At 36.6% G+C, this 144,179-nt stretch overlaps 3 protein-coding genes across 7 annotated transcripts; 2 read left to right on the plus strand and 1 right to left on the minus strand.

Moving 5' to 3' along the window:
- Positions 1 to 4,441: 4,441 nt before the first annotated feature.
- Positions 4,442 to 29,155, minus strand: Uba1 (ubiquitin-like activating enzyme 1). 2 transcript variants are annotated; one of them, XM_073990014.1, is made up of 7 exons: positions 28,862 to 29,155; positions 27,545 to 28,572; positions 8,199 to 9,253; positions 7,469 to 8,132; positions 7,090 to 7,398; positions 5,484 to 5,848; positions 4,442 to 5,412 (listed from the first exon to the last, which is right to left on the minus strand). In XM_073990014.1, exons 2-7 carry the CDS (start codon positions 28,271 to 28,273, stop codon positions 4,998 to 5,000), a joined length of 3,537 nt encoding a protein of 1,178 aa, XP_073846115.1. In that variant the 5' UTR covers positions 28,274 to 28,572; positions 28,862 to 29,155; the 3' UTR covers positions 4,442 to 4,997. The 2 variants fall into 2 exon arrangements, with proteins under 2 accessions (XP_073846115.1, XP_073846116.1); XM_073990015.1 differs by having other exon boundaries at positions 28,664 to 28,890.
- Positions 10,600 to 14,123, plus strand: LOC141405550 (BOS complex subunit NCLN). 2 transcript variants are annotated; one of them, XM_073990016.1, is made up of 7 exons: positions 10,662 to 11,118; positions 11,621 to 11,699; positions 11,761 to 11,869; positions 11,932 to 12,480; positions 12,550 to 12,618; positions 12,962 to 13,417; positions 13,481 to 14,123. In XM_073990016.1, exons 1-7 carry the CDS (start codon positions 10,944 to 10,946, stop codon positions 13,850 to 13,852), a joined length of 1,809 nt encoding a protein of 602 aa, XP_073846117.1. In that variant the 5' UTR covers positions 10,662 to 10,943; the 3' UTR covers positions 13,853 to 14,123. The 2 variants fall into 2 exon arrangements, with proteins under 2 accessions (XP_073846118.1, XP_073846117.1); XM_073990017.1 differs by lacking the exon at positions 12,550 to 12,618 and having other exon boundaries at positions 10,600 to 11,118.
- Positions 29,156 to 52,143: 22,988 nt separating the features above from the next.
- Klp54D (Kinesin-like protein at 54D) lies at positions 52,144 to 115,523 on the plus strand. Of its 3 annotated transcripts, none has more exons than XM_073957649.1 (11): positions 52,189 to 52,382; positions 52,496 to 52,921; positions 97,830 to 98,007; positions 98,064 to 98,285; positions 102,213 to 102,353; positions 103,161 to 103,302; positions 107,438 to 107,674; positions 107,741 to 108,344; positions 111,810 to 111,927; positions 111,985 to 112,193; positions 115,373 to 115,521. In XM_073957649.1, the coding sequence occupies exons 2-11, from the start codon at positions 52,623 to 52,625 to the stop codon at positions 115,383 to 115,385; spliced, it is 2,163 nt and encodes a 720-aa protein (XP_073813750.1). In that variant the 5' UTR covers positions 52,189 to 52,382; positions 52,496 to 52,622; the 3' UTR covers positions 115,386 to 115,521. The 3 variants fall into 3 exon arrangements, with proteins under 3 accessions (XP_073813749.1, XP_073813750.1, XP_073813751.1); XM_073957650.1 differs by having other exon boundaries at positions 52,192 to 52,382; positions 111,843 to 111,927; XM_073957648.1 differs by having other exon boundaries at positions 52,144 to 52,921; positions 115,373 to 115,523.
- Positions 115,524 to 144,179: the final 28,656 nt, after the last annotated feature.

A 144,179-nucleotide genomic window follows, 5' to 3' on the forward strand; every position in this document is an offset into this window, starting at 1 on the left:
GAAAACGGAAAGGTATGTATATTTAAATATTCAGTAAATAAATGGCGTTTATAATGTTATTTTCAGATCGATCGGTCGAAAGAAGCAGTCTTTGAAATGATTGTTTGGTGGCAAAAATATGAATGCCTCTATAACTCCAAACACAAATTCTACCAATTCAGTTTCCTTCAACCAGAATTAAAATTTGCGCAAAATTGCAACTCAACAATAAATGTAAATAATGACAAAAACAGCTGTTTTTATATTTTTAGGTTATGTCATACGAAAATAACACTTGCAGGTATGAACGCACAAATTGAAAGTTGTATGGATGACGTCAATTTTGACAAACATAGAGAATGTCGAATGGGTGAAAGAAATGGCAGCTCATATGACATTGATAGATGGTGTAAACAGCCCTTTAGATGAGTTAAATACCCTTCTATGAGGTATGTTGTTCTTGATGAATATGGCTAATATCCACCTTTAGCGGTTGTGTTATTGATGTGATTCGATGAGTATGCGATAAAATGCTTTGGTGCAATTGGATTTGTTTGGATGGGTAAATGTGTTTCTTGCAATGATAGAATATGAGAATTGTGGTCTTTGATCAGCAGTTGCAGATCTACATATGTAATTATTAATTAGAAGACCCTTTATATTCCACTGGGCAATTTTGAAGTCAGTCATAGGGGAAAGAAAATAAAATAAAAAAAAGATGCGAAATGAAAATTGACAGACATTCAGCCCTATTCAGAGATGGTCTGTCTGCAATTATGACGTATCTGACATACATTTCTGACGTATATTACATACGTCGGAAACGTCGTAAACCTAGCCAAACCAACAAGGTTTTTGACAGAATAAACAAACGAATTTTCTAACCTAAAAATCGATATTTTTTCATAATAATAAAACTCATTTTATTATTACTATTTTTTTGAGATCCTATTTTATTAAAAAACAGGCATAAAAAGATGTCACTTTCAAATGTACCTTTTATATTTTTTATATTATATAGACATTATACATACATATGTATGTTTGATTATTACTTCACCCGCAAATTCTTTGAATCATACGTAAAGTAGTGGTAGTGTTCGGAATATATTGTATCCTATCCAATCCGATTTTTTGTTCAATTATTTCAGTTATTTAAGGAATTTAAATATTAATAAAAATATGCTGTTATTTTCAAAAAAGGTACGGACGCTCTTCAGTAACAAAGACAGTCTTGCAGAATTAGTATTAAGTGAAAAATATGATGGCAACATACATTTTTTGAGGTTTATGACGTTAAGTACTTTTTATACGTTTTCTACGGGTATATGACGTTTTCGACGTTTACAACTTTCTTACCGTCGAAAACCTAAAAAATCGTCATACAGACCATCTCTGGCCCTATTACGGTTGGCGTAGTCGTATCCAAAATTGCAAGTTGACGTGTCGAAACGACTGATTGGTATTATGAATATATTCGTCCTTGATGGCTGTACCTAATTAATGCGTGTTGCGTGTGCGTTAAAAAAAATACATGTATTTGTTTTTGTTTTCAATTTGAAATACATGTATTTTGTTTTTTCGAACGCACACGCAATTAATTAGGTAAAGCCTTAAAAGCTAAAGTATCACATTTTAAGCCTAAAGTCCCAATTTACATTAGGCGAGTTTACTTGCGGCAATTGTCAGTTTGTAGGTGAGAGAGGGTGCTGAGAGGCAAAGGGTTACCATATGCCTCACCTCTCTCTCCTACAAAATGACAATTGCCGCAAGTAAACTCGCCCAATGTAAATTGGGACTTACCTAATTAACTGCGTGTTGCGTGTGCGTTCAAAAATACAAAAACAAAATACATGTATTTCAAATTGAAAACAAAAACAAATACATGTATTTTGTTTTTGTGAACGCACACGCAACACGCAGTTAATTAGGTAAAGGCTTTAAAGAATTCTTTTGATAAAAAAATTAATAGAATTGTTAGTAGATCATGTTTAAGCTTTTAATCCAGAAGAGAAACCAACCCTACAGATTTTACAATCAAAATAATTGTTCGGCGTAGACGTTTTTGTAGTCATTGGCGTAGTCGTTGTCGTAGGGCTATTCTATGGTATCTCGAAAAATTAACGATGACAATTTTTTTCTCATACAAAATTAAAAAATAAAATATTTTTTTTTTTTTTCATTGCAAAATAATTCGTTCGAAATCATCTTTTGACCAAGAACTAAGAAATTTGCATTGCTTGAATCTTTATACGAGGACTCCAACAGATTTTCAATAGGAAGTTTGTCATCTGATAAAAACACGAAAGTTGTCATACGAAAATGAATTAAAGAAGTAAAATTTTTATTTATTTTAGTTATTTTCCAATATATGTACATATTTCATTAATCATTGCCAAAAAATTCTTTTGAAATTGATTTGTTTTTATTTTTATATGCAGTCGTAAACAAAATCGGTCACGACTCCTTCCTCGCATTTCAACGCCATACATGATACCGATTTGTCGTATCAAAAAAAAAATTATTTATAGCTTAAGAAATCGTCCAGAGAATGATGAATGTGTTTCTTTCGAAATTTTATGGATCTATGATACTGTAAAATAAAAAAAAATGTTCGTAGTATATAATTTTTCATCATATAAAAAATGCAAACTACGCCTACGACATTTGAATGGATACGACTACGCCAACCGTAATAAGGGGGATTATTAATCTGTCATATCGATGTCACCATCGATTTCCGATCTTCCGATAAGTGAATTATTATACAGTCAGGGACAAAAGTTTACATACACCCCATAAATCTCAGGTTTTAGGACAAGTGATGATTTTTACGAAATTCCAAGTATGCAGTTTTATTTCTTCTCACTAATAAACAATATTTGAAACAACAAAAGTATAATCCATAATACAAAACGGTAAATTTTACAAAAACCAAAAAATGGTGGGGACAAAAGTTTACATACACCCCAAGGAAATTGTGTATTGCCGTAGAATTTATGGAATTAGCGGCAAAATTTCTACATTTTATTGTTTCAGCGAACGACTCTGGGTGTCCAAGATATATTTTAGAGAAACAAAAATAATTTTTGGGGGTTAAATGCCGTTATTTGAGGTCAGAATTCTTGTATTCCTCATCAAAGCTGACCCTTGCTTAATTCTTTGCGTTTTAAGGTATTGTACTTTATAAAAAGCATAAAATTAGTGTCAGATGGCAAATCTTGAGACCCTAGAAAGCTTTGAAGTTGTTCTTGTTCATAATATACCTTCCTGGAAGTCGATAACGCACGTTTTTTCTCAGATTTTGCTTGAAGTTAATAGATTCTGAAGAATTCTTTTCGCAAATTACATCCAGAAGGCTTTGAAGTGCCTTGTAATATGGTCTGATACAATCCTTGGACATCAATTGACTCAGAAATGTACATTTATCCGAAACTTTTCGCCCCTATAGTGACGGTAATTATCATAATACAAAAACGACATTGTTCACGGTACAAATTTCAGGCTTTTTTGGTTGTGTTTATATTTTAATGCTATGGAAGCTTTGGGAACAGGTTTGTAAAAGAATATTTCACATTTCTGGTTCAACTGATGTCCAAGGATTGTATCAGACCATATTACAAGGCAATTCAAGGCCTTCGGTATGCAATTTGCGCAAAGAATTCGGCGGAATCTATTAAATTACAGCGAAATCTCGGGGAAAACTTGCCTTATCGACGTCCAGGAAGGTATATTATGAGCAAGAACAACTTCAAAGCTTTCTAGAGTCTCAAAATTTTCCATCTGACACTAATTATATGCTTTTTATAAAGTACAATACCTTAAAACGCAAAGAATTAAGCAAGGGTCAGCATTGATGAGGAATACAAGAATTCTGACCTTAAATAACGGCATTTAAGCCCCAAAAATTATTTTTGTTTCTCTAAAATATATCTTGGACACCCAGAGACGTTCCTTGAAAAAATAAAGTGTATAAAATTTGCCGCTAATTCCATAAATTCTACGGTAATACACAATTTCCTTGGGGTGTATGTAAACTTTTGTCCCCACCATTTTTGGTTTTTTGTAAAATTTACCGTTATTTGTATTATGGATTATACTTTTGTTGTTTCAACAATTGTTTATTAGTGAGAAGAAATAAAACTGTATACTTGGAATTTCGTAAAAGTCATTACTTGTCCTAAAACCCGAGATTTATGGGGTGTATGTAAACTTTTGTCCCTGACTGTATGTTGTATTTATATTAAAACAATTCAAAAATTGTATATGCGAATTTTATAAAAAATCACTTTGTTTTTCGACAACAATCAAACAAAAAATCCATCAGAAAATCGATTAGAAATCAGAACGAGATTCTTAAGGTTCTTCAGAAAATGTGCAGAGATTCTTAAAAAAAATCCCGCCAATATTGTATAACAATGAAACACGACAAATACCCAAAAAGAAACTAGATCAAATTGTATTTGTTTTCTTATTTATATTTTTAACTTTTTATTTTGTTGTTTTCTGCATCACTTTTAAAATAATAATTCCTTAGAAAAATTAAATTTTGCAAATACAAGATGTATGTATGTGTGTTGTTTACGATTAATTATTGGTTGCCGTTATATTTTGTTTTCGGCTCTTCTTATGCATAAATTTTGTTTGTTTGTTGTTGCTGTTGTAGAAAATAAATTAAATGTACTTTCTAAAGATGATCTAATTATTAATTCCTGTTGATGCGCATTAATGTAGCTTGATTTTTGTTTTGTAAAAAAACTGAAAAAGAAAAAAAGATAACGCACATTGATTTTTGTTTCATTGTTTGTTTTTTTTTCTCTCTTTATATTTTCGTATATTAAACGCATAGGGTATTTTATGGGCCCCGCACAGCAAACTCAAGTTAATTTTTTTCTCAATTCATTGATAAAAAGTAATAAAAATGTTATTCAGTTAAACTGCCAAAAAAATTCTGGTTGTTAATGTTCCTCCGGTTCCTTGTTTTACTCTTCTAGTGATTCTTCTTATTTGTTACGTCTTTAGGGCAGAGTATACCGCACATAGGGTACTTCAACATCTTCACCTTCTTCGTCATTGCAGCAAATTTCAAAGACCAATGAACGTTCATGTGGTTCAATGCGTTTCTTAGACACTCGGCGAACTACCTCGGACATGGGCAAGGGCATGCGCTCAGCACATTTAGCCTTGGGCATAAAGAATGAATAGAGCATAGACACACCTTGAGACAACATGGTGATCTTGAGCTTTTCCTTCTTTTCAAAGTATTCCAAGAATTCTTGCAAAGTCAATTCGCCGGCTACTTCAAAGCGATCCCACAGTGTCCATTCTTTGCCATAGAAAGTGTTTTTGGGTGCTGGAAGTGGTTCTGAGAATGCCACAAGTGGTATAGCAAGATTGACAAAACCATTTTTGAATTTGGATGCATCTTTGTGTCTGTAGAACGGGGAAGGGAGAGAAATGATAAACACTGTCGTGTATAGCGTAGGTATTTGATGGTAACTTACCCCATAATTAGTTTAATGATTTCTATAACTGCCCAGCCAGAAATCAATGAGGTTGTTGTGGCAATAGCCGGCATAATTTTACCAGCAATCAACTTGGATTTATGACGATCGGCAGGTGTAATCTTGTAGTTTGTTGCTCTTAGATTGGAGGCGGCAACAATAAAGTCCATGTGTAAATTATTGTCATCGTCCTTTTCGAATTGCAACGGTTTAATGGTGAAATCCAATTTGCCCAAGGCCTGCAATTCGTTGAGTATTTTATTTACACGATCCTGATCCACTTCATGATTGTGATTATTGGCTTCGGCAGCGGCAGCTTCGTTGGTCTCGATTTTAACGCCAGAACGTGGTTTGAATTCGGGTACCTTAAGAGTAGGGCGAAAAGTAAAAACAACAATATAAACATCAGTAAAATTTGTCCAAGTTAGAAAACTAAAAGCAACAATATCTGTCCCCTTAAGCTAAGTACCTAGATATAATTCTGCACAGTCAATTTCAATGGAAATCGAACGTTGAGGTTCGCACGAAGAGAGAGTTAATCGCACTCTATTCGTGTAAGGATTCAATTGAGAAGAGATGGGGCTGATTCTCTCGATTATACATACACTGGATGCATAACACTGTGGTAAGGCCCATTCGTTCATACGGATCTCTTGTCTGGTGGCACTCATTACGCCATAAATCTACATCCTGCAAAGTGGACACAAGGTGCAAAGAAAAGCTGGAAGCTTTTATAAGTACTCTTCATTTGATTCAAGCTCTGAACGTCCGTCCTATGGGCCTCAACAATAGATATGAGGCAGCGCGTAGTGCTCTAAGGCTGCATGAACAGAATCTTTAGGACAAACTTTAAAGAGGCGAGGTCGCTATCCAAAGTAGAGATGACTGGAAATGAAGTAACCATCTACTAGACGGTCTGACCACCTATACAGACGGCTCCAAGATGGGAAAAAGGTACCGTAATGGCTTGATCTTGAAAACTTATACAAGTATGACAATGATTCTAGTGTATTCCAAGATGAGATCATCGCGATCATAGAGACAGCAGAGTTGATAAATAGTCGGGATGCTGATATCTTTGAACCGGTGACTATCTTTGTGGATAGACAAGAGGGTCTTAAAGCCATCTAAACCTTTACCATGAGATTTGAGGCCGTCCTTAACAGCAGAATCGCTTCGTAAAATCTAGCACAAATGCATTCCGACTATGCTGCGACATTATGGGAAACGACAGATGAACTAGCTAGGCAGGCACGGACCACAACCAACATCAACCACCTATATTCCACTTTTTTCGGAAAGTTAAGTTATTTCATGAAAGAGCAAAAGCAAAACGGCATAATGAACCTAGGCGCAATTTAATAAAACATCCCACGCTACCCAATGCTAGCTCTCAAGCAGCATGGTATATTAAGTGCCCATTTCCCACCAAGTCTAACATTATATTAATATATGGAGCCAGTTATGATCAATAACATAATAAAGAGATTAAAGTGTCTGGGAGCAACCAGGATACGTAAACTGCTTCTCCGACGGGGTTTTTCAATGATTACCTCTCTAAAATTTCTCATAACTGTCAATAGAATATTTCGAATTTTCAACTTACCTCAACTTTTTGGACCAAATCAATAACAGCATTACGATCACGAACTTGTGGTATACCATATACCTCAGCACGCAAATTTGCTGCAGCATAGATATAATCCACATGCATTGAATCGTTAATATCGAATACCAATGGTTCGGGACAACGCTTGGGACCGGACCAAAACGGTTGGCCACTTGATGTGATTTGATCGGGAGGGAAATTGTACAACAATTGTTTAATTTGATTGGCATAACATTCTTCCCAGTAAAGACGGGCCCATTTAACACAATCGGCAAAATCTTTGGGTTTGTCATCGATCAAAGCAACCTAGAAAGAGGTAATAACAAAATTTTAGTTACCATACACACAAACAAATTTAGGACCTTCTTTTCATTACCTTGACAGACTCTAAAGTTTCCAATGGCTGAATACCGGACAATTTCAAAGTACGTTCAATGAAATTGGGATCAGATGCATAGAGTGCAGCATTTTCTGCTGTTTGTGTGAAAATGCCTTCGAAACAATCACGTGCCCATTGCAGAGTGTGCTCAATGGCATTGGGGAAATTCTTCAATGTACAAATCGGAATGCTCTTCTCTGGTGGATCTTGTGATGAACTGTACGATTCTGTTAAGAATGGCACAATAACCTGGACATTACCCATGGTGCTGAGAGTACCAGACTCTACCAAAGGTATACGATTGAAAACACATTTACGATCCATATAAATACGTGCATCAATGTTATCCAAAGCGTTGGCTACACCATCCAATTGACTGTAGAATTCTTCGGAGAATACTTTTTCGGTTTCGCTGCCGACACGCAATTCATAGGCGGTGACCTTAATTTCAGGATTCATTTGTTTGATGGCAGCCACAGCGGTTTGTGCCTTGGGTTTTTGCACATCTTTTGGTCTGAAAAGGAACTGACGATTCAAGTTTGATTTCTCAATGAGATCCATGTCGGTTATGAAAAGTTGACCATTGCGAACACCAGCACCAATCATAGCGAAGTTCTTAATCAGTTCACAACCAATAGCGCCGGCACCAACAATAAAGTATCTGTAAAAAATTACATCAAAATCTAAGTAGATGAAGATCAATTTCAATGTATAACCTTCGACTTACTTGACATCACCCAATTTCTCTTGGAATTTCTTGCCGAAAATAGCAATTTGGGCATCATATCTGGAACCTATTGGTTGGGCATCAGCCTCTTCCACGCCACCTTCGGGTAGACATTCAATAGCGTCGTAGTAAAACCATTGATAGATGGGAGTGAATTTGCCACTGCAGGCCTTCAAGACTTCTTGAGCGACCATACCACCCATGGCAGCATCCACGGGGCAAGTGTTACCAGCACAAATCTTGGCAAAAGTCAATACAACATTTTCCAATACGTTTTCATCCATAGATTTGCATAATTGCAAAAACTTTTGAGCATCCTCTTCGTTCCATGGACGTGGAGGCTTTCCACCATTTTCTTCGCGGTATTTATGCAGAGCTTTGAAAGCTACATGCAGTGTTGCTGGATGGTCGAACTTGGAGAAATCAGAAATCAAGAACTCTGGTTCCTTTTCAGCCACATCCAAAGGTTTGAAACTAATGGTTTTCGGCATTTTCACTTGGGTTACAACACCACCTGTCTTGTATTCGCTCATGTTGGTGGTATCACCAATGCTGAAAGTGTATGGACCCAATACAGTGATTTTCAATGGAGGGCAACCATTTAGTTCGAACATGCCTTGGACTTCGGAAAACGTTACATAGTCGCCATCGTTTAGACCATGGCGAGTTTCATCAAGACAAGTGACAACACCTTGTGAATCATGGGTTATACTGGCAATCATTGTCGAAATCGGTTGGGCACCATCCTGATCGTAAATGGTAAAGTCTTCACCAAAATCACAAAAGACTTTGGCATAAAGACCACGAGTTTCGGCAATGATCAATGCAATGTTATTTTCATGAGCGATCTTTGCAATACGATGTTGTTCAGCATCGCTGGCATTTGTCAAAACAATGACACTGAATTTACACAAGAAATCTTCTGTCAATTCACCGGTATACGATGAAGTACGTACGTAGTTATTGAGTTCGGCCAATTTATCACATGATGCTACAGCACGATTTTTACCAATATCTGCTTCGGTCAAATAGAATTGAGATGAAAGATCTTGAAGCTGCAAGAAAAAGAAAATAGGATTAATGTAAGAAAATATAGTAATATATTGTAAAAAGATATAACTGCAGTGAAGATTTTCTAAATAAAGCCAGACTGAAATAAAGTTTTCCTGAAAAAAACCTTATTCAGCCAGACTGAAATAATATATTCCTGGAGAAAGCCTTATTCAGCCAGACTGAAATAAAGATTTCATAGAGAAAACCTTATTCAGCCAGACTGAAATAAAGTTTTCCTAGAGAAGACCTTATTCAGCCAGGCTAAAATAAAGTTTTCCTGGAGAAAACCTTATTCAGCCAGGCTGAAAATAAAGTTTTCCTACTGAAAACCTAATTAAGTCAGGCTGAAAATAAAGTTTTCCTACTGAAAACCTAATTAAGTCAGACTAAAAATAAAGCTTCATATAGAAAACCTTATTCAGACAGGCTGAAAAGTTTTTCCTATAGAATAAGCCAGGCTGAAAATGAAGATTTCCTATAGAAATAAGGTTCCTGTAGAAAACGTTTTTCAGCCAAGATGAAATTAATTTCTCCCAAAGCCAATGTGTAAGTCAGTAGTCACACGTGCAAATTAGCTGTAAAGGACATCAAATTTTGGGTAAGATCGTTGAGAAAATAGTATGGTGGAGCTATCTCCTCTCCACTATTTCCCAAAAATTGAATTTTCTTTAGGCAAATTTTCTACGTGAGACTACTGCCTAAGGAAATGTTATTAGGCTATTTTAATTATCTCCCAAATTTAAATATAAATTATTCCCACATTTTTTGTTGTAAAATCTTTAATCTGGCAACTCTGCTTGGAACTGCAAGGTAATGGGGTTTTCCATGAAAACAAAAATATAATTCTGAACAGGAGAAATTAATTAAAAGGAATCTAAGAAATTGAATAAGATATACTAATAAATTGATTTATTATTATAATTAATTTATATTATAAAATTTGTATTGCATTTTACATTGATAAATCTTTGTTATACAAATGCAGCACACATACACAACAACCGCTGCTTCATCATATGTATGTATTTCATGTTTTCCGATTTTGACATTTCTCAACAATAATGGTTACTCGATTACTCGGACATATGACGAATCAATGTTACCACACGTATTGATATGTGAGTAAAATGAAATTGCCATACTCGGGGGTTCTCAATGGGCACAATCACCGAGAGTATTTGTCTTTCATTCCCTCACTTTTACCAATAAATTTTCGGTAATTAATGCTCTACTGCAGTGTTATATTACCTTTTTGTAAAAAAAGAACTCAAACAGTTTATGCTGCCTCAAGTTATATCTTCATCCCTATTCATCACATATGACAAAACATTATCTGGCAACACCATTCAATGACTAAGCTGTGTCTGGCAAATTAAGGGCAAATAAAATGAGTAGTTGTAACCAGTAATCGAATACCTTTTTTAGCAGAACTAACGTGCAGACCGGTGTACGAGAATAAGAAGGGAGAAAAAATCCATACCTGCATAATACTTCAACGTTTCACAAGAACATTTTTAATTAAATTAATAAAACATCAATGAAAACCAACAGAAAGTGGGCCATACTTAGTAAACAACTTTAGTCAGTGTTTCTATTGAAAATTGTAGGCAAAAACAAGGGCAGAACCCCCCAACATTTTCTAGCAATTGCCATCAAATTTTTCTGCCAGCACACGACAGAAAAAGAAAAAAGATGGCCATCTTTGAAGATGCAGACAATTTTGCGGATATATTCCGCGGAGGATTGCCTTACTATTTACTATTGGCATTGCCCATCATGATTATCTGTTCAGCTAATCCAGTATTGGCCTCCAGTGAATTTACTGTTCAACGAATGTCCCAATTCGATGTCAATGGTGTTTCATATGGTGAGTAGAGACCGAACGCACACAATAATGGTGGGCAAAAAGTGGTCAACGCGCGTTTATTTTTAGTGCTTAAAAAGGGGGTAGTGGTTGTGGTGGTAGTATGTGCCGAATACCAAAAGTGCCATGCATGCGACGATGATGGTGTTGTATGTCTACTAATTAATAAAATTAACTCGCCGCAAAGTCTTGTGTGTTCGCACAATTCATCTTTTATGGAGAAGAGAGAAGGCGGCGACAACGGGTTCGAAGTGCATGGCATTAAAATACAATATTTATTTTTGAATGTGTGTGACTTGCAAGCAAGTACCTATTAACAAATATCTATATAATTCCCCACATATGACACCATTGTGAAATGAAATCAAGATAAAGCTTTCTAAATTTTCAGATAAGCCCTCATAAATAGGTGCGAAGAAGAATTATCTTTATAAATATGTACAACAGCCATGTGCTCTATAAACCTTCTAATTAAAGATATAATATTTATCTGTGTCTCTTTTAGGATGCCGTGCTTCAGCCTTGTCATTGGAAGCCAAATCTTTGTATACTTGGAGTACATCCAGACATTGTGTGGTTGCCAAGTAAGATTGTTTCTCAACCTTGTAGTTTAATAAATCATCGTAAACAAAACCTTCATTACAGATTTCAAGATGTAACCATTGATCAATTCAAAGAAATTAGGCAAAAGGCAGGAGGTTTGGTCCTACTTTTGCCTCAAAATGTTTCGACCATGTCTAGTGAAGATAAAGAGGTATGTTTTACAATACAGTAGTCACTTTCCAAATAAATCTAAAATGTATTTCATTTTTTCAGCATCTAAATTTATTGGAACAAGCCATGATGACCCAATCAATTTCTGTACCCGTATATTTTTCACAATACAATACAGAATTGGAAAAAATAGTCAATGACATTAGTCGTAATACTGCCTCAGCGAACAAGAAAAATTCCCGTGATAACTCGGCCTTAAATGAAGTATTCAATTCAATTTCTGCTAATGGATATCAAATCATTGTAACTGGTGCCAGCCATGCCAATAACAAAAACAGCAAAATTCCCATTGTCCAGGGAGAATTGGCCCCAGCTGCCAAGTTGAACAAAGTCAACAATAATGAAGATCTCAACAGTAAATTGCCATTGATTATTGTGGCTGGTCATTTGAATACATTTGGAATATACAATGAATATCCCACAAATGTTGATGCCGCCGTTTTAATGACTTTGGCAGATTTGTTTAGTAAGCTACACAATACTGCCAATGCAGCACCAAAATATCGCCTACTCTTCTTGTTATCGGAGTCTGGACCTCTACTTAATTTCCAAGGTGCCAAGAAATGGTTGGATGAAAATGTTCAATTGCAGGTATGTAGTCTATAAAATATTGCTAAACATTATTCAAATGGGTATTTTGTTTTGTTTAACACCAACAAGTTTGATGATATATTTTCTATAACCGGTACTATAATTTCTCGGGGAAAACACAGTGATATCATTGAAGAGGTTTGATTTTTTAACAACATTACTTGGTAAAATATTGGTGTAGAAAAGCGTAAAAGTAAATTTGAAATGAAAAAAGCACCACTGGTCATATGGATTAGCTAGCTAGTTAATATCTACATTTAGTTCATTAACCTTTAGCCCCAGGTAGGCAAATATTTGCAGATTTTCTGTTTGAAGCAGCAGTTTATTGTTTTAAACAAAACAGCTTTTTCTTTTTCTTTCTTCTTTGCACACATTTTTAACAAACTTTCACTTTGCCGTAGTGCTATTTGGTTGTTGCTGCTACTTTTTTAGAAACAAATTTTAATTTTATGACTTTGACCCCCTCTTTTTTATAAAACAGAATGTGGACTTCGTATTGTGCTTGGACAGCGTTACCCAAACATTGAATGGTGACAATGGAGATCAACAGCTGTATATGCATGTCTCAAAACCACCAAAAGAAAATACTCCCATGAATGTGTTCTTTAAACATCTCAAGAAGGCTGGACAGAAATATCAAAATATCACTGTAGAGGGAGTTCACAAGAAAATCAATTTAGCAGATCAACAATTGGCCTGGCAACATGAACGTTTCAGTATCAAGCGCCTATCAGCCTTTACTTTATCTGCCATAAAGACACCAAAACATCCTACACGCACCACCATATTCAGTGATAGCGAAGAAGAAGTCCTAGAAAGAGCCCAGCTTAATACCAAAATTATTGCCGAAGCCTTGGCACGTTATGTTTATGGAGATAATACAAATAATGGCGCAGCTGTGGACAGTGATGAATTGGAGGTATTTGCTGGTGCCATGGTAAGTAGTTCATCCCTTCTTTATTATTCTTCATAATTAATCTATTTCCTTTTTCTCTTTTAGCAAATTACACCAAAACTTATTAAATCGTACTTAAATCTGAAATCCGCCTTACAAAATAACGACCTCAAAAATGCATTTGAAAAGTATTTGAAAAATGTCAAGCTAATCTATGACAAACCCGATGCCCGCGAACCCGACTTTATGTTCTACGAAGGAGCCTATGCCAATTTAAATGTTTATCGCGTTAAGCCTGCTGTTTTCGATTTGTTCTTGACAATTTTAATTTGCGCTTATTTGTTTTCGGTTTACTTTGTCATCCAATATTTCCCCGCAATGTATCAGGTATTTTGTAAATTGTCTGTCAAATCGCCCGAATCATCTCCCACACACTATAATAATGTTGAACGCAATAACAAAAGTAAATCTAACTAAAAAAGAGGGCACACAGAACCACATTGGATAAGACGTGCCACCCCCTTCTTCATCCTCCATGTAATAATATATAAATATTTAAATAATAACTACAAAAAATGCAATTGTTTTTGATGATGACTTCTAGCGTTTATAGTTTAGAGAATTTTTTTTTGTGTGTGCATACGAATATTAAAATAATATGTAATGTGTAAAGTATACTATTAAATTAAAAGTAAAACCAAAATGAAGTTATGAATAAAAAACAAGTAAGAACAAAACAACAATAGAATTGGAAATGTTTCATTTAAAATTACGCTATGAAGGTAGACCTCAATGGAGGAAAATTAGTATTGTTAGTACTTTAATCGGGAATACTGATAGTGATGCAATTCCAGAAAAGAAATTTGGAAATATTTTACCCCTAATAATAATAAAATAATAAATAATAACACTACAAAATCATTTTTGGGGTACCTTTGTACTGTGACATTGCAAGGAATAAAATAACTCATGAGTTTGCTCGTGCTTGGATGGAGCATATGTAAAAAAATACTCCCACTTTTAAAACTAGGGATAGCGAAGATGTCATCGACGACGCTCTGTTATCGGAATATTGGTCGTGTCTGAAGAATGATCTTCCGGATCATAGGAAGATTCAAAAAATGTTAAATGCCTTAGAGGAATCAAAGAAGTGCAGAACTTACAAACTCTCAACTAATCGATATAGGTATTAAAATAACAATTGCGGAGCTGTGGTGTACCTGACCAATGCTCTTCTTAGATGTCGACGTGGTTGAATAAGAAACTCGACGAATTGAAAATGGTTTACAAAAATACCAGAACGAAACCAACCAATTAACGGTACAGCCACGTCTCGAAAAATAAGGTCCATAGACCCTAAATCATATTAGTTTATTAAGATTGTTTTACGACAAATTCCCATTATTCACCATCTGAAGAATGATCCATTTCAGGTTCATATTTATGTTTATAAACATATGAAGTATCTACGTTTGATCTCATTAAAATTGCATCTACTTTTTTTAGTCCACCGTGTTAAGAATCTATATTAGGCCGGGGCAATTTGAAAACCTTAATGAGCCCTTCGCGTTTCTGATTCCTGGGATTGAACTGAGCAAAAAAGTCCTCTGGACCATATATCTACCGTGAAAATCGAGCCTCCCGATTTTAACTTTAAGTTTTTTATTGACGTTTTTTGGATATTTTGGCATATAACAGCCAAACCATTGAGATTTTCGATCCAACGCAAAGGCAAAAATTGTAGCCAAGACAGTACTTGAAAACTCTCTGATACATCGCAAAAGCATTGGAACGCTCCTTCAGGCAGTTTTGGCCTTAAGAATGTGCAAACCTTTCGGAAAATGTCGATAAATGAGATTGTGCTACAAAATTTGACCAGAAAATTATTCAAGCGTTCTGATGCAAAATTCCATCGTGTTGGGATCCATGGAGAACGAAAATGCCTTTACTTCGTTTGGGTCACTTCATTTTATTTTTTTATACCAGTTAAAGTAGTGAAAATCTGAGTTTCTTATATTTTCAAATTTAAACGGGCATATCTTATTTTTTCCACAACGGATTTCTTTTGATCCTTCTTCCTTTAAAAGGGGTAAATAATGTCTTTTGAATAAGCTATTATTGTTTTAAATCGGTTAACAAATGGCTAAGTTATAGTGGTTTATGTCTGAAAACCCCCACAAAAAACCTATAAAGGAATTTCTCATAATTTTCAAAATAAATATTGAACAAAACAAAAAAACATTATATTTTTGAAAATTATGAAAAATTCCTTTATAGTTTTTTTGTGGGGGTTTTCAAACATAAACCACTATAACTTAGCCATTTGTTAACCGATTTAAAACAATAATAGCTTATTCAAAAGACATTATTTACCCCTTTTAAAGGAAGAAGGATCAAAAGAAATCCGTTGTGGAAAAAATAAGATATGCCCGTTTAAATTTGAAAATATAAGAAACTCAGATTTTCACTACTTTAACTGGTATAAAAAAATAAAACGAAGTGACCCAAACGAAGTAAAGGCATTTTCGTTCTCCATGGATCCCAACACGATGGAATTTTGCATCAGAACGCTTGAATAATTTTCTGGTCAAATTTTGTAGCACAATCTCATTTATCGACATTTTCCGAAAGGTTTGCACATTCTTAAGGCCAAAACTGCCTGAAGGAGCGTTCCAATGCTTTTGCGATGTATCAGAGAGTTTTCAAGAACTGTCTTGGCTACAATTTTTGCCTTTGCGTTGGATCGAAAATCTCAATGGTTTGGTTGTTATATGCCAAAATATCCAAAAAACGTCAATAAAAAACTTAAAGTTAAAATCGGGAGGCTCGATTTTCACGGTAGATATATGGTCCAGAGGACTTTTTTGCTCAGTTCAATCCCAGGAATCAGAAACGCGAAGGGCTCATTAAGGTTTTTTTCATTCCACACAAATCGCCCCACCCTAATCTATATATAAAGTAGACAAATGTTTGTTTGTCAAAAACAGTTGAACCGATTTTCCTGAAATTGTCAGAGTATATCACTACATGGCCTGAGAGTAACATAGGCTATAAAAATTTCTGATATTTCATATTTTCGATCGTTTAATTTTATGCATTAAGCACGCTATGTATGTCATATTTAATAAAATTTAAAAAAGTCCAATTTAAAAAAAAAGTGTCACATCCCAGAAGAGACAAGGGAGACTTCTCTCATATCAATGAGTGCACCCCGATTCATATCAGGTCATTGATATGGAACGTATACTGTTTATCGCCGAGTCCGAACGATGTGTCTTACGACCACTTCTAGAGAAGTTTTACATGCCTGAAATACTCAGGAAATGTCACCAAGATTACTCTGAGGAGTATTTTTTCAGCGTAGAAAATTTGATGTTGCCTGGCCTGGGAATCGAACCGCAGAACTTCTAAGTGCAAGGCGGGTGCGCATACAACTGGACCACGGTGGTACCCGTGTTAAAAAAATAAAAAATCAAATAAATTAATTCGTAGTAAGAGAGCTGCACGAAAACTTTCTGGCTTTGGCAACACCGGGTGTTGCCAGGCGCTATTTGATTTTTTTGGAAAGTTTGACAGTTTTTAGCCTAGACGTACTCAGGACAGTTTGTTATACGACCATGTGTTGTGTTGTTTACAGTGACTTGAAAAAATCACTTTGCACAAAATGGAATTTACTTGTGAACATACATTTTCGTCCGATCATTTGTCACAACTTTCGACGTGGATAATCACGGCAAGAGTGCATCGATCAAATGAAATCTTTGTATGTTGATAAAGGGTCACCCTATAGAACTATGAAAAACTGGTTTAATGAATTCAATCGTGGTCGAAACTCGCCAAATAAAGGAGGTCGGGTAGTGAGGGACGCCTAAAAATTATTGAAACTTTAGACACACTTTCTAGTCTGCAAAGATAATGACGGTTATTCTGAACAAAAACTCCGCCGTTTCAACTTAAAAACAGAAAGTGAGAAAACTCGAGGGAATTTACGTCCACCTCCAATGTGTCAACGATCTCCAAAACTGACCAGCAGTGCGATTCTCTAACACATTTTTTGAGTTACCGACAAAAATCGGTAACATTAAAATGCAAAATTATGAATAAAAAGTTCAAATAAAAGTTTACAACATGATGGCTATCGGTAGAACGACTACTTTTTATTGGTCGCTAACTTACCGAATAATATCGTTAACTACCGAAATTTTAAGCATTTTAATTTTACCGATATTTGTCTGTAACTCAAAAAATGAGTTAGAGAATCGCACTACAGAAGTAAATGAGAACTAAAAAATGTGTTTGGCAGAAATGAAGTTAATTGGGCAATAATGGAATTCAAACTGAATAAATCACCTGCTCCCGTTGAGATTATGCTGGCAGTGTTACAATATGCTTCCCCGCTAGTACGCCAAATGCTATGGGTATGTTGTATTAAACAGAATAATACTCCTGCGTATCCGGTCAGTGGAGGTAAGTGAAGGTTATCAATCATAAGAAAGCTGATTGGCCAGGTTTCAGAGAGTTCACCAATCACCGTTTCAGAGAACTGCCATCCATCCAAAGCGTTGGGCCGTGATGGAATCTCCATGGTTATGCTGAAATAGCTGGATGAGCCGGGAGTGGAGTATCTCACTAAAGTTCTCAACCTGTCGCTAGCCTCTACTGGTCCCAGACAAGAATGCCAGCAAGAGTGAATAGTACAGGCCGATTTCGCTTTTGTCGCCTGTAGCAAAGACTCTTTAGGCCTTAGTCCTCCCCAGCGTCAGAAATAGCTATCTAGTTGCCGATCATCAGCATGGATTCCGTAAGCAGCACAGCACGACAACAGCGCTGCACGCCATCTCCCCATATATTTGTCGAGGACTCAACCAGGAAAGGCCGTGTGATAGAACGGTGATGGTGGCGCTTGACTTATCAAAAGCCTTTGATACTGTCAGGCACTCCACGCTGTTTGAGAACATTGAGCAGACAACCCTCCGGGAAAGTCTGAAACGTTTGATAATCAATTATATGTGTGGACGCCTGTCGTACGTGGAATTCAGGAACAAGATGTCCAAAAACCGTAGAGTGAAACAGGGAGTTCCCCAAGGTGAAGTGATATCTCCGGAACTGTTTAATCTCTACCTTTCCTGTATTCCCTCCAGACGGCATTGAGATCGTAACGTATGCGGATGATTGTACGATCCTGGCGTCAGGTACCTACCCTGATGACATCTGTGAGAGACTATTTAGCCCATCTTACCACCTTTTTCCACACGAGGAATATGCAGATATCCGCCACTAAATCTACGGCCACTCTGTTTCACCACATGGACGGCTCAGTATAGAAGAGAGTTGAATGTTGTGGTCGATGGTAGCAGAATTCCGACCACAAACTGTCCCAAAATTCTAAGAAACACATTCGACACTACATTCACGTCGTCCGCGCATGCTGCAGCTATCTTCGACAAACTGAAATGCAGAAACAAGCAGTACTTGCTTAGGTGTTACCGTGTGAGCCATCCCAATCACCATCTGCTGGCTAGGTCCGACACATTCAGACATTTCAAGAAGGATATTCAAGCTCTAGAGAGAGAGGTCCAACAATATAGGAGAGAACCCCTAGATCAACAGGCATATCAATCAGGTCTGAATAGCATTCACACGGACGCAGTTGCTAAGGCCATAAGCAAATACAGTGTGAATAAAGTCCTCGGAGTACATTCCCCATCTATAGCAGCTGATGAGCGTCAGCTGCCACGACAAACCAGGGTAGTTTTGGCTCAACTATGCTCTGGATATTGCAGTCGCTTAAATTCTTATTGCCCAAGTATCGATAGCACTGTGCAGAACATCTGCCCAGTATGCGGCATGGGCCCGCACAACACACTGCACCTTTTCAATTGCCCTGTCAAACCTACAAATCAAACTCCAGTGGATCTGTTGTTACATCCCATCGAAACAGTCACCTTCCAGGAACTGGGGATAGACCCAGAGCCAGATTGAGCAAAAGAACGAACACGCAAACACAATAATAAATACTGTTACAACAACAACAAGCTTCGTCATTGTCACCTATGATATATAATGGAAATAATGTAAACATTGATATAACAACACTCCAATAAAGTTAAATGTTGGAAAGTAGAGGAGTTATTCTTGAAGGTTCTGGAAAAGTGCATAATTCTCTTGAGAAGTCCAGTGAATAATTATAGAGAAAAAATGTAGAACCGAATACACATTCTAGCTTTCTACACAGAGGGATGCGTTACAAATTATGCAGCGCAACATTTTGAAGGTAATCTTGTGCAATTTTGCAATTTGAACTGAGGATTTTTTGAAAGCAGAGACCCAAACGACAAAAACCCTAGTTGGGTTTTGTTGTGTCAGATCCAGCTCGGGTTTTATGGCCCCATATCAACATGATTAAATATTGACTTTTTAAAGCAATTCGGGACTATATCTCTGAAACCAATGTGAATTTTCTTGTGACCTCTGAAGCAAATTTGTAGATAAGGACAAGAATAAAATGTTTGGAGAAATAATCAAATCGAAAAATATCATTCATAGCCTCAAATTTTATATCTAAAAATTCCAAAAATTGTATACATTTCGCAGCATATCTCCAAAACAGTTAATTCGTTCGGTCCCACGCCACTCTTACCCGCCCCACCCGACCGAGGGGGCCACCTCCCTATATCGTAGGGAACGCGTACACCCCATAGACCGGACTATGGAGGGTTAGTAGAATGATGGGATGACCGGCTACATATTAAATCAGCCGGCATACAGTAAAAGTAAACAAGTATTAATACACTAAAACTAATTATAATAAGGTTAGATGAAGAAGTACTAAATCACAAATCATGCATACGTGTCTGGCACTCACTACATACGCATAATAGCATTTTTTATCAAGTTTAAAGGGTCAGTAAACGATATACTATTATATATATTATTAAAGGATTCACATAAAGCTCTCATGGGATTATTAGCTTCATAATTGGTTCTAACGAGTGGCAAATTTATTGGGATAAAATTACGAGTTAAACGAGACGGGAAATTAAAATTTATTTCGCCTAATAAAAATGGAGAATCAATTAATCCACGAGTCAGTTTTATAATAAACATTGATTTCAACATGAAACGTCTTCTCTCGAGTGTAGGCAGGTCAATTAACATAAGACGACTTTCATAAGGGGGGAGCGGTACAGATGTATTCCAATTTAAGCCGCGGAGAGCAAACAAAAGGAATTGACTTTGAACAGATTCAATTTTATCTGAATAACACTTATAAGAAGGACTCCATATAATACAGCCGTATTCTAAGACCGGACGAACCAAGCTAACGAATAGACGTTTGGTGACGTAAGGATCCTGAAATTCTTTGGACCATCGCTTAATAAATCCTAATAATGACTTGGCTTTATTAACACAGGAATCAATATGAAGATGAAATCTTAGTTTATTATCCAATATTACACCAAGATCAACGAATGACAAAACATTTTCTAATTTGTATGAACCAACATGGTATTCAGTGCAGATATGTTGAGTCCTAAATAGTGAAAGCTTTTTACATTTTTTAAGATTTAAGGACATTCCATTGACGCCACACCAGTTAGCTAAAGAATGTAAATCAAATTGTAATTGAAGTGAATGGCTTGAAGTTTTTATTTGATGGAACAATTTAACGTCGTCAGCGTACATCAACATTTTAGAAAAACGTATAACAGAAGGGAGATCATTAAGGTATAGTACGAACAGAAGAGGTCCTAAGTGACTACCTTGTGGAACACCAGACGAGACAGTAACATTTTTCGATAAACAACTATTAAATAACACATTCTGTGTACGACCTTCTAAGTAGGTGGATATCCAGTTTAAGAAAACGCAAGGAAACCCCATTACGTTAAGTTTGTAAAGCAACAGTTTATGTACAACCGTATCGAAGGCTTTACTAAAGTCAGTATAAATAACATCAATTTGATTCTTATTACTAAATGCCTTATGCACATGCGTAACCAATTCTAAGAGATTTGTGGTTGTTGATCTTCCTTGAATAAAACCGTGTTGAAGAGGTGAAATTATTGATTTCATGAAATGTTTTAATCTGCGAGATATTAATAGTTCCAATAATTTAGGAATGGCGCTTAATTTTGCTATGCATCTATAATTATCAACCAAAGATCTATTTCCAGACTTATGAAGTGGAATAATATAGCTAGACCGCCACTGGAGTGGAAAATATCCTTGGCGTAAAGATTCGTTAAAAATCCTAGTAAGTGGTAAATAAAATTCATTCGCACAAGATTTAAGAATGGATGTGGGAACCCCATCCGGTCCAGGTTTATTTGAAATACGTAATGTATTTAAAGCCGCTAAAACCTCTTTCTCAGTTAAAGTGATACAGGGAAAATTATTAAATGTTTCAATAGAAAAGTTATATTGACCATTAAATCCTATAGAGGAATAAGATGATTCAAAGAAATCAGCAAACATATTTGAGATGTCTACACTATCAGAAGATTCTCTACAACCATATCTCATGCAACTTGGAAACGTTTGAACTTTACGTTTAGAGTTCACAAATTTATAAAAACTTTTAGGATTCTTTTCTAAATCATATTTGATTTTGGTGAGATAAATCGAATACGATTTTGAGTTTTCAATATTATATTCATTTCTAGCAATTAAGTATTTTGAGTAATTGATTGAGCTGTTGCATTTCTTGAACTTCTTGAAGAGTCTGTTCTTAATGTTACGTAAACGTCTTAACTTCGGTGTAAACCAGGCAGGACCGCGGTCAAATGCTTTTATTGTTAAAGGAACGGCTGTGGAAAATGCAGTGTCAAGTTGACTATAGAATCTTGACACACATAGGTCTAAATCATCACTAAAATCCCATACAGTATTACGTAGCATGGGTTTCAGTTGAGTAAGATTGACTTTAGCGAAATTGTATGTAGGAGTCGAGTTAATCAGAGGCTTTAGTTCATTTGAACAATTTTTTACTTCAAGGTCGATTGAAAGTGTAGGATGATACTTGTCCTCAGGTAGTACAAGTGGAGAACATCTATTTAACGAAATGTTTAAAGTGGTTGAAAAAACTAAATCCAAAATCCGTTCTTTGACATTTACAATATTATTAATTTGATATAAGCATTTATCATAAATCTTATCCCAAAAAATATCAAATCCGGTATTACTTAATGCAGGTATGAAATCTAATTTATTATCACCCGCTACCCATGAAACATTAGGTAAATTAAAATCGCCCATGCAAATTAATGTACAAGATTCAGAGAGTGTTTTCGAGACGTTATCTATCAGATCAGCGTGCCTAGTATAAATTTCAATATCCGAATTAGGAGCAATATAGGAGCAGGTTATAAGAATATAATTACCGAGATGCTTTATTTTTACGCAAATGAATTCATCGTTTGAGTTACTTTGAGGATCAACAAGTTCAGAAGAGATAGAGTTATGAATAGCAATCAAAACACCACCACCAGTTTTATTTAACCTGTCTTTTCTATAAACTTGATAGTTATCGGAAAAGATTTCAGAATCATTAATATCTGGTTTTAGCCAAGTTTCTGTGAAAACTATAACTTTGAAATCGCAATGAAAACTGTTTATATATAAATTTCTAAGTTTAGTATTTAAGCCTCTAACATTTTGATATAGAAAAGACAGGTTAATATTATCATCTAGTTTTTTGAACTCGATGAAATTATAATAGGATTTGCACGATTCACTCTTTCTCTAAATACGTACTCTCTTACTACAAGATCATCAGGCCAAAAAGTATTATCGATCAATGTACTGAACCATTTACCAGGAATAACAATTCTAAAGGAGGAGATATCGCGAGGTTGTGACGGATTAAATTTAAAAATTTGTATATCATTATCAGGAAGATTTGGTATTTTTGACTTTAAATACGATCGAATGTTTTCGGTCGTAGTAGCAGCATGTAACCTGGAAATAAATATGGTCTTACGCGGCGCGACAACAATAAGTTGATCGGTAAACGAAGGTATAGCAGATTCAGTTAAGTTATTGCTTTCTGCAGGAACAGAAATTTCATTAACAACAAGAGAAGTTTGGTTACCGGAATTTGAATGGGTGATAGTATCTGCAGGAACAGATTCTTTATTGCTAGACCTTTTTTTATTATCTGCAGTAACAGATTTATTAATAGCAGGAGGAGGTTTATTTACAAAAGCGATAGGATTGTTATCTGCAGTAACAGACTTTTCCTTCGCTTTTAAAACAGGAGATGCGGTTTTATGATTGTTCAAATCGGTAGATTTATGGGCCATAGCTGGAGAAGATAAGGCAGACGGAGAATTTAAACTAATCAAATTTTCCGAACTTACGCCGGAATTATCAACAACAATGGCCGACAACTTCTTCCTCTTTGGAGAATCATTAGAGAATTCAAACTTATTTACCAGTTTTTCAATTTTATCAAAATTTTTAAGCACAGCATTAAAATCTTTTTTTAGGTTTAAAAATTCAGTTTTAGTTTCTTTAAATAGACGATGAAAATTTATTTCAAGATCTCTACAATCCGGACAAGACCAACGCAGACCTTTAGTTCTATCCGTGATGTGGTCAAACTGTTTCCCATTAAAACCGGCACATTTAAAGTGCGCATTGTTATCGCATAACCAGCAAGTAATTAATCGTTCATTAAAGTTTCTAACATTACACTCTTTATACAAGCATGCCATTGTTATAATTAATAGATATAACAAAACAGCCTGAAAGTATGCTAGATAATGCAAATGATCTGGGCAGCTTTCTACCGTGGTTCTAAGTCCACAATTTTTAGTGGAAAAGGTTTTTGACCACTGGGAACCCTAAATGCCAAATTATAACTTATTTGGTTGGAAAATTAACCTAAAAACTCAAAAATACCTAAAATCGGGCGGTACCGTTATATAAGGGATAGTTTAGATGTTATGACCAATTTTTAAAATTACAGAAAGTTGATGAATTGTTTCATAGGATTTTTTTTCATGTTTTTGGCAGTTTGGGTCACATGGAACGTTTTGTCACTATGTGAAGTGCTACTGTGGACTCCACAGTGTGGAGTTGAAAATACAGGGCTTTAAATCAAACATTTATATGAGAAAATAAATACATTAAGGAATATTATTCTAAATCACCTTAACATTTATTTAAGGGGTTGCCTCCACCGAAAACAGATTAAAAAATCAAAAGGGGCATGGTTAAAAACCTAGTAAGCTACCTTTATCTCAAAATGACAAAAATGGTGTATGGAACACTTAAGCAGGATCCTAAATAATTAGTTCAATGCGTTACAAACGGAAAAACAAATATGATATACTCTCCACACTATGGTGGAAGGATATATATAGCAGGGTATTCGAGTAGCTGTCATGGTAGATAATTTTCCCACTAATAAATTCAAATGGTTTTAATAAAATAATGGGATTAAGCCTGAATACGGAATTTCAGGATTCTGAGGACTTCAAAACAGAGGCATCTTCGCGGATAGCCATGCGGCTCAAATTTGACGATGTTTTCAAGCAAAATGCTCTCAGACACTGTCTCTCCCCGCCCTATGACAGGAGTCATTACGGACAATTGCAATTCATATAGATATGATAATCGAAACATACGTATGCAGCAGAACTTGCAAGAATCTACTTTTTTGCATTTTTGAACAATTTATAAAGGAACATATTGGAAAAATTCAAAAATAGTTCCTTGCAGGTTCTTGAACAGGCCAATTATAATCTGACCTGAGGGTACGGAAAACAAAAAATTATGCGTGCTCTTTTTGGAACGGATCCAGTTAAAATAAGTGTACGTTACTATGGTACTAAATACATACTTGTTTTGACCCTCCGAAGATTCCAAGGCCTTGAAAACCCTTGCGTAATGAAGAATAGTACAACCGCAAGTAAGACACCGAACCTTACGGGAAGGTAAGCAGATGGGCGGGGAACTTAATAAATGACGGAATCATAGCAAAACTATTGTCATTTACGACATAACTACATGTGAGTATAACGAGCCGACTTGAATAGAATACGCCCCCCGATAAGACTCTTGATTTATTTTTGTAGGGTATAAAGAAATCTCAGTTCTCCTGAGAAGGGAAATGATAACTAATTACAAGTTCAGAGGTTTAATCCAAATCATAACAACAAAAACTTTACATTATAGGGAGACGCATGCTATAAAACAATTGATACTGTGGCATCTTTTATACGAATTATTGGTTTTATAAATAATGAAATAATTACAGCAACAGCCACCTTATAAGTGCAGAAAAAGAACCTGCGAAACAGTTTGGGGATATTTGAAACTGACATTTTGAACAGAGCAAACAATCACAGATTTTCGCCAGACTAAAAGCCTTTGGCCTTATGTATAGAAACAGTATTTACGATCTAGAGAGGGTGGTCCAGATATACACAGCACCATCCAAAACTATAGTGAGGGGTCCACCATCCATTGCATCTGAAGACCAACTCTTCAGACAAGCAAAGTGGAAGAGCGCAACTGCGCTTTCGATGATATAACCGAATCAATACTGAGGTGGAATTTGATAAAATGACGCATAACATCTGTCCATGCAAACGGTCAACTCGCTAAGCTACACATTTTCAACTGCCAAGCAATGCCCACTCATCTGAGCGCCAAGTCGCTATGGACGATCACAATTGAGTTCGCATCCTTTTTGATCTTGGAAACAGAAATCAAGTAAGATATAATAAACAAACAACTCTTAGTTGCGCTACAACAACAATTATGAATTTCTCGCTGAAAACTATATATCGTTACCTATGATAAGCATTTCAATTAGAGTTGTGCCAAAGGAACTATATGGAACTATCTAGTTCACTTCGCAGTTCCAATGGCCCACATGTTTTCTTTGAACAAACTGCGTATACTTACTATCACACGTTATATTTCATGATGTTACTCATACGCTTTGGAACAAGTACGAGGAACTAGGAACTAGATTACCCAACTCTAATTTCAACCCGATCCGAGAGGTGCCCTAAACGACATCTAAACCTTAACTTACTACAAAATCACTCTGGTAAATATAGTAAAAAATAATATTATCTGACGCGGTCATAAACAATGTCTATTGAATTTCAATAATACATCAATCGATTTTTACAAGGCATCATGAATTGTAATTAGTATAGTTTGGTAGGACGTATAGTTGCCTCCACCAACTTTTAAATTAAGCTACTGTGTGTCTGAAATTAAAAATAGAATTTCAAATAAAACACAAGCACTGACGAAATTCAAACATTCATTATCAACCCAAGCAAATGCAGAAAGTCAGTCAATGCACTTGTGCTTTGGTCTTTTGCAGCTCTCAGGTGTCATGCATATCTTTGTTTGAACAATCAAGAAGAAAAATATGACTCATTGTGAATGTGGTGTTTTTGTTTAACTAAATTCATATTTTTTTTAATTTCGTTTTTACCAACGACATTGTTGTGGTGGATGGAGTACGTGTTTTCCCCCCAATAACAACAATTTACAGTCTTGCCATATGTAAACGTAGTATTTCCAGCATACCAATAAGAACTGAACGAAAGAATCACGATCTACAATCTGGCAACATTATTACTTTGTCCACTCATACACGACTAGAGAAAACTTCAACTTCGCAAATATCCATGGAAAAATGACAACAACCATACAAACACACACACACTTCTCGTACACAAACAGTAATGCAAAAATTGGGGGGAACAAATGGAACGAAGAAAATTATACTTTGTATATGTATCAGCGTATGTTTGCCATACAATGACACAACAACAATTTCAACCAATATTTTTTTTCAGCTTAATATGGCCAGTTTACTTTTGATGAAGCAAATATTTATAAATTTGTGGCTAAATTTATCCAAAGCCCCCAATTACAGCTTCACTTGGGAATTGTGGTACTCTCTTTCTTGGCCAGAATGATGTGTATTTTCACAGATAATTACTCATGAAAAAATGGGAGGGAGAAAAACCTAACCAAACAAATTTTTCTTTTCTAATAATTGAGCAGCAACACTAAGGGAAAATCGATTTTTTCCAAAACATTTGTCACAAAGATAAAATGTTAATTATGCTGCTTACCAACATTTTTTCGCACTTTCAAGAAATTGATGCACAATAATGCATGAGTACTTACCGTACAATTATCGGTGTCGTGAAGAGTTATGGATTTAACACCTCCCAAGATGACATTCTTGGCTATTTCCAAACCCAAACCATTTAGGCCAGACAACAGGATATCAGAACTGGCCATACGACGCATTGCATCATGACCAAGCACATACAATTGGCGCGAGTACAAAGATTCATCGATGTCACCGCTAGCGGATGGGCCACCACCAGAAATCGAAGCCATTCCCGATGAGTTGTTTGTGGTGCTGTTGTTGCTATTAGTTGTGGATGAAACTGCTGAGCTGTTGTTGCTATTAGCGTTTGTTTGTTGTTTTGCCAGATTAGAGTCCACTACTGGGGAGTTTTCTTTCTGTTTCTCAATGCACGAGGAATTTCTCTGGTCACCACTTTTTACAATTTTGCTTTCTTTATTCACTGCTGACGATGTACTAATGCCGCCGCTGCCACTCTCGCCCGTTGTTGAAACGATTGAGCCGGCTGCGTTTTCGCAACTTAACGAAACAGAGCAGGACGAAGATGAAACAGCTGTAGCGGTTGTCTCTTTCACACTCGAGGCATCAACAGCGTCGCCGTTTCCGTCACCAAGTCCGCTGCCACCAATGTTGTTGTTATTGTGGGGGCTGGTGGTGGAGGAGGTTGGGGATGTATTGGATGCAAGCTTCCGTTTCTTGGCTGCTGGTTGCTCAAGAGTGGAGGAAGCTGCTTGCTCGACAACTTGGGGGCTAGAAGACATCTGTTGTTACTCAAATAATTTAACGTTGAACTGTGAAATTATCATCAATTTGCTCCTTTTGCGTTTGCAACAAAAAGGAGTAAGAGATCACCACAAGCAACCGGTACACAACTCTATTGTTTTCTATGTTGCTGTTGTTCTTTTTGACAAAACACAATATTTTACACTGTGTTGCACTATACACTAACTTCTAGCTGGCTGTTCTGTTGTATTTACACTCACGTTTCCCTTTAATGGATTTTTTCGCAATTCTCTTGTTTTTTGCAGTAGGAACAAAGACAGTTTTCTTATTGTATTCACTAGAAAAGAGGAAAAAGAGAAAAATCCATTAATAATTTCTATTTTTAACTGATTGATGTATGGAGGAGACTTTGGCAAAATGGTACACACAAAACACACAAATATTTCACAACAATTTACGTTAATTCGTCGTTTTCCACACAAAAAACATTTATTATGCTTCTTCTTACTAAACCAGACAGACTTTTTGAGCTGTCTGCCTCAACAACAAACAATTTTTTATGCAAATTCCATTTCAAGTAAAGTTCACACTTTATAATTATTGCATATTGTTGTTGACTTTGTTACCTTTTCACCTTTTCCTTGTGTTCGGACTTAGATAATAAAAAACTATTTCGCAAATAATTCGCACTATACAAAGCACATTTACGTTGGTTGCTTAAAAAAATCAAGAATAATTCACTGCGCTTTCCTCGTGTCGCCGGCAGAATTAAACATTGGATTCGTTAAGTTGTTGTTCTTCTTTTTGCGAAAACAAAACACAACAGAAAGAAATAAGTTGTGCAAGCGAGAGAAATATAGTTTTTTGACGTTAGCATCTTTATTATTTTAGTCGAAATGTGTTGCCATATTGTTTGCATTGAAAGCGGCTATTATATCGATGGGACACACATCAAATTTAATGTTTAAAGGCCGCGCCACAGGCACATACGGTCCGTTGTGTGACACATTGCGCGTTGTAAACAAAAACCATATGAAAAATATGTAAGTGATGACAAGTTTGTTATTGAAGTTTTCATGTGGTTGTTGTAACGCGACGCTCAACGCGCCGTATGTGCAGAGGCCTTAAATCATATTCGATGTTATACAATGTAAAACGCCGTTTGCATTAAGGGCCAAATACATTCGGTCCGTTGTGAGACGCGTCACAGACAACCACATGAAAAATGTGTAAGCAATGCCAAGTTTGCTCTTAAAGTTTTCATGTGGTTGTTGTAAAGCTGAAAACACATCCAACATTTGAGTAAAGTTTTGTGTCCTTTCTGGTAGATGAATAAAAGACAAAGTGGTTTCAATTTTTATTTATTCTTCTACCAGAAATGACACAAAACTTAATTCAAACGTTGGATGTGCTTTCAGCGTAACGCGACACTCAATGCACCGTATATGTCGAGCCCTAAAAGCCCTAAAGCGCTCGGCACATACGGTGCGTTGAGCGTTGCGCTACAACAACCACATGAAAAATGTGTAATGTGTTGGAAAAACACCAATATGGCTGATGCATTAAAGTTAAACATAATTTAACTGTTTTGGGACAACGGGTGTCCCAACGTGTCACTAAACGGACCGTATGTGCCGAGGGCTTAAATACGTCCAACGTTTCAGTAAAGATTTGTGTCATTTCTGGTAGAAGAATAGAGCAACATTTAAACTTGGCAGCACTTTGTCCTTTATTCATCTACTACTTTTTACTATTTTTTCCGATAACATAAAGGAAAAAATATTAGTGTAGTAAAAAATAGTAGCTTCTTGCAGGTTCTGGAACATAGCATATGTTTGTAGTCACAAGTACAAATTTTTCGGAAAAGTAAATTGCATTTTTGTGTCTTTTTATTAAATAAAAGCAACTGTTGTTTTCTCTTTTATATTTCTCTGCAGTACTTGTGCAAAATGTTAATAAAAGCATAGACATTTCCGCCATTTTTATTTCCTAATTAATGGTGATGACAAATTAACGATAATATCGATTGCTATCGACTTTGGCCCTTATTCATCTAACAGAAATTGCACAAAACTTTACTCAAACGTTGGATGTGTTTAGGCCTTTAAAGCTGAAAACACATCCAATGTTTGAGTAAAGTTTTGTGTCATTTCTGGTAGAAGAATAAAGAAAACATTGAAACTTGGCAGCACTTTGTCCTTTATTCATCTACTAATTGTTACTGTTTTTTCGATAACATAAAGGAAAAAATGTTATTGTAGTAAAAAATAGTAGCTTCTCTGTAGTCACAAGTACAATTTTTCGGAAAAGCAAATTGTATTTTTGTGTATTTTTATTAAATAAAAGCAACTGTTGTTTTCTCTTTTATATTTCTCTGCAGTACTTGTGCAAAATGTTAATAAAAGCATAGACATTTCCGCCATTTTTATTTCCTAATTAATGGTGATGACAAATTAACGATAATATCGATAGCTATCGACTTTGTCCCTTATTCATGTAACAGAAATTGCACAAAACTTTACTCAAACGTTGGATGTGTTTAGGCCTCTAAAGCTAATGTTTGAGTAAAGTTTTGTGTCATTTCTGGTAGAAGAATAGAGAAAAATTTAAACTTGGCAGCACTTTCTACAACTACTTTTTACTATTTTTTCCAATAACATAAAGGAAAAAATATTATTGTTGTAAAAAATTGAAGCTTCTTGCAGGTTCTGGAACATAGCATATGTTTGTAGTCACAAGTACAACTTTCGGAAAAGTAAATTGTATTTTTGTGTCTTTTTATTAAATAAAAGCAACTGTTGTTTTCTCTTTTATATTTCTCTGCAGTAATTGTGCAAAATGTCAATAAAAGCATAGACATTTCCGCCATTTTTATTTCCTAATTAATGGTGATGACAAATTAACGATAATATCGATAGCTATTGATTTTTTGAAATTAATAGCCAGTTTCTCTAAGACGATCGAAAGGTTATTCGAACAAATGTTAGTCGTTTGAATTTGAACGGAATTCGGTTTCTGTAAAATATACATTGTCGTTCGACACGAGTTACGTTTTCGATTTTCATGTCAAATAATACTTTACGTTAGAAAATATTGCCAGATTATTAAAGTTTGCTTTTGGTGAACTTTTGTTAAAAATAATACGAAATAATATGCTGGCTAATACAGCTGTGTTCCTTTCTTGTGACGTTCTGTCAAATAAATGAAGTAAACAAATATAAAATATTTGAAGTTTAAACTTATAAAGAAAGTAAACAAACGAAAATTAATTAATCTGTGAACAAATATAACAATATTGTGATGGATTTAACAGCAGCCGTGTATTTTTTAAACGAGTTGGAGGAAGAAAATCTGTCCATACCTCGTAAACAGTTACGAGACGCATATAATGTATTGGAAATCCCATCGAAACAGTAAGAACACCATCTTCATTTAACGATAAATATAAATATATGCATTTTTAAACATTTCTTGCAGATTTATTTCAAATTTTCGTATCAACAAAGAATTTTCAATTATTTGTATTTCGGGTACTGTGCTAAGGATTTCATCATTAATAGGTGGTGCACTCATTGAATTTGACTGAAGGTGATTCGATTAAAGAAATAAACGAGTTCTCCAATGAAGCGGAATCGGTTCTGTTTCCTTATAACCAAATAGGTTATCATTTGGAGCTGCGACAGATGAAAGTGAAAGTGTTCTGTCAATTATTTCCTCCATCTTAGTCAAATTGCACATTTTATATAGCCCACCACCAGTTTCCCGAAGACTTTTTTTGTTCTCAAAGATCTTTTTCTTGGTCCTAGATTTCAAATCAGCCCAAGCCTGCAACAAATAAGAACAAATGCAAGCCAAAATGGTTATGATGAAAAGGATGCAATGGAGGTAAACATACTTTTTTCCATTCCATTACGGCTCTCAATGTTATCTCCTTCCACAATTCGTCCATGGAATTCTTGTTGTTGCAAAATACTGGTGCCCTTCTTGCCATTTCCGGATGTTCTTCCATAGCACCAATGATTTTATTTGATAGGCTGTGGTTTTCCTTATACTGAAACAATAACATATATGTATTTTTGGATCTCTATAAATGCATAAACATGCATATATGTATAACATACCTTTTATTTTCCATTTTCTCTAAGAAATAAATTATTTTTGCTTTTAATGTTTTTATATTTTCTCCATTCGAAAGGTAAATTGATAGTGACTGATTTTGACATATCGTTTCGGATATTTGACAACTTTATCGTCGTACAGAAACTCAAAATGATTCAAATACACACAGTTACGTTACTTTTTCTTTCGAGTTGTCGATTGTAGTCACCAATCGAATAGAACACATTTACTGAAACCAAAACTGGATTTCTTTTCGAACTGAAGCGAAAGAATACTATCTATCGTCTTAGAGAAATAGGCCATAAGTATCGAAAATATCTAATATTGGAAATATCGATAGTTTGCCAGCTCTAAAGGCGTGGGTACATAAGTTGCCTCGCCCGATTGCCTTGCTTTCCTTCTTCATTTCTGACATAAAAATAAAAGAATAAAGAAGGCCGAGCAAATTTCGAACTGGGTTTCCCTTTTCTTTTTTATTCTTTTATCAGAATCAAGCAAGGCAAGCAGGGGAGGTACTTTTGTACTCAGGCCTTAATTTTTGAGACTCCTTTCCCCAAATTAGGTCTGTACGATAACTTCGCAAGTAAAAAGTACTTGCAAGTACTTAGCAAGTTCTCAGTAACTTCTCTCCACTAATTTACTCTCTCGAAGCTAAAAATTTATAGAATGTTATCGAACAACAATTGCAAAAACTTGCAAGAAGTCAGCTGATTTGACAAACAAGAAGTTTGGCGAATAAGATTTAATTTAACAATCGAAGGTTGGTTACGAATATTGTTTGATTATCCATTGCTACAAAACATAATTCTATAATTTAACAATCGAAGGTTGGTTACGAATATTGTTTGATTATCCATTGCTACAAAACATAATTCTATTTCCATATCATAAATTAACGGCTGGCCATCCACATAGTGTTCCTCCTACTCCATGGATGCGCCGCTTTTTGCTGAGGTTTAATACGTCCCGGGCCACACTAAAGGCCTCGGCACATACGGCGCATTGAGCGTCGCGCTACAACAACCACATGAAAAATCAGATAACAAACTTGGCATCACTTACACATTTTTCATGTGGTTGTTGTTTTCAACGCGCAACGTGTCACAAAACGGACCGTATGTGCCGGGGCCATAAAGCGCTCGGCACATACGATGCGTTGAGCGTCGAGGTACAACAACCACATGAAAAAAGTGTAAGTGATGCCAAGTTTATTGAAAAACAACAACATGGCTGGCGCATTAAAGTTAAACATAATTCAACTGTTTTGGGACAACGCATGTCCCAACGTGTCACTAAACGGACCGTATGTGCCGAGGGCTTAAAGCCCTCGGCACATACGGTCCGTTTAGTGACACGTTGGGACACGCGTTGTCCCAAAACAGTTCAATTATGTTTAACTTTAATGCGTCAGCCACATTGTTGTTTTCCAAAAAACTTGGCATCACTTACACTTTTTTCATGTGGTTGTTGTGCCGCAACGCTCAACGCTTCGTATGTGCCGAGCGCTTAAGAGTAATTTCACTGAAATTTTGACATGAAAGTAAAAGAAAATGTAAAATAAAACGGTGTGTTTTTTTCATACGAATATTGCAACAAAGCAAAATTGCAGAACACAAGAACACAGTACACTAGGTTCTTGAAATTATGCATTTTTCCCAAAAAATTCAAAGTTTCATGTCAAAATTTCATTGAAATTACTCTAGTGTGGCCCGGCACTACCTTAGAAATAAAACAATCACCACAAATAACAATCACACAAAATAAGTTATTTTACAAAATAAAGGCCTGAGTACATAAGCTACCGCGCCTCATTGCCTTGCTTCTCCGCTTCATTTCTGACATAACAAAAATAAAAGAATAAAGAAGAAAAGGGCAACTTAGTTCGAAATCGGCTCGCCCTTCTAAATTCTTTGATTTTTGTTATGTCATAATAGAAGCAGGAAAGCAAGGCAACCAGGCGAGGTAGCTTATGTACTCAGGCCTTAAGTTTTCCATAATTTATTTAGTCTGTGTTTAGACCAGGGTCGTGCTTCTTTGCTTAGACCGTATAGTGAGGGCGCCCACTGAGTTGTTTTTGCATTTGCTTCTCTCTCTCACGTACAGTGTAAATGAATGATTACTAGACATCGGATTTTGCATATTTGCATATTTTTTAATATTAAAGATACGAAGATTCTGATTGGACCAAAATTCGTTTCAAAGAAATCTAAATTCAATGGCAGGGTCATATTTCGTATTTATTTTGCATATTTGCATATTTTGCATATGCACAAAATATGCAAAAAATATGCAAAATATGCAAAAAATATGCAAAATATGCAAAATATGCAAAAAATATGCAGAATATGCAAAAAATATGCAAAATATGCAAACAGATTTTGGCCGAAAATCGTCATAAAAGTCGTAAAATTGTCATTTAAAGTTGGAAAAACCATCAAAAAATACATAACAGTGTTCTAAACTAAGACTATTGACCGTATAACGTCGATTTTTTCAGCAGAATAATTTGTTATTGAGACCATTTACGACAGTGTGGTGTAGGGTATAAAAATATGGTATCGTAATACCATTTTTTTATTATTAAACCATGTAAGAATATAAAATTTGATAAAATATCAAACGTTTTATGTAAAATTCAATATTTTCTTTTTTGTAGCATCTTAATTTAATTTGTAGAATTGGGCTGGTTTTAACTCGAAGACCAAATCGATCTCGGATTTTTTAATATTAATTTTAATTCATTTCTCGTTGGAGTCGAGCTTAATGAACGATGATGTTTGCAAGTGAAAAAGGAAAGCCGAAGATTCGAACCCTCACAACCACCATTATGTGACATGGTTCGCCTTTTGTAGAGACTCATCAGACATATCGGCCGTGGAATGGCATCGCTATCCATCAAAACTTTCCCTTTTCAAATGCAATTTTGTTTTTACAAAGATGGACATTTGTACATTCATTGTATGGCTTCAATGACAAACGCTTACCATTTGTTCATACATATTTTAACTTACTTATGCCCGTAATTTCAACGTCTGGGTATACGGGTACGCAGCTACCTATTAGTAATCTTTGCCTACGCGTAATTTCTACATGCCATTTACCGAGGCGTGTACATTTTGAAATGATGTGGTAATATTGGTGATTTTCATTCATGATTTCGCAAAATCATTGCCACATAGAAGTGTTTTACAACTTTTAACACATTGGCAACGATTAACCAGGTAAAATCCTTGGTGTAAGTAACACGGCCGTTTTTGACTCAGTAATGTTACCTATGCGTTGAAATTATAAAATGTTGCTTACACGGGATATATCTGTGAACTCATAGATAACTACGCGTTGAAATTACGGACATTAAGGGACTGACATAATGTGGTTTTGGAGCCATCTGGGTACAGACAACTTGGTGATGAACTCGACTCCTTGCTATGTCGCTCACAATTTTCAAGACAACTTGGTGATGAACTCGACTCCTTGCTATGTCGCTCACAATTTTCAAGTTATTTACCCTCCTTTATTACCGGGAGGGGGGTAATTGATGTTATGTGGTCAAGTTGCAGAATCTTTTTTAAGAAATTCGGAGTTAAAGTTTAATCTCTTGAACAACAATTAAGTCTCACTTGTAATTATGCCTGGTAAACATTTTTCTAGGAATTTCGGAAGTTGATTTTTGTAACTTTGGATCGATTATTTCTGGAGAAATTTCTATCTTTGCTTTGTTAAGATTTTTGTCGTCTTTTGGATCTTTACGGTGTTTTGCACTATCAGATCAAATAATGCCAGACCAATAAGTTCAGGACTAAGGTACCACATATGATTTATCATTTTGCTATTTCCTTTATCTGATATTTGTTTGTGAATGCCTTTCGTATTAAGTAAATCTTCAATGCGGTTTAGGTCTTGTTTTGGACCTAAAAATATTTCTGAATATGCTTTTCACTATTTTCACTCAATCTATTGTCTCTATTTCTTTTTAACCTATTGATAATGTTTACCCAATATATCCTATATTATATCTATATTGTTACGGAATTAGATTTAACTAATCTCCGTGTAGACGTTGTTTTATTCCCCGATACGATTTGTACCAAATAAAACAGGGTTCGTTTTAGATTACGTTTCTACAATGCTTTATTTACTTTATTACACTTATTCGGAGCTGACTGTTATAGCTAAGTACACAGCTTTACTTTACTTCTTTACTAGTCGATGTTTACACTTCGGTATAAAATTCACAACTGCTCACTGTTTGGCCGGAATCTCATATTTATACCCAAAATCTCCTTGGTCTAGAATTATCTAGAAATCTGGCAACATCTCGAATCTGTGCAACGAACACACAGACGCACATTCGCAATAAGCGAACAGCCACATTCACATACATACATGGGTGAAATACGAGTGACGTAATTACAACAACAAATTTAAGAAATAAGGAAGTAACAAACTAACAATAATTACATGATTGTTGCAAAACAAAACAAACGCACATTAATAAAAGGTAACATCCAGAATAATGAAGAGAGTTCTACATGGTAGTTGTTGTTGCTTAAATAAAGTAACTGCGTAATAAAACTTTACGTTACAATTCAAATTTTTAAATTAACGGAAATTAAACTAAACTAACTTAAACCTATCAGTTACATTCGTAACATTGCCTCCCGCTTAAGCCTGTTCGTCCCGAATAGGCACAGTTCCCTCTCTGTGGTATGGGCATTGGTAACACACTGCCTCCCGCTTAAGCCTGTTCCTCATGACCTGGCACAGTTCTCGTTCCATAGCGGGCCAACCGTTCTAGATGTACCACCTTCATCTTTGATCTAGGGCTGTCGCTCTTCTGTATGCGATACACGACGTCATTTATTTTTGTGACTACCTTGTAGGGGCCTTCCCAGTGCGTTTGTAATTTGGGGCATAGTCCTTTTTTTTTCGTTGTGGGTTGAATAATAGTACCAGTTGCCCTTCTTGGAACCCATCAGTATTTACCGCTCGATCGTACCTCGCCTTCATGCGATTGCTGACCATTTTTATCCGATGGCGTACTGCATCGTGGACTTCACTGAAAGAGTTTTGACTGTTTTCATCATTATCAATTTCGGGGTTTGGTGTGGCACCGAAGATCAGGTCACCAGGCAGCTTCAATTCATTGCCGAACAAAATTCTGGCTGGGGTTCGAGATGTGGAGTCATGAATGGCCGATCTATAGGCTAGTAGGAATTTTGGAATATGCTCATCCCAGTCTCTTTGGCCGCTATCTACCACCTTTCGTAGATGCTCTTCAAGGGTGCGATTAAATCTTTCCACCATGCCATCTGATTGTGGATGCAGGGGCGTTGTCCTCGTTTTCTTGATTCCGTGGGTGTCACACATTTCTTTGAAGATCGCTGACTCAAAATTTCTTCCTTGATCGGAATGAACCTCGGATGGGACACCATAGCGACAAATCCAATTCTTGCTGAACACATCCACTATTGTCTTGGCTTCCTGGTTGGGAATGGCATAAACCTCTGGCCATTTGCTGAAGTAATCCATGACCACTAAGACATACCGGTTCCCGGAGTCGCTTATTGGAAACGGTCCAGCCACATACATTGCGATTCTTTCAAATGGAGCTCCTGAATTATACTGTTGCATGTGGCCTCGACTCTTCCGGGTTGGACCTTTAGCTCTTATACACCTCTCACAATTGGCAATCCAGTCTGCAATGGATTTCTGACAGCCGACCCAGTAGAACCTCTGCTTTATCTTTTCAGCAGTCTTTGTCACACCAAGGTGTCCTCCACTTGGCCCATCGTGAAACTCTGACAAGACATCTTTTATTTTGGAGTCTGGTACGACAATCAAGTTGCGGTGAGTTTTTCCATCGTCGCTCTCCCACTTACGATGTAGGCACCCATCTATTAGAAGTAGACTGTTCCACTGGGCCCAATAAGATTTCAAGAGGGGGCTTTCGGGCGCTATTTCTTTGCGACTAGGGCGTTCGCCCATTTCCATGGCAGAAATTATTTTGCCTAGGGTGCGATCTTTTCTTTGTTCCGCCGACCAATCCTCGCCGGACTCAACCTGCAGTAGCCGGACATCGATGATACTTGCTTTGCCTTCAGCTTTCGAGCAATGTCTGCATTCGATTTTGCATGGCCGACGAGACAGGGCATCAGCATTACCGTGCTTTCCACCTTTTCTGTGCTCGATACTTAGGTCATAACTCTGAAGCCTTTCGATCCAACGGGCCAATTGACCTTCCGGGTTCTTAAACTGGAGCAGCCATCGCAGAGCGGAATGATCGGTTCTTAGCAGGAAGTGCTGTCCATACAGGTATTTGTGATAGTGTTTGATGCTCTCCACAACTGCCAGCAGCTCTCTCCTCGTCACACAGTAATTCCTCTCAGGCTTTGACAATGTTCGGCTGTAGTACCCGATGACTTTTTCTTGGCCGTCTATTTCCTGGGAAAGGACACCACCGATCCCGTATGCACTGGCGTCAGTGTCCAACACAAACTTACCGCCGGGTACAGGGTACGCCAAAAGAGGGGCTGTGCAGAGCATGTCCTTGAGTTTTTGGAATGCCTCTTCCTGATCGTTGCTCCACAGAAATTTCTGCCCTTTTTGAGTCAATCGGTGTAAGCTTGCGGCAATGCTGGCAAAATTGGGGACAAACCGACGGTAATAGGTGCAGAGACCCAGAAAACTTCGCAGCTCATGGAGGTTTCGAGGCTGCGGCCAGTCTCTGACGGCTTTAATCTTCTCGCTATCCGTCGATACGCCCTCCGTCGTCACATGGTGCCCCAGGAACTTCACCTCTCGCTGGAAGAGGTTACACTTCTTCGGGTTAAGTTTTAGACCCGAAGACGATAGCTGCTGGAGTACATTCCTTAAATTCGTGAGGTGTTCGTCGAAGGTCTGTCCCATGACTATGATGTCATCCAAGTATATAAGGCACGACTTCCACTGCAATCCTTTCAGCACCCGCTCCATCAGCCTTTCAAAGGTGGCCGGGGCGTTGCAGAGCCCGAATGGCATGACATTAAATTGCCAGAGACCGCCGTTAATGCCAAACGCTGTCTTTTCCTTATCTTTTTCGGCAATCTCTACCTGCCAGTAACCACTCTGCAGATCGAGGGTAGAGAACCATGACGTCCCGGCTAAGGTGTCTAGTGTGTCATCGATTCTTGGGAGCGGGTAGCTATCTTTCTTGGTGACATCATTTAGTTTTCTGTAATCCACACAAAATCTGGTGCTTCCATCTTTCTTCTTGACCAGAACTACTGGGGAACACCAGGGACTCGACGACGGTTCGATCACACCACTCTCCTCCATTTCGCTTATCAACTTCTGGACTTCGTCCCTTTTTGCCAGTGGAACGCTTCTTGGGGCCTGTTTTATTGGTCTTGCGTCTGCTGTGTTTATTTCATGTTTCACCACCGATGTTCTTCCTTGATGCCCTTTTGTAGACGCAAAGGTAGAGGCATGTTTCCATAATAACTGCTTGGCCTTGTTCTTCTCGGAAGGTAATAAGTTCTGTGTCCACTCTTTGATGTAACCATCGAGGTGCTTCTTTTCCGTGGCTGCTGATTTTCCGGTGTTATTTTCCAAATTGATTACAGCTTCGGCTGGTGTACATTGTCCAACGTCGGAAAATTGGCAAATTTGTTCTTGCTTATCTGACAGGTTCAAAACTCTAACTGGAATCAATCCATCGTCGTTGCTTTTCACCAGGGCATTCGCTATTAAGATGTTACTATTTTTGTTCTCTGCTGGTTCCACCACCCACAATTTCCCGACTCCACAATCTCCATCCATTGGTACCCATATCAATGTTTCGGCACAAGGCGGTATAATCTCTGGATGTTCCGTAGTCAGACGTCTAATAGGTGTGTTTTCATCGTAGCCCATATTTAATGGAATTTCCACATTGGACCATGTCATCACACGTTCTTTCATATCCAGATTAAGACCAAAGGCAATCATAAAATCTGCGCCTATGATAACTTCGTCTACGATATCAGCCACTATAAACTCATAATCGACCGATTTATTGGCAATAGTAAGTCTCACGGTTATCTTTCCATGTACTGCCGCAGGCTCCCCCGTTGCTGTGCGCAGTCTGACACCATTTAGTGGCGTTATCTCTCCTTTTGCCAGATCTGATCTGATGATTGACTTTGATGCGCCTGTATCCAAGGTCAGAATTCGCTTGTCGCCATTGATGTAACCAGTTGTTGTAAGGTTGTGGTTTTTCTGCTGTACAATCGCTATGGAGATTGTGGGGCCGTCGTCGATGGGAGCCAGTTCACGCCCCGCTGGACTGGCTCGATTTAGTTTAACGGTGACTCATTTGCAGAACGTTGAGCCACTCTTTTACTTTTTTTTGACGAGGATGGTGACGATGACCTCGATCGCTTGCGCTTCGCTCTGCATTCACGCGCAAAATGACCCATTTTGCCGCAATTGTGACACCTACCCTTGGCCTTAGTTGGTGCTGCCGTATACCTTCCTTGTAATACCCGCTTCATTGCTGCCTCGATCTCGTTAACACGATATTTGGGTTCATCGAACTCGGTATCCAGTTGGCGGACCTTGTGAGTCTGGGGATTGGTGATTATTCTTTCCGTCTCTTGTGTAAGGGCGTACGACACGGTTTCAGCAAATGACGATTTTGGTGACGCATACGTTGCACGTTTGATCTCGGCGTCACGTATACCATTCACAAATGTTTCGATTTTCATACGGTCCAACAATGGATGGTTTTCTCCTGGATACGTCATTAGCACCAAACGTTCTACTTCCGTTGCGAAGTCCTGTAAGGTCTCATTTGGCTTCTGTACTCTTCCCCTTAATTCCATTAGATAGATGTTTTGCTTATGTTCGCCACCGTACTTGCGTTCGAGAGCAGCCATTATATCCCCATAACTGTTTCTAGAAGCGGCGGGAATACTCTGTAATACGTCAGCAGCATCACCCTTCAATGCCATAAGGAGTGACACCGCCTTTTCGTTGTCGTTCCAAGAATCTCTAGCAGCCACTGTCTCGAACTGTAATTTGAACACATTGAAAGAGGTAGAGCCGTCGAACACTGGAGGCTTAATTTTTAACGCGTTATGGATAGCTCTCACTGGGCCGCCTTTGATTTCCAGTTCCGACATTTTCTTCTCAAGGTTCACAAATTTCTCATCATGGGCCAGAACTTTCTCGTCAACAGACAAAATCTTTTTATCCAACTCTTTCATTTGTACCTCCACGTTTTCTACTCTCTTTTCAATCACCATCGTGATGTTCTCGAGTTTCTCGTTAATTTTTCTAGAATTCTCTTCCAACTCCTCTTTTAAGTTTCTTGAATTTTCTTCAAACATCCTAGAATTTTCTGCCATTAAGTTTTCGGTGATTTTTCTAGAGTTCTCCTCCAACTTTTCCTCTAATTTTCTGGAATTTTCTTCGCTCTTTCTGGATATCTCTTCCAACATTTTACTGGAATTTTCTTCCATCATTCTACAATTTTCTGCCTTCATTTCCATCATAAGTCTGGAAGTTTCTTCGCTTTTCTTATTCATTTCCATGGAGCTTCCTTCTATTTTCCTAATTTCCACCATCATCATAGCCAGCATTGATTTCAAATCGTCTCCCCTGGCAGCTACCGACGAAACTTCCTCAACGCTGGATTCGTCCTTTGCCGATAACTCGACTTCCTCCTTACCGTCGAACTCATATTCATCGATGTTCATTCCACGGCGCTCGAACTCTTCCAACAAGCGTTTTTGTAGTTCGGCCTTGTTGCCAGTAGAACACAACTCCAACTTACTTAGCTCCTTCTTCAAGTCTTCCACTCGTAGATCCTTAAACTTCATTGTAGGATGATCGTAATCTCACTGCTGACACCAATTGTTACGGAATTAGATTTAACTAATCTCCGTGTAGACGTTGTTTTATTCCCCGATACGATTTGTACCAAATAAAACAGGGTTCGTTTTAGATTACGTTTCTACAATGCTTTATTTACTTTATTACACTTATTCGGAGCTGACTGTTATAGCTAAGTACACAGCTTTACTTTACTTCTTTACTAGTCGATGTTTACACTTCGGTATAAAATTCACAACTGCTCACTGTTTGGCCGGAATCTCATATTTATACCCAAAATCTCCTTGGTCTAGAATTATCTAGAAATCTGGCAACATCTCGAATCTGTGCAACGAACACACAGACGCACATTCGCAATAAGCGAACAGCCACATTCACATACATACATGGGTGAAATACGAGTGACGTAATTACAACAACAAATTTAAGAAATAAGGAAGTAACAAACTAACAATAATTACATGATTGTTGCAAAACAAAACAAACGCACATTAATAAAAGGTAACATCCAGAATAATGAAGAGAGTTCTACATGGTAGTTGTTGTTGCTTAAATAAAGTAACTGCGTAATAAAACTTTACGTTACAATTCAAATTTTTAAATTAACGGAAATTAAACTAAACTAACTTAAACCTATCAGTTACATTCGTAACAATATAAACATTATCTTGTTCATAATACGTTTTGTAAAATCAATAACCCAAACTCTCACTTATAACACTTAGTTGTTGTCCTGTGGGATACCAAATAAATAAAATAGAAAAAATCATTCTGGGGGCGTCCAGTCTCGAACGATTTAAACGCAAGGTGCTTCTACGGCCTCTTGTTCTTGGGAAGTGGGCTGGGTAGTAGTTTAAAAACACTCTCGCCTACTTCGAACTTGGATTTGTCAATCGCAGACTATTCTTATAGAAATCGCTTGAATATGTTTGGTTGATGTCCGGATGTGCTTACAAACTTGCAGTCAAAAATCCCTCTCAACAATTTTCTAACAAGTTTGTACGGTGGTACAGAAGCTCTCCAATATCTGTTCGAGCTCGTGGACCCCATTTTTCTAGGCATTTGTACACTGCTAGTTCTTGTTTCTCCCATGAGCTACTGTCAGTTTCAGGAACGCATAGGAGTTGTTCTTTACCCCCATGTGATACCAGAACAGCAACCCGTTTTTTCTTCTCTGTTTTGAGAATATCTGGTAATAGTTTTCCATGCCAGTGCACACAAATAGCCTCGTTCCTTGAAGCTGTTGCGTTTATTTTTCACGGTTTATTCTCCGCTGTTCACAGATAAAGCTTCTAGAGACCTTATATTTGTAGGGATCCTCTTCAATAGCTTCTACTGTAGCCATAATGATACTAGTAACGTTCCTATACATCTTACAGGGGTCCAGCACCAATGACAATTGCATAGTTACGATTTTCTTGAAGCCACGCTTGATTGTTTTCGGGACAGATGGTTCTTCAGATTCTACGATACGTTTAGCATAAAAACAAGAGCTAGACCTCATTGAAAATCTATTGAAATACGAAAACATAGACAAACAAGTATCAGAAAAAGGAAATAACAAAATAATAAATCACCTGTGGATCTTAGTCCTGAACTTGTTGGCTTGGCATTGTTTGATCCAACGGTGCAAACGCCGTAAAGAGCCAAAAGGCAACAAAAATCTTAACAAAGCAAAGATTCAAATTTCTTCAGAAATATTCGATCCAAACTTCCAAAAGAGCAACTGCCGAAAATCCTAGAAAAAGATCTGGCATAATTCTTGTTGTTCAAGAGATTAAACATTAACTCCGAATTTCCAGGAGGCGCAAAGTATGGTAAACAACTTGAAAGTTGCGAACTACATAGCAGAGCGTTCTTCAAGTAGTCAGCTGTACCCAGAATCAAAAAAACACATGATGTCTGACTCTCGAATAAATTTAATTTAGAACAAAATGTCAAAGACATTTGTTTTCATTCCAAAAATTTATAAAAATGAAGAAAATGTTTTTTAATAGTCTCCATTTTCGCACAAAGGCGTACCTAGTCACGTTTTTCGGGACATTGGCTTTATTATCTCGAATTCTGTAATACTTACGTAGTTTGTTGTTCAGCAAGAAATGTTAAGAACAGAATGGCCTTTAATTTAATGCTTAATATGGATAAAAAGCTTTAACCATTCCAGAGAAATGGGTCGCCGAAATCGCTAAATAGCCAAAAAAAATCGAGATTTTCATAACGTCAGGGCCCCAGTGGCACATGTTAACATATTCCAGTTGTGCTCAAACTTTGACAGTCTTAAAATCTGAACCAACTAAAAACCTTATGCGGTTGCTGCCTTAAAAAATCCGACATCGATTTGTTCCCTTTGAACAATAACCAGCCCAACGCTACAAATTACTACAAAGAAAGTATTGAATTTTACATAGAGCGTTTGATATTCTATCAAATTTTATATTTTTGCATAGTTTAATAATAAAAAAATTGTATTACAATACCATACTTTTATACCCTACACCACACTGTCGTAAATGGTCTCAATAACATAATAATCTGCTGAAAAAAACGATGTTATACGGTCAACAGTCTTAATTTAGAACACTGTTATGTATTTTTTGATTGTTTTTCCAACTTTAATTGACAATTTTACGACTTTAATGGCGATTTTCGGCCAAAAACTGTTTGCATATTTTGCATATTTTTTGCATATTCTGCATATTTTTTTGCATATTTTGCATATTTGTTGCATATTTTGCATATTTTTTGCATTTTTGCATATTTTGCATATTTTTTGCATATTTTTTGGCATATTTTTTGCATATATTTTGCATATTTTTTGCATATTTTTTGCATGTTTTTGATATGACCCCAAATATCGAAAAATTGACCCTTAAAACGCCTAGATCCAAAATTTGAGTCCAATCGGATGAGAAATAAAAAACATGCAAAAATCCGATGTCTAATGATTACAAACAAAAACATAATGTGGTTGTTGCTTTGTTTCACTCATACGTTCATACATATCTTCGCTTTGGCTGTATTTCTGTGGTCGTCGCTGGTTTAGACACACAAATTTCTCGGGAAAGTAAATTGAGTTTTTTTTTGGAGAGAGCGGAGAGGAAAGAGCTCCTCAATACTCTTTCCTACCCCTATTGCCTAAAAACTGAATTTACGTTCCCGAGAAATTTGTGTGTCTAAACACGGACTTAGTTATCTCTTCTCATTTTGATCTTGTAATTATTTTAATAACCAAAGCTTTGTTCCGGTACTTTTTAATAGTAAAACTCGTAAAAGAGAGAAAAATTGTTGTCACACCAAAAGTTTTTTCAAAAAGTTCGGGAACGCAAAAATGGAAAAAACGTCAAAAAACTGGAACAAATGTCAAAGTCGGCGTACCAGCCAATCAGACGCCGGCATCCATGTTACTATTTTTACAAACTCAAATTTGTTGAGTAAATAGTTTTTAAAGAGACCGTCATTCAGCGCCATTTTTGTTTAAAGAGAAGTGAACATTTTACAACTTTTTTGTGTACGGGAACGGGGTTTCGGGTAAAATGTGTAAAAGTCGTAAAAATTTTAAAAACTTTTTAGTTCTGGAACAAAGCTCAAATGTTTGTTTATAGCTCTGTTCCTTTACGTGCAAGAATCTTCAAGTTTTACCACTTTTTACTCGAAAAGCGTTCCTTTACTTCTGAAACCATACAATTCATATGAGACCAGGGGCTGGATTCTTGTTCTATGAAAATTTGAAATGAAAAATATTTCCTTTATAATTTTTTTCATTTGACAGTTTTCTCCTTTATAAAAGTTTTCATTTCACATTTTCATAGAAACAGAATTGAGCCCCAGTGCACAACTTTTGCTACTTTTGCTGGTTTTACCATTTTCAAAAGTAAAGGAACAGACCAAATGACTTACATGAACGAGTTCATAACTGTACCTTGAATGATTCGCCTTAGTTTGTGCGAATGACTTGAATAAATCAATAATGTCTTAAGCTGAAAACACATCCAACGTTTGAGTTAAGTTTTGTGTTGGTCGTTGAGAAAAAAGAACAACAACAGGGCGACGCCGACATCAAATTTCAGCGTTGATCTGCTTGCCGGCATATATTTCAAATGAATTTGAATTTTTCGGCATCATGCCCCAACAGTGTAAAAACGGCCAAAACGACACAAAACTTTACTCAAACGTTGGATGTGTTTTCAGCTTTAGTCTTGAAAAATGCCAGTTCATGTAAAGGCTTGGTACATAAGCTGCCTCGCCTGCTTGCCTTGCTTGCTTCCATGGTGGAATAATAAGGTGTAACGCCAAAAACAGCTGATCTTCATACCAGCTGTCAAAATGCGTTATTGTGAATAAAATCACATACAAAATGTAAACAAGCAATTCACAGCAAACAAGGTAAGCAGGCGAGGCTGCTTATGTACCCAGGTCTTAAGATGGCACTTACAGTATTTTATTATGTACCCAGGCCTTAAGTTACTCTTATGTTACAAGCTGAAACTTTCATACGAAACTTTCCCATTATTTTGGCGTTCTTAGGTCGAGTTCCCCATTACAGTAATTTCATAAAATTACTTTTGTATGGAACTCGATCTATGAACGCCAAAATAATGGGAAAGTTTCGTATGAAAGTTTTAGCGTGTAATGCTTGGTTTACATTTACGAAATCCACTCGATTTCAACTGTCAAATCCATAGGTTAAACGTCAAATTAAATCCAGATGAGATTTCATTTGACGTTTGAGTTATGGAAATGACAGTTGAAATCGAGTGGATTTCGTAAATGTAAACTTAGCATAAGAGTTATTTATAGGAATACCCCTCTTATTCAGTAGTCACACTCGCAAAGTTTGCGGTAAAGAAAATTGAGTTTTTGGGAGAGAGTGGAGAGGAAAGAGCCCTCTATAATTTTTCCTCCCCGATCTTATCCAAAATCTCAATTTTATCTACCGCAAACTTTGCTCGTGTGACGACTGACTTAATATTGACAAGAGCGACAATAATTTGTAAATATCTACATACATACATGTATCGTATGTATGTATGCGTCCGCTTATGTGACAAGTGTAATTGTTTGTCCAATTTTATTTATAATTATTCGATAACGGAAATGCAACATGAGGGTTTCCTCAATAGGGTGAACTTCATAATTCCACCCACCTTCCCATGGATGAAAATATTACAAAGTCATTGACACTTTAAAACCACAAAGGTGTGTAAACATTAAATGAGCAATTCATGTAAATGGTTTGCTTGTGGGAGGGTGGTGAATACTGCCAGTCTTTAATGTTGTCATAAAATGAAAAGGTTGAAAAGTAAGATAGTTTTACTCAATACTACCCAGCAAAAAGTTTGCATCCGCGGATGCAGTTAAATCACTAGAACAATTGCCGCTGGAGTACATCTTTTCCTATGAATTCACCTACGAATTTTACAAGAGAGCGCGCAGCTAGGATGCACTCCATTTTGCTTCCACGGCACATAGCTAGGATGCACTCCATTTTCGATCCAAAAATTTAAATGCAGTCTAAAGATGTTATAAAATGCAAGCCATTGCACATATCACAAAATAAATAAAATACATTGCTTATTAGTGTAAAACAAGAATATTAACTTTATTACAGCAACACAAATTATAAAAACTCCCTATTAAATTCTATCGTAACTAAAGGCCTGCGTACATAAGCTGCCTTGCCTGATTGCCTTGCTTTCCTGCTTCATTTCTGACATAATAAAAATAAAAGAATAAAGAAGGCCGAGCAAATTTCGAACTGGGTTGCCCTTTTCTTTTTTATTCTTTTATCAGAAGCAAGTAAGGTAAGCAGGCAAGGCAGCTTATGTACGCAGCCCTTAAGTTTACTTCCTCTACTCTGCTTTTTATGACATCGAAATTGATATTGCTTCATCATCCAAATGGTTTTTCATTTTTCCTCCTACTTTAGTTCAGATTTCCAAAAGACTCCAACTCTACTTCAAAAATAATTTGCGTCTCGTGAATTACAGCAATGTTCATAACTTTAGTTTGTATTTCTTAATTTTTTTATAAAACTAATTCTTAGAATTTTAACACTCTTTCTTGTGTTCAGAAAAAAAGACTGCGACTGTAGGGATCAAAAAATTGGCTTGCTTGGCTAGGGATCTATAAGCGAGTGTTTCCAAAATGTATTGAGCGCAGTGCATTTTCATAACTCCGTGTGGACTGCATCGAAAGATGTATTGAAATCATAACTCTGCATTGCACTACTTCCAAACTTTTTTGCTGGGTAACACTATACAGTCTTAGGGGAATGAATCGAAGGATAGGTTAAGTACTTAAGGCCTGGGTACATAAGCTGTTTTGCCTGATTGCACTACTTCCAAACTTTTTTGCTGGGTAACACTATACAGTCTTAGGGGAATGAATCGAAGGATAGGTGAAGTACTTAAGGCCTGGGTACATAAGCTGTTTTGCCTGATTTCTGACATAATAAAAATAAAAGAAGGCCGAGCAAATTTCGAATTGGGTTGCCCTTTTCTTTTTTATTCTTTTATCAGAAGCACTCAAGGCAAACAGGCGTGTTAGCTAATGTAGCCAGGGCTTTAGGTTCAAATTCCACACGGGCTCATGCTTATTGTTGTCTTATTTATTGTCATAATTATTATAGTAAGTTTGAATTTACGAAATCGAGTGGATTTCAACTATCAATTTCTTTGTGTATACGTCATATGGAAACTCATCTGAAACCATTGGATTTCATTTGACGTATTAGCAATGGAATTGACAGTTGAAATCGAGGTAAGGCCGTCATCAGACCATCTGCTTTTTCACATGTATGACATCAGCTGTTCTGTGTATTAGAATACCCAAAGTGATACCATACATACATATGAAAAAGCAGATGGTCTGATGGCCGCCTAACTATTATTTTTTATTTATTCTTGCACAACAAATGTCTTTTAAATTACAGTACAGAATTAAGGCCTGGGTACATAAGCAGCCTCGCCTGTTGGGTATTGCTTTAAACTTACTTTGTTCTACCATGACGGAAACAACAGAGCAAAATAAAAATAAGTAATAAAATTTTAAACCAGAGAAATAAAAAATTTTGGAATTTATTTTGTTTGTTCTTATTTTTTAAGCAGTCATGTTTCTTTTTTGACATTGCTGTCAGCTCTACTATTTTTCCGTTCCTTTACTTTTGTGCAAAACTTGTTAATTGAGAGCAAGTTTGACATTTCCCTCCTGTGCTACTTTTACTATTAAATAATAAAGAAACACAGCTTTATAGCCCGTTTAGACTAGTCATTTTAAATCGACTCAATTTCTAAATCCAACTTTCAAATCCTAGTTGTTTAGACTAGTCAAAAATGATATTAGATGCCAGTCAGCTGATCTTTGTTTACGTATACATACGCGAATTTGCAAAGAGAATTGCTTGAAAATTAAAAATGGAATGGAATACTGCACAAAATAATCTAACAAATTTCTATTAAATATGTTGTTTAAAATTTATATTAAATTGAAGCTACATCCATTTTATTTTTATTAATTATTTTTTCTTTTTCTCCGCTTCTATTTGTTTTTGTGTTTTTGTGTTTCCAGTTATTTGAAAAATGTAAATAATAGGGTTATGACTTTTTTACAACCTCATATCCCTGTGTCATATTTTGATGAGATTAGATTAGAAGATTAGATAAAATCTTAATTACAAGGTGATTCGATAGAAAAAAGCTCATGCACAAAAAGCTTTTAAAGTTTTTATATATGATCTTTTTGGAAAAATTTTGGAGTCACTTTAAGCACATAAATAACTCAAAACAATCGTTAAAGCCACACGACATATCCAGAATGACATAAGCTTTTTTTCTCACCAATTTTATCGTCGTATTATTACATACATATAATTTTATATCATGTATAGCTTTATTCCATGTATCACATAAATTAAATTTGGTTTGTGCGTGACCTTTTTCAATATTTAAATGGAATAAAAATTATTTTAGTCATTAATAGGCAAAATCTCATTTATTCGTGCAACAGGAAAAAAATTTGGTGCAACATTTTTTTTTCATTTCAAGGATTTTTCAAAAATAATTTTTCAACCTGGTTTGTGCGTGACCTTTTTTAATAATTAAATGGAATGAACGTTGTTATTTTTGGCATTAATAGGCAAAAGTTCATTCACTCTCGCTACAGGAAATCATTTTTGAGAAAAAAGATCAAAAAATCATAACGCTAGTAAATAAACGACACATGAACATAGTTGCCAATATTGGTACAGACTGCAATAGTTGCATTTTTAGGAGCAAAAAGCAGTGTTGTATATCAAAATATTTCGATTTAACATTTGATTTAAAACAAATCCAAGTATTGAGTTGATTTAATTTTAGGTGTGTTCGTTTACTCAAATTCTCAATTTGTACAAGTTCAGTAACTTCTTGTAATCGGCTAAGGTCTCTTGCATTGTACTGTAGAGTAAACGAACAACATCCAGTAACAATTTGTACAAATTTTGAGTAAACGAACACACATTTTGTATGGTAAATCAGGGTGGATTTGGGTGGATTAAGCACTTAAATCGAGATAATGCCCTTAATCATCGTATAAGGGTCTAGTCTAAACGGGCTATTAGCTTTCCATAGAATATCTGTCAAATAAATGACATAATTTCTCCAAATGCTTGTTTTACGTGCAAATGCAAAGTAATACATAAGGCCTGTTCGATAACTTCGCAGATAAAAAGTATTTGCAAGTTCTTGCAACTACTTCTCATTTCTCTTTTGCAGAACAAGTTTGTTATCGAACAGCATTTTGTAAAAGTTTGTACAAACTTTTGGGTTATCGAACAGACCTATAGACAACATGTTTGTTTTGTTTTTGTTGAAGACAACATTTATGTTAAAAAAATTAATATATGTAATGGGACATTAAGATCAATGTAATATTAATACTCTTTTTTATTATTTACTCAGCATTGCTTTAAATCAGGGCGGCCTTTTTAAGTCAGACTATTCCGTAAACGAACTACATTTCTATGCTAGACCACTTATCTTATCATTAGACAGCGGAATTTTATGCAACCCCAATTTTTGGTCCGATTCATGTCAAATTTTGAGACTGGGCATATTTTTGGCTTCTGATTACATTGCAATCGAAACATATGACATATGCAAAATTATGCAAAATGCATAAATTTTTGCATATGCATATGCAAAATTTATGCATTTTACATATTTTCTTATGCAACAAATATTTCAATAATAGGTACAAAAATGTTTGTGTGTAAAATTTTTCTGTTTAAAATTCTCTTCAGACAAGTCAATAAAATAGAGAAATGTATAACCACAGCCACAACCTTCAAGATACCGAAAATCGGGAGGTATCGCTCTATGGGGGCTATATGAAGGCCTGAATAGTTATGAAGGCTATATGAAACTTAATAGTTCGGTTACATTAGAGTTTTTTTTTGCCGGATTAATCCACTTCATGAGGATTTATTTGACGTTTGCGCTATTGAATTGACAACTCACTGGGTTAATACATTATAGAAAACGCATTTTACATTTAGCATGTTTATATCATATAAGTTGTCAATTCCATACAATATCTGTTAAATAAATAACGTAAACTCCAAAACACTTGTTTTAAGTGCAAGTGTAAAATGCGTTAAACGATGAATAATGTCTAACTTACTGAGATATGTCATGGGACAAGGTTATTAAAAGCAATTTGAAATATTCATGCTAGGATAATAAAAGAGAGAGAACACAAAATCTAACAGGACTCTCACAGACAAATGGACAATGTCCAGCAGGTGTGTGTGTGTGTGTAACAATAGACAATTCACATTAATGAATGAATTGTTTTGGGGTTGGTGGCTTTTTACTAGGAGTTCAGGAGAAAAATTACCATAAATCACTTCTAGTATTAAAATTTTCTCTCATAAAAGGACCTCTGCAAGTAAGTAAATGGACAATATTGAATTAAACTGTTGACCAGTTATAGCGGGAAATTTAGTGAGAGTTGACATTTGGAATTGAACACAACGCAAAACGCTAACGAACGGAATTCGAAAAAAATATAGGAAGAAACGGTTTTTAATGATTTGAATGTGTTTGTTTGTGTGCGGTAGGGTCGCGGGTGTCGGTATGTTTCGAAACGCAATTAATAATTTCCAATGAAAGCTAATATGACAACAATGAAATAACGGTGAATTTTTAATTTTTGCACAACAATACGTCACATTAATAACACTGTTGTAATTAAGGTTAATATATGTATAGCTGTTAATGTTATAAAATATTAAAATAAAATTGAAATAGATAACCTAACGTCAATATCGAAAATCGAAGTGAGAACAACGCTACTATTACTTCATTTTAAAAAAGGTCAAATGTCAAAGAGTGAAAACGTATTGGAAATTTTTGTTAAATAAAACAAAAGAAAAAAATGGTTACACGTGCCTCAAGTGTACCTCAACTGAATAATAGCAGTGGTGGTAGTAGTGGCAGCGGAAGTTACAAAGGCTCCAGTGGTAGTCGCGGACGGGTTGCCACAAAAACACGCCGATCCACAGGTGGCGGTAAATCGGTAACCCCAACATACCGAGATCATCAGCAGCATGTCGCTATGTTGCCACGTTCCCGCAGTCTTATTAACAACATGAGACGGGTTAGTCCGCAGAAATCAACTACCGGTAGTTCAGGATCTAGAAATACACCGGTTTTTCTGCGTTCACGCGAAAATGAGTAAGTACACAACATTATATTAATCGGTATTTTCTATGTGTGCATAGTGTCCTGCAAATAGTTTCCTACACAAATACGCAGCCTATTTGCGTAAAATAGGAGCTATATTTAGCTTAACAATTATTAGAAGTTGGGAAAGTATCAATAAAAACGTTAGTATTTCTTTGCTATTGTGGTGGTATCATAAAACTTGATGGATGGTTGTTGGGAAACACGTGGTCTTTTTGAGAATACATATTTTGTAGGTATTTGTTGTAGTACGTTTCACTTCTTTTGTCCTTTAAAGTTTGTTTCGAAGGAGACCTTGACCACCGTTTGAAATCAATTACCTTTCCTATGATGACCGTTAATTGTAGGGTTTTAAAAGTTCTTAAAATATTAAAATCGACAAGGAAAATTTCCATGTTAAATTTTAGTTAATAGACGAGTATGTTATTGACCTTTTGAAAATAAAAAAATCCGTGTATGATTCGTCATTAAAAGGAGAATGATATAAATTGTATATGTTCATATACATACATATATTTTTTGACACTTGAAGTTTTGGCGTTAAGTGAAAGAGTTCAATGTATATTTTTCTTATTGTATGTAAAGTATTGTATAAGAAAGTTCTCTCAAGTTCATGGCTTGACTTTAATTTAAATATAAATTCACAATTCAAATATAATTGTGTACAAAAGCGCTAAAGTTTTCGTGACTGACTCCCCCACTCCGCTAAATGGTCTGCTGTATTAAAATGTATTAACGGCACACAATAAATACGAAAACTGTCATCTAAAAAGCATAATACTACACTATTAGGGCCTGTTTCACTATGTCGAAAGAAAATGATTGCGAACGAAAGACACCTAAACCTTAGTTTTCATGGCAATATTGACTTTGTGTTTGCTTTAAAACAACTATAAAATTTGAAAATCATACACGAGTTTAGTTGTTTTTCTTTCGTTTTCATTTTCGTTCGACATAGTGAAACAGGCTGTTAATGTCCGCTCTGATTGGGGTAACATTTCGGACAAAGGAGAATTGTATAAATATTGTCGTTACTTAAGTATTTCAGAAATGGATATTGATGGCGAACTTTCTACTGCAGGGACTTAGCTACACGGGTTGGAATACTTTTCTTGGGATAGAAGCTGTTTAAGATCCGCTAACTTTCACTTCTGTTTTGAAACCTATCCATAATGTTGTGGTGGCTAATACATATACGCTGGGACTTCGTCCGCCTGTTCCTCTGGGCCTTCTTCTAATATTTTTATATTAGACCTGTTCGATAACTTCGCAAGTAAAAAGTATTTGCAAGTTGTTGCAACTACATGCAAATACTTCCCATTTCTCTTTTACTGAACAAGTTTGTTATCGAAAAGCGTTTGTAAAATTTTGTACAAATTTAGCAACATGTTTTCTAGCACTTGATGTGATTTAGAAATTTCTGCTTGAGTTTTTTTGCCATTTGCTCCCGTACTTTTTGAACACATTATATGGGGAAGCTATACTCTGTTGCAAGCTTTACCATTAAACTAGCACGGAAGACATTGAGGGTGTCAAGGTTAGCGTCCTGCATACCCCCGTTATTCGTTTTTATATTTTGAACAGTTTTCGAAACGTCCTTCGATCTCTGTAGTGCGATTCTGTAACTTTTTTGAATAACGAACCGACATCGGTAGTTAACAAAAATATTCGGTTGAGTTAACGAATGTGCTATTCTGTAACTTTATGTTAAAGATTGTAGAAATCGTTAGCACATACCGACGAATATCGATGGAAAGGCAAATTGTCAAATATTTATATTTTGATATTTATTAATGTATTTTTGAATTAAAAATATTATTTCTTCGCAAATACATGCATAAAACGCGTAAGGTAGGAAAAAAGTCCGCTTTTTGAAGAAATGCGCTAACATAAGTATCTGCAAGTATCCCAACAATGAGAAACACAAGTATTATTTCAACTTCTAAAGCGTCAAGTGTGTATGTATGTACTTCTAGGAGGCAAATAAATCTCATAGATTTTCGTGGTTTTATTCCAGGATATGAATTAACATGTCATTGAAGCTTTAGCTTACGTTTTTCATCTTTAATAATAAGGATAGGGTAGCATGAGGCAGCTTCGCCATCTACAACTTTCTCTTCTCTCAGCTTCAATAAAATCCGCGCTGGCGAAAGCACAACAGTGGCGAAGCTGCCCCATGTTATCCAACATAGTTAACCCTTATGTAAATGCCTTAAGAAGATTTTTCTCAATAAGGCGGAATTTACCTTGTGTACCCTCCTTATTAACATAACATATGTTCATATAAAAACGCCGTTGTTAAGAAAAATTCAGCAAAATATTGCAATAATGTACTGTCGTTAAATCTTAACGACTACTTTTTTGGTTGGTAACTTAACAATAATTTTCGGTAATTAACGACAAAATTTACCGACAAAAATCGTTAAAATTGGTATACAGAATAGCACCTACCGAAAATTATGGTTAACAACCGACATTCGTCGTTAATTCTCTCGTTAAGGAGTTACAGAATCACACTACTGAACTAATTAAATATTATATAAGCTCTGTTCCTTTACGTGCAAGAATCTTCAAGTTTTACCACTTTTTACTCGAAAAGCGTTCCTTTACTTCAGGTACCATACAATTCATATTGTTACGAATGTAACTGATAGGTTTAAGTTAATTTAGTTTAATTTCCGTTAATTTAAAAATTTGAATTGTAACGTAACGTTTTATTACGCAGTTATTTTATTTAAGCAACAACAACTACCATGTAGAACTCTCTTCATCATTCTAGTCGTTACATTACCTTTTGTTAATGTTCTTTTGTTTGTTTTGCCAAAATCATGTAATTATCGTTTAGTTTGTTACTTCTTTTCTTGCATTTATTTGTTGTTGTAATTACGTCATTGATCATCCCCCATGTATGCGAGTCTGGTTGTTCGCTTAGTGCGAATGTGCGCCTGTGTGTTCGTTGTACATATTCGAGGAGTTGCCAGACATTTTCTAGAGGACTCTCGAACAGGGAGACTTTGGGATATAAATACAGGGGAACTGGCAATGACGAGTGAGTTGTGTTTTAAGCGTTGAACTGAACAGATCGGTTAAATAAGAGCTGCGTGCTAACTAGAGACTTGCTGTGTGCTTTGTAATTAAAGTCGGTTCTGAATAAGTGTAATAAAGTAAATAAAGCATTGTAGAAACGTAATCTAAAACGAACCCTGTTTTATTTGGTACAAATCGTATCGGGGAATAAAACAACGTCTACACGGAGATTAGTTAAATCTAATTCCGCAACAATATTGTTGCAGTTTACAACTTTTGCTACTTTTGGCAGTTTTACAATTTTCAAAAGTAAAGGAACATACAAATATACTTATGTAATCACATTGCACTCATTGAAATGCGCGAAGTCTTCCGCTGTATTTTGGGGTATGTTCTTCGGAGAAAATGGTATTGTTATTATTAGCTCTGTCTGGTTACCCTAAAATTTGTAACAATTTGTACCAATTGTTGCTGGAAGTCGTCTGTTAACACAAAAAAACCAGCAAAAGAGAGCGATTCGAGAGAGACATTTTGACAGTTCTTTCACTGAGAGTTTGCAAATTCTTGCTGGACAAATTTCTTCTAGCAAACATTTGCAACTCTTCTTCTTCCTGAAAACAATAAATCATCTGTTTTAAATTTTTTCTTGATTTATGTTTGTGAAAATGAAAAACAATTTTATTGTGGAATTAGCAAAGCCTAATTGTATTGTGTTTTAAAGAACAAATTTGCAAAGTGGAAAAATCAGTTTTCAGTTCATTTTCTTTTTTATTTTTAATAAAATACAACATGTTTGCTTCCTTTGGTTTCTTTATTGGCGGACAAATTATTCTGTTTTGGCAAGTCAGCTGATTGCTTGCTGGTTTTTGCTGGGAAGGTGTCTGTTTACTTTTTACAATTTTCTAGCAAAAGAGAATAAAAACCCCTTAAGGCCTGCGTACATAAGCTGCTCTGCCTGATTGCCTTGCTTTCCTGCTTCATTTTTGACATAATAAAAATAAAAGAATAAAGAAGGCCGAGGAAATTTCGAACTGGGTTGCCCTTTTCTTTTTTATTCTTTTATCAGAAGTAAGCAAGGTAAGCAGGCAAGGCAGCTTATGTACGCAGGCCTTTACTCCCTAAGAAAGTTCTTGCTGGGAAAGTAACCAGACAGACTTATTATTGTCGCCCGTCTGCTGCTATTAAGGCCTCGGCACATACGGTGCGTTGAGCGTCGCGTTACAACAACCACATGAAAACTTCAAGAACAAACTTGGCATCACTTACACATTTTTCATGTGGTTGTTGTTTTTAACGCGTCACACAACGGACCGTATGTATTTGGCGCTTTAAGCTGAAAACACATACAACGTTTGAATAAAGTTTTGTGTCATTTCTGGTAGATGAATAAAGCCAAAGTGCTGGCAAGTTTCAATTTTTTCGCTATGCTTCTACCAGAAATCACACAAAACTTTACTCAAACGTTGGATGTGTTTTCAGCTTTACTGCATAGTTTTTCAAGCCGAAGACATAATATATGGTTCCGTCGCGCAAGGGATATCTCTTTTACGCACTTTCTAATCAATAATTCCTGGGGGAAGGCAGAAAAATGTATACTAGGAATATAACATTTCCTTTATTTGATCGGTTCCTTTACCTTTTTAGTAGTAAGTCCATATTTATATCCGGCAATTTTCCTTGCGTCAATTGTCAGTTTGAAGGAGAGGGAGGTGAGGCATATAGTAACCCTTTGCCTCTCAAGACCCTCTCTCACCGACAAACTGACAATTGCCGCAAGGAAAATTGCCGAATATAAATATGGACTAAACTGCTGTTTCATCATTCAAAGGAACGTTTTTCGAGTAAAACATAGCAATACTTTAGAATTCTTGGATGTAAAGAATAGGGAAATTATTACTTAATAGTACGTTTAGATTTACGAAATCCACCCGATTTCAAATGTCATTTCCATAGAAAAATTTCAAATAAAATTCAGTGGATTTATAACTAGGATTTATTTGACGTACTATGAAATTGACATTAGAAATCGAGGGGTTTTATAAATCTAAACGTACTATAATACCCTGTTTATATTAGCTCTGTTCCTTTACGTGCAAGAATCTTCAATTTTTACCACTTTCAACTCGAAAATCGTTCCTTTACTTTAGACACAATACAATTCATATAGGAGCAGTTTACAACTTTTACTACTTTTGTCGGTTTTACCATTTTAAAGTAAAGGAACAGAACAATTATGTATATGTTTTTGTCGGGTTAACCTTTTTTGTGAGGATATATTTGACGTATACACAATGGAATTAACATTTCAAACCCAGTGGCTTTATTCCATCCAGCTATATATAAACGTACTCTAAGGAGCTCATAATTTAAATAACACTTATGGATATACTGTTAGCCAAAGAACTTTAGTGTGGATGAAAATGTTGTTATTCAAATATTTATATAGATTTTCCAAAACATAAATATTGACTTCCTCCATGTTCGTTTTAAGTTCAATGAACTGTAGTTATTTTGGTAATTAGTTGATTTCGAACAATTGAAGTGCCGGTTGTTTTCAAAACTGTCTATCGTCTATCCTTTTTCAGCATAGAATAAACACGAATGGTATGACATATATTAAATACTTATTGATATTTAACGTGATAGTAACGTATTAAACATTTAAAATAAAACAACAACAACTCATTAAGTTAATAGTGAAAATAAATAGTTTATTATTTATTAAGAATTCCAGCTAATAAACTTTATTCAAACGTTGGATGTGTTTTCAGCTTTAAGTGAAAAGCAGAATCGGTCCGCTGAGTGTTGAATTACGGGTTAAAATAACAACCAAATGAACAAAAGTTGAAACGTCACACACATTACAGCTTTTTGTCGGTTCTTTATGATGATTAATTTTACATCCATTTGAAATCCAGTGTATTTATAAAATCCGGTTATGTGTGAACGATGAAATTTTTTCAGGGGCAAGTCCATACGTCTTGGGAAAACAACCCGAAAGGTGTAAAAACCCCTATGGCGACCTATGATCCACCGATGTGGGCATCGTCATATCTTGTCCACTATAAGTGATGCCAAGTTTTCTTTTGAAGTTTCCACGTGGTTGCTGTTTTAATGCGTAAAGCGCTCGGCACAATCGGGCCGTTGCGCCCCATGTCAATCTGTAACACATCCACCTCTGGTAAAAGAATAAAGAAAAATTCGAACTTGGCTGCACTTTGTTTCCTACTGCTCTACCAGGAATTAAGCAAAATTTTCCTCAAACGTTGGATGTTTTTTGGGCATCACGCGTTAAAGGCCTCGACACATTGTGCCTCTGCTTTCGTATGTGCCGAGGTCTTAAGGCCTGGGTACATAAGCTGCCTCGCCTGCTTACCTTGATAGCTTCTGATAAAAGAATAAAAAAGAAAAGGGCAACCCAGTCCGAGATTTGCTCGGCCTTCTTTATTCCTTTATTTTTATTATGTCAGAAATGATGTAGGAAAGCAAGGCAACCAGGCGAGGCAGCTTATGCACCCAGGCCTTTAAACGGAGTAATTGTGCCGAGGGCTTTATTGATGGTAATGTTGACATACTGTTTTTTCACATTCACATCTCATATAAATTTCTGTAGCAGGGTGTGGAAAACCATGCGGTTCTTGTTTTTAACGCGTGATGGGACTCACAACGGACAGTTTGTATTTGTCACCTTAGAATATTTTCATGTGGTTATTTCAAAAACTTCAAAAGAAAACATGGCATCACTTAGAATTTTTTTCACGCACGATAACTCTTGAAGGGAGTAACCGATTTGGTCCCTTTTTTGCACATCGTGGAATTTCTACCAGACGAAGATGTGGTTCCAATATGGACTCAATCGATCCACTCCTTCGGGTACCTCCCAAACAAAATTTCGGAAAAGTTCAGTTTAGGACATATTGACCTCCTGAGTTTTATTGTAACAACTTGTATTCACTGCCCCCATACGAAGGTACAAGTTTCATCACGGGCAAGTCCATACTAAATGAGAAAATTCCCTGAAAGGTGCAAAATGCCCCTATGACGCTGTGTGTAGAGGTTGGAGCTCAATATAAATCTTGAACGGATCTGCCGAATCTTTCCAACATTTGGCCTTTGTTATATTTTGTCCAAACTTAGTTTACGTTCGAAGATAAGCCCTAGGGCTTCACTTTTTCAGGTACCTCCCGCACTAAAGTTCAAAAATTTTCGGAAAAAATTTTCGCACCATAACTCTTGAGGGAGTGACCGATTTGGTCCATACTTTATACATCCTAATATATCTACCAGATATAAATCAGGTTCGAATATGGAATATGTTTGTCCATTCTTTCGGGTTCTTATCGCACAAAATTACGGAGAGTTCACTTTAAGACCTGCCCTCGAATCACTTTGATTTTTGTTGAAGCAACATGCATTCGATGCCTCCATTACGACGGTAGAAGTTTTTTCAGGGGCAAGTCCATACTTCTTGAGAAAACAATCCGAAAGGTGTAAAAACCCCCTGTGGCGCCATATATAGTGGTTGGAGAGCACTATAACTCTCGAACTGATCAACCGATTTGGTCCAAAATTTGAGCTTTGTCATATTTTCTCCAAACTTAGTTTCAGTTCGATGATGGGCAATACCCAATATTTAAAAAATTTCACTTAAATGGTATGCACGATATCTCTTGAACGGGACAACTAATTTGGTCCAAACTTTGGATCTCCTAATATTTTGTCCAAATTTAGTTTAACTTCTAAAATGGTCCTCTCCTTAGGGACATCCCTCACAAAAGTTCAACATTTGTGTCTATGTGCAGTTTAGGGTCTGTACGAAGATCCTTTGTAAATGTATACCGATGTTGTTCGTTGAGTTCCTGTTTACATCGATTGTTTAAGTATTTTCACTACAAATCTCCAGGGAGCCTTTGTTCGCCTAGTTCGGATCGCAGAGAGGTCTCCCTTCCTTAAGTGCTCTCTACAAACCCTCTGAGAAACTATGTTCGCTTACGGCGGACCGTAGGGTGATATTTTCAATCTTCTCAGAGACTATTTTCGCTCAGTGCGGATCGTAGAGAGTACTCTCTTGGTAGTGGAGTTTCTCTGCAATTTCTCCCTGGAACTATATTCGCTCAGTTCGGATCGTAGTGAGAACTTTCCAATAAGCAGTGATTGCCACATCCTTGATTGACTCTCTTATTAGTCATCTCTTCACTAGTACGGAAGTACTTTTCGGTTTATTGTAACGCGTCTCACCCAATACAAGGTAAAGTCATCAGTACTTTTCGCCTTAATAAATCACCCTACACACCATTATTTTATTATACCAACTAAAAACATTTGATTTATTTTCTCCTCTTTTATTTATCGGTAACACTTGTATCACCATTCTCGTCTCCACAAACAACAACTATTCTCTGCGGCCTCTCTGAGCTATCACCTAAACAGCGATATATTTTTCGTGGACAAGTCCATGCTTCCTGGTTCAAAAGTTATACGATGACCCACTAAAATGACTAGGGGGTGCGATATCTATTGAATGGACTACGTCGGTCCATTCCTTCAAGTACCTCCTCCGCAACACTTTTGAACTTTAATCCTAATCCACATTTTTGTCGGCAAGTTCAAATGTCCAAAAAGGGGCCACAAAAAATCTGAGAAAAACTTAAATACATTCGATCTGTCCGTAGATGCAAGTTTCATTTCACATAGGCTGAGGGTATATCTCTGTCGGCAATGCCGACTGATACTTTTTTACTTGTTTGTTATCTAATTTTACCCTACATCTCAGGCAAAGGCGCTTCGTCAGGTGACATTATGGGAACGTCAGTGTTCACTTGAAATGAAGGAGGGGCCAAGATAAATTCTAGAATTTGCCATGTTCAAAAATGTTATCTTTTACAGCTTCCCTGTACCATCATTTGATATGGTAAAAACAACAATACAAAAATATTTCACACTGACCTAGCGAAACATTTCTCAAAAACCATAAAAACTATTTGCTTGGTATGACCAACTGTAACATTTAACCCAAATGGCAAATGGACAAATTCAACACGTGAATACTTTTAATTTTTATACAACTGACACAACAGAACTCTGAACTAAATGAAATATAAAATCGATAAAATGACAAATGTAAACATTATGAAGGGAAAACACGCGATATTATATATAATTTTTAATACAAACAATAATTCGCGCAAGCATTAAAAACTCCCAAATGACCATAACGAACAAAATGAAACGGTAACGTGAATTTTGTTTTGAAAACTAGAATAGAATTAGCAATTGGAACCCAGTCAGTCATTGTTCAGATGCGGTCAGAAGAGCAATAGATAACAACCATTTATTGTTCATTCTATGTAGTAGGCTAGAATTGTCAGAAACCATTGACTATTTATTTAACCCAAATAAAGGAAACAGTAATTGGAAATGTATTGCTTAATATTGTGGGTGTTATCTATAGACATACCTTTGACAAGAAAAAGGTATTAATGAATAAATGATGGATGACCTACATACTTCTCCCTTTGAATATTTTCTTCGGCAGGATATTTATGTTAATAAGCCTATGGCTGCTAACGCTGAAGTAAAAATTTATTTGTGGGGGTTCTTCAAAATGTTGGTGAATTGAATGGTTATTTATTGAGAAAGTCTTGAATGTTTCCCGAGTACTGCATATTGATTTGATTTATATTCAATTTGGCATTTCCTTTGACTATCTTGAAGACTATCTCTCAGGAATATCGGCAAAGGTTTAAGGGTTTTAGTTTAACTCAATTATATGCGACCTTTTTCAAACACAAGTAGCCAATAATTCTTGGAGATCTTGGAGTCCATCCATCTCCTATTGTCACAGAAGAAAAAAGGCTGTGCCGAAAAACTTAGCGTAGTTTTGACATAACTACGTTTTAGATGGTATGCCTTCTTTTGGCCGCAGGTTTGTAGTCATCCAAAGGTTAAAAATGGGGAGATTAGCTTTCCTGTTGCACCAGTCTGTTCAATACAGACCTATCTTGCTTGAGCCGGGCTCTAATGACACGTTCATGGAATGTATGGGGGTAGCAGTCAGGTGTGGAACTGTCGAGGTAGAGTTGCTAAATGTGTACATCCTGCCGATAAATAGCTGTACTCCATGTTATAGCTCCAACATTAGCCCGTTTTCGGAAGGTCATAACAGTGTGGTCATGGGGGGACTTTAATGCACGTCATGAGTTGTGTCATTCGGTCCTCGGAGGGTTATAGTGCTGGATAGCTCTACGTTTTGCACGGTCAATGAAGATATCCCACCCAGATTTATCGGAACGTGTCACAATTCACCAGACATAACCATCGTGTCACCCTTCTGATGTTTGGGTAGCAGAACGGATGTTCCGAAACACAGTTGCAGCCGCTCGCTACATACAATCCTGCTGATCGAATACCCAAAGTGAGACCAAATTTCTCAGCAGAGGCGGCGTGACTAGCAAATGAACTTGATGAGCTCTGTCGAGCCAATCTTAGCAACCCTAGAGCTAAGAAGCGGACACTGCAAGTTATAGGCTGGTCGGTGAGCACATGAGAAACAATGGGTTAGATCAGAGTGGCAACATTGGAGCCGAAATTAGTAAATTGTGGGCAACGTTTAAGTCACTCTCGAACCCTGGATAGAAGCAAGATAGGACAACAGTCACGTTTTGCAACGTTACGCAAGTTATGTATTTTAATCGACATTTTTTCGAGCATCCCGGGAAGGACAAGACGCAGAGAAGAGTACTACATCTCATCAGATCTCTTCCTGCCGAGGATGAATTACCACAATTTACAATGGATGGTGTTGTGAATGCTATCCGGAACACTAAATCATCCAAAGGGGCCTGATGAAATCTCCATAATAATGCCGAAACAGCTTTAAGTGCTGGAAGTCGAGTATCTCACTAAAATTCTCAATGTGTCGCTAGCCACCCATATCGTTCCAGAAGTTTGGAAAATGGAAAATGACCACCCTCATCATCAACATGAGACGGCAGTGAAATCGTAACGTATGAGGATGAACGTACGATTTTGGCGTCAGGTATCTTCCCTGATGCCATTTGTGAAGGTCTGAACTCCTATTTTTCCTCGCGAGAAATATGCAAATATCCGCCATTAAATCTACAGCCATTCTGTTCACCACGTGGACTTGCAGAGTTAAGCACTGAGTTGAATGTCATGGCCGATGTTAGCAGAATACCGACCACTAACTACCCCAAGATTCTATGGTCACATAAAAAGTAGGTCCCGTATCATACAACTAACATGTTTTTTATACCCTCCACCACATAAGGGAGGGTATATTAAGTTTGTCATTCGGATTGTAACTGCTTTTGATCAGCGTTAAATTCTACATCGATATAGCCATGTCCGTCCGAATAGAAGTAGGTGGATGAACCGTTTGCCCTCCGAATTGGTTGTAATTTGGGTTTTTGTGTGTGTTCAGATGTTAAAGACATTTGCACCAAAATATTTCTATATAGGTCCACGTTTTTATATAGACCCCATATGAAGAAATGCGTCAATTTAAGGTACATATTTTGAGGACCTTAACCACATGTATCCACAAAATTGATTGTAATTGGGAATTTTTTGTTTCCAAAGGTTAAAAACGTTTTGGGGTAGTATAATTAAATTTGTCATTTCGTTTGTAACACATCGAAATATTCGTCGGTGACCCTATAAAGTAAAATCAGGGTAAAATTCTAAGTCGATATAACCATGTCCGCCTGTCCCGTCCGTCCGCCAGTCTGTTGAAATCAAGGTACAGCTCGCAATTTTTAAGATAGAGCTTTGTAATTTGGTATAGAAGTCCACGTTTTGATATAGCCCCCATAGAACGGTACTTCCCGATTTTCGGTATTTTGAAGGTTGTGGCCACAATAATCCAACGACATGGCTAAAATTTGGTCTTTAGTCTTCGTTGGGGGTATACAATTTTCCGTATGAATTTTGTCGGTATAGGTCCACGCTTTCATATAGCCCCCATAGCTCCGGTACCTCCGGATTTCCGGTATTTTTAAGTTTGTAGCATCAATATTCTACCGAACTTGAAATGGATGAAATTTTGTATTTTTAGTTTTCGTTGGGGTTACAAAACTTTCAACCTGAAATTTTTAGGTATAGGTCCACGCCTTCATGTAGCTCCCATAAAAAGATACCTCCCGATTTTCGGTATTTTGAAGGTTGTGGCCACAATAATCCACCGAAATGGCTAAAATTTGGTAGTTAGTCTTCGTTGGGGGTATAAAACTTTCCATAAGAATTTTGTCGGTATAGGTCCACGCCTTCATATTGCCCTTATAGAACGGTACATTTTGGTTTTCGGTATGTTAAAGGTTGTGGCCACCGAAATGGCGGGAATTTGGTATTTAGTTTATATTGGAGGTAAAAACCTTTCCGACTGAAATTCGTCGGTATAGATCCACGTTTCCATAGAACGGTACCTTCCGATTTTCGTAATTCCGGGGGTTGTGACGTCAATAAAATATTCCAGAAGAGAATTATCAGTATAGGTCCACGTCTTCCTATATCCGTAATGGAAGCGTACCTCTTGATTTTCGCTATTTTGAAGGTTTTATCCACTTTAATAATAATAATTGTTCCACAAACATCCCAGGCGGGACAGGGGAGACTTCTCTCATATCAATGAGTGCACCCCGATTCATATTAGCTCAATGATATGGGACCTACTGTTTATCGCCGAGTCCGAACGGCGTGTCTAAGACACCACTTGTAGAGAAGTTTTACATGGCTGAAATACTCAGAAAGTGTCGCCAACACTACTGAGGGGTATTTTGCCACCGTTGAAAAGTGTTTGATGTTGACTGGCCGGGGAATCGAACCCACGACCTTAAGCGTGCAAGGCGGGTGTGCATACCATTGCACCACGGTGGTATCCACTTTATCATACCGAAATATCGGAAGTTTGGTATTTAGTCTTCTTTGAGTCTAAAAACTTTCCGCCAGAAATTTGTCGGCGCATATCAAAGTTTTGATATAGCCCACATAGAACGGTACCTCCCGAATTTCGGTATTTTGAAATTGCTGAAATTCTTCTTCATAAACGAAAGGAAACTTATTGTTCCATTTTACTTCAATAGAACTCGTGGTGGAGGGTATAACAAGTTCGGCCCGGCCGAACTTAACGCCGTTCTTACTTGTTGCTATTTAGAAGGTTTTAGACACGTTACTCACTGAAATGGCTGAAATTTGGTATTTGGTCTTCTTGGGGGCTACAAAACTTTCCCCTAGAAATTTCTCCGTATAGGTCTACGTTTTCATATAGCCCCCATAGAACGGTACCTCCCGATAATGCGCATTATGAAGGTTTTAGCCGCATTATCCTACCGAAATAACTGAAATTTGGTCATTTTTAGCATTCGATATGGGTATATACATAAAAATATAAAATAATATAAAAAGTTAGGCCCGTCCGAAAATAACGCTGTTCTTATTTCTTTTAGGTACATTTTCTAACCGAGTTAGCTATAATATGGTAATTGGGGTTCACAGTGATCAAAAAACTTCTTCCCCTAATGAAAACTCATTATTTAAATTTATTTCAGAATACTTTGTGGTGTAGGGTATAAAAAGTTCTGTCTGTGATTTATCGCCATTCTTTTCAACCTAACTCAATCTTAAACATACCCTAATAAACCTTTATACGGCCATCTGCTTTTTCACATGTATGTTGTCACTTTGAGTATATTAATATACAGAACAGCTGATGTCATACATTTGAAAAAGCAGATGGTCTGATGGCAGCCTTAATCATATTTTAGTATCGCTATGTCTCCACTTGATTTCTAGCGAAATTCACTCAACAATTTTTAGGGTCGACGGCGGATTCGCTGTTCTATTTTTATACCCTCAGACTTTTTGACATTTTTCACAAAAATGATTTCCTGTAGTGAGAATGAATGAACTTTTGCCTATTATAGCCTAAAATAAAATTTATTCCATTTTATTATAAAAAAAGGTTCCGCACAAACCAAAAAAATTTTTTTTTGAAAAATCCTATGAAATGGAATACATTTTTTTTCCAAAAATTATTTCCTGTTGCACGAATGAATACTCTTTTGCCTATTAATGACGAAAATAAATTTTATTCCATTTAAATTTTAAAAAAGGTCCCTCACAAACCACTTTTCATTATACCCTACACCACACTGTGGTAAGGGGTATTATGTCTTTGTGCATTTGTATGTAACATAGAAAAGGAATCACTTTCTGAGTCGATTTATGCATGTCCGTCCGTCCGTCTATGTATTTTTGTTCGCAACGTACAGGTCGCATTTTTTGTCCGATTCAGCTGAAAATTGGGGAATATAATTTTTTTAGCCATGGTGAAAATCGGTTCAGATTTGGATATAGCTCCCATATATATTTTCGGCCGATTTCAGGTATTTGTTGCACCAAACACGCTATATACGTCCGATTTTGATGAAATTTGATTGTGTGACTGAGTTCGGTCTAGAAATAAGTGTGTCAAGATTCAAGATATATTTTATTGAGGCTTTTACACAATTATAAGGAAATATTTGACGTATAACAAGGAAATATTAAAATTTTAAAGTATTATTTTAATTCGTTGAGAGGTTAATAGCAACTTGCTTCGTAGAAGAGTTTTCAAAAATGAACATGTATTAGTAGTTTACCAGTGTTTGCTCCCGACACTTTGTCTAAAATAATAGTGGATATTTCCATAAAAACAACTTAAACTAATTTTACTTAATACTAACTTAAAATTAAATAAAAAAATACAAAACGAAATCTTTTAAATATTAAAGATGCAGAAAAGAAAAAAAACTAGCCTCTATGAGAGCCAGGAGTTGTGTTAGTGTAAAAATCAGCGAGGAGCGAAGATGTTGGATTAAAATCATTCGGTATATTTTCCCTTATGATGCCAACAGGAGACAAATAGTTGGTATCTGACCAGCTAAATTCACGTTGGTGATTGTAAACGTCTTTAACCAATGTATTTTCGTGATTGGACAAGCTATCAACAAAATTTCTAAGGAACATTCAGAGTAAATGTGACAATTAGAGTATCTTTTCGTAGGATTCTGAAAATTCTTATTCACACACAGCCTGAGCACCTTTCTTTCACAAACCTCAAGCTCTCGAACAACAGAAGGAGAAATGCTAAACCATATTGGAAAATCATACACTAGAATAGGTCTTATGCAGGTCTTGTAAATTAAGAGCTTTGTCTTAATAGGCGTTGCTTTATTGCCAAAACACCTTTTGCTTTATTTGCTTTACGTAGTAATATTCTGGCGTGTTCATTAAATTTGACTAACGTATTGAAATGAACACCCAGATATTTAAAACTGTTCTTAAACGGAATTTCATTTCCGTTTAAAATCTGTTTAAGGACTTACTTTCAGGCACGACATATCTAGCACATTTTCCCGAAGCATTTCTGAGACACAAGGCTTCGCATTTTTCAACATTAATCTTAATTCCCCAGGAAGAATAGTAGTCGCTAACTACAGAAAGGTGATTTTGGACTTTGGATAAAGCAACTGTGGGAGACTCGGAATGTGCATATAACAAAGAATCATCTGCGTATAAAATACTTCTAGAATCATCACAGATATGTGGGAAGTCATGAATAAAAATGCTGGAAAAAAATGGAGCCAAGAAAGATCCTTGTGGAACCCCGCAATGTATACATCCAAGTGTACTTATATTCCCATTAAAGTCCACAAAGAATTTCCGATTATCGAAAAAGCTGCAGAGAAGCTTAATAGTATGTTCGTTAAACCCCAGGTTTACCAATTTGAAGAGGATTCCGTTATGATAAGCATTGTCAAATGCTTTCTCGATATCTAGTGACACAGCAACCGTACATTTACGTTCTCTTAAATTCCTCACGACATCGTCGTGGAATTTCAGTAATTCATGAGTGGTTGAGTGCCCTTTTCTAAATCCAAACTGGTACTCTGCAATATATCCTTCTTCAACTTCATTTCGCATCTTCCCTAAAATTAGTTTTTCGAATAATTTCCCTAAATTCGAAAGCATTGATATTGGGCGAATATTATTAATATTATATTATTCAATAATCTTACTTCTTCTACCAAATTGCCTAAAGATGTGAAATTTGAATTTGTATTGCTCAACGAACCAGAATTAGAATCAAATACGCAAATGGACTCAGATGTACTAGATAGACTACTTCTAATAGTCGTTTCTATTTCTGAAACATCCCTGTTTGGAACTGATGACTGATAAACTGAAGAAAAACGATCAGTTCAAATTGAAATATATCTCCTATATATTTTACATATTCATAGTGGTGTAGGGTATCATATAGTCGGCCCCGCCCGACTATGATCATTTCCTTACTGGTTTTTATTATATGTGAAATAAAGTTCTATATAATATGAAGTGATAAATATGTAATAATACGATGATAAAATTAAACAGAAATAACCGGTTATGTCATTTTGGTTATGTAATGTGCCCCTATACCTTGTTTTCAGTTAAACATCTGCTTACAGTTGCTCTGTTCCAGAACCTGCAAGAAGCTACTATTTTTAACTACGATAACATTTTTTCCTTTATGTTATCGGAAAAAATAGTAAAAATTAGTAGATTCTTGTAGATCTGGAACAGACCAAGTGACTTCAAAAAATTGTCAAAATTTCAGAAAAATAAAAACTTTAAAAGCTTTTTGTGCGGAAGCTTTTTTTATCGAATTACTTTATAATTAAGATTTTATGTAATCTTATGTAGAAACTCATTCTATGTAAAATGGTGCGAACGATAAATCTCGAAGGGAGCAATTAATTTGGTCCAAACTTTGCACATCGTAAAATTTCTACATGAGATTTTAATATGGACTCTATCGGTCCACTCCTTCCGGCACCTTCCACACAAAATTTCGTAGAAGTGCAGTTTAAGACGTCCCACAGTGCAAAATATGAGCACTTTAGCGGAACTTTACTAATAACTTTTAAAGGAAAAGGTGTAGATTCCTAAAATTTTGCACAAATGTTTCTTATGTTAATGGACAGTGTGGGGATCAAATTGGGCCACATAGACCCGCGGTTTCCTGTAGCGCTCATGTAACGGTGGCTGCCGTTTTTACGTTTTACATTCATTTTTCAATCGATTTTGATGCAAATTGGTATATTGAGTTTTCAGCGTATAGAAAACTTATGTACAAAATTTTTTCAATATATTGTTACGGAATTAGATTTAACTAATCTCCGTGTAGACGTTGTTTTATTCCCTGATACGATTTGCACCAAATAAAACAGGGTTCGTTTCAGATTACGTTTCTACAATGCTTTATTTAATTTATCACACTTATTCGGAGCTGACCGTTATAGCTAAGTACACAGCTTTACTTTACTTCTTTGCTAGTCGATGTTTACACTTCGGTATAAAATTCACAACTAACTCAACTTTACCTTACCTACCGCTATTTATACCCCAAAATCTCCCTGTTCTAGAGTCCTCTAGAACACGTATGGCAACACCTCGAATCTGTGCAGCGAACACACAGACGCACATTCGCACTAAGCGAACAACCATACTCACATACATACATGGGGGGAATACAATTGGACGACAGCACAGTAATGACGTAATTACAACAACAAACAAATGCAAGAAATAAAGAAGTAACAAACTAAACAATAATTACATTGTGACATTATGACAAAACAAACAAAAGCACATTAACGAAAGGTAAAGCGAGAACTAGAATGATGAAGAGAATTCTACATGGTAGTTGTTGTTGCTTAAATAAAGTAACTGCGTAATAAAACTTTACGTTACAATTCAAATTTTTAAATTAACGGAAATTAAACTAAATTAACTTAAACCTATCAGTTACATTCGTAACAATATGTTCGCGTTTTGGAATAACCCCCACATGCCGGGTTCCCTCATATTGGGTATTTTAAAGGTTATAGACAAAAATTGCAGCCGAATTTGATGCAAATGTAAATTTTAAGATGTTACCGAATAAAAAACCTCCTCACACAAAAGTTGTCAACATAGGTCCACTTCTGGGTGAAGCCCCACAACCCTACACATCTATTAAGGAGTAAAATGTGAATATTTTTTGTTTTCATTTGTATCTATAATGTGTATTGGTCCATTCATCAGGTCTGTACCATTAATTTTGTTAATAATGTCTTCCAGATCAAGTTCAGGTCTGCACTGCATTACAATTTTTAACGTATTTTGGTATTTGCACCGCAGCATCTAAATATGTTGCACTATATGTAAATCACCAATATTTAGAGGTCAAAACTATGAAAAACTGCGAGAGGTTTCTTAATTTTACAGAAATTATCATTGTTAGAATTAGTGAGTCCATTTCTTCAAAACACAGTCAACAATAGCGTTCATTGTCGCGTTTACCTTCCACTTTTGGAAAATGCAACTGAATGAAATTCCCGAAGTCTTTTTAGAAAATCCTGAATATCTCCAAAGACCGCGCGATACCGCAGCAGTTTTATAGCTTTGCGAACAGAGCAGAATCCAATCTTTCAGATTATATATATCTTAACACGTGAATGCACGGAACTCACTTTTGAAATGTCCACGGAAAATAGAAAAATTATAATTTTGAAAACTTCAACAAATCAATTTATTTGAAATTAATTTAACTTCAAAAATTGTCCATATCGGTCTTCTCTTAATGGTTCCACCCCCACCAAAGTTCAACATTTTTGTTATAGTACGTTTACATATAACCGGATTTAATAAACTCACTGGGTATTAATGGACTGTTTCACTAAGACGATTCGAATTCAAATTCGTTCAAACTACCATCAAACTTTTTTTTTTTAATATTTCATTCATTTTTGTTTTCAATCAAACAAATATTTATTACAATAACAGGAGTTTGGTTGTAGTTCGAACGAATTTGAATTCGAATCATCTTAGAGAAACTGGCCATAAATGTCAATTCTATTGCATATACATACGTCAAATAAATCCTCATGAAGTTTAACCCTGCAAAAAGACATAATATAAACAGTTTACTCTGTTTAAGATCTGTTGGAAGATCCATTGGAAATTTATACCGAAGCTACTACTTGCCGTCCTGTTTACAGCGATATTATGTTTTTCGTGCGCAAGTCCATGTTCTAAATTATACGGTGACCAATTGAAATGACTGGTGGGCGTTATATCTATCGAAGAGGAATGACTCCCAAAAATAGGATCCACTTCCAAAATGGGGGGTACCGCAACACTTTTGAGTTTTAATTCAAATCCATATTTTTGTCTGCAAGTTCATACGTGCAAAAGGGGCTGCCTTCGATATGTGTGAGGGTACATCTCTGTCGGCAAAGCCGACTGATACTTTTACTTGTAGAATTTATTCATAGGTATCTATGAAATATCAAAGCTTTATATACAATAAGTTCACTGATTTTGGATACAAATCGGATATTGTTAAAAGACGCCTTTAACATGACGGCTTCAAAAGGAAATAGTTGGAAATTCTTCTTCACCCTGAACTAGTTTATAACCTGTTCATACGACATGGTACATAATTCATTTCAGCATGATTCATATTTTCATACTTTTTATTTTCTGATTTTAAAGAAACTTTCAGCTAAAAGACGAGTAAAATTAATTCATATGAACTGAAAAAATAGTTGTCCTTCTTTCTGATATCTAATTTATATTAAAATATTGGTCTGTTCCAGTACTGCAAGAATCTACTAATTTTTACTGTTTTTTTCGATAACATAAAGGAAAAATGTTATCATAGTAAAAAAATAGCAGCTTCTTGCAGGTTCTGGAACAGAGCATATCTTATTTTCATTCATCTTTTCTATTTTTTCTCACAATTTTAGTGTTTCAGAACATTTTTAATTTTTTTATTTTCAAAATTAACGAGAGAGACCTGCCAAAATAACTTTTTTGGTATACAGACTTTCTGGCAGTTATTTGATTTTTATACCCTCAGCCTTTAGGCTAAGGAGGGTATATACACAATTGGTTTGTTCCAGAACTGCAAAAATCTACTATTTTTTACTATTTTCTCCGATAACATAAAGGAAAAAATGTTATCGTAGTAAAAAATAGTAGCTTCTTGCAGGTTCTGGAACAGAGCTTTTGATACGATGAAAATGTGTCTCATCGAAATAATAGTTTTAGACCCCAAGTATGTTTGGACGAAATGTGTTTCAGACAATTTGGAGTCGATCTAGCCATGTCCGTCCGTCTGTCTGTCTGTCCTGCTGGCTGGAGCGCACGACAACTCTCGAACGGATTAACCGATTCGGTCCAAAATTTGGCCTTCGTAATATTTTGTCCAAACTTAGTTTAAGTTCGAAGATGGGCGATATCGGTCCACTCCTTCAGGTACCTCCCCCACAAAAGTTCAAAAATGTTCGGAAAAATTGTTCGTACGGTAACTCTTGAAGGGACTGGCCTTGAAGGGAGTAACCGATTTGGTCCATACTTTACACATCCTAATATATCTACCAGATATAGATCAGGATCAAATATGGACTATATTTGTCCACTCCATCCCGTACCTCCCACACAACATTTCGGATAAGTTCACTTTTAGATCTGCTCTCTAATCACTTTGATTTTTGGTGAAGCAACTTGCATTCTCTGCCTCAATTACGATGGTAAACGTTTATTTCAGGGGCAAGTCCATACTTCTTGAGCAAACAGCCCGAAGGGTGTAAAAACCCCATAGGCACCATATGTAGTGGCTGGAGATCCACTACCATAATGGTCAATGTCGATCCATTCCTTTTAGTATCTCCTCCTCAAAACTTTTGATATTTAATCCTAATCAACATTTTTGTCGGTTCAAACGCCCAACATTTTTAAAACCCACTAAATACATACGTTTTTTTGGGAAAACATTGTTTCAAGGCTGAGGGTATATCTCTGTCGGCAAAGCCGACTGATAATTTTTACTTGTTGTTTCTAAATTTGTACACGAATTTGAAACGATGGACAAGAAATAAAACTGCAATAAATGAAAACAGAAAATTTCATAGGATTTGAATGTATTGTTACGGAATTAGATTTAACTAATCTCCGTGTAGACGTTGTTTTATTCCCCAGTACGATTTGTACCAAATAAAACAGGGTTCGTTTTAGATTACGTTTCTACAATTCTTTATTTACTTTATTACACTTATTCGGAACCGACTTTAATTACTAAGCACACAGCTTGTATCTAGTTAGCACGCAGCACTTCTTTAACCGATCTGTTCAGTTCAACGCTTAAAACACAACTAACTCGTCATTGCCAGTTCCCCTGTATTTATACCCCAAAGTCTCCCTGTTCGAGAGTCCTCTAGAACACGTCTGGCAACTCCTCGAATCTGTACAACGAACACACAGACGCACATTCGCACTAAGCGAACAACCAGACTCACATACATGGGGAAAGATCAATACAGTGGACAAACACAGTAATGACGTAATTACAACAACAAACAAATGCAAGAAATAAAGAAGTAACAAACTAAACGATAATTACATGATTATGGCAAAACAAAACAAAAGCACATTAATGAAAGGTAAAGAAGGTAGTTGTTGTTGCTTAAATAAAGTAACTGCGTAATAAAACTTTACGTTACAATTCAAATTTTTAAATTAACGGAAATTGAACTAAATTAACTTAAACCTATCAGTTACATTCGTAACAGTATACTAATCGTTGAACCGTTTACTTTTTCATTCATGTTTTGCAGTTTTTCTAAAAATGTTTGGGTTTTTAATAAATTTTTAAATTTTATGCCTTGTTCAGACTGACGGTAATTCGTTCTCTATTCGTTGTTCGACCCCAAATTAAGATATAATTACTTCATTTCCCATACAAAATTTTGAGAACGAACAACGATTTGTGTACTTTGTTCAATTTAAATTACTCTCAGAACGACGATAAAATATGTCCCATCTCTAACAAATGAGAGAATTTATCGAAATAAATTAATTATGACAGGAAAAATATAAAATTTAAAATTTATTAAAAACCCAAACATTTGTAGAAAAACAGCAGAACATAAATGAAAAGTAAACGGTTTAACGACAAGTATACATTCCATTCATAGAAAATTTTCTCTTTTCTTTTATTGCAGTTGCATTTATTGTCCATCGTTTCATACTCGCGTACAAATTTAGAAACAAAAAATCGAATGCCTGCCAGAAAGTCTGCATACCAAAAAGTTATTGTGGCAGGTCTCTCTCTCGTTAATTTTTAAAATAGAAAAATTTGAAAATATACAGAAAACACCAAAGTTGTGAGAAAAAATAGAAAACATGAATGAAAATAATATAATTTAATATTAAATAGATATCTGAAAGAAGGACAAACATTTTTTCAGTTCATATCAATTAATTTTACTCGTCTTTGGGCTGAAACTTTCTTTAAAATCAGTAAATAAAAAGTATGAAAATATGAATCATGTTGCTATGAATTGTGTACCATGTCGTATGAACGGGTTAATTCGTGTACGTAATTATGAGAACGAACTACGTGATTCAAATTCTAGTATGAACATGGCATTATATTTTTCCTGTCATAATTAATTTATTTCGATAAATTCTCTCATTTGTTAGAGATGGGACATATTTTATTGTTGTTCGAAGAGTAATTAAAATTGAAAAATGTACAAAAATCGTTGTTCGCTCTCAATATTTTGTAAGGGAAATGAAGTAATTATATCGTAATTTGGGATCGAACAACGAACAGAGAGCGAATTACCGTCAGTGTGAACAAGGCATTACTCATGTTTGTGAATTCTAGCAGATCGAAAATTATTGGCAATATTTAACATCATAAGGCATCCGAATATACCTCTGAGTTTTAGTCCATTCACTATCCGCGAAACCAGACGCACCCGATAAAGGTTTGGTAACCGCTGACAGGAAAAATTACTTTAAGCAAGTAAAATTTGTTTTTAATAAACAGTTTTTCATACGCCAAAACCCAGTAATGTTTTTCTCTAAAAATAGAAAGTTTTGTATACATAGTTCACAAAGAAATTAACTTTCCTAAACAAATTGTTTTTTGAGAAGTATTGAAACTATACTACATCCTTAAAGGTTCACCAATCACCTTTAATGACTTCAATATCATTTGGAAAATTTGTCTATTTGTTTGAAATAACAAACCTAATTTGACTTCGAGTCTATGAAATTGATGTATTTACATTAATTGTCTAGTAGTTCCGTTAATGACCCTCCTTCATGTAATATACGTAAATGTGTGCTCATACATACATATGTGGCCGGAACGTCTTCAGGCCGAAATAACGCATTGTTTTTGGAGGAAATGATTTGTCATTTTTTTATTTTGACAATTTCTTCGTTATTTTCGATTAGCTGTCGTATTTATTTTCGATGGTGGCAGTTTGAGACAAAACGTTGTCCTGCGTTAATTTGTCTGCTCATTTTGGGGAAGAGTACAGTAAGGTGAAAATGTTATGTTAATATTCAGAGAATACATACATATGTAGCTTAATAGCTCATTTAGACTAGCCATAAATCCTCGACTGGATTTAATAAATCCGGTACAAATCTCATTGCATTTAGATATACATTTTGGAGGATTTAAATGGCAGTCAGCTGATTTTTGTTCATAGCACAATTACCAAGGTAGATGCATCAGCCCATCTGAACGAATGTGAAACGTCAAAAGAATTTTTTGTAAATTGAATTCGTCTCAAAAAACATACGTCAAATTATAAATGTATTGCTTAATACTGAAAATGTTAGCACATTATGCTACTAATGCTAACTAAAGAGCAAATAAAGAATTATTTTATCGCAGTTTGCCCATCTAAAATAAATAAACGAATTATTTTATCGTTTAGACATCGTAAATATTAGTCTTGGTTGATTAAAATCAACTTTGTACATCAAAACAAATTAAATTTTCCCGCCTTGTTTACAAATTTTTACATTTTAAATTATTTTTAGTGTACCAATTCACCGATGCATCTACCTTGTTTCTTGTGCCAGCTTGCAACTTTTTGTATTTTCTAGCATCATGTTGCAAAAAACAGAGTTGTATACGAGGATTTATGCCAGATTTAAAACAAATCCACTCAATAGGAGGATTTATTTTTGTATGGGAAATCTGGTAGATTTTGGCTGGATTTAGCAAATAAAACCTGATAATGCGCTAAATCCGGCTAATGGTGTCATATCTAAATGGCATATAAGTCTGACAAATATGGCTGTCTTGCTTAAGTACCGAGGCACTTGCACTGCAGATTGAACTGTCTCTTTCGATGATAACTCTTTATTAGGAAAAGATACACACTTTTTTACTTTACTGTATTTTTTTCCAGAGTTATATACAATTGGATTACTTTGTATTTACATGTATTCATTTGTGTACACAAGTAATTATATGTTATAGACATACATTTATATTTCCTCTGAAGACATTTAAACATATCCTCCACCGACCACAAACAACAACAGGGAGACAACGTCAAATGCCACCTTGAATGTCAACAGACGAAAAATATCATCAATTGAACAGAAAGAAAGTTGTATTTTTACCACTTTTATCTTGATTAGGTACTGTATGGGGTAGCTGCCACAATTTTTATAAATTGTTCTTTTGATAAATGGAGTGAAAAGTGGAAATAATTACTCTCGGTTATTATTTATTTGCATTCGACAACATATTGTAGATACCTCCATACTATAAACATATGGATGTACATAAACCTTTAACAAATACATACATACGTACATATAAGTTGTATATAATGGATTGTAGCGTATCATTCGGATCATTGTTACACGTGGAAATGTTGTCGGATATCGGCCATCATTTCTACAACGATATTATTGGAGATCTTAATGCCATTCGCCGATATCGTTATTGATAATCTGCATATTTTAATTAGGTCCTTAAAGCGGGGTACACACGATCAGTTTTGACTGTCGATTTTTCAGAATTATCGATTACTGTCAAACAGTCCAGCAACCACAAAATATTTTGTGGTTTCATGACGAATGACAAAAATGAACGGCCACACTGGCAAGCAACCAACTAGTTGAGCAAAACTGACAATGTGTACCCAGCTTTAGGGTGTTAGAAAAAATAGGAGTTATCATGCTACTTTATATAAGATTTGACTTACAGCCTATTACGTTATTATATTACTATAACCTGGAATACCGCTACGTTTAACGATATTGTGTATATCATGCAGAGTTTTCCTGCAATCAAGTATAGCTCGAGGATTTGTGGTCCATGACTTTAGAGCCTTGAGGGCTGCCTGACTATCGACATACATATAGTCACCGGTCCAGTTAGTTTACCTTTATGTTCATTCACCAATTCTACTGCTTTCCTGATACATAGCAAGAAACTCTTCCTGATATACGCCAGTATCTTCCTCTATCTTGGACACATCTGTATATGTATATTGTCAGACCGTCCAAGCGTCCCTACTTGGTAAAATTACGGATAATGAGTCAAACCTGAAGGAGGTGGGCATAAAATCGCCAACGCACCACCTGTCATTTAGATCAAACTGACTATCAATTAAGTTTAAGGCTTTTGCATGTCAAGGGTGAACTCCGCTATGACACTAACACTTGGAGCTGCAAAAGCCGTCCCCGCAGTGTAAAACTGGATCAGGATATCCGGGATCATGTTCAAATTGGTCTGAGAAGTGCTTTTATTGAGCCGGTAATCAGTATTGACGCAGTCCTTTACACACTTTATCGGTTGGATAGATAAGGCCTGGGTACATAAGCCGCCTCGCCTGGTTGCCTTGCTTTCTTCTTTATTTTTTATTTTATGTTATGACAGAAATGAAGCAGGAAAGCAAGGCAACCAGGCCTTCTTGCCTTGCTAGCTACTGATAAAAGAATAATGAAGGCCGAGCTAATTTTTTTATTCTTTTATCAGAAGCAATCAAGGCAAGCAAGCGAGAGTTCTTATGTACCTAGGCCTTAACGCTTTATTTCAATGTGATTGCCACCAGTCAAATCCACCTTAGGTTAAGAAGAGCAGGATAACGGTTACATACAGCCAATGTCTGACTTGCGGCCTTAGTTCCCAACTTTTTTCCAATAGAGTTCTTCCAGGAGTAGTCCTTTCTTCGGCAGACAAGTCCACCGTAGGTTGAGAAGGGCATGACGACGGTTACATACAGCCAGTGTATGACTTGCGGTCTCAGTCCCCAACCTTTCCCCAGGAGTAGAGTGCAATAAGTAATTTTTTGTTCGTTCCTCTATGTTCCTTTTCCTTGTCAATCGGTGGTCCAGAATTGCCAATGCAACTACGCACAGTGGTTCAGAATCGTTTTTTCCTGGTCAAAATTCTGTAACTTTTGAACGGATAGAGATATTTTCATAATTCTTTTTTTGCTAAGCAACCAGCTTTCATACGAATTATAAGCGGTCAAATTCGGTCTTGTAGTTGCAGAGAAATTCAAGGTCAAAGTTAAACTTTTGAGTTTTTTTTAACTATTTTTCATCAAAATATGAGTGTTTTTGTGGTTTTTATGTCTTTCTATGTATTAAAGATGGTCAAACACCAACAAATAAACAATAAAATTACCAAAAAACTAAAAAAAAAATTTCGAAAAAAAATGTCGAAAAAAAAATGTTTTCAAAAATTTGTATAAAAAATGTTTAACAAAAAAATTTAAATTTTTTTAAAAATTAAAAAATACTCATTGGGTTTTCATAAAACTTATATAACTCGTATAAGAACTCATATACTCAAAAAAATGTTAATTTGTGTCAAAAATCTGTAATTCATATAGAACCAGTATAGAAAATCACACATTTTTACCCAGGTAATTTCAATAAATTGAAAAAAGTGTTAAACGGACGGAATGGGGCGGGTACAAAAGTATATATGGACTGAAAGAGGAGACTCCAGGTCATCTTTCTGTGAAAGCAGAACTTTGTTCCATGTTGTTCCACAAAAGTTCTAGTCCACTAAATTTGGAATTTCATAAAATTTAGTACCTGAGGAAAAATAAAATAGCTCATGTTGTGTAAACGCTACGGTGATTTACTAAAGCGATCTGTTAAGGCCACAATCTTACTTACCTTACAAAAAACAATGAACACAATATCTGTTATAGTTTCCGAGAAATAGCTACGTCTTTCTTCAGAAATGAGCAAAAATTACGTATTTCCCAAAAATGGGGAAAATGTTCGTCTTTAGGGGCACACCACGCCCACACCTTCCAGTATTTTGACGTAAGTCTTTGGTTTCCATAGTTTCAATATGTTTACTGTAGAATCCTATATAGAAATTAAATATCATTGACAAAACAAAATTTTGATTTTTGGCCAGGAAAATCGATTCCTGAACCATTGTGCTACGTCCAAAATTGGAAGCTAGAAATCAAAAAATTTGTGTTTACTGGTAAATAATAAAATAAGTTCCGTTTTGTCTTGGAGTCAACCACAATTTTCATGGCCAAGGTCAGACAGGGTTGGTAAGAATTTGTCACTTATCAGCACTACCACATCATCATTAAACCTATGCTTCTACGTAGGTTTCTATGCTGCTACAAAAAAAACTTCATCATTAGCGTAGGTCACCAACTTAATTTTTAGCCGGTCGAAACACAGAAGAATTTCATTTATAACCAGAAACCCCTGTGGTGTGCCTCAGTTAATCGTTTTCCTCGTGGAGCTCTCTTCTATGCACGAGATTATAATTCTACTTATCAGCATTTCATCGATCCATTCCACTAGGATAGACGAAATTCCTTTTTTCTTGGAGCAATATGGATGGATTCACATTTTTCAGAAAGTTCGCCAAGGTAAAGTTTGAATTCTGCATATTTTTCTCAACGTATCCAACCACCTCATGTAAGGCGGTTTTCACTGATTTGTTCTTGATATAAGTGTGTTAAGATCTACTACTACTATTTGGAATCTACTTATGCCCAAATTTCCAGATCCAGTAACCTTTTTCTTCGTCTTAAATAAAAAGGAAGAAAGACTAATTGGTCTATACACTGTGGGTAATGTGTCATTCAGCTTTCCCGCTTTGGGGTTATAGGTAACCTTTACCTCTGTCCAGAGACTAGTAGTGCTATTCTCTAACACATTCTTGAGTTACCGACTAAAATCGTACGTTAGTACTGACTTTGCCACATTCTAAAGCATTGCCGGCATTGTACCATCCGGTCCCGGCTATTTGTAAGACGGAAATGTGTCAAGTCTTGAGAGGCTAGTTAATCATTCTATTAGCTGTTAATCCTCTACATTCGGGTTTGATTGTGACTTGTTGTAGGCAGGACACCATCAAAATGCGCCCAACCGGAAAAGTGAACCCCGGATAGCAGATCGAGATATTGAGTTTTTAAAGAAATTCGGGGCTATATCTCTGAAACCAATGCGAACCTTCTTCTGACCTCTGAAGCAAATTTGTAGATAAGGACAAGAATAAAATATTTGGTGAAATAATGAACTCTAAAAACTACATTTATTGCCTCAAATTTCAAAATATATGCGAAAATTCCACAATTTTTATACATTTCGCACCGTATCACAGTGCGAAATATGAGCACTTTAGTGGAACTTTACTCATAACTTTTGATGCAAAGGACGTAGGATACTAAAATTTTCCAAAAATGTTTCTTATATTTGTGGGTCGTATGTGGATAAATATGGGCCACATAGACCCGCGGCTTCCTATAGCCCCCATGTATCGGTGGTGACCATTTTTACATATTTGGTTCATTTTTCAACCGATATTGCTGCAAATGGGTATATTGGGGTTTCAGTGGATGGATAAGATCTATAAAAAATATTTTCAATATCTGTTCGCGTTTTGGTATAGTCCCCATTGAACGACACCGGTCGTTCATGTTTTCCAATGTGACATGTTTTCAATGTATTTGGTTGTGTTTTGGCATTTTATGTTCTTCGTAGATAAAAAACTCTGTTCAAAATAGTAGCATCGTAGATACGCGTTTTTGGTATAGCCCCCTTATGACGGGTTCCCTCATATTAGGTGTTTTAAATGTTGAAGACAAAAATTGCAACCGATTTTGATGCAAATGTAAATTTTAAGATGTTAGCGAATAAAAAACCTCCTCCCCCAAAGCTGTCAACATAGGTCCACTTCTGGGTGAATCCCCACAACCGTACACATCCATTAAGGAGTAAAATGTCAATAATTTTTTGTTTTCATTTGTATCTATAATGTTTATTGGTCTATTTAGCAGGTCTGTACCATTAATTTTATTAATAATGTCTCTCAGATCATGTTCAGGCTGGAACTAAATTTTAATTTTTAGCGTATATTGGTATTTGCACCGCAACATCCAAAAATGTTGCTCTATATAAATCACCAACACTTTCAAGTCAAAACTATGAAAAATTGCGACATGATTTTTATTTTAACAGGAATCATCATTTGTTAGAGTTAGTGAGTCCATCTCTTCAAAACACAGTCATCAATAGCGTTCATTGCCGCTTTTACCTTCCATTTTGAAAAATGCAATTAAATGAAATTTCCGAAGTAATTTTAAAAAACTTAAATTTCTCCGAAGACCGCACGTTACCGCAGCTGTTTTATGGCTTTGCGAACAGAGGAGACCCTAATCTTTCAGATTATATATATCTTAACACGTGAATGTACGGGACTCACTTTTGAAGTGTCCACGGAAAATAAAAAAATAAATTTGAAAACTTCAAAAAAGCACTTATTTCCGATTAAAATTGCACGAAAACAATAAGGAGTTTTTGCATTTTATTAAAGAGTGAAATATCATAATTGTTTTTTAAAGTATTAAGAAAAATAAATCATGACAAACTGACTTACCATTAGTCCGCGCCACTCCATTTATATTTAATGAATCGATAATATATTTTTTAGAAAAAAAATTATGAAACAAATGTGCAATTTTAAGTGCATTTTGAATTCGTTTCGCAGAGTAAATCGGCAAACTGAGTATGGACCATTTGCAGTGGTGTACTTAGCTAACGAATTCAATAAAAATTTAATTAATTTTATGTACTTTCAAAATCCCTTAAAGTTCTACTAAACTTCCCAAATTTTGCACTGTGCGTATCTCCAAAACCGATAATTTTTTCTGAATATTTTCTTTTGGAAAAATATTCCCTGGAATGTATTACACAACTCTTCAGAACGTGTCATTGTTGTAAAATGCCGCTGTTTTCAGTACATTTTTCAAAGACGATTTAATAAATATGTCAATAATGTGGTGAGATCCGAAATGCGAGAATAAACTGTTGGTGTGAACTGTGTTTGAAATACGTGTTGTAAAAGATATGATGCAAAATACCGCTGAAACAACATGAAGTAAGCATTTTAGAGTTTCAGAATGTTCTAAAGAATTGTTGAGAACTTTATTTGGAAGATTTTTGCAAAAGGTTACTTGGTTCAATTCCCAATAGTTTAGCCGATACTGACCAGAATTTCAGCAATTATGTAAAATGTTCTATATTTTATAGATTTTGATGCCCTAGACGGAGTTTTTCTTATGTGATTTTTCAAAAGATAAGTTCTACTACTTTAGGGCTACAATATTGCTAAAGACAGCAAGGCCAAATTCATAATAGTTTCTGAGATAAAGGCCCTATAAATGCAAAAAACTGTAGTTTTAGCCCGGTTTAGATGAGGCCATAAAATCCGAACTGGACCTGACAGGACAAAACCCTACTAGGGTTTTTGTAGTCTAAATATGTACTTTCAAAAAATGCATTTTCAGTGTTGCATAGTGTAATACCTAATGAATTGGGATATTTCATCAACTCCCTCTATATACTCACTGAAACTTACCTAAGAGCTCCTCTTAGCTTTCTTGATTTGACTCTTATATTTATTGAAATTGTCCTTATAGGCATCCCAATCCGTGCTGAGTTTCGTCTTACTGGCTCTATTATAGGATTTCCTAGCAAATTTGCTAATTGTTTACTCCGACAAGGCGGTAGGGATTTCTTCCCAGGATTGGTAATTGGACAGGATTCCTCATAGCAATTAAGGAGAGTATTGGTTAGGGAATCCACAGATTCCTCGACTTTGAAGCAGTTACGACTCTGAGTTTACCCTAGTACGTTCTCCTGGGATTTCTATGGGAACTCTGTCTAACTCCCAGTATGGAGATTTCGATAAGTATCGGAGTGGTCTGTTACGTCCTCCCTCTATCTATAATATATAATTAGACAGAATATTTAAATTAAAGTTCTTTTTAACAACTTTATCGTACATGATCTTACCTTGTCCTGATTCGAGTCGGAGAACACAGTATAAGCCTTGCTGCTTAATCCGCTCGTCTTATTTTTTTTACAGAAATGAAGTTCCTGGATTATGGCGATGCCGATGTATAAGATCGAGGGGTTTTCAGGAGTTCTGCAGCTTTGCAATGATGTAGATTTATGTGCGCAAAACTAAGCTTTTGCTCCTTCCTTCCTAGGGCGGGATTCGGAAGCATAACATTCCTAGCCCAAAGTGTAGTGCCTTCTCTTCCAACTTGTCGGTGGCAAACTTGATGACAGGTCAACCGTTCTTCTGAAAGGAGTTAATAATTCTCCACTTTCCCATCTGAAGACCGGCTTTATGTTTCTCGACTAACTTCAATATTCGTCCCAGCTCCATTAAAGAAAGGGGAACCTGCACCTAAGTCACCTTTCCACATGGTAGGTACAGCTGCCAGTTTGATGCCTTGCCAAGCGAGCCAATGTCCTTAATTGCCTGAATAAGGAAATCTTCTGATTCCTTACTTGACTACCTTGTGTAGAGCTAGCTGCCTGGACAAGCCGTACATTACTCTGGTTAACCACGTCCGAGGTGGGTATGTCCCTAAGATGACTTTCTACAAGCAACCAATGACAATCGCTTATGCGCCGGAACCCCAGCAAAATTTCTCATCATTATGTAACCCATTAAAGATAAAATTACTTACTTCACTATTTAGTAATGAGTACGGTGGCACAGAGCGTTTGTGTCCGACTATAATTCCTAGGATTGTGTGTTGAACGCTCACAGTCGACACGCGAGTTTTTTGTTAAAAATATAAACAACAGTTGGTGGTGCAGATGTAAGCGTTTAAACTTCCGTTAAAGTTAGTGCGCGTAGCACAACGTGTAGTGTGTCCCGCTACAAATCAGAAGTTCGCATGATCAAATCCAGAAGAGAGCAAAATAAAAGTATGAAGTGTGTTTATATTGAAATCGAAATCCACCTCAACCTCTTAAAATATAACATATGTTTTTTAGCTTATTTTTCAATATCTAGTGGCCATAGAATAACTAGTTATTCTAGTGGTTATAGAATAACTAGCTATTCATTGCGACATGCCCTTGTTAAAATAATGGGTTAGTAGTTGGTTTTGTAAGTAGTTACCTACCAAAACGTACTCTTAAAACCCATTATTTGGTAATGATTTTTTTCTTTTTTGCTGAGACAGATCATCTGGGTGCTTCGCGATAAACGAGTATGGTTTCTACGAAGCAGGGATGCCAACTGTTCCGAGGTAAAAATCGCTACAAAAGAGTTGTGTTAAAAACCACCACAAATCTCTTCTGACTAAGACCAAAAGACACTACGAAAATGTGTAAAAACGTCAGAAATTTTCAATAGTTGAACAGAAAGATAGAAATTTAAAAAATCGCACATATATCTTTTTAATCAATTTCTTCAATAAAATTCTATGTTATTAAACACGATCCGCCGTCTAAATGTATGAATATTTCACTCGCTGAACAATATACTCTTTTTTGTTTGCTTTAAAAGTGATTATAATAAACAATATTGCGTAAAAATCGCTGCAGCCGCTATCTAAAACAGCCAAAATCGCTACTTTAGCGATTTACAATAAAAAATCGCTACAACTCTTAAACTATGGTTTTTATAAGTCAAAAATCACCATAAGTAGCGGGAAAACCACAAACTTGGCACCCCTGCTGCGAAGAGCTGAACTTCGCGTTAGCCCTGTTCGCCTTCGCAGATGTAAAGGGTGTTTTTTTAAGGCCGATAGAACTTGAAATTGTAAAAAATAACACAAAAAATTAAATTGTAATCAAAAATTTTTTTTATTCGAAAGATCAATACGTGACATTAACATTTGAAAATGATTTCGGGCATATGGGCACCGCGGCTGTTCTTGACGAAGTGCATTCTGGACGTCCAATTTTTGGCCACTTTTTCGAGCACTGCTGGCCGTATGTCACGAATAACACGAACAATGCTGGCCTCCAAGGCATCAATTGTTGCTGGTTTATCAGCATAAACCAGTGACTTCACGTAGCCCCACAGGAAATAATCGAGAGGTGTCAAATCGCACGACCTTGGAGGCCAATTGACAGGTCCACTTCTCGAAATCAACTTATCACCAAATTTTGATTTCAATAAGTCGATGGTTGCGTTCGCCGTATGGCACGTAGCGCCATCCTGTTGAAACCACATCTCCTCCGGATCAATGTCATCCATATTTTCAAACAAAAAATCATTGATCATGGTGCGGTAACGATCTCCATTGACCGTAACGCGAGCTCCGGCCTCATTTTTGAAGAAATAAGGTCCGATGATGCCACCAGCGTGAAAACCGCACCATACGGTGCATTTTTCTGGATGTAATGGAGTCTGTAGGGTCTCTTGTGGATTGGTCTCACTCCATATGCGGCAAGTTTGCTTATTAACAAACCCGTTAAGCCAAAAATGCGCCTCATCACTGAACGCCATACAAATGACGAAGTCGTCTATAAGTTGCGCGAATCGACGACTGATTTTCAAAGTAAATTTGGATAATTTCGTAGCGTTGTTCAAGCGTGAGTCTATTCATGATGATTTGTCAGAGTATACTGAAACAAATAAAAAAAAGTTTCATCAAAAATTATTTTTTTGTGTTACTTTTTACAATTTAAAGTTCTATCTAGCTTAAAAAAACCCCCTTTACAAGGTTTGGAAGAAGATGCACGGATTGAAGAGATTTTTGGTATCTCCAGTAGCAAACGACGCAGGCGAATGAACCGGCTGTAACAGTGTCAACTTCTTCGCGGTCAAAGGCTATTCCTCGGACGACCTCATCCTCAACTAATGGTTGTGATTTTGAATTGGTCGACTGAGGAATGGCGACCTTTCAAGCAGTTGACGCTGTCACAGACTCACCATTGTTCCATCTGCTCCCGCTTGCCCCTAAGTCGGATGATTTCTCTTTGTTCATCAGCTGACTCACTCCCAGCTTCACATTCTGGCAGTCTGGACATAATCTTTCTACAATATGTTGTTTCCCGATTAACAATATATGCTTGTTATTGTTTCCGAAGGTTTTCTACAACTGAATTTCATTTGGATAATTCATTAATTACCATAATATATTATTTTATTTAAACAAAATATCCACCCTAATAAATATTCCAATAAATCTTCTTAATATCTCTATACGCTAATTAAAGAAAATAACCGCCATATGTGTATTTTTTCGTTTAACACATTCGAGCAATTATTCATTTCAAAATTGTGTCAAGTTTCTAAAACAAATCACTACCAGAAGGTTGAGGAAATAAATTGGTTTAACCTTGAAAGAAGTTCGGAAAATCCGCTAATTACACGTATATTTCTACAGTAATTAAAAAAGAAACATATTGGGTACCACTAAGATATAATAAAGAAGATATTTTTCATCTATCTCCAAGGATAGCATCATCATACTAATTCATAGAATTACTCAATATTTAAATTTGAAATAATTATTTGTAATAAAATATTCCCATTAGTAATCACCCAATGTTTTTAATAAAAAATAAACATATTATAACGAAATATAATTTTTAATGCGCTTTACATTTATAAATTTCACGTAGATATTAGTTTTCCATTAACATTTGTAGTTATTGCTAATTCTTCTTTCATTTGTACGAAGGTCAACTTTAATATTACCCAAAGGATTTGCTAGTTAAATTCCCCTCCAGACAAACGGACCCCCTTTCGTAATGCTCATAAAGTAATAAAACGGGGTTGAATGAGGTTAAAGCGGCAAGGTGTAATAATGTCGTTTCCATTAACTTATTATCCACTTTTTTTTACAATTTAGTGGTGATTTTTTGTTATGGAGTTTGTTAACATTTTTACTATTGTGATTTATTTTTTTCTCTGCCAAAAGTAGTGGAGGAGTTTGATTAGCAAATAAACAAGTACATATAAGAGTATATGTGGTGTGTATGTATTTTAGTATGTACAGTGACCGCCAAAAGAAAGTATTCCAAAAAGCATTGTATTACTCAGCTACACAAAATCTATTTAAATAAAAATCAAATGTCATTCGTTGGTAATGGCATCAGTTGAGAACGGCTGGACCGATTTGGATAATTCTTTTTTGAAATGTTCGTCATAACCCAACTCAGATGTTGCTTACACTAGCTTTCAATGTCATATGACTCGAAATAAAAACATCCAACAGGCATTGGAGACTTAATTTCACTGCATTTGAGCTGGCGTGGACGCAAAAAGTAAATGGCGTAAGGAAAATGCCCAATATTGCATACATTAGTGACTGTATAACGATGGAAAATCTCAGCACATATGACATTGATAGATAGTGTAAACAACCCCTTAGGTTTTTATGCAAAGAAAATTTGACCACGCTCACTTGTACGCCCACTTTTTTCAATTTTAATGGTTCAACTCATGATTTGTCATCGAACACTTTGCACTGCATTTTTGCTGGTATGGACGTAAAAAGTAAATGGCGTAAGGAAAATCCCCAATATTGCTCACATTAGCGACTGCATAAGGATTGATTATTTAAGCACATACATATGACATTGATGGCTAGCCTAAACTACCTCTATTAGGCACATATGGGCGGTCCAAAAAATGACAAATTTGTGTTTTTTTAAACGTCTAACCTCTAAATTTTTTCGATTTGATCCAAAAACCTTATAAATGAAATTTTGTGGCGATCGGTTAACTTTAACCCGTGTCACCCAAGCGATCTTTGTTTCCATAGTAATTTGTATGGGACCAAAGGTGAATTTTCCCGAAAATCCTCCAAAGGCCGTATTTATGGTCCAATCGATGAAAAAACTTTACCAGTTTATTATTGTGGCTAAAAACGATTTCTACAAAAATTTACGATGATCGGTCGACGATAACCCGTGCCCCCCGACCGATGCTTTTTTCCATAGTACTTTGTATGAGGAACCTATAATTGGCCAAATATGCATATTGAAGCAATATCAACATCTGACCCGATTTTCATAAATTTTTGTAGGATTCGTATTTTAGTCACAACAATGAAATTTAGGGGGTAGGCGCATGGTAGAACAATATAAGGTAGCAGCAATACCCAGCTGACTGAACTGAGCTGTAATGTTAGTGTCAAATTCCGTGCGACATTTTGTATATTTATTTATATTTTCGATGTATATTAGGGATATACATTTTTTAAGGAAAAAATATATCATTCAGAAAAAAACTATTTCCCATAAAGAGTTCTTCATAAATAAACCTTCTCCAAGTCCGAACGACGTGCCGCACACTATAACACCGCTTATGGAGGCGGTAACATATTTGTTAATATGTGTGGAATTTTGTTAAATTTGAAAAAAGTAAAGCCCTAATAAACATGTGCTTTTTTGATTTCAAACAAAAATATTGAAACAGCTTCTCATTTTTCAATGAGTTTTTAGCGATCCCGCACTTTCTGCAAGAATTTCTACTTTCTGCACGAAATTATTGTTATTTTATTAAAGGTTTCACAACGAATGAAAATTTATTTTAATAATTTCTGTATAACATGACAACTACGAAAAACTATGTTAACTAGATATTTTTCAAATACAATAAGTACAGTGGTAGTATTAGGTAGTTCATTCTTCTTTTTCAACACCCCCACTAGATTTAACTCCTAATCCCATCAGTTCACAGCAATACTGGTGTTTCAATCTTGATAAAGGCTTCGTAAAAATATCGGCGATCATCTCGTTTGTGTTTAGATATTCAATACACAATTTTTTATCTTCAACCAATTCCCTAATGAAATGGTGTCTTATATCAATGTGTTTGGATCGTGCGTGGTATGTGCTATTATGGCTCAAACTTATTGCACTTTGATTGTCGCATTTGATACTGATGAAAGAAGAATTTCCAAGCTCTTTAAATAGCGATCCCAACCATAATGCTTCTTGCGCAGATGCAGCCATTGCCATGTATTCGGCTTCGGTAGTAGACAATGCCGTTGTTGATTGTTTCTTCGAGTTCCATGAAATGCAACCGTTTTGAAATTTGAAAATGTATCCAGAGGTAGATTTTCTATCATCAAGGTCACCTGCCCAGTCAGCATCGGAAAAACATTCTATAAATTTGGTGTCATCTTTCGAAAATTGAAGTTTATAATCCACTGTGCCCTTGAGGTATCTCATTACCCGTTTGACAGCTTCCCAGTGTGGTTTTCCATGATCATTGTTGTACCTTGACAGTACCCCCACTGCATATGATATATCGGGGCGACTGGCCTGAGCGGCATAGGACAAACTTCCGACAGCTTCTTTATAAGGTACGTCATGGTCCATTTTCGAAGAGTTCATATCTTTCGTTAATTTTTGATTGACATCTAATGGTGTAGAAACAGAATTACAATTTTGCATATTAAATCTTTTCAATACACCTTTGATGTACAATTCTTGGTCCAACCACAATTTTCCATTTTCACGATCTCTTGTGATTCTCATGCCCAGAATGTAACTTGCCTCACCAATATCTTTCATTTTGAAATTTCTTGACAAGCAATTCTTAATATGTTGTTTTGATTCAGGATTATTCGTAAGGATCAAAATATCATCCACATATATTGCGACATATGTTATTTCCGTATCGTTCAATTTGAAATATACACAAGGTTCGGTTTTAGATTGTATTAGCCCAATTTTCTTTAATGTTCCATCTAATTTCTTATTCCAAACCCGGCTAGCTTGTTTAAGGCCATATAATGACTTCTTTAGTTTACAAACTTTTCCTTTGCTTTCCTCAAGACCTTCTGGAATTTTCATATATATTTCCTCTTCCAATTCACTCTGCAGGAAAGCTGTTACTACATCCATTTGATCTATGTCAAGATTATGCTGAACTGCCAAGCTTAAAAGTAGACGTATTGAGGAATACCTCACCACCGGAGAGAAAGTTTCTTCGTAGTCTATCCCATATTTTTGAGAGTATCCCTTTACAACAAGTCTAGCTTTGTATCTCTCAATCTCTCCTTTCGAGTTGCGTTTTACCTTAAAGCACCATTTACTATCTATTGGTGTTTTCCCTTTTGGCAATTCAGTAATTTTCCAAGTCTTATTTTGTGATAAGGCTGCTAGTTCGTCATCCATTGCCTTTTTCCACTCTTGCTTTTTGTTTCCTCCCAATGCTTGTTGTACTGTCTTTGGTTCTTCATCTTCACTTGATGCTTGACACACATATCCACATCTTGTTGTTGGTCTTGAAATTCTTGTTGATCTCCTTATATTATTCGTCGGTGCGATTCCCGTATCTGATAATCTTGGATCCATGTTTTCCGATACATTGTCAAAACCAAGAAAAGAGGAACAATCCGTTTCGTCTGAATAATATTCCGATTCTGAATTTTCTTGATCACGTTGTCTCTCTTCTATTGCTTGATCATTTGTACCTTGCAATGTATCATCATTTACATCATCATCATTAGAGGCATTAGAAACATTATCATCATTAGGGACATTAGACGCTATTTCCCCCACTGAATCGCATCGGCGGAAATAATAGAATTTTGCATCATCTTTTGGCATATCTTCACAAAATGTATTTTCCAAAAACTTAGCATCTCTACTTAATTCAACGCTGTTTCTACCGGGATCAAAGAAACGATATGTCTTTTTGGAATTGCTGTAACCAACAAATATAACTTCTTTTCCCTTTGCATCCAATTTCTTACGCTTTGGCTTAGGGATGTGAATTACAGCTCTACATCCAAACACTCTGAGATACGTTAAACAGGGCTTCTTACCTGACCATGCTTCTTCCGGAGAAATTTCATTTAACATTTTCGTCGGTGTTAAGTTAATTAAATGAACTGCAGTGTTTGCTGCTTCAGCCCAAAACTTTTTGGGCAAGCACGACTGAATCAAAAGACACCTAGTTTTTTCTATAATGGTCCTGTTCATTCTTTCAGATACGCCATTTTGCTGAGGCGAATATGGTACTGTAGTTTGGTGATAAATGCCGTTTTCAACAAAAATGCGTCTCATTCTTTCATTACAGTATTCGGTTCCGTTGTCGCTCCTCAAAGCTTTAATCTTTCGTCCTGTTTGATTTTCGACAAATTTTTTGAATTCAACGAACTTTTCAGCAACTTCAGACTTCCGTTTCAGAATATATATAAAACTTTTCTCGAGTAATCATCTATAAAAGTTAATATATATCGAGAACCACTTATGGAATCTGTATCCATTGGGCCACAGAGATCAGTATGAATTAAATCCAATATACCGTTGACTATAGTTCCTGCATCCTTAAATGGGGTTCTTGATATTTTCTCTTTCAAGCAAGGAATACAATTTTCTTTATCTCACAATTTATTCCAATGACAGCTCCTGATGCCATTTTCTTCAATGTTTCATTGTTTACATGACCGATTCGCTTGTGCCACAAATTGCCTTCTTCAATCTTACCTTGAGAAACCATAGCTTTGTTACTTGAAAAATTTATACGAAACATTCCTTCAACCAAATCTCCTGTAACAATAACATCGCCACAATTGTTGATAACTCTGCAGCCTCTTGCATCAAATACAACTTTGAATCCGTTTTCAACAATTTTTGAGACAGACAGTAGATTGATATACAAATCCGGAATATGAAGAACATCTTTAAAAGTAACGTTTTCTTCTTTGGAGTTTCCCACCAATGAAACCATGTTGACATTTCCAATTCCATCGACGCGCATTGTAGAATTATTTGCAATGATTACCTCAGAATTTTTTTCTTCATATCGATCACTGAAAAATTCCTTACTTGAACACATATGGGCTGTGGCGCCGGAATCGAAGTACCAATCATTGTTATTCAGTTTACGTACCGTAAACGCTCCCATCGCAGAATTCCCACCATCTTTCTTTGAGAATAATTTCTTGGATGATTTGTTCGGGCATTTGGCGGCTATATGACCATATTGATTGCAATTATAACACTTTGGTCCTTTAACATATTTGCCAATTCTCTTTTTGTTGCCAGCTAGAGCCATTTCAGTTGCTTCATTCTTCACATCTTGCAATATTTTCAACTTTATAGCGTCACCTGTTATTTTTATACCCGAGCTTTGAATCCCCATAATCATAGGTTTATACTCATCCGGTAATCCAGCTAACAACATTGATCCGATCCACTCTTCATCTACGTTAAGTCCAACAGCCCTTAGTTTGTGCGCCGAGTTGATTATCTCATTGACATATTCTTCAACATTTGAACAATCTTTCAATTTTGTTGAGCAGAATTTTTGAATTAATCCAACTTTCCTGACAAGGCCATTGTCCTCATAAATTTTTGCTAATGCAGTCCATATATCTTTTGCACTTGCACATTCTCGTATATGAGGATAAACAGACTTGTCCACCAATAAGACTAATTCTGCCTTGGCTTGAATTTTCTTGTCTTCTTTATCTTCTGTCCCTTCAATGGATTTCCACAGACCTTTCATTTGGAAATATGCTTCCACTGCAAACTTCCAGTCTTCGAAGTTTTCGCTTCCGCGAAGTTTCTCCAATTGCATATTCGTTGCCATATTCCTTTCTCGCTATTCTTTTCGTATGATCACAAATTATCTTAATTTTCGAGTTTAAAACGCGGAAGGGCCCATAACCTGTTATTTTATTAAAGGTTTCACAACGAATGAAAATTTATTTTAATAATTTCTGTATAACATGACAACTACGAAAAACTATGTTAACTAGATATTTTTCAAATACAATAAGTACAGTGGTAGTATTAGGTAGTTCATTCTTCTTTTTCAACAATTATGCATTTGAGGAAACATTCAAATTGAAAATGTAACGAATTTTCATTCATGTTTTCCAAAATATTCAATCATATGTGAAAAATATTTTTTTTTTTAAATTCCAATAATTTATAGGCATTTCCTTGTTTTGTTTACAAATACCGGTGACACTAACGTTACAAACAAGAACAAATGTCGATATGGTTGTTGTTGTAATTTGTCGTTTCTTTTTTTGAGCCGCCCTAATATGCATATTTGGTCCATTTAGCTCTTCTAAAAATGTCTATGTTTACTCGAAAAGCGTTCCATTAGCCAAAACAAATATATTTAGAGCAGGTATTGAAATATAAATTTTTTGACTAGTCTAAATTGTTACCTGTCTATAATCCTCTGAAAATCTGCCAAGTGGGATTACATCATGACCTTTTGTGTGGATGGCAAAAAATTCTAATCAAAGTTATTCGGTGGCGCCCAATCAGCGTATTTTAAGCAATTTAGAAACAGTTTTTGATATGGAATAATTTCAACTCAAAATAAAAATATATACCTAATAAACAAATTTGGCTGCTTTAAGTCTATCCTGCTATGGTTTATTACTAGGCGTTTACACACAGACAGTATTGGCAAGACAATAGCAAAGTTACAAACCATTTTCACCAATACATTCATAATTTTCACTATACATATTTAAAAATTTATAAATGTATTTGTGAAAAAGGTTTGTATTTTTGCTATTGTCTTGCCAATACTGACATTTGTAAACGCAGGGTTAAGAACTCATGAGACACGCAACAAACATAAATTTAACCAGCAGCATGTTGGCACAGTGGAAAATTTGTCAGAGGAGAATGCATTATTATTCACCCAACAAGCATAAATGTTTGGGTGGAGGCGTAGTGTTTAAAAACTACCCTTATTGACCACCACCACAAATGTTTTTTTAGTACATGATTTGCTAATCTGCTCCGGCAATGTCCGGGTTCTTTTTAAGGAAGATTTAATTTACGAAAGAAAGAAAGACCAGCAACTATTTCGATAAAAAGGCTGAAGACATATACGAGCAAACCAAAGACATATTTTACGAGCGCCTGAAAGGGGCTATGTTCGCTGTGTTCACCATAACATAAAAATTAGTCTAGGAAATTTTCTTGCCAAAACTGCAAAGGAGAATTACCTTTGATCGGAAATTTATCCTCTTCAGTGAAACAAGCGACAACGGGATGATACTGATAGACTAGGTGGCTTAAGACTTATCAGTCAGCAGATTCATTCATCTAGACATATATGAGGGCCACGTGCCAGATCATGTAAAAAACAAAAAACCAAAATGTTCACATTGTGGCAGATGGAAGTCAATTATCGCACTAGTCGCGCTATAGATCAGAGTAAAAAACATCAATTCGTATCACTACAAGTTGCAGTAAAGCTTTGCACCTGATTAAAAGTTTCAAATAAAGTACGGACTCACAAATGTGATGGTGGATATCAGAAAGCTGTAATCATAACAGACTATATATATACTATATATAGAGTTGGGCAATTGCGTTCCTTTTGCGGTTCGACACATTCATTATTTTCCATTCCATTATTCTCCAGGGGGTACACAAGAATTTATAATTCGACTATGATGTTTTGTTCGAGTAATGTTGGTTTGTTGGGTTGTCTTGTGTAACGGAAAAAATGTATGTATTGAAAATTTTAATTTCAAAAACAAAAGCTCGCACCATATTGAACGTAGTTGAGCCAAACCTTCTCTGTCGTGGCAGCTGCCTCCGTTATCAACACGGCGTTCTGACAGGTTTGAATATTGTTCCATTTCGTTGCACTTATGATCACGGACCAAATTGGCGCCGCATAGGTTACCACCGACCGAACTATCTCCTTGTATGTGGTCAACCAGGTTTATTTGCCTGCACTTGAGGAACTTGTTCTTACATCCGCGAATGACTTGAACATGCTGTCGAATTATATTACAATCGACCAGAGCATTCAACTCCGTGCTCATCACCGCAGCTCATGTGGTGAACAGAGTGGCCGTAGACTTAGTTGGAGATTTTGCATATTCTTCTCTCGAAAATGTTTGTTAAGATCGATCAAATAGGAGTTCAGCATTTCAAAATGAACATAAGGAAGAGTAGAGTTTCCGCACCTTGGGGAAACTCTCTTTTTCACTCAGCCCCGCCAATACTCTCCTGTCACACTGCACATGTGTGGAGATGGCATGCAACGCTGTTGTAGGACTGTGCTGCTTACGAAACCCATGCTGATAATCGGCAACTGAATAACTATTTCTGACGCTGGGGAGGAGTAAAGCCTCACGAGTCTTTACAACGGTTGACAACGGTAGCGGGACCACTCTGGCCATTTTAAAGACTTCAGCCACGATGTGGGTGGTTAGCGACAGATTGTAAACTTGGGTGAGATACTCAACCCCCGGCTCATGTAGATGTTTTAGCATTACCATGGAGATACCGTCAGGGTCTAACGCTTGGGATAATGTATTGGTATTTGCAATATCATCCATTATACATTGTGGCACATCCTCATCGGCAGCAAAATATCAAATGCGACAAAGTACTCTTCACATTGTCACTCATGGGTTGCTCGACAAATTGCGATGAAAATAATTGGCGCACCTCTTCGCATCAGTCAGCGTAACGTCCCTAAACGTGGCTGAGGTCCTATATTCCTTCTTTCCAAGGTTTGAGAGTCCCGCGCCCCACCGCTTCTGCTGGGAAATTTAACTTTTATCACTTCGCGTATTCGATCTGTAGGTATATTTAGAGCGGCTTCACCTGTGATGATGTCCCGAAAGGAACATCCTTTCTGCTACTCGAACATCAGAAGGGTTGGGCAGTTCTCCGAAGCAGTGATTGAAGAAATCTCTGAAACTAGGTCTATTAGTTTGCCCATGATTGATGAAAGTTCGGAGTTCAGAGGCGATGAAGTCGAGCGTTTAATCTGACCCAGAAGAAACAACGGGTTGAAACGATGGTTGGTTAGTATGGCGTGCTATGGCACTCTCCACCAATTCTGGTAGGGGCGTCCTCATTGACCGTGTAAAACGTAGAGCTATCAATCTGTTCAGGACCGAATGCCACAACTCATGATAAACATTCATGTCACCTAAGACCAGCCAGATATGACCTTCCAAAAATTTGGGGCCGAAAACCTGGAGTACAGCTATTAATCGGCGGGATGTATACGTTAAGCAAGTCTACTTCGACAAGTCCACACCTGTCTGCTACCCTAATACATTATATGCACGTATCATTAGAGACTGGCTCAAGCGAGATAGGTCTGTATTGAAGAGACTGGTGCAACAGGAAAGCTAGTCCCCCACATCCACTTTCTGAGTTTGGTTTTACTGCGAATTATGTTCTAACTGGTTCGAAGGAAAATAAATTTCCTCTCGATTGTTGGGTCAAATTTCACAATTATTTCAGTTATGCACAACTTTTCTTCAAGTAAAGTGGTAATATGTTCGACGTCCAATAAATCTCTCAACAAGGAGTCTCCGCTTATCCCTTCGGAGATGTTCGTTTGTAAAATACCTAGAAGTTCGATTAGTCCATAGAATTAGACACTGTGACTGTTAAACTGTGTAAAGAAAATGTATTGCGTTTTAAACCTTACTAAAGTAAGGAAATTCTTACAAACGCTTAAATACATTCGTGCAAATGTAAATTTGTTCCCAGTAAACGAAAAATAAAATAGGCGAAATAGCGAAAACCCACCACCAGTCAAATTAAGAATGACCAATGAACTTAAACTGTTGGTTAGGCAACATTTATTTTTGGAATTTCCTGCTTCATCCCCAAAAAATGGACATTTCAATAAAATTTCAAGTTCAAGTTATTCGGAAAAAAAAATCCTCAATCAAAATAAACATTCAAGGTTAATTTCTTTATTTCGTTTTATTTTCTTTTTCATTTTCTACAGAATTGGCAGTGCTGATACCTTGGAAGTTGTGGCCTCTAAATCCGCTGGCACGGGTAGTGAACCATCAACACCAGAGGACAACATAAATGTTGTGGTGCGGGTAAGACCTCTCAATGAAAAGGAGAAAAGAGACAGACATGGTTCAATATTACAGTTTCCAGGAAATGGTCAAATTATTGTAAGTTGCGAACGAAGGTTTCTTGTGTCACTATTTATAATATGTCATTTTTTCAGATTGAAGCCAACAGTTCAGCCAAAAGTCGTAATCGTGAAAATGTCCGCGTATTCACCTACAATGTAGTTTTTGAACCCGGAGCGACGCAAGAAGATATTTTAGATTATTCGGGAATAAAACGCATTATTGAGATGGCAATTGAAGGTTTCAGTTGCACAGCATTTTGTTATGGCCAAACGGGTTCGGGTAAAACGCACACATTAACCGGTCCACCAGATTTGGTAAGTTTATTTGGTTTTTTAGTTCACTTTTTGTTTCAAATTTAGAGGAGAAATTGATGGTATCGGAGGTTATTCGTTACCCGTTGACTTGACAGTCGTAGGACTGTACTTAATAGGAAGTGTTGTGTTTTAATTCCAGAGTTTGTCGACGTTTATCGCTCTAAACCACTACCAAATTATTAATCTTCCGAAATGGAAGACAATATACAACTTACTTTTTTTATTTCGAACTTCGAATATCTTGTAATGTAGAGGTTTTGGGCAAAGACTTCTTCAATTCACCATGTCGTAAGTCATGGCTTGTTCTATATTACGTTCGGTTAATAGATTGCTTTAAGGCTGGAGTATTCCCCCATTGACTTCATCATTACTCTTATTATAGAGCATAATGTTTTCAAAACACACTGACAACCTTGTAATATTTACTGAACGCTATCAACATCCCGTTGAAGGGATGATTTTTTAGTGAAAAATCGAACTCTTTAAGCATCGAGTATTCTCATGTAAATGAGAATGATGTTCACTTTTCGGCAATCCCAAAAACCAACAGAACAAAATTTTTGCAAGCTGTCAGCACGATTCAATTAAGACCTCATCGAGTTCTATAAGTTGAAAAACATCAACACAGTTACCTGTGAGTAAGTTGTTGGAATTTATTTAAAATTCTCTTTGAGCATGCCTTCGCTGTTTTTTGTTTAAACATTTTTAACTGTATCCCCTCAAGTTTTTCTTCTTTTTCCTTTACTTCTCGTATCAGAAGTTCTTGCTTCCAAAACTCTTCTTAGTAGTCGTTTGTATGGACCATCTTAAGCCATTTTGTTCACCTCTGGTCTGAAAGAGCCCAGTATCGCACCAGCGATACGGTCGTAAAATATTGGTTGGAGCTAGCTTAGCACAACTAGAAACATAATTAATTAAAAAGTGACGCGGCAACGTAAGGGGCCAAATATATACGGTCTGTTGAGCGACGCGTTGCGCGTTAGAAACAACAAACACACGAAAAATTTATAAGTGATGCCAAGTTTGTTCTTGAAGTTTTCATGTTGTTGTTGTAACGCGGCACTCAACGGACCGTATACTGTTATATTTTTCTAATTTGCTACGGATTCTTTGGTGCTATCATTCGAAAAATCACAGTTTATTGAATAGCTCTTTATCATCCTGATTATGTTGGGCGCCACAAGATTCAATCGTTCTTACATTCTTTTAACTCTTCTTGTTTGTCGCTATACAAATTCCAACAAGGCAAAATTTTCTGGTAAGATAGGTGAAAGGGTGCCAAATGACCTTGCTCTGCTTTATACATATATCAGTAAGATGAGGTAGAAAGACAAGGTATTCCATATTCTCTCAGTTTATAAACTTTCCCCCTCTATATAAACCCCATGTATACGGTGGCCCTCGGCTAGCAACTAATAACGGCTACCAAATCTTCCTTACGGGATCAGTTTTTTTTAGGATTGCCACATGTGCTCAACCTTCACTACTATAGCTATCCTTCTTATAGCACGATTCTGTTCAATATAGACCCATCACCTGGTCTTATAAATGTTGTCTCTTGACAACGTGTCGTTACCCTTGAGTGAGAAAATTTCCATATAATTGCCCGACTTCATCACCTCAGAAGCCCGCACTTTCATCATTCATTGAAAAGCTAATTGACCTAGTTTCAGAGAGTTCAACAATCACCGTTTCAGAGAAATTTCTTAACCATCTAAAGTTCGGGTATGTTTTGGCATATCATCGCTGCTACCGCCTCTCGCGACCTGCTGTAGAACACCCCAAGTGATACCAAATGTCCCAGCGGAGGCGGTGGTACTAGCAAATGAGAGTGATGAGCTTTGTCGAGCCAACCCAGAGTGGGGGAACTGACAATGGAATTTAACAGCTTGGTTGGTGAGCACAAGCAGAACAAGTAGCTAGATATTGTGAAAAGTTGCAACATTAGATATGGAATAAGTGAATTGTGGACAACGGTAAAGTCAACCTCGAACCCTTAGAAGAAGGAAGATAGGTTCTCAGTCACGTTTTGCAACGTTACGACTGACAGATACCAAGAGGTGGGCAAGTTATTTGAATCGATACGTTGCCCAACACCTCGGAAGTGACAGCGCGAAAAGAAATATACTACGTTGCATTAAATTTCTTTCTACCGAGCAGAACCACCACAGCTTCATCAAAAGTGTTGGGTCCTGACGGAGACTTCTTGGTAATTCTGAAAAAGCTGGACGACACGGGAGTTGAGCATCTTACTTGGTTGAATTATCAATTATGTATAGTCGTACATGAAACTCAGTAACGAGAATTCGACGTCCCTTGGGCTGAAACAGGGAGTTTCCTAAGGAGGGGTGGTATCTCTGGAACTGTTTAACCTTTACCTCTCCGGTATTACAACCCCTCCAGACGTCGTAGACATCGTTACGCATGCGATTGAATGCCCGATCTTGGCTTCCGGTATCTTCCTAATGTCATTTGTGAATGGCTGAAATCCTCTTTAATCGATAACACCACCTTTTTACGTGCGAGGAATATTAAAATGTCTGCCACAAAGACTATAGTCGCTCTGTATCAACCATGACGATGCTAATATAATTCCGACCACTAACTACTCCAAGATTCTAGGGATAACATTCGGCAGCTGAGATGTAAGATCACGTCACGACCACGTCCCTAAAGTGTAGCCTTGGGGTGCAGACAAAGAAACCATGTTGACCACATATAACTCGATAGGCCGGTATGTGGTAACCTAGGTGGCGCTAGTATGGCCCGCAAACATAAGTAATGGATCAATATTCAAACCTGTCAGAACGATGTCCTTAGAACTGCCACTGGATGCCTCCTCCTGTCATCAGAGGATCGCCTGCATGAGGAAACGAAGATTCTTCCAGTACGACAAAACATTGGCATGCTCTCGTTGTAGTACTTTCCGTTACCGTGAGGGTCATCTAAGTCACCATATGTTTAGCACAACTGCATTCGGGATGGTGCAGTCGCCTCAATTCCTATAATGAATAAAAACCTGAAAGACTCACTGCAGCTTTTCAATTGTCCCGCCAACCTACTCAACTAAAACCAGTAGTTTTGTGTTTACATTACATTGGCGCAGCAACATTTCTAAACTCTGGACTTCTAATCCAGTTTCAAGTGGCGAGAACGGCTTTTAGACTCCGAGAGTCAGAATCGTGGGGTAGTTCACACTTGGGACATGCGAGAGTCTTAAAATTTGTTGATTGTAAGCTTGAAATAAATGGCAGGTATTGCGAGCAAAATCCCCAAACTCATCATTATCACCACGTCATCTCCTTCTTCATCTCCAATTCATCGAACAATAACTCTTAAAATTCTATCATTACTTCATCAACCTCATCATCATCTTACATCACCATCATCTTTACATCATTTCACCATCCCTAACCTTCCCAGGATGAACACAATGAAGCAAATGTCTCCAAGTGAAGCAGTTACCTATACTATTAGATGGCTGCGCATCTTTAAACCTAACCTAACCCTTCCCAGATCTGTTATAACAACATCACCGTTGATGGAGTAGCTCTATATCAGCGACGCCCGCAGAAATACAACCAAAGCGAAGACATGTATGAACGTATGAGTGAAAAAAGCAACAACCACATTATGTTTTTGTTTGTTTTCATTTATTTACACTGTACGTGAGAGAGAGAAGCAAATGCAAAAACAACTCAGTGGGCGCCCTCACTATACGATCTAAGCAAAGAAGCTCGTCCCTGCTCTATATCTAGCTAATTCCGTTGGGCGCCACAAGTTTTCATTTGTAATTTTGCGTTTTAATTTGACCGATTTTTGTCGGTAACCAAAAAATGCGTTAAAGAATCCCACTACTGAACTAAAACATATTCTTACCTTTCCCTTTGCACCATTTATTAACTCTAAATATTATATTTATTTCAGTTTCTTGGCAAACCGAATCACAAAGATCCACGACATGGTCTTATCTTCCGATCGTTTGTGTACCTCTTCCAGTTGATAAGAAATCGTCAGGATATATCATTTGTTTTAAAAGCCTCATTTATGGAAATTTACAATGAAAGGGTAAGTACAATTACAGACATCAAAGAAAAACAAACAAAAACTCATTTCCCTCTGCGAAACTTAATGCAAGAATTTACAAATGAGTGCTAGGTCGTGGGGGTTAATTAGACAAAGACTTGGCCTAAAAAAAGGAATTTTAATTAAACATATTCTTGCATTCTGAAACATGCATTATATTTAAAATTAGATAATCAAATAAAAACTGTAATTAATAAAGCAATGGCAACAACAACTATGACAACAAACAAGTCGAATTTCGTTGAATTTGCGATGAGGCACGGCCATGCATGCCATGCATCTAAAAAAGTGGTGACCCATTCTAAATATTTTGCGTGGAATTTTAAATGAATTGCAGGTTTTTCTATTTGCTCTTCTATGGCACGCCTTCTCAATTTTTAGCATGACAATGTGCTGAACAACAGCAACAACGAAATAAACTAAATTCAATTTAAATAAAAGCCAACAACAGCAACACATGATAGACAAGCAGACAGACAGACAAACTGCAGCCAACAGTTGCACCATGCAGTCGTCATATTCACTCACCATCCACGTAAAAATACTGAAATTCCCCTCATTTTACAGGTTAATGGGGTCAATTCAATTAAACGATGTATTGGTTTTCCTTTTTCGTTGTTGTTGCTTTTGCTTTACGCCAATTTAACTGACGTTCCACACGTCCTTAAAATCGTTTGTCCATTAAACGACATTAGCACATTTTCCCCCAATAAGTCCAATCCACTATGATGACATGACATGCTATGCCAATATTCAAATTGTTTTCAATTTTTGGTTTATTTTCAACAGGTTATTGATTTACTAAATCCTGGTTCGCAACGCAAACCCTTGTCCGTACGATGGTCAAAGAAATCGGGTGGATTTTTTGTGGAAAATTTATTCACGGTCGATTGTGAAGAGTTGGATGATTTATTGGCTGTTTTGGAAGAAGGTAAGTGTGAAATTGAATGAATGGATAGATGATTGATTTGGAAATGGAAAATTTAATAATTGTTGTATACATGGGATGGTAGGTTTGATACTTAGGGTGAGAAAATGTCCTTGTGAACATACACTTAAGGCAGAGATTATTGCGTTCTCAAGACTGACAGACAATCAAGACAAGCTAATTATTATCTTTGCTCCGAAAAGTGTTCCATTACACCTCGAAAAGCGTTCCAACACTTGCTAAAAGGGCAACTCATTTCTTTTGCTACATTAACCATTTAAACAAATAAGAAAGTGCTATATTTGGGCGGGGACGACTATAGGTCTGTACGATAACCCAAAAGTTTGTACAGATTTGTACAAACTTACACAATTCCTTTCGATAACAAACATGTTCAGTAAATGAGAACCGCGAAGTACTTGCAAGTAGTTTCAAGAACTTACAAATACTTTTTACTTGCGAAGTTGTCGAAGAGGCCTACACCACATCCTTTGCATACGTCGGTGTTTCCAGACGATTTTAATGTCAAAATTGGTACCAGATTTAAGTATCTCGACATTCATAAGGTCACCAAACTAAAAAACAAGAAATCGAATTGATCACGTTGTAATAGATGAAAGACATTCGCCAGGGGTAATCCCACCTTCAAGGTTTGCAGTTAGGGAACTAACTGTATTAGAACGGAGCCTCATTGAAAACCTGGGCGCCTCAATGTAGTATAGACTTAGTTGACAAGTCCTTGCCATGGTACAGGAGGGCTATGCCATGGTCGACCTCCATTCCCCCACTAATCAATGACACATGGATCTGAACTTTTTTTTAAAAACAAAACAGGAACCCCAAAAAAACCAAAACCCAATGATGACAACAAAACCGCAACGCCCATGGACTATAATACGACCACGACCATATCTGACGAGATTCAACCTACGGTTGACAGGACAACATCTTCGGGAGGGGACGGACTAGTTCTACTCGTTCAGGACAGTCTTGCTGAGCAGATCAGGCAGCTCCTGGCCATGTTGGAGCGGATAGTTTCCCCAAGCCCTTGTCGGAGACGTGTTTCTGATGAGGCCGAGGCAGTTTATCCAACAACGAACTCAACAACACAATTGTTCCAGCAGCTGCAGTTGCGATAAACTGTCTTCGGATTCAGCGGAAACTACAAAACCTGCGGACAGGGAACCACCATTAACCCGGCGTATCTGTATATAGGCCAGACCTGCATAACCAAAATGCCACTGAGGAGGAAACCACGACCAAAGCTTTGGACGACAAAGATCCCACCACCTCAAGCAAAACTGCAGATCGACTGGCAAAAGACAAAGGAGGTTATCGAAGGTCCATGCACTACCTTCAGAAGTCAAGTGGCCCTAAAATCACTCAAGCCCCATTATATCAAGTCCGCGGCTGTTCTAGACTGCAAACACGCTTTGGAGCCACCAAAATCAATCGTCACCTTGTGTTGGGTCCCAGGGCATTGAAACATCGAAGGAAACGAGGCAGCCGACGAACTGGCACACTGCGGATCGGAAATTGAAATCGACTACTACATGAAGCCACCACTGTGTCACTGTTCTCAATGAGGAAATCCGATCTGAAACTAACGTGCAAATGGGAAGAAGGCGATACGGCTGACTACTGTAGGCTGTGCGAGGATGAGAAAGAAATAGAGACGTTCAAGCACCTATTATGTCGCTGTCCTATGCTCCATTCTAGAAGATAATGCTCCATGGGTGTGCACACCATCCAACCTTTAACAGCATTCTGCCAAACAGAGCCGTCAGATCTGCTACACCTTGCCAAGAGCCTCAGGTGGCTTCAACTAACTAAGAACACGACAAGCACCACCTCCACACAAGACAACGTTCCTCAATCTTAAACCGGGAACCATACCCTTCACATCAATAATCATCTCTACAACAACAATTAACGAACACTACCACAGTCTGAAACACCAATATCCATCATCACGCTAACAATAATCAACACACCAGTCAAGTCATTACCCCCCCTTTCTACATCAACTCTATAACCATCAAAACTATATCGCACCAATAATCATTTCATCAAAAACCATCTTCAATAATCATCTCTCCAATCAACACAACCCCGAACAATCAGGATGATCACAATGGACCATAAGGTCTCCGAGTGGAGTGGCTGCCAGCATAGCAGCCTACCAGCCGAGCTGTTCAAAAACGGACACGAAATGCTGATGTGGTGTATGCATCAGCTAGTTCTAGAAGAACGAGTACCCGGCGATTGGAACATTAGCATCCTGTGTCCTGTCCATAAGAAAGGAGATACGACTGTGTGCTCCAACAATAGGGACACAAGTTTGTTACCTATTGCTTATGACAGAGATATTGTGAGAACGACTTAAGCCTAGGGTCAAGAAATAATTGTACCATAACAATGCGGCTTTAGATCTGGCAAGTCCACCATCGACTAGATATTTACACGGCGGCAAATCCTAGAGAAGACCTATAAGATGCAGATCGACACCTACCACCTTTATGTCGATTAAAAAGCAGCCTTCGACTGCCCTCCTACGTTCAAAGGTATTCCAAGAGATGTCTGAATGTGGTATAGCAGCAAAGCTCATTCGGCTTTGTAAGATAATTTTAGCTGATACCCGGTCCTCAGTTAAAATAGGAAACAACCTCTCCGAACAGTTTAGTACAAAAAGAGGTTTCAGACAAGGAGACAGTCTTTCGTGTGACCCATATAACATTCTGCTGTAAAAGGTTAATCGAGATTTAGATGTTAAAAGAAATAGCAAGATTTTCACCAATAGCCACATGTTACTTGCTTATGCTGACGATATTGACGTCATGGGTCGATCAGTAGAAGAAGTAACTGATACCTTTATAGGAAGGAGAATCTACTAAAGTGAGTCTAGAGAAGACCTATAAGATGCAGATCGACACCTACCACCTTTATGTCGATTAAAAAGCAGCCTTCGACTGCCCTCCTACGTTCAAAGGTATTCCAAGAGATGTCTGAATGTGGTATCGCAGCAAAGCTCATTCGGCTTTGTAAGATAATTTTAGCTGATACCCGGTCCTCAGTTAAAATAGGAAAAAACCTCTCCGAACAGTTTAGTACAAAAAGAGGTTTCAGACAAGGAGACAGTCTTTCGTGTGACCCATATAACATTCTGCTGTAAAAGGTTAATCGAGATTTAGATGTTAAAAGAAATAGCAAGATTTTCACCAATAGCCACATGTTACTTGCTTATGCTGACGATATTGACATCATGGGTCGATCAGTAGAAGAAGTAACTGATACCTTTATAGGAAGGAGAATCTGCTAAAGTGAGTCTGGCGGTAAACGGCGACAGGAGTCTTACATTTAGCATGTTTTACAAAACATGCATCATTTAGGTTGTCAATTCCATACAATATCTGTCAAATAAATGACGTAAACTCCCAAAACACCTGTTTTAAGTGCAAGGGTAAAATGCGTTTTATTACACTGATATACTGTCGGGTCTCCATATTAGTGTAAAAAGTTGGTAGCTTAAATGGCGACCTAATTCTGAACAGTCCAAGGTTCCTGACTTTATATTATCAACAATAATTACAGACAATTTTACGCAAAATTGATATTGAAATTATTGTGTCATTTTGATACAAATTGATTTTCCATTTCGCTAATCAAAATCAATCAGAAGTTATTGAAAATTATTTTTTCATTACCTAATATGAGTAACATGTATAGAAATTTATTTATATACATACATATACTCGTATGTATGTATTGATATAAACGTTAATGCAATCAATTTTGAATAACAATCAAAAGCTCTGTAAATTGCAACAAAAACAAAAATATAAGACACCCGTGTCCGCGTTTTGAAAGTCTACGACAGGAGGTAATCTATATCGAGGGACAGTGTTCCCCTTTTTGAACTTTATTCAAACTAATTGGGGCTATATTCCTTGTAATCTTTGCATTTTATGCATAAAGTGTCTTCTGTAATATTTCTTACATCACTCTAAGGAACATTTTTGTAAGAAATGCGTCTACAAAAATGATTTTATCATTAAAACCGCTTGCATATGACAAACTCGATTTAAATTATATTAGCTTTCTTTCTTTTTTACTTTTAAATCATGTCCTTGTTTTTCAGGAATGCGAAATCGTGCCGTCGGATCCCATGCCATGAATGATCATTCCTCAAGATCACATACCATACTCACTGTACACATAATATCCGAACAACAAACCGATGGTGGTGTGTTTCTATCCAAACATGGAAAAATTAATTTTGTGGACTTGGCCGGAAGTGAGCTGACTAAGAAGACAATGAGTGAGGGCAAGACGTTGGAAGAGGCCAATAATATTAATAAGAGTCTTATGGTTTTGGGTATGTAGAGAACGAAATCACACTGCCTTGGAAAACTTTGGAACATCATTTTTCTTCTTTCCCCAGGTTATTGCATCGCCTCCTTAAGTGATAATAAAAAACGTTTCGGTCACATACCTTATCGCGACAGTCAATTAACAAAACTGCTGGCCGACAGCCTGGCCGGTAATGGTGTTACCCTAATGATTGCCTGTGTCTCACCGGCAAACTACAATTATGCTGAAACTTTAAACACTCTGCGTTATGCTTCAAGAGCCAAACGTATACGCACAAAACCTGTTATTATGATGGATCCAAGAGAAGCCCTAATCTTGAGTCTTAAACGTGATATTAATGCCCTGCAAATGGAAAATGAACATCTCAAAGCTGCTCTACATTATCATCACAATACCATTAAAGAGGCCAGTATGATCGCTGAAAATAGTGCAGAGCTAGCGGAAATACCAATGGATAATGGTGGTGGGCCAATACCGAAAGTAAATTTGGAGCGTTTACCCGAATTAGATGGCAGTGAATTGGCGGAATTGGTGAAACTGTATATGCAAGAAAATGAAGCCTTGCGCCAGGAAAATAATCATCTCTTTACTGTGCGGGAGACAATACTTCGAGATCAGGAAATTGTTTGTCGTGAAAATGAACGTTTGCTCAAAAAATTGGAAGATGTTAATAAGTAAGTATGTAGGTGCTTCTTGGTATGCGATGAAAAGGAATGAATGCTTTTCCAAGGAATATAGGTGGAAATCAGTAAAACATTGATTTTTTTATTCAGATCGATTTGTGTAGAACTTGGTGTGGATTGCGATCCATTCCTATTTGTCTCAGAAACGATTCGGTTCACCTTGGTTAAATTATTAGAAATGCTTTTTATCGCTGACCGAGTTTCTACCTTTTGTGGCGTTTTTCTAGCCATGAGGTGGAGAATGAGATAATTTCGAAGAAACAGTCAATCAAATATTCCTTTGATACGAGTATTTCCGGTCGAGTATAAGAGTATTTCCGGTCTCCCCATGTAATTGGTTTCTAGGGGACATATGAAGGCATTATGTCACAGTTGTCAGGGTTGCATTTGCTGAAGGAAATGCAGAAAGTTGAAGGTGAAACAGCATCTCATTTATCGCTATTCCTTAAGAACTAAAAACAAGTATTGTCTATATCCGCAATAAGTTTGGTTTGGTCTTCGATAAGATCAGTCTGACGAGGACAGTTCTATCATTGGACTGACATTGGTTGAGGCCAGGTTTAATACAGAATGTAGTTGCAACGCATGAAGCAACGCCCTTAGTTCTGAACAAATCAGAAAATCCATCCAGTTGGTTACACCGGTTAAGTGGTAATAGATGGGACTTCCCGTGCAAACAGAGCACGGGAAGGTCATTATTGCCTTTAGTCAATCTTGTACGAATCCGACTGTTTGAGATCTCTTTCCAAATACTGTCCTGGTAGTACCTGGGTATTCATCGAACAGTAAATTGCATTCTGTTCTGACCCCGTTCAAAAACAGGAATTAGTTCTCCCCTGGCATGGATCTGCACTGAGTTCTCTTTTATTTTTTTGTAAACCTCTCTCCAGATCATGAATATCCCTCCTGCCATGCCTGGATGGGGGAAGCCTATCTACCATACGGTGTTTGGAATGACTCTCACGATAACACCCGATCAAGTACCGCAACGAGAGTATATCATTGTGCTGATGTACTGGAAGAATATTCGACTACTTATGCAGATGTTCCACTGATTACATGAAAAGGCACGCTGTTTCAGTTCTCAGGGGGCGTTCTGATAGGTTTGAATATTGTTCCACCGCGTTGTACTTATGTTCGCGGACCATACTGGGCCGTATAGCTTACCACAGACCAACCTATCATGTTATCTACATTCCAAGTGTTGGCGGCTAGGAACTTTAGGAACCTTTTCCTACATCTGAAACATGAACATTCTGCGGAATGTTTCCCCTAGAACTTTAGGGTAGATAGTGGTCGGATGAAAATATTCACAACTAAGTTTACGGCACCTATGTTCTCATCTCCGCAGTCCATGTGGTGAACAGAGTAGCCGTAGTGGTGAATATTTTCATGTTCCTCACGTGGAAGAAGGTGGTAAGATCGATTAAATAGGAGTTCTGCCTTTTACAAATGACTTAAGGAAGGTACCCCACGCCAAAATCCGCATACGTAACGATCTCAATGCCGTCTGGAGAGGGTGTTGTACCGAAAAGATAGAAATTAAACTGTTCTTGAGATATCATCCCACCTTGGAGAACGCGCTGTTTCACTCTACGGGACTTCAACTTCTTTTTCCTAAATTCCACGTACGACTGGCATCCACACACATAATTAATTACCTAACATTTCAAACTTGACCGGAAGGTTGTCTGCTCGATGTGCTCAAACAGCGTGGAGTGCTTGACAGTATTGAAGGCCTTTGATAAGTTGGGCGCCACCAACATTGTCCTATCGCACGGCTTGTTCTGGTTGAGTCATCGGCTAATATGCGTGGAGATGGCGTGCAGCGCTGTTGTCGTGCTGTTTACAGAACCCATACTGATGATGATAACTGTTTATAAGGCAAAATCGGTGTGTACGATTTACCTTCGCTGGCATCTTTGCCGGGCTTGCGTGGCGGGACCCCCCCACACATTTTCCAGTCTTTGGAACGATGTGGATGGCAAGCGACAGGTTGAGAACATAGGTGAAATACCTTATTTGGAGTTATCTCTTGCAATGCCATGGTTATAAAATGAACCATGTTGATGTAAAGCAAGGTGGAAATGCTGTTTCATGCCTTTGCTACAAATGATAGAAGGGAGATCGGTTGGTATGATTCTCCATTGGCAGAGGATTTGCCGGGCATCAATATGGGAATTACGCAAGGAAATTGATACTTCCAAGACTTTTGCCATGTATCTAAAACCTACTGCTACCAACTTCTTCAACATTAACACTGAAAACCGCCGTCTGGACCAAGAGCCGTCTGGACCAATGCGCTGCAAATCACGCTTGCATCTCCGGAATCCAACTCGTCTGGACCTGTTCTGTAAGGTTGGATGCTCAATAAATTGGCATCGGAACAGAATGGAGAATGACGTTGAAGGCTATAGCAGGGTGAATTTCTTTTCTGGACCAAAGTAGAGATGTTGCAGAGATGTGTGGAACGCCTGTGTTCGATACCAAGATTTTCTATTTCTTCGCTAAATTGCTCAGTTTTTCGTCAGCTGGGTTGTTGGCACTATTGCGCTGTTGTGCCTAACGTATTGCACGCTGTGTTGAAAAGGCGTTTCCTAATCCGAAGGAAATGATGATGATGAAGTTGATACTACCCTATTATACCCTATTATATCTCATCGATCTTTTTATGTTGTGAAAAAATCCAAACACAACCATCTCCTAGGGATACGTTCGGTTCTGGCACGAACGAAAAGAAACCAGGAGCGGATACGCTGCTCCCTTAACATAGAAAAGACGAAACATTGTCGTTGTACGGTTCAGGTATATTTGGGCGACATAGAACTCGCCTCGTAGAATTGTTTTCGTGGTCTTGCATTCCTATATCCAAACCCCCTCAACAAAACTTTCTATGTACATGGCGAATATGTTGACATTTGCTCACAAACATAGCTTAACAACGATAAGAAAGATAGTGGTAGTACGGGTACACAATGTATGTTAACTGATTTCCATTTCATTTTCCTTGGAAATTAATTCCAATGAGACTATTTGCTTTCATATTTGAAATAGATCGGTTAGAGAACTCATTATTTCCATTATCGTTTTCTCGTTTTAGATCGAGACGCGTCAATGAGAATAATGAGTGGACAAATCATATAATTTGAAATGCAAGCAAGGGTCTTTTATTACAACAAACAAAATTATTAACAAAAAAAAAAAACAAAAAAGACGCACAATAATCCACTCACAGTAGTTATTGATGATAAAAAAACACAGTATTATGAGTGTGCCATTTAAATATTTTACAATAAATATATTTTTTGTGTATATTTAAAAAAATAATATGAGCTTTTTGTAGATTTATTTATTTTATTTGGTATTAATAAAAGCATAGCTAGCTTTTGTTGTTGTATTTGGTGTTAATTTCTTTTATTTTACCATTTTTTTCTTAATTTAAAATTAAACTCAAAGAGTTTGTGTTCGTTCTCCTTTGATTCCGGCCAGGGCGGCATTATCCTCAGCATCCGGTAGTGAGACACCGGGAACAGAAATTTGGACCAATCCCCAAGATTTTCAGGACGAAAGAGATGTAGGCAGTTTCTGTTTGCTTGATTTCACAAATTAATTTATTTCAAATTTCCCACAGCCAAGTAATTTACAAGGACGCATATCGGAAAATAATGAAAAACGTTCCGATGAGGAACAGCGTAAAATTGATCAGGACCGCATTGCCCGCAATATTATCGATATGGCGAATAAATTTCCAAGCAGAAATACAAATGAAGAAGCTACCAACACCACCATACCGGCCAATCCGAACGATACGAATGCAGAAGTTAATGGATTTTTACCGGAGTGAGTGTTGTATCCTTCATTATCTTTATCGAAATCCCTATCTGTTATACTTGTATTTTACTGTCATCAATGTTTGTCATTATACACTCATTTATCAATACCTGTTTTATTGTAAACCGTAATCTTAGGCTTTACATAGAAGCCATTGTTCAATATCAGCTTCCCTTCTTGTTATAACCTTCAACAGTGTCACACGTATTATTTCCTTTAGTTTATAATGTTTTATTAATAAAGTGATTTTAATATTAAACAATGATCGACCACGCGTCTTCTTATTTAATTATGTCGTAGTACAGACATAACAATTGGCGACGAGGATGAAATAGAAAAAAATCAATTAAAATTTCAACATTTCAAATTATCACGCCAATAACAATTGCAACGAGGATGGATTAAGAAAAAATTCAAGCTATCGAATTATCAAGATAAAAAAAAAATCAAGACAACAATTGGCATAATTACGTCAACTCATAAATAACAATTGGTACGAGGATAAACTAGTGCAAAACAACATTTGCCAACAATACAAAAAGATCAAGAAAATAATCAATTTCAAAATGGCCGACGAACAAATGAAAATTTTACTTGAAGCCATAACCTCAATGATTGCTGCATTGGCACAGCAGCAAGCAACATCCAGTACGAGCATCAATATAATTTCTAATTTCGAACCATTTAATCCAAAAGTAGAAACATTTCAATCGTATAAAGAAAGGCTAGAAATTCATTTTCAAATAAAAAACGTTTTCGACAACAAGAAGCTTTGTGCAAAGCTACTCTTGCAATACATTGGCACGGAAAATTATTCAACCATTTCAACATTGGCCGCACCAAAAACGGTTTCGGAACTGAAGTATGAAGAAATTCTTGAACTCCTCGATCAACATTTTAGTAGAAAAAAGAACATTCTTGTGGAGCAACACAGGTTTTTATCAGAAGTGCAAAACGAAAATCAATCAATTGCCGAATTTGTGACAACATTGCAAAAAAGAGCCGCTACGTGCGAATTTGTGTGTATGTGTAAGAAGTCTGTCACTGATCTATTTTCCAGGGCACAATTCATCAGAGGTCTACGCGACAACAACATTCGGGAGCAATTACTTCAAAAGCCGGACGAATCATTTCAACAAATTGTGGAAAAAGCTAAAGTACTGGAAGCTGCAAAAATCAACAACAATGTAATATCAAATAATGCAACAAGTGATGTAAATTTTGTGCGCCAAACATCAAACGGTTATCAAAGGTACAATAACCGATATCAAAGTAATCGATCAACGATATCAATTTTTAATAAAATCAACTACCGTGAATTGGGCATTGATGGTATGTGTTTACGTTGTGGTAAGAGTAACCATATGTCAAGAGAATGCAAAATCAACAAAAACAAATTGCACTGTGCTATGTGTAAAAAGGTAGGACACCTTAAAGATGTATGCATAAAAACAAAATTGCAACAACGAAAACAACAAACATACAAAACGTCACATATAGTACCATTCTCATCGAACGAATATGGTGTAAACAAAATTATTGACATTTACAACAAAACAGAAATAGCGTCACCAGAAGTGAAAAAATTTAATACAAAAGTGTTGATAAATGGACGCAAGCAAGCCTTCGAGGTCGATTCAGGAGCAGGTTGTACATTAATTCCAGTCAACGAGTTCAAAAAATTGAAATTACAAATTCCAATCGAAAAATCAACAATTGCTTTCCGGTCGTACACTGGTGATACTTTTGTGCCAATTGGAGTGGTAAAAGTGCAAGTCTCATACAAAGGTAAACAATCAACTGAGGAAATGTATATCGTTCCAGAAAAATATACACCATTATTGGGCAGAGTGTGGATAAGACATCTAAAAATTGATTTCAACGAATTAGACCAAAATGGATGTGAGGAAAGTGCAAAACCAGTTTTTATAAAGGAAGTACAAGTTCCTTTTACTCTACGCGAGAAATGTAAAAAAGAAAATCAAGTGCTTCTAACAACAAAAAATCCAGAATACCTGAAGTATGGACAAGGTGAAAAAAGCAAAAACGTTTTAAATTCAATTCGGTTCAAAAAGCCTAAAGAAAATAAAAAACCTGCAGTTTATCAAATTAGAGTGGGAGAAAGGGTGCAGATCAAATGCTCCGTGCAACACAAACAAAAATGGAAATCCGGAGTCGTGCAGTATAAAATATCAAATTCCCATTGTTACGTCAAATTGGATAATGGGTATGTAATCGAACGCCGCATCAATCACATATACAAAACGTGTGAGCCACAGCAGATCAAAACTACTTCTGACACACTCTTTTCCCACAACGAACGTCAACAAATGGAACAACCACTAATACAGCGTCATCAAGTGTCCACTACGAATCGACACTCATTACATCAAAAGCCATCTATGCCCACATTGGCTCAAAGAAATTCCAGGTCGAATCAAATCGAAATATTTACTGAAGATAAACAGCCATCTATGTCCACATTGGCTCAAAAGACACAACCGAATCAAGAACAACATTCAACAATGCCTAAACCACTTAGAAGAGCTGCCCGTATCAAAAGACCACTCCATATTTAAGCGGCCATGTCTTTTATTAGCGTGGGAGATTGTTGTATCCTTCATTATCTTTATCGAAATCCCTATCTGTTATACTTGTATTTTACTGTCATCAATGTTTGTCATTATACACTCATTTATCAATACCTGTTTTATTGTAAACCGTAATCTTAGGCTTTACATAGAAGCCATTGTTCAATATCAGCTTCCCTTCTTGTTATAACCTTCAACAGTGTCACACGTATTATTTCCTTTAGTTTATAATGTTTTATTAATAAAGTGATTTTAATATTAAACAATGATCGACCACGCGTCTTCTTATTTAATTATGTCGTAGTACAGACATAACAGTGAGTATTTTTTTTTTTTAGTAAAATAAAAATTCATAGTGTAAGGTAATATAAGATATATATTATTGCCGTGCACCATGTAAATATTTGGCATTTAAAAAAAAAAAAATTATAATAGTAATAATATAATGGTAAATGTTCTTGGCAAACATTCATTGCAAACAATTTAGAAACTGTACTATTTTTTACCCGTAGTTTTAATTTAATTATCCTATTTTACAATGAGTATCATCAGTAATTACATAAAAAATATTTCTTCTATTTTCCTTTCTTCTTACAGCATGTTAACCTAAAGACAAATGTCTGGCATGATTTTGATCCAATGGTTTCAGATTTTTACAAACAAATGTTAAACTCTATTCATATTGCGTTAATTATTAGTTTAAGAGCTTAAAATATCTTTAGTTCAAATAAAAAATTGATAAAAAATACAATATCGTTTCATTTCATCAAACAAAATAGGGATAGGTAATGGAAAGCAATAATCGATTTTTCGACTTTTCGATTTTGGTCTAAAACTAAAAATGCGATTTTTCGGTCTTGCGATTATTTCAGTTGTTTTAAAACTCGACTTTCGACTTTTTCATAACCGCAGAAAATCGATTATAATCGACTATTCGTCGATTTTCGAGTTTTCTTTTGAAACTGTAAAACCGCCAAAAGTGTAAAACCGCCAAGTCCACAATCTATGGGCAAACTCGAAAATCGATCACAAGATAATCGATTATGCGATTTTCCCTCCAGACAAAAGTCGACTACGATTTTTAGATTTTTGACTGCAAAAAGTCGATTAATCGATTAACCTAAAGTCGACTTACCTATCCCTAAAACAAAACTGATCTGTCTGTCTGTCGGACCGAACCTTTTATTCCATTCAACATGAAATGTTTTCAACTAAAATGGAATAATTAGTCATCTATCTGTTATGAAAGTACAAATTTTCACAATTTGTGGTAACTACTGATAACAGGGAATCCTAATTAACAATTACAACAAAATTGGGTCGAAAATGCAGATTTAAACTTCAAAATACCCGAAACTGGTGGGTACCGCAATATAGAGTCTACATTCTATATCCGTAAATGTGTATAAAAACTTCAAAACATCAGAAATCGGACGGTAGGTACCGTTAAATGGGGCAATACTAAAGGTCTGTTCCAGAATTGCAAGAATCTACTAATTTTTACTATTTTTTCCGATAACATAAAGGAAAAATTGTTATCGTAGTAAAAAATAGTAGATTCTTGCAGGTTCTGGAACAGAGCATAAATGTCTACAAGTTTTGGTGCAAAAGTTTTTGACATATGACCACAACAATTGGTTTTTGGCTAAAATAGGGCTCTATGAACCAAAGAGGTACTTCAAATAGTTGCATATTTCTAGAAAATTTCCTCTTTCCTTCTTCGGCAAAGGACTTTGCGAACACAAACATAAGCAATAGATCGAAAACCTATTCTTGTGATGTACATTGGGCCCCAACTTTGCTCAATTCATGTATTTTTCTAAAAGAAGAATTCTTTTCACGGCATAAGTGTTTTTTAATACATGTATAGATCTTAGATTTGGCGCCAGAATTTCATTTTAAAAGAATTCAAGAATGGTTGCCAGAATTTTGCGATAAGAAACCAGAATATCTCTAAAAGAAGGCCGACGATTGGAATTAATCTATTGATAGATTGGACGACAGAGTTTGTCATAGACAAACCCACGATTAACTATTTACTTACTTAGTTGGACCTTTAGGGAACATCTGTCTATAAGCCGAACTAAGAAAAGCTTCCCATTCTACTTTTTTTGTTCCTCGATTTTTTGTATTTGTTTTCAAATTAAACAAATGTTTTTCGAGCTTGAGGTCATGTTTTTATTTTTAATTATTTCTGATACTTCGCAATTCCTTTAAATTGCATCTTCGGGGAAATCTTCAAAATATTTATTTAATACTAACTTTCATGACAACTTTTTATGAATCCCAGCAAAATGTTCGATGAAAAATCATGAGTTGAATCATGGGTGCAAGTGACATGACATCGATGAAAATTCGGGTGAATCACCGATGAAATTTACAAGGGAGTGACAAACGCTTGCACCAGTTCATTGTCATGGCATTTTACACCAGTTCACTGTCATGGCATTGTGCACCAGTTCATTGTCATGGCATCTTGCACCATTCATTGTCATGGCAACTTGCACCAGTTCATTGTCATGGCAACTTGCACAAATTCATTGTCATGGCATCTTGCACCAGTTCTTTGTCATCCCATTTTGCACTAATGCATTGAATCTGTATTTCCAACAATCAGAAATAAAATTTGCGGACCAATTATGTAATTTGTTGAATACAATACACAGATGATTTTTATCATCGGCAGTGCGATTCCATAACTAGTTACCGACAGATTTATCGATAACTGGAAATTTTAATTTGCTTATAGTTTGGATAATTAACGAAATTTGTCGGTTGGTTGCCAACCAAAATGAAGTTGTCAACTTTTATTTCAAGTTTTCATTCATAATTTTACGTTTTAATTTTACCGATTTTTGTCGGTAAAGGCTAAAATAGTTACAGAAACCCACTACTGATGTCATTTTTCTTTATTTTTATGTAATTTTCAAGATTACTATCTTTATGTGTTTTTTTAATATATTGTATTGACCTGCCAAAATCATAGTAATCTCTTCCCATGGCTAAAAAATATTTTTTTTTTTCAATATTGGATAAATTATGCGCCAATATTTTCTGCAATAGTTACCAGTAGTGGTATTCTGTAACTCATTTTTGCTGTTACCTACAAAAATCGGTAAAATTAAATCGCAAAATTATGACTAAAACATAAAGAAAAGTTGGCATCACTGTTTGTGTCGGTAGAGGCTAGAGACTACTTTTTATTCATCGTTAACTTACCGAAAAATTTCGTTAATTTTATTGCTGTAGTATGTAATACCAACAAATTAGTTATGTGTTTTTTCGTCGAGAATCGACGAACGCATAGCAGTGGGAAAGATTTGGTTTTGTTTGCAAGTGAAGTTGCTAGAGTTTAGGTAGTACCAAAGAAATTCTCGATCAGAGTGTTTCTTTGCTCACGTATCTATTTGAGCTAGCAATTGACACTTGGGTATAAAAAGTTTCTTGTTAAAAAACAAGAAACAAGGGAACTGATGAACATCTGAAACTATAGTCTTCCCTGCCTTACCCCTTGGTAAACATCGCCAATTTTTTTTCCCACTAATAAATTAAAGTTGTTTTAATAAAATATTAAAACAACGACTATGGGATTAAGCCTGACTACTTTGAAAAACAAAAAAGTTAATTATCGAAATTATAAGCATTTTGATTTCACCGACAATTATCGATAACAGCAAAAATGAGTTACAGAATCCCACTACAATGAACCTATTCTGAAACTTTTTAACAACTTTACTCATTGTTTATTTTAAAACAATTTCATTTGTTTGTTTTGTAGTAGTTACAAAAACAAAAGAAATTTAAACAATATCGATAGTTGTTAAAAATTACAGAATAGGCCTACATTTTTAGGTGGTCTCATTTATACTTATTTAGGTGGCATGGTAGAACAAATGTAAGGTAAAGTAAATACTACAACAAATACAACTAAACAACAACCACATTGAAATTTGTTTTTGTTTGTAAACCGTAGTGTCAACGTACATGTAAACAAAACAAGGAAATGTCTATAAATAATTGGAATTTAAAAAACTAATAATTTTTCACATTTGATTGAATATTTTGAAAACATGAATGAAAACTCGTTAGATTTTTAATTTGATTGAATACTTGCAAAAATGTTTCGGGTCGCTGGTAATTCATTGAAAAAAGAAAAGCTGTTTCAATCGTTTGCTTTTGAAAACAAAAAAGCACATGTTGATTAGGGCTTTATTTTTTCAAGTTTAACAAAATACCACACTTATTAACAAATATTGTACCGTCTCTATAAGCGGTGTTTTAGTGTGCGGCATGTCGTTCGGACATGTCAATGATATGAAGCCGTCTTTATGGGAAATATTTTTTTTCTGATGAATAAATTTGTTCTTCAAATATATATATATCCCTAATATACATCGAACATAGAAATAAATACATAAAAGCTCTGTTCCTTTACGTGCAAGATTCTTCAAGTTTTACCATTTTTTACTCGAAAAGCGTTCCTTTACTTCGGACACCATACAATTAATATGGGAACAGTTTACAACTTTTACTACTTTTGCCGGTTTTACCATTTTCAAAAGTAAGGGAACAGACCATAAAGGTCGTATGGAATTTGACATTAACACTACAACCCAGTTCAGTCAGGTGGGTATTGCTGCTACCTTTTCTTGTTCTACCATGTTTAGGTGGTTTCCATTCTAAAAAGAACATATTGTTACATAAGCCGAACTAAGAGAATATTTCCAAACGCACCGAACTTCTACTATGCTTCTCCAATTTTGGATACCATGTTTTGTGACTGGCTCTTATTCATATGCCGGTGGCTTTATTCATCCTCTTGACATGGCCCAGCCAACGCAATAGTTGCAGCTCGATAAGTTTTACTATATCGGCGTCGGTCGGCGAGTACATCTCTTGGTTTATAGACCGGGTCTCTTTTGTACTTATGTATTTTTAATTCCACAAAAGGAAACAGGTTTTCAAACACAAAATATAATTTTCTTTTTGTTTTATAACAATTTACGTAGTATTTTTAATTAAAATATGTAACTCATGATAATTCGATGAAAAAGATCGGATTTTTCACGACCCCATTCGAACTCATGCAAAAGAAGCTGTGAAATCATGATTTCACAAGGAACCACTTCCATTTAATTTTGCTGGGGACTTTATGCTTTACAATTCAATTTCTTTGGGTCCATCGTCATACTGAGTTATTCACTGAGGATTTTAAATTTATCAACAGATTTTGTTGTCTGCAACCTTCTTAACTCTTAAAGACTCTGTCGTATTTTTTTGTTATTTCTATTTTTTCATAATTCCGATGACTATTATAGGATTTTATAATTTTGTATTATGAAGTTGGACACTCCCCATGATATCAATATATCAATTATTTGATTTTGCGACAAAATAAAAATTTGTAAAATTTTAAAATTTTTTCCCTTATTTTTGGTGGGAAATAATGAAAGATTCAGGGCAATTATTGGGGATTTACAGGTATAAATTTGAGGAAAACTTTTTACAAATCGTTATTTTTTAGATCACCGATGTCCAACGAGTAATTTAGTTTAGATGTTGTCCGAGAATTACTTTCAAAATGCAGATTTGTTCAACACTATAAAGCAGTTTTTAAGAAACAAATTTTTAACGTGGGAGAGAAGGTGAATCTGTTGTTGTCAGAGGCAAGGATCATTTCAGATTGCATGAAAAGAATATCAATCAAAAAACTAAATCTAGTTTTTTAAAAAGTTTCATAAATTGTGCGCAAATGTCAACGTCAAAAAAGTCTAGAGGGTTCTCCAACGCCACTTTGACGGCAAGAATCGCTTATTTTTTTCCATTTATTGCAGTTAAAATAATTTTGCATCTCAAAACAACAGATTGCTGTTTTCCTTGGCAATTTTTGTATTCTTCCTAGGTAGATTCGAGCTTACTAACGTTTGTTTACATCGCATTTTCGATAACGGAAGATCACGTTGACTGTTGTTTTGAGATGCAAAATTATTTTAACTCCAATAAATGGGAAAAATAAGCGATTCTTGTCGTCAAAGTGGTGTTGGAGAACCCTCCAGACTTTTTTGACGTTCACATTTTGCGCCCAATTTATGAAACGTTTTAAAAAATTGGATTTAGTTGTTTGATTGTTACTCTTTTCATGTAATTTGAAATGATCCTTACCTCTGACAACCACAGATTCGCCTCCTCCCCCACGTTAAAAATTTGTTTCCTGAAAACTGCGTTAAAGTGTTGAACAAATCTGCATTTTGAAAATAATTCGGAGACAACTTCTAAACTAAATTACTCGTTGGACATCGGCGATCTAAAAAAACAACGATTTGTAAAAAGTTTTCCTCAAATTTATACGTGTAAATCCGCAAAAAATTGCCCTGAACCTATCATTATTTCGCACCTATGTTTGCGATGTTTGCGGTTGTTTGCGTGGAATGAGTAGTACTTACTTACTTACTTACTTACTTAGCTGGCCCATTACAGAACATTTGTTCTATAGGCCGAACTAAGAAGAGATCTCCATTCCTCTCTATTTGTTGCTTTGCACACTGGAATACCGCGCCTTGTCATCTCATCATCCACTTGTTTGCGCCATCTATTCCTTGGCCTGCCAATTCTGCGTGCACCGCCATGTGGCATGTATTCATACGCCTTTTTAGCGGGTTCATCATCGCTCATTCTTATGATATGGCCTAGCCAACGCAATCGCTGCATCTCGATACGTTTAACAATATTCATGTCGTTGTATAGCAGATACAGCTCGTGGTTCATGCGACGTCGATATTCACCGTCAACGCAGATTGGTCCATAGATCTTTCGAAGAATTTTTCTCTCAAACTCACCAAGCACTGCCATGTCTGCTTGCGCAAGTACCCAGGCTTCGGAGCCATACATCAGCACGGGTAGTATCAGTGTTTTGTAGAGCGTTATTTTTGTTTGACGAGATGTGGCTTTGTTTTTAAACTGCTTACTTAATCCAAAGTAGCATCTGTTGGCCAATACAATTCTTCTTTTTATTTCACAACTGATGTCGTTTGTTGTGTTGACGGAGGTGCCGAGGTAGACGAAGTCTTTTACTACCTCAATATTATAGGAACCAACTTCCACAGTCGGTCCGAGCTCAATGGACGCATTGCGCGTCGACACCATCAACTTGGTCTTCTCACCGTTTACCGCCAGACCCACTTTAGCAGATTCTCCTTCGACCTTTATAAAGGTATCAGTTACTTCTTTTACTGATCGACCCATGATGTCTATATCATCAGCATAAGCAAGTAACATGTGACTGTTGGTGTAGATTGTGCCACTTCTTTTGACGTTTGCCTCTCGTATAACCTTTTCTAGCAGGATGTTGAAGAGGTCACACGAAAGGCTGTCTCCTTGTCTGAAACCTCTTTTGGTACCAAACTCTTCGGAGAGGTTCTTTCCTATTTTAACTGAGGACCTCGTGTCAGTTAAAGTCATTTTACAAACCCGGATGAGCTTTGCGGGAATACCAAATTCAGACATGGCTTGGAATACCTTTGAGCGCAGCGGACTGTCGAAGGCTGCTTTATAATCGACAAAAAGGTGGTAGGTGTCGATCTGCATCTCTTGGGTCTTCTCCAGGATTTGCCGCAGGGTAAATATCTGGTCAATGGTGGACTTGCCAGGTCTAAAGCCGCATTGGTATGGTCCAATAATCTCGTTGACCATTGGCTTTAGTCGTTCGCACAATATCCCTGACACGATCTTGTAGGCAATAGGGAGTAGACTTATGCCCCTATAGTTAGAGCATACAGTCTTATCTCCCTTCTTGTGGACGGGGCACAGGATACTCAGGTTCCAATCGTCGGGTACTCGTTCTTCCTGCCAGATGGTGCTAACTAGCTGATGAATACACCTTATCAGCGTGTCGCCTCCGGTTTTGAACAGCTCGGCTGGTAAGCCATCGGCCCCTGCTGCCTTATTATTCTTCAGCCGATTTATTGCTGTCTTTACCTCATCTTGGCTGGGCGGTATACATTCAATACCATCTTCTGGGATTGGGGCTGTGGTATCTTCGTCGTCTTCGCTGCTATTGGATACCAACAGATTTGAAAAATGTTCTTTCCATATCCTGAGTACACTATCTGTATCAGTTACCAAATTACCTTGCTGGCCTCTACAGGAGGATGTGCCTGTACCAAAGCCATCAGTTTGATGCTTGACTCTTTGGTAGAATTTTCGGACTTCATTCTGGCTCCTGCACATCTCGATTTTTTCACACTCCCGCTTTTCCATCTCTCTCTTTTTCCTGCGGAAAAGACGTTTCTCCTCTCTCCTTTTCTCCCTGTATCTCTCTAGTGCGCTACGCGTTGCTACGGATTGTAAAGTAGCCTTATATGCCGCATTTTTCTCTTCGGTGGCAGCACGACACTCCTCATCATACCATGGATTCCTTGGTGGAGGTCTCTGGTATCCAAGTATGGATTTTGCGGCTGTTTGCATGGAGTGGGCAATGCTTTGCCATTGCGCTGGTATGTTATCGGGATGAGGAGGGCTTTGATTAAGCAATTGGGCTAGTTGAGTGGAATATGCTGTGGCTATCTGTTGTGATTGCAGCTTACCGATGTCTAACTTTCGTGTTGTGTCTGTTCGTACTTTGTTTGCTACGTTTAAGCGGGTGCGTACCTTTGCTGCAACAAGGTAGTGGTCCGAATCAATGTTTGCGCCTCGGAACGATCGTACATCCAACACGCTCGATGAATGTCTTCCATCTATCACAACATGATCAATTTGGTTTCTTGTTTTCTGATCTGGAGACAGCCAGGTGCCCTTATGAATATCGAGATGATTAAATCTGGTACTGCTAACTACCATGTTTTTTGCAGCTGCAAAGTCTATCAGTCTCATACCATTGTCAGATGTTTCACTGTGGAGACTGAATTTCCCGACTGTTGGGCCAAAGATATTCTCCTTTCCAATTTTGGCATTAAAATCGCCTAGAATGATTTTAATGTCATGGGCAGGGCAACGGTCATATGTTTCTTCTAAGCGCTCGTAAAATATATCTTTGGTCTGTTCATCCTTTTCTTCAGTGGGAGCATGAGCGCAGATAAAGCTGATGTTGAAGAATTTAGCTTTTATTCGAATTGCAGCAAGTCTTTCATTCACTGGAGTGAAGCTGGATACAAGATGTTTTAGTCTCCGACTAACTACGAATCCACAACCAAACTCATGCTTTACGTCATGGCAGCTATAATACAGTGCGTCACCTTTAGGTGTTGTTGTGACGCCTTTCCCAATCCATCGTATTTCCTGTATGGCAGTAATATCGGTCTTGTACTTTTCAAGTACGTCTGCCAATGCGAAGACTGCACCTTCTCTATAAAGAGTGCGAACATTCCAGGTGCAGATTCGCAGATCATGGTCCTTAAAACGTTTGCGGGGTTCGTCAACTTTAGAGGGGTTTGTTTTTCTTTTCTTTCGTTTTTTCATAGTAGGCTGTTTTTTCTAGGGGAGGGTTACTAACCCGACGCCCAAACCCAAGTTTTTAACGTTCTTATGGGTGAACGCGCGGCACATGTTAGCTCACTACCTTTAACGGGTGTTAAAGGCAGTTCCCCAGGTGACACCACGGGGAGGTCAGTGTCCACTTGGGATGAAAGAGGGACCAAGATAAATCCTGGGCTTTGCCATGTTAAAACCGGTCAGGACCGTTCCTTGGTATCTTCCATCCCCTACGTCACCCGAGTAGTACTTTTTATCTCTGCTCATATGTTATCGTGACGAGCAGTGCTCTGATTAAGCGATTTTTGTTCCTCGGAACGATCGTACGCCCAACATGCTCGATGAATGTTTTCCATCTATCACAACGTGATCAATTTGATTTCCCCTTTTTTGGTCTGAAGACAGCCAGGTGAGAGAAAAAGGGACCAAAATGAGTCCTGGGCTATGCCTTGTGAAAGCTGCTTGGTACCTTTTATCACCTACGTCACCAAACCCTCTATTAGAATTGACAAAAATATTGTTTTAGATCTGGAAGCCCATGTACAACCTCATATCCCTGCTTTTATTGAAGATAGATAAAAACGTACATATAAGTTAATTCGATAATAAATCTCGAATCATCGTCGAATTCATCATTAAAATGACTCTTATTTAATTTATTTTGATATATCAACCAATGAACGATTAAATGTTGTTTTTACTTGGGTTTCCATTAATAAAATTAAATTTAATTATGTATATGGGCGATGATGTGGAAGACAGTTAAATTGCAGATCTTTAATCCATTTAAGAGATAATTTATCCCCTCTTTTTTATTTTGTGTATCAATGGGAAATACTCTCTTTAACGACAATAAGAATGTGCTACAAACGTTGACTAAAAATATTCAAGCGTTCTGATGTAAAATTCCTATCGTGTTTGGTCACTTCCTTTTTTTGTTTTATAACGCTAATTGTAGTGAAACGCCATGTTTCTAAAATTTTCAAATTTAAACTGGCATAACTTCTATTTTTCACAACATATTTCTATACATTTGTATATTTTTCGTGTAGCACAGTGTAAATAACCCTTTGTTTTAAGTTTATTATAATTTTTAATTGTAATAAATATTTAAATAAATAAGTAATTAGTGAATTTCTCCATTATATCTGCAAATGATTCAGAAAATATACAGCCCAATTATAAACATCATCTCACCGTGAGTTTTCTCACCGTGAGCGCTGTTATGTTCTCACTCTTTATAACGAGGGTTTTAACTATGGCTGAGGTAAGTTCAGTCACTTCCAGGGTCAGCTCAAGGACCCACAAAACCTTAAGATAAAACACGAGTTATGATGATTTAATTCTTTATTATCACCTCTCTTGGTGTTTAAATAATGAGAAACATGTGGGGGTTCGTGTACTATAGGCTTATTTACTTATTTAGTACGACTATTCGTCTCAGCGGGGTAGCTTCGTATGATGGACGTAGGATGGATGTCTTCCGTGGCTTTGGCGGGATCGTCTGATGCTGGCACAGTGGTGACAATCGGCCCGACGGTGTTCGGAAGAGTGGAGTCGGCCAGTAGGTATATTGGTTCCCGTAAAAGTGGGTGGAAGTGAGTTGGTTGTGGTAGGGATGCTGACGGCACTCGGCGTTGAAGTCGGATTGATGACGTTCGGCTACGATCGGCCTAATGTAGTTTGGTGGACAACACTCGTCTCGGCTTGCTCGTGTTGATGGCTCTCGGCTTGAGGAATCGGGTTGGTTGCACTCGGCTCGGTATAGTCGGCTCCTTGATTTCGGCAATCGGATTAATGACCCTCGGCTCAGTATCCCCGTTAACGGTACTCGGGTTGGTGGCACTCGGCTCGTTTGTAGTCGGTCTGGAACGAGAAGAGACGATTGATTAAGTTCGAAGCGAACGAGTCGCGGAAGCGAACGAATCGCAGGAAGCGAACGAATCGCAGGAAGCGAACTAATCGCGGAAGCGAACGAATCGCAGGAAGCGAACTAATCGCGGAAGCGAACGAATCGCAGGAAGCGAACGAATCGCGGAAGCGAACGAATCGCAGGAAGCGAACGAATCGCAGGAAGCGAACTAATCGCGGAAGCGAGCGGATCGCAGGAAGCGAACGAATCGCAGGAAGCGAACGAATCGCAGGAAGCGAACTAATCGCGGAAGCGAACGAATCGCAGGAAGCGAACTAATCGCGGAAGCGAACGAATCGCAGGAAGCGAACGAATCGCGGAAGCGAACGAATCGCAGGAAGCGAACGAATCGCAGGAAGCGAACTAATCGCGGAAGCGAGCGGATCGCAGGAAGCGAACGAATCGCAGGAAGCGAACGAATCGCAGGAAGCGAACTAATCGCGGAAGCGAACGAATCGCAAAACCAAGGCCTTGGGTTTTGTACGAAATCTTCCGACTGCGGACACTGCCACAAATCAAATATTTCGTACTCGGGTAACTCCAGCACTTGACGATCCTTGGTGTTAAAAACCGAAATATTTAACTAGGGAGTAAAATAAAGCGATTGACAATTATTTCCCCTTAGCTTGAAGATAGTTCACATTTCTTTACACTGAAGTAAAATAATTCTATAATATCGGCTGTCAAAGAAGATTCGATATTTCGTGATGTACGTATACTAATGGCAAGTGGACCTTTAACGGGAATTGCCATAGCACGTTAAGGTGGGGTATATATTAAGCTGGGCAATGTAAAACCAAACTAATAACATATGTAACATGTATCGGTCACGTTACATCTTCCCTTACTATAAACAACAAAGGGGTGAGCAAAACTCACGTTCGTGAGAAAAGTAGATATTATAAATGTAAAAAATTGAGAAAAATTTTCTGGTAAGAAATCTTACTTAAGAAAAACTGTGCCCCTAAAAAGGCAAAAACTAAAAAATAAAATTCAATTTTTTTTTTCAAAATTATGAGAAAAACTTAGTAGATTATGAAAGTAGAGCTAAAAATATAAGACACTTGTATTCGCGTTTTTAATGTTTACATCGGAAATAGCCAGAGTAGGCGAGGCAAGTTCGAGTTAAGCAACCCAATCATGAATGAAAATTCCGTGCGGAATTTCTCTCTTTTCCCTTCTTTGCTATCACAAACAAAAAATCCGCACGGAAAAAAATTCCGATGGAGAAAAAGTAGGTATCATGAACGCTCTCAAACATGTGTTTTCCTCCAAAAAAATCTCCCGGAACAACTCTAGTTTAGTAAAAACTCTCCGATTTTTTTTGCAATTTTTTCCCGAGGTAGATATTGTTTCGCTGATCATGGGAATGTATAATTTTCTTGGGGGACGGATCCGGTTATTGGACCCGAAAGTCCGGTTACAAAACCCGGTTTAGACCCGGCTCTACTAAACGGATTACTACAAAATGGGTATCATTGGAAAGCTTATGGAAATACCTATGGTCATATGATGGGGTTATGTCAGGTGGTCAGGTGATATAACCCAAAAACTGATTTTTGGACCCGGATTTTTCCATAAAACCCTCAAAAAGTCTAAAATGCGCCCATTATGGGTGCCCGCTAAATGTATGAAAGATTATAGCTCGCACTTTAACCTTTGCAAAATGGTGCTATATTTTGTAATACCTTCTCTGGATCCAGAGATATGGCCCTTAGAATCTTGAGAACTCGGTTCTGTAGGGCTCATTTCTTTACATTATAGGTGTCTATGGAAAAATTTAAAGTTCTAAATTGAACAAAATTGTCTTTTAAATTATATTACTTTAAGACTTTCTCCTATGGACATGCGCAAATCTCGGGAACGGGAACAAAATTTTCTTTTAAATTATAAATTTTTCTTTAAATAGCCGGCCTTCGGCCGGGGATTTAAGACTTTCTCCTATGGACAGGTGCAAATCTCGAGAACGGGAACAAAATGTTCTTTTAAATTATAATTTGTTTCTATAAATGGCCACTTAGAGAAACCGGGTTGTAGAGATTCTAAGAGTCATATCTCTGGATTCAGGGAAGGTATTACAACATATAGCACCATTTTGGAAAGGTTAAAGTGTGAGCTACAATCTGGCTTACATTAAATGGGAACCCATAATGGGCACATTTTCGACTTTTTAAAGGTTTTATGGAAAAATCCGGGTCCAAAAATCAGTTTTTGGGTTATATCACCTGACCAACTATCCCCATCATATTGCCACTTGTTAGGGGTAGTTTACACTATATGTAAATGTCATATGACACAAAATAAAATCATTCCATATCTACCCACAGAGGCAATGTGGAGACGTAGTTTTATTACATTATTGCACAGAGTAAATTGCGTAAGGAAAATCTCCAATATTGCACTTATTAGCGAATATATAACGATGGAAAAGTTCATGTCATATGACATTTACATATAGTGTAAACTACCCCTTAGATAGGTATTTCCATAAGCTTTCCAATGATACCCATTTTGTAGCAATAGGTTCAGTAGAGCCGGGTCTAAAACCGGGTTTTGTACACGGACTTTCGGGTCCAATAGCGGGGTAACCGGGTCCGTCCCCCAAAAAAAATTATACATTTCCGTGATCAGCGGAAATCGGAGAGTTTTTTACTAAACTAGAGTTAGGCCAAATAAACTCCTTTGTTTGGATTTTATACTAAAATCTTTTATTGTGGTTGGAAATTTATTAAAAATTGAACAAATTTTACAAAATAACATGACTTTGCAAACTCAGTCACTCTCCACTTTTTGTACCGATCAACGATGGGATGAGAGAATTTTCGGCATACAAATTTGTTGCACAACAATTATTGAAAAAACACTGGATAAAAGCATATTTTCAATTATTTTTATGGCATAAGATGAATGTAGTGGCTGGACTCAGAAAGTTTTGAGATTTTGTCCACAGGTAGGTCTTGGAATGCTGATTACGCCAATATGTATATCATGCATGGGAATTCCGTATTTCCCGAGATATAGGCTTCGAAAGTTCCGAAAAAACCATATGATTTTTGGCCCATACCTATGTATATACGGACGTATACCCAGGGCGTGTGTGGTGAAAAAAGTAGAACACATGTACTCTTATGGAACTACCGAAATACGTCGGGCGTATAATTTTTGTAAGTTGAAAAAGTTTAACTTTGACAGAACGTTATTGTTTGTATGTGTGTGTGTTTTGTATTTTAAAAACAAAAGCCCAACAAAACATCCCAGCAAACCAAAATCGGAAGAAACATCAGAGTTCGGACAGAATTCGGTCCGAAATTCGGATGAAACGTCCGAGTTCGGATCCGAATTCGGTCCGAACTCTGACCGAAAGTCATATGGCGTGGTTGACGTGTTCTCTGACCGAAATTCGGATGAAAATCGGATGTTTTAGCCGACTTTCGGACCGAATTCGGTCCGAACTCTGATGAACTATCGTATAAATTTCTGATTTATTTACCGACTTTCGGACAGATATCGGTCCGAATTCGGAAGTAAAATCTTATGAAATTCGAAAGTGTTTGCCGACTTTCGGACCGAATTTGGTCCGAAGTCAGATGAACTATCGTGTGAACTTGTGATTTATTTACCAGCATTCGGCCAGACTTTGTTTTTATTATTAAAAGATGTTGAAAATACACAGTTAGTTCATGAAATATCCAAATCCTATAAAAGTTTATCTACTATAAACATATTAAAGGTTTTAATATCATATTATGCTGTGTTCAATGCGCGAGTTGGTGGAAAAACAAACTGTGGAGAACAACAAATTCGTCAACACGATCTGTGAAATATGTAAAACAATTGTTATTAATATATGAAAAAATACATGTCTTCACATGCAAAAAATTTTTATACACATAAACATATATGTAAAACATATGACTTTCCACGGAATAGTGTTGAAGTTTGACGAAGAAAATCTTTACTTCCATTAACTTCATAAAAATAAAGAAATATGTATGCAAGCGATCACTATGAATAACATTTAAACACTATCATGCATCAACACGCATAACAAAAATAAACCAAATTTGTTCTCCGATACAGAAATTAAAACCCGAGCACTCAATTTTTCGTTCGTACTCCATCATCGTCGGCACATCAACAATTACACATTTACAATGTGCGAACGAAACATGTACAATTCTTTTCTCTCTGCTTATTTGCACTTAATTTTGCCAAAGCAGAACAAGGGAAAATAGAAAAATTCCCTTCAGAGAGGGGAGACGTTCGTCAGACTAGTCGGACAGAGTTCGGAGCGAAGTCGGTCAGACGCGTCGGAAAAAACTTCCGACTTTGAGCAGACGCGTCGGACGTCCGACTCTGTGTTTGCTGGGATGAAACACAATTCATTGCAAAGGGAAATTTAGAGTTGCGTCGTTCATGAACGAACCGGCTCAAAGGAACGATTCCGTGAAAAGAACGAACGGATCCGTATCCAGCTCATTCTTTTATGTATGTATATCGTTCATTTAGATCCACGGACGAGTCATTGCTGCTTACAAAATTAGCAGCATTGGTTTTGCAGTCAAACTCTAAACAAACGCTGCGTTAGCGCAAGCAGCACACATTTCCACACAAAACAAACAATGATTCAGAGATCTACTCTCGCTCAGTAACTCACCTCATTCAGTAGCACATCTCGGTCATATCCAGTGTGGCCATTTTAGCATTTTGACGGCTAAATTTAGCATTATTTTTTTTTTGTATTTAGCCGCAAAATTACCATTTAGCATTTAGAATATTATTTAGCATTTTTCAATTATTAATTTAGCATTATTTTATTCACAAAATCTCAAGTATGTCAATACTTTTTTTATAAAAAATCTGATAATTTTTAATTGCCAAAAGAAAAAAATTAGTTACAAAAAAAAACGTAAAGTTTGAACGGGCCGAACTTTTTATATCATCCGCAGTGATATGTTCTGAACTAATAGGGAATAATAAAATTTTTTCTTTTTGTTCCAAAAGTATCAAAGTTTTTTAGGTGGAACTGTTTTTTGACCACTGGAAACGACATATGTCTAAAAATTCAGCCAGATAAAAACTTATAACTATCTGAAATCGGTCGGCACCGTTATATGGGGTATGTAGTGTAGGTTATATACACAATTTTTCATGGAAAGTTTTTAACTGCTGGAAACTATAAATACCAAATGACATGCAATTTTGCCAGAAAATGTGGATAAAAACAAACAAAGACAGGAATTTAGTGGTGTCGTTCTATGGGGCCATACCGAAATGTTTATCGTTGAAAGTTTAACAACTTTTAATGCAGAAGTTTGTTGACAATTCTAAAGGTTAAATAATAGATAATTCGGTCTAAAAAATGTGGCTATTCCAAAACGTGGACCCTATGTCCATAATTTTTGGAGGTGAAGCTTTTGGAACCTTAAATACAAATCATAGCTAATTCGGCCTGATCATGAAGCCAAAAATAGCAATCGGCCGGTATCTTTATATGGGGGCTAAACCCAAACATGGACCGATATAGTCCACCTTCGAACTTAACCTGCCTGCAAACAAATGACGCATCTTTCTAAAATGTCAGTGTCCTCTCTCAATTTTTTGGATGCTAGAGTGATTACCACAGGCGGACGTACATGCATAAATCGACTAAGAATTTTGTCTTGATCAAGAATGTATATACTTTACAGGGTCGCGAATGATTATTTCAATGCGTAACAAACGTAAACACCAACTTAATATACCCTTCATACTATGATGGAGTGTATATTTTTTTTAAAAAATCGTTTTTAAATATAGCATTATTTTTTGGCATTTTATTATTTATTTTAGCATTTGTTAGCATTATATTAAAGCTGATTTAGCTGCAAAACTTTTTTAGATCTGGTCACACTGGTCATATCTTTCTTTTGCATCATTCGTTCATCTGGTTCTTTCATATCAAAACCACCACGACTACGTTCAGAAACAAAACCCCATTAGCACACAAACAAGCAACCCTGCAAACCATTTCTATCGCCTAAGAATAATACGCGATTTTCCTGGGCGAATAATTTTTCGCAGGCGATATCGCCTAAAAATCTTCTGCGTAACACCAACCTAAAGTAAGTGTTTGTGGAATGCGCATCGCGACCAAGATTCGCTGACGAATCATTTGGAAGATCTTAAGAAGAAGAAAATATAAACAAAAAATTAAAGAAAATTTATTTTTCATTTTTCTTTGTTTTTTGTTACTTTCATTTTTTGTCTTTGATTTTTATACTTTTTGTTTTATTTTCTGATTTGTTATAATTTTTATCATTCTTTATAACACATAGTGGTTTATACTGCTTCTCGGGCCTTTCTTAATTCCACTTGGCAAAACCCAGACATGTACTATGTTTGTCAATACTCATAATATAATACGTGCCATTTATACCAAAGTTATGCAGAATGTGTATATGAGAATTATAAGCAACCAAATCAAAAATTTGAGTAACAATCGCGTGATCGGGGTTCGGAAGAATAATATATTATTCGCCTGCTCTAACAATAGCGGAACATAACACAATTTCGCTGAAAGATCGCAGAGAAGCATAACAGGTAATTTGTCGTAGCGATTGATTATAAACAATCATTTTTGAGAATCGACTACGAATGGCAAATTACTCGCATTGGTGAATTTTATATAAAAATTCGCTAAAAGATCGCCGGAAAGAAGCGTTGAAGAAAAGTCTGGTCGAAAAATCGCCCAACAATCTTCCAATGGTTTGCAGGGAAGTAACACAACAGTTGTGTCATTCGTGAACGAACATTTTCAAAAGAACGATTCGGTGAAAAGAACGACGGAGTCGTATGCAGCAGAGAACGAACGACTACACCCACTTTAAACTTGTTGTTTTTAAATTTGAAAACAACAAATATGAGATTAAGCTTTACTAACATACAAATAGTAAGTAAAACACACATCTCAACAAAACTGCCAAAGTGAATCTAAAAATAGACACAAAGCACGGGGGACGATTGGTTGTTGTTATTTTTCGACAACTATCAAAATAGTTATGTGCATTCTCTGCAATGTGGAGACACATGACAGTGGGAGTAGTTAATTTGGTTTACATATGCGGCTACGAGAATTTTTAGGTGTTTCGGTTGAATTCGCATTTAAACGAATTCATCAGTCACACTTATTCTTGAGCTCGAGTCGTCATAAAATTGGGGAAGGGTTCTTTGTTTCAATACAAAGAACTAAGAGAACTGATGAGTCCAAGTGGCGTTGGACGAAACTAGTCTTCTCTGCCATCCCCGAAAGTAATCAATTTTAACTACACCCACTTTAAACTTGTTGTTTTTAAATTTGAAAACAACAAATATGAGATTAAGCTTTACTAACATACAAATAGTAAGTAAAACACACATCTCAACAAAACTGCCAAAGTGAATCTAAAAATAAGGAAGTAATTTTTGAAACGTTTACCTATGTGTACGAAAAGTTGGGTAACATGTTGGTACCAAAACCATTTTAAATAGTTAAGGTACTAAATTTGGTGTAGGAACAAAGCTGGGATTATATAATTTGGAAATACGCTATTTGTACAAAAAATACGAAATGGAAAAATATTTGTTATGAAGATCGCTCTAAAATTTGTGACAAAGTTCTGAGTTTGAAAAATTGTACTGAATATTGTTCCATTGATTTGATGTTAAACGCCAAGGAGTTTCTAAATAATGTACTGAAATTAAGAAGTCAAACGTGAAGTACCTTTTCAAAAAATGTTTTTTGTTCTGACCGCTTTGGTATGTAAATTTGGAAACGTGGTCCAATGCGACAATTTTGTTAACTAGAAGGTATTTACCACCTGATATTAAAAAATCCTAAATTTCCGTTATATACGGTTGACATACCCGTGCACATTAAGTACAATTTAATGTAAAGAAGTTTTCTAACCTTTCATGCCACAAATACCGAATTTCGGTTGGAAATGTGCAGAAGACCTTAAAAATACCCTAAATCTTCAAAATATCTCTTCTAATAAACGTGGATTGAAGTGGATTTTTTTGAATTAAACTTTTATATCCTCTGAGTATTCAAGGCCCAAATTTAAAGAAAATTGGACAATATACATTTGTTCTACTTTTGAAATACACTAAGTCGAGAGGTATCGTTATATGGGGACATACGAAAACGTGGATTTTTATGGCCATTTTGAATGCCGAAAATTTAACGGACCTATTCGGGTTCTGGGCGAAACCGCTAAAGCTAGAACCTTGAATTGTGAATGTGCGTGATTGTTGTTGTGAAGGGGTGAGATAAAGTTTAGTGTTTGGAAATTCGTACTGGATTCCCTTCCTGTGTTAGTGAAGGGGTAAAACCAGGAGTCAAATCTGAAATTTGCAATATGATACGTAATTTTGGAAATTCGAAATAAAAAATATGGTAGCTGTGTAGGGATGCGATACGGCAGATTTTTTTTTTAATTCTGACTACCTACAATCGAAAAAATATTGGTAATAAAAATAGGTCTTAGTACAACAGAATCTCCAGTATTCCCGTATTAAATATTGTTTATATATATTTCGTTTCCTTTCCGCATACGAAGCAAGTATTCTAAGATATCTTCAGCCCAATCATGAATATTCTTGCAGAATACAACTCTCGCGGAATGGATTTTTCTCGAGAGAACATTCCTCCTATCATGAATAATGTGAGAAAAATAATCATTGAATTTGGCAGCACTGAAGGGTCTTTTTCATACCTTGTGTCCCCTAATTGTTGTGAAAACAAAGCGAAATTTTTAAGTGTTTGTGTTTTTAGACAAAATCAACAAATTTAATCAAATAAATTACACTTTTATAATTCAAAGACATTCAGAAGATGTTACTAATTATGAAAAACATCAGATGTGATTGGAAATTTCTATGAAGACAGTGCAATTGACTCCATTGTGCTATGGAACTGCCACTATCATGAATGTGTTAGAAACGAGTGTTTTTAATTAAATAATAGCAAAAATTGAAAAAATACGAATTCTGACATAAAAATGGAGCAAGTTGAATGTAGTGGCTGGATTTGAAACTTTTTCCACAAAAAGTTTTCAAAAATTAATTTTTTGTCGAAAATAGGCTTTTAAGACTTTCTTCTATGGACAGATGCTAAGTCCCGGTCCACACTAGAGTTGCGTCGTTCATGAACGAACCGGCTCAAAGGAACGATTCCGTGAAAAGAACGAACGGATCCGTATCCAGCTCATTCTTTTATGTATGTACATATATCGTTCATTTAGTAGTGTTGGGCAATCTCGTTCATTGAGCTGATCGATCTTTTTCATTCCGTTCACCAAAAAGATCCGGGTCATTTACTTCGTTCGTTGGATCTTTTTCGTTCAACAATACATTTGACTGTATTATTTTCTTTTGAAGTCGTTCGTTCTCTGCTGCATACGACTCCGTCGTTCTTTTCACCGAATCGTTTTTTGAAAATGTTCGTTCACGAATGACACAACTGTTGTGTTATGCCTTGTTCAGACTGGCAGTGTTTCGCTCTCTATTCGTTGTTCGACCCCAAATTACGATGTAATTACTTCATTTCCCACACAAAATATTGAGAACGAACAACGATTTGTGTACATTGTTCAATTTAAATTACTCTCAGAACGACGATAAAATATGTCCCATCTCTAACAAATGAGTATGACAGGAAAAACACAAAATTTAAAAATTTCTTAAAAACCCAAACATTTTTAGAAAAACTGCAAAATATGAATGAAAAGTAAACGGTTTAGCGACTAGAATATATTCAAATCATAGCAAATTGTGTCTTCTGTTTCATTGCACTTGCATTTCTTGTCAATCGTTTCAAATTCGCGTACAAATTTAGAAACAAAAATCAAATGCCTGCCGGAAAGTCTGTATACCAAAAAATTATTTTGGCAGGTCTCTCTCTCTCTCTCACGTTAATTTTTAAAATAGAAAAATTTGAAAATATACTGAAAACACCAAAATTGGGAGAAAAAATAGAAAACATGAATGAAACTAATATAATTTAATATTAAATAAACATCTGAAAGAAGGACAAATATTTTTTCAGTTCATATCAATTAACTTTACTCGTCTTTTGGCTGCAACTTTCTTTAAAATCAGCAAACAAAAACTATGAAAATATGAATCATGTTGCTATGAATTGTGTACCATGTCGTATGAACGGGTTAATTCGTGTACGTAATTATGAGAACGAACGACGTTATTCAAATGCTGGTATGAACATAGCATTACTTGCTTGTTTGTGTGCTAATGGGGGTGGTTTTGTTTCTGAACGTGGGTGTAGTTAAAATTGATTACTTTCGGGGATGGCAGAGAAGACTTGTTTCGTCCAACGTCAATTTTAACTACACCCACTTTAAACTTGTTGTTTTTAAATTTGAAAACAACAAATATGAGATTAAGCTTTACTAACATACAAATAGTAAGTAAATTACTACCTTATATTCAACATATATCCTAACCCCAATTCAGTTTTCCAGTTTTACCAGTTCCCCTGAAACCCATTTTGTATAAATAAGTACGAATTTTCAAAACCTCCTCCCTACCTTCACTCTAAACACCAATTGCTAATCTAATACCGAATTTCAAAATTCCAGTTATACCCTTTACAAAATCACAAATTGTACAAAAGCAAAGCAAATACCAAAATTTACCAAATTTTGTACTATTTAGCACATTCCGTACACGATTTTCCAAAATGTACTTTCATATCTCAGCTCTATCCGTTCACCTGAACCCAAATTATAGGCAATGTAGTTCCATTTAGCACTTTTCCATAAGTACGAATTTCCATATCTCAATTCTATAGTCCAACAGTAATCTTAATTCCAAATTTCAGGATTCCAGCTCTTCAAATCCAAATCATTCTAAACTCACTACCATTTAGGACTTTTCGACCTTTGGTACATATTTCTTACTCTTCATCAGTGACACCCATTCCAAATTTCAGGATTCCGGTCCTATTCGTTAAACCATATCCAAATTGTACTATATTTAGTATTGTTCATATACTTTTAATTCGAATTTCCAAAAACCTTTCTTTTTTACTCTCCATCAGTGACCTTCATTCCGAATTTCAGGATTCCAGCTTTATTCGTTCACACAAACCCAAATTGTACTAAATTAACTACCATTATTACTTTTAGTACCATTTAGTACTTTTCGTACCATTGTAATTCGAATTTCCAAAAACCTTTCTTTTTTACTCTCCATCAGTGACCTTCATTCCAAATTTCAGGCTTCCAGCTCTATTCGTTCACCCAAACCCAAATTGTACTAAATTTAGTACCATTTATTACTTTTCGTATACTTATAGTTCGAATTCTAAAAACCTTTCATTTTTACTCTTCATCAGTGATCCTCATTCCAAATTTCAGGATTCTAGCTCTATCCATTCACCCAAATCCGAATTGTACTAAATTTCGTACCATTTAGTACTTTTCGTGCACTTATGGTTCGAATTTCTAAAAACCTTTCTTTGCTACTCTCCCTTAGTGACCCTCATTACAAATTTCAGGATTCCAGCTCAATCCGATCACCCAAATCCAAATTGTACTAAATTTAGTACCATTTAGAACTTTAAGTGCACGAAAAGTTCTAAATGGTTCGAATTTCCAAAAACCTTTCTTTGTTACTCTCCACCAGTGACCCTAATTTCAAATTTCATTATTCTAGCTCCATCCGTTCACCCAAATCAAAATTGTACTAAATTAAGTACCACTCAGTACTTTTCGTACCTTTATAGTTCGAATTTACAAAAACCTTTCATTGTTACTCTTCATCAGTGACCCTCATTCCAAATGTCTGTATTCCAGCTCAATCCGTTCACCCAAATCAAAATTGTACTAAATTTAGTACCATTTAGTACTTTTCGTACCCTTACAGTTAGAATTTCCAAAAACCTTTCATTATTACTCTTCATCAGCGACCCTCATTCCAAATGCCTGTATTCCAGCTCTATCCGTTCACCCAAATCCAAATTTCAAATTTCAGGATTCCAACTCTATCCGTTCACACAAATCCAAATTGCACTAAATTTAGTACCATTTAGTACTTTTCGTACCCTTGTAGTTCGAATTTCCAAAAACCCTTTGGTACATCTTTCTTGTTCTCCATCAGTTACCCTCATTCCAAATTTCAGAATTCTAGATCTTACCGTTTGCCTAATTCAAAGGGTACCATCTTTAGTACCTTTTAGTACTTTTCGTACACTTCTAGGTCGAATTTCCAAAAACCCAGCATTATCTCACCCCTACACACCAACAGCAACCTACACTCGTATTTGCTGAAAAAACATGAAAATATTTCCGTTTTTGATGAAATTTTTTCCTTCTTCTTTCGAATTAATACATGAAAGTATATGAAACTTCATTCTAGGTGAAAAGGGTCAAAAGAAGACAAATTCTACACAAACTTTCACTATGAGTTTCAGAATAGACCATATATATATATCTAGGTATACTATTTTCATAAGAAAATTAGATTACAAATTTATATATTTTAGAATGAAATTATTTGTTTTAATTTTGGACTGTTAATTTTGCATAATTCCATACTGGATCAAAATCTAACAAAATCCTTCACTTTTTGTTGGATATGGTAAAAAGAAGAAATGTTCCAAATCAAATTTCACTTGGTCTGTTCCTTTACTTCTGAAAATGGTAAAACCGGCAAAAGTAGTAAAAGTTTAAAACTGCTCCCATATGAATTGTATTGTGTCTGAAGTAAAGGAACGCTTTTCGAGTAAAAAGTTGTAAAACTTGAAGATTCTTGAACGTAAAGGAACAGAGCTACTATGAGTCTCTGAATAAAAGATATCTGTAACCATAACACCTTGATCCTACAAAAAGGTTCAGTTGTATGTAAAAAATACATATACAAAAAAAAAGTAATTGCCCTCTGGATTCTATCCTGGCTACGCCCTTGGATGAAAGTACAGGTATGGGCTGATCAAAAATGTGAGTACTGCATAAAACGGTTCAGAATCATAGGATGTGCATATTAATTAATGTACACGTACTTAGGTTAGGTTTAGGATGCGTAACTGCCGTGCTGGCAGCTACTCCACTCGGAGACCTTGTGGTCCATTGTGATCATCCTGACTGTTGAAGTGTGTGTGTTGTGGTGATGATGATGATGTTACTGTGATTCGATGAGGTGTATGGTTGGGTATTAATTTATAGATGGAGAGTGCGGCTATATGTATTGTTGAAGAGTTGTATCGGCTATGGATTTGATGGATGGGTGATGGATGGTGTTGAAAAGAGTGAGATTTGTAGACTAAGGATGAGATTTTAGATGCAGCTATATGCCGATGTGTTAGTACAGATGGTGCTGATATGTAGTGGAAAGTGTGATATGTTTCTTGTTGTGGGCGAGGCTGTATGGTGTTGCGTGACTGCAGATTACGGTGATGTGTGTCTGATGAGTATATGGTGATTTGTGCATACGGTGATGATGTTCTGAATGGTGATGTGTACTTGAGAAGATTTGGATGCGACTGTATGGTTGTGTGCACATACAAATGATGATGATGTACGGTAGAAGTGTGATGTGTTGATGATAATATTCTAGATGTTGCTGTAAGCCTGCAGATGATGGTGCAAGGTTGTTGGCGATGATATACATAGCAATCATGAATACTCACGTAGGGAGCTTCTCACGAGTGAGTTGCATCTCACTTCTCACGTCTCGACCTATCACAAATGACAAGGGAGGAGCGAAAAAAGTGAAGAAGGGTTCACAAGTTGGAAAATTGAAAATAGTGCCGCATTCTGTGAACCCTTGGAAAATATAATTTGTGTTGCCATATCGTTATTTTATTTACAAATGATTTTGCAATATCAAAATAATCGTAATTTTTTATAAAACACTACTATATTTTAAATTAAATTAATATTTCTAAAACAAAAAATACTTTTTATCAACAATCCACTTTAAAAATACCTGGTAATTGATAAAAAATTTCTAAATGTTTGACATGTGGCAGCATCTGTAACAGCTGTTTTTTTGTTTTGACAAATATGTAAAAATTGTTTATTTACGCCCGAACAATTTCTGCAATTTGCAAAAAGTGATCAAACATCGTTTAAAGGTCATTAAATGGCAAAAAGAAATGAAAATGTTTAATATTGCATTTTGGATGATGGCCGAAACGACGAACGCTGAGGAATACAAAGAAAATCAAGCAAAATTTTGTGGAAGTTGTTCCATGCTATGCCAATATCTCACTGGATCTTTTGTATTAGTTCCAATGAAGTTGTGAATGATCCCATCTTCAGCATTTGAAGGAATTTCAAGAATTGTAAATAAATACAATACGGAAACATCCGATCTTTTCACCAGCATTAGGACCAATTTTATGAAAGCTAAGTACAATTCAATTAAATCCCTTTCTTCAACATTTAAACCAATTTCATAATGTTATCTTTCTTTATACCCTCAGCCTTTAGGCTAAAGAGGGTATTTACACTTTGATACGGCCAAAAATGTGCCTCATCGAAATAATGGTTTTAGACCCCAAGTATGTTTGTACGATATCCGTTTCAGACAATTTTGAGTCGATCTAGCAATGTCCGTCCGTCTGTCTGGCTGGCTGGTGCGCACGATAACTCTCGAACGGATCAATCGATTCGGTTCAAATTTTGGGTATCGAAATATTTTGTCCAGATTTGATTTAAGTTCGAAGATGGGCCATATCTGTCCACTCCTTCAGGTACCTCCCCCACAAAAGTTCAAAAATGTTAGGAAAAATTGTCCGCACGATAACTCTTGAAGGGAGTAACCGAATTAGTCCATACTTTGCACATTGTGATATTTCTACCAGACATAGATGAGGTTCCAATATGGACCCTATTGGTTTACTCTTTCGGGTACCTCCCACACAAAATTTTGCCTAAGTGCAGTTTAAGGCCTGCTCTCGAATCGCTTTGATTTTTGTTGCAGCCACTTGTATTCACTACCCCCATTACGACGATATAATTTTTTTCAGGAGCAAGTCCATATATCCTCAGAAATCAGCACGAAAACTGCAAACAACCCATATAATACCATGTGTCGTAGTTGGAGTGCACGATAACTCTCGAACGGATCAACATATTTGGTTAAAATTTTGGGTCTTTCAATATTTTGTCCAAACTTAGTTTAACTTCGAAGATAGACCATATCGGTCCACTCCTTCCGGTACCTCCCCCACAAAGGTTCAAAATTTTTCGCCAAGATTGTGGGCATGATAACTCTAGGAGGGAATAACCGAATTGAGCCAAACTTTGCTATTGAGTACCTCCCACACAAAATTTGGAAAAAGTATAGTTTAACAACCCCTCTCTGATCTTATTAATTTGTGACGCAGCAGGTTGCACTTGCGGCCCCTGTTACGACGTTGTAATTTTTTTCCGTGGGAAAGTCCATACTTCCTGAGATAATGACCCAAAAAATCCAGAAAATCCTACCGGCACCACCTAAACTGGCTAATGTGTAAAATAACCCTTTAAGAGAGAAATCGATTTAGCTCAAACTTTGTCAATTGAAAAGTAAAATTGTAATATATTTAAATTCAGAAAATTAAGTACAACGTATTTAATTATATAGTCTGTAAGGAAAATATCCATAGACTAATAAAGAAAAAAAATATTTCCTACAGATTTGTATTAGGTCCGAATATGTACTACATCGGATCACTCCTATGGGTACACCCTACCCAAAGTTTGGAAAAAATGCACTCGTCTTGGATCATTCTGAATTTTGTTGCAACATGTAGTTTTTTGAGGCCCTTTCCATCCTGGAAAATTTTCCCAACAGCTAAAAAACCTACAGAAGTATTGTGTTAACTTTTTTTCTTCGGGTACGTGGCTGAGGGTTTATCTCTGTCAGCTCAGCTGACTGATACTTTCTTACTTGTTTTGTTATGTTTTTATTTATAATATTTTTATATTTAACTTTATGAATTTAATCCTTCATATTTTGACTCCTTCTTGATGCCATCCAAAATGATTTGGATCTTTTGGTGGGTAACGGTCTTGTAAAAAGAAAAAAAGGTGACGTTCCACTTGCACTCATGCTTAAATAGCATCTTTGACATCGAATATTTTGCTGGGAACCTTAGCGAACAAAGAACAATTCAAAGGCACTTACGATATGTCACTCGAGTTGCCGCAAAGTTTGTAAGTACCTACATGCATATGTACATTAATATGCACATTGTTCTATCGAGGAACAACAATTGCAGAAAGGGGTTGCTCCTGATTGGGTCCTCTCCCATTCTTGTTGCCATCCCGAACCGCTTCCCATATCTGAAAAATATTGGCCAACTTCAACTACGCCTCCAAATTACGCCAAACCCGATTGAGGTCTTCCTTGCTTCATTTTTTTGTTCAACTCACCTTGAATTCTGTAGCGAGAGAAAATTGCCTCACATTCTCACTTTTTTGACATTTATGATAGCTACATTTCTCACGAACGTGAGTTTTGTTCTCCCTTATGATGTTTATAATAAGGGAGGAGGCGATAGTGAGAAAACTCACGGTGAGATGATGTTTATGATTGGGCTGATAGGGAGCTATGTGGGAGGAGATGGTGGATTAAGCTGGAGAGATGGGAAGGAGGAAAGTAATGAGACAAAAGAGAAAAAATAAGAATGAGTAAATGTAAGGGAAAGTAACAGATTGTTTTAAGAAGAGAGAGAGGTTATTATTCTGACCCGCCCAGAGCCACTTTAGACTCTTGCAGTAAGTCACCAGGATAGTAGGGTCAATAGAGGAAAAGTAAGATAGAGAGTCAATCACATGTACACCAAATAGTCTATGTCTTTTGACCATAAGTCTAGGGAATCTACACAAAAGGTGCTCGATTGTCTCCGTTTCCTCCTCATCCTCGCATAACCTACAGTACTCAATGTTGTTATCATCCCACTTACATGTCAAAGATCTTATTCTACAGTGGCCAGTTATGACCCCTGTAGCTATTCTGATTTTCGACTTGCAAAGTGAGAGAAGGGACGCAGTACTACACCCTGAGATTGCAGGCCAGATTGACTTCGACACCTTGCAAACAGGTGCGTCTTGCCAAATTCTTACGGTTTTCTCTGCATAGAACTGGCTGAGTTTGCCGAGGAAGTAGCAGAGCGGTGGCCTGACATAGTCCTCTACCGTAAGGTCAGAGGACTGGGAACCACGCCTTGCTAATTCGTCAACAATCTCGTTTCCTTCAACATTCCAGTGTCCTGGCACCCAATTTTGAACGATCCTAGATTTGATAGTATATGACCCAAGCGCCTTAAGGGCAGCCTGACTATCTAAGTAGACTGTGAATGTTCTGCCTACTTGATCCGTCAGTCCTACTACCAATTCTAAGGCCTTCAATACTGCGAAGACTTCCGCTTGAAAAACACTGCAATTTGTATTAAGCTTATATGAACGCCTAATGTTCAGCTCCTCACAGTACACCCCCGCTCCAGTACCTTCAGCCATCTTTGAACCATCAGTAAAGATGGAGAGGCTATCGGGTAGTGGCCTGTCATGCTCCCATTCACTTCTGTCAGGGATAGAGACCTTCGCTGCGTCGAAATGTATTCAGTTACACTCCCTACGTCACTGAGTCCGATCAGACCGCTAAACTGGTGTAAAATACTAGCATGTCAAGACCCAGCGGATCGCCAGATATTTAGCTCCTTGAGCCTTAAGGCACTACGGGATGCTAGATACTGAACAGAAATGTCCAGAGGCAGGATGTTCAGTATTGCACTCAGTGCTGCTTGAGGGGTGCTCCTCACTGCTCCTGAAATAAGAACTGAAGCAGATCTTTGCACAGTAACTAACCTGGACAAATTGGACTTGCTGTTCAGGGCCTGCCACCAAACAAGACACCCATAGGTCAAAATGGTGCATACCACTGTCAAGAACAACCAGTGTATGACATGTGGTCTCAGACCCCAGCTCCTACCTATTGAGTTCTTGCAAGAATAGAGTGAAATTAGACCCCTCTTAGTGCGCTTCTACGTGTTCCTTTTCC

The sequence above is a fragment of the Musca autumnalis genome, unplaced genomic scaffold (assembly GCF_047663935.1).
Source record: "Musca autumnalis isolate F117 unplaced genomic scaffold, ASM4766393v1 scaffold_5, whole genome shotgun sequence".
NCBI lineage: Eukaryota > Metazoa > Arthropoda > Insecta > Diptera > Muscidae > Musca > Musca autumnalis.

Excerpts from the sequence above, each read along its gene's own strand:
- Uba1 (XM_073990014.1), bottom strand. The coding sequence starts at position 28,273 with ATGTCTTCTAGCCCCCAAGTTGTCGAGCAAGCAGCTTCCTCCACTCTT. Across the intron at positions 7,399-7,468 it reads AAACTTTAGAGTCTGTCAAG|GTTGCTTTGATCGATGACAA; the intron begins GTAATGAAAAGA and ends ACCTCTTTCTAG. Across the intron at positions 5,413-5,483 it reads ATCATTAAACTAATTATGGG|ACACAAAGATGCATCCAAAT; the intron begins GTAAGTTACCAT and ends CCCGTTCTACAG.
- Klp54D (XM_073957648.1), top strand. The coding sequence starts at position 52,623 with ATGGTTACACGTGCCTCAAGTGTACCTCAACTGAATAATAGCAGTGGT. Across the intron at positions 52,922-97,829 it reads CTGCGTTCACGCGAAAATGA|AATTGGCAGTGCTGATACCT; the intron begins GTAAGTACACAA and ends CATTTTCTACAG. Across the intron at positions 103,303-107,437 it reads ATTGGCTGTTTTGGAAGAAG|GAATGCGAAATCGTGCCGTC; the intron begins GTAAGTGTGAAA and ends CTTGTTTTTCAG.
- LOC141405550 (XM_073990016.1), top strand. The coding sequence starts at position 10,944 with ATGGCCATCTTTGAAGATGCAGACAATTTTGCGGATATATTCCGCGGA. Across the intron at positions 11,870-11,931 it reads TGTCTAGTGAAGATAAAGAG|CATCTAAATTTATTGGAACA; the intron begins GTATGTTTTACA and ends TCATTTTTTCAG. Across the intron at positions 12,481-12,549 it reads ATGAAAATGTTCAATTGCAG|TTTGATGATATATTTTCTAT; the intron begins GTATGTAGTCTA and ends AACACCAACAAG.